Below are 141,075 nucleotides of genomic sequence, written 5' to 3'. Positions count from 1 at the left end.
TCACAGTCTGGGAAAGGAGTTGTACTCACACCCAAAGCTGAGCCCACTGGTGGGGCAGAAGCTGAACTATTGGTTCATTGCTGTGGGGCCAGGAGCCTGCACTTGTCTGTTCTGACATCCAACCTGGAGCAGGTCACTGCTTTTTGGGGTGCACAGAGCCTGCTTGACCAGGTGCTGCTGAACCAGGGGGCAGCCACCTCTAAAACTGCTGCTAAAACCTCTCAAACTCACTGCTGTCCTGCCCAAAACCTCACCTCATTGCCCAGCAGCCTGGCTGCATTTTTGGCCAGGGGCACAGCAGGTAACAGCTGCAATGAGTCGGTCTCCAAACATGTACAGGACTTAAGCCAAACATCCACTAAAGCAAAGCCCTGCTCTGAGGTTTACCTTCACTTTTTTTTAAATTCCCTAACTACCTCACTGATTTTCTACCATTTCTAGATGTCTTTTTCCAATTAAAATGAGCTTCTATTCTCTGGGGCACTGAGCAAGAAAGATTTCAATGTTCTATGCGAAAATTGAGCTTTTATACAATTTTTCTCAAGTTGTGGTCACGGATGGGATTGTGCTTCTTCTTTATTAACCAGCAGGTGTGGCTGGGACACCATAACCCTCTAGGTAGTGCTGATGTGGGTCTGTGGTGGGGCTGCATCATTGCTGGCAGTGCCTCATGTTCTGCTTTGCCCTGGAATTCTCTGCAAGAAAGTAAACTTCCTTGCTCATCTCTTTCACTGCAAATTTTTATCCCAACTTGAGATAAGGCTCAAAGTCTGAAAGCTGAAATTATTTAATTACAGCTGTATAGGCAGCAAATGAGAGTGTGCTCTCAGTCACAACCCCTTCAGTTGAGATAATAAGAGAATTTCCATTAGACCCTTCTTTTCTGTCTCAGGGAAGTCTGAATAAAATCTCTCACTCTCTTTGAATGGCTGTAATTAAATCAGTACAGCGCTCAGGATTTTAGCTACACCCCAAGCTGAGGGGCAGTCTCTGCAGAGACTATTCTTGCCTCTGAAAACTTCTGTCATCAGACTAAGAAATTCTTCTGAAAGCCAAAATTATCAATATACACCACATATATATAATATACCACATTAATATGGTATATTGCTCTTCATGAATCACCTACATGAAATACTGAATCTTATTGGCCCCTGGAAAATGGCTATTATGCATAGGCTGTAATCAAACCACAACTTCAGACAAAATGTGATGACTTTAAATGGTCAATCCAACTGTCAAACATCTGGTAAATATTCAATGATTAAGGAAAAGAAGTATTTGTTTATATTCATCTGAACATTTCTACTTTCTCTGTTGCCTGTGTCATGTTTTGAAGAAATTCCGACTCAACTAGTTTAACCCCTCAGATTCTAGGCTTACAGCTGTTTTCTGGTGGCTACAAGCTTCTGCTGAATGGTCTTTATTCAACTTTCAGCTTTCCAGTGGGGTAAGAGTTAAGGAGGTGGGATCAGTCACGTTGGATGGGGCTCTGAGGACCTGACAGAGTGAATGGCATCCCTGCCTGCATGACAGGAAGGTCAGAACTGGATGGTCTTTAAGGTCCCTCTTAACCCAGGCCATTCTGTGATTCTGTGATTCCACAATTCTGTGATTCTGTAATTCTATGATTCCACAGTTCTGTTACTCTGTGAATCTATGATTCTGTGATTCCACAGCTCTGTGATTCTATGATTCTGTGATTCTATGACTGTGTGATTCCACAGTTCTGTTACTCTGTGAATCTATGATTCTGTGATTCCACAGCTCTGTGATTCTATGATTCTGTGATTCTATGACTGTGTGATTCCACAGTTCTGTTACTCTGTGAATCTATGATTCTGTGATTCCACAACTCTGTGATTTTATGATTCTGTGACTCTGTAATTATGTGACTCCATGATTCTATGATTCCATAGTTCTGTGATTCTGTGACTCTGTGATTCTGTGACTCTGTGATTCTGTGATTCCACAGTTCTGTGACTCTGTGAATCTATGATTCTGTGATTCCACAACTCTATGATTCTATGACTCTGTGACTCTATGATTCCACCATTCTGTGATTCTATGATTCTGTGACTCCATGATTCTATGATTCCACAGTTCTGTGATTCTGTGATTCTATGATTCCGTGATTCCATTACTCTGATTCCATGATTCTATGATCAGCCACCTGTGGATGTGCTGCTCTCTCAGGTACTAGCCTGCACATCTGCTATGGTGATCCAGCACCCTCAGGCCACACAGGGAGTTCCTCAGGACTCTGCCTTGTTTGCATGTTCGTTTTACACTAAATGGGGAGAAAATGGGCAGAGTCATGGATTGGTGAGGGCTGTTGCAGTTGCTGGTTCTGCCCTGCCATGGACACTCTGCCTGCTCCTAACACGATTAGTTTCTTATCCCAATACAGGATACTGGTACTGGGACTGGAACATGGCCATGCTAACTTTATTTTCTCATTAAACTAAACAAATTACTCTCAAAAGATACATTGTGAGCCAAAAGGGGCATTACCATTTTTAGCCAATTTTCTTATTGCTGCTGTAAAAGTATGAGGAGGTGCATTATAGGGATATAGTTTAAAACCATGCCAGCAGAAGAATTTAGATGTTGTCCAAAATTAACAAATCCAAGTGTTATTTCTCCCAGAGGTTAGATGGTATAATTTTTAAGTTTTTTCCATCATATTTAGGTAATGCTTTTCATAAACGCTGCAGCCAAGGAAACTTCTGAATCATTTCAGCCGTTATTAAATTCAATTTTAATGACAATTACCAATGCATGACTAGTGCATATAGCAGGGTGAAGGTTTATCCACTTTTATTGCACAAGTAGGAGCTGGTGTTTATTTTTGCTGGATTACGAGGGGTCTCAGTTTCAAGATATGTCCTCAAACATCATTGTTCCTGAGGACAGTCAGCTGTGCACGTCCATGGTTTTAGCATCCTCAGAGGTTGCTGCAGCCTGCAGAGAAAGGCACTGGAGGCTCCATCAAGAGTAGGGACCAATCCATGTGGCAGCAAAACTATCTAAAGAAAGGAGCAAAGGAAAATGAGAATAAACACCTTGGTAAAGCTGTTCTCACATGTGAGGAAACAGATGATGATACATGATGCCACCTGTGCTGTTCACAGCTCTGTTTTCATTTAAAGTTGTCAGTTAGGTAGGTGGAGCAGTTTCTCCACTTCTCCAATTAAATTAAAAAAAAAAAGGTTAATCTCAAACTTTATTTCATCTCCAGCCTTAAAATGCTGTCTTGTGTCAGCATGTGAATGACCAGAGCATTACTTCTTGGCACAGTGCCAGAAAGGCAGGAGAATGGTAAATTGGAATTTGATTTGTAATTGCCACAATGTTTTCCTCTCTGCTTACCCTGTCTTGACAATGGGTGTTTATGTCAGATGAAAGGAGTCCACAGATACATCAGCATCTCACTTTTCTCTGTCCATCTAAACGTGCTGGCAAGTCAACTTATGAAGGCTAAATTATAAGCAGTACACAAGGAATGGGAAAGTCTTTATTGGATAAAACAGGCAGTGCAGGGTACAGCTCTCTGCCTGAGAACTTATCTGATGCCAGGCTGACAGTATCCCTGCCCGGCGGAAATTATTAATTTCTGAAAGGGGTATGTAGTGAAAACTCGTTGGGAAAGGCAGCACAAAAGATGTCCTGTCTGCTCCAGAGTTATCACAGGTAGCTACATCACACTGTGTGACAACAGTGGGGGCAACCCACCTGGAGCTGGAGATGTGCCAGCCTCCAGGACAGATCACAGAGCGTATCTGATGACAGTGCCACGGCTCCTGTGGGTGGATGTGACTAATCACAAAAACAAGCATGCAGGGTGACACCAGCGCAATTAGTTTTCAAAACTCTCAGCAGTCACAGAGTGTACATGCACAATTTTATCCAATTAACTAAAATTAGTTTTGTACATTGCGTGCCAGGGGTGTTTCTTAGGCTCTAGGGTGAAGATTGGAATGATCACTCTGGTTCAGCAGGCTATTAGGGTTTGAAGCCCTGATTTAACAAGGCACTTCAACACATGCATAAATTTAAGTATTTGAGAAGTCCTGTTGTTGACAGTGGGACTACTTAGGTGCTTCAAGCTGAATAACTGCTTAAATATTTTGCTGTATATGACAATGTCATAAAAGATCTGGAGCTTTTAAACATCATATCAGGCAGAGCAAACACCATTAATGAACACCAAGTCCCTGTCAAAAGGGTACCCTGCTCTTTCAGGGCAAGAGAAATTTTGAAGTGGTGCTGCTGTGTGGGAGCAAAGTCAGATCTGACTGTAATTCACAGCACACTCACTTTTGCTTGCTGCAGATTTCTGCCTCCCATCTCCTCTTTGGTAGCAGCTTCTTTTTATTAGAAACAAAACCCCAAAAAAGTCACTTATAATCTGAGATTAAATTCTTGTAATTCTTTTGCAGTTTTATTCAAATTAGGGGCCACTGTGTGTTCAATCCCACTTAAGAGTTGGACTCATGATCCTGTCCCTTCTACCTCAAAATATTCTGCAATTCTTAGAAGACGTCCAAGATGTATTGATCTGCTGAGGAACCTCAGAGGCTGCAAAATCCAATGACAATTCATTTTTTGTTTCAACAGATTGAGTAAGAAGCCAGGGAGGGGCAGGGGTGGAACATTTCCATGGCTGATATTGCATCCATGAATCCAGCCCTTTGTTCAGCTGGGGGCTGCATGCTGACAAATGTGCTGTTTCCTGAAAGCCATAACATCTTTGTCCTGTGTCCAGGTGCGGGAAGTAGGATACAGACTGGGGCAGCCTGTTTCTAAAAAGGTTTGAGGGATATTTTTTTTTAATCATTTTAAGATTAAGAAGCCAACACAAAATCTCAAGACATGCATAAGATCAAAAGGACTGCAGCTCAAGAAAATGTTAGAGCCTCTTTTCTTCCCCCAGCTAGCCATCTTTCTCCCTCACTGAAGCCTGGTTCAATCAGCTATTATCTATCATTTTTCACAGACACTGCCTATTTTTTTCTTTCTGAAATCTTTATGAGCATTAGGTCTACTGCAAGCTACAGATTAGGTAGTTGTGTGTGTATTGAGATACAGTGTCAGCCTTCTCTTTGTCTGGACACGAGGCCAGTTTTGTTCGTCAGGAATGGTAATACCCTGAATGCTGAGTTCTCATATATTGTCACATTAGATTGTTTTACCCTTGGATTGCCTCAAGACTCAAGATAACACCCAGTCAGCCTCTCAGTTTCATACAGCAGTTCCCAGTTTCAAAATCAATAGGAGTTAAGGAGAGGGTAGCTGTGTCCCATGGAATTTGACAGCTTGGTATTGAAGCACAGCACACACCTCTTAGCAAGAAAATGTTGTACTTGGCTTGAAATAAACATCATTTTTTTTGATGCAGTGGTAGAGCTCAAAATTAAAAAAAAAAAGACCTGGTGAGGGTTTTTTTTGGAGAACAAAAGATTCTTTGAGGGTGTTTTAAACAAGAATGGAGGAGCTTAGAAACAAAATACTGGATCACAAGTCTTAGACATGAGCTTAGATGCTGCTCGAAAACTATTGAGGAAAAGTTGTTGACTCTCCACCTTGGTCTGATCATGCACACTGCAGAAATCCACTTGTCTGACTTCCCTCCTGATTCAAACCTCATGAGCACTGCCCACAGCAGTCTAGCAGAGAACTCAGTTGATGCTTGAGATCTCCAGCACTTGGACCAACCAGTGTCTTCATCACTGACTTATAAAGTCCTTTTTTTAAATTTTTTTTCTCCTGTTATAATGGATGTTCAGGTGTTTCTTTCTGCTGAGTACCACAGCTTTGCCAGAGAGAACACAACCCTCTGGACCACTTGGTGGACAGAAGCTGTACCTGGCAGGGAACTACCAGATTCTGATTATAATATTTATTCCTAAATAAGCAGATAAAGTTTGTAATATACCAAGTGTGCCATGCTCTGGAATTGTGCTTTATCCATTGAGCCATCATGGACTAAAGACTAATGCAAGAAAAATAACAAGATGGCTTGGATATCTCAAAGTTTCAACACTCCCTCTTCTTTTTCTTTTTTTTTTTAATTACATCATAACTATTTCTCAAATTCAACTTGAAATGGAAAAAGATTTCCTTTGATCTGAAATTTTGTTCCTCTTGAAATACACTTTTTTCATTTTCTTTTTTAACAGAAAAACAACAGGCCTACAGAGAAGCAGCTAATATGTTTTTACAGCTGTAGCTATTAAAGGACACATTCACAGCCCAAGCAGGATCCAGCACGCAGTGAAGCTGACACAAAGCCACTGAATTAAATGGGCCTTAGACAGGCCATGAAGCTCTCTGGAGACAGCATATAACTGGATATCAGAAATAATATTTAACCAAGGCGAATCATTGCAAAAGATAAAATCACACTACTGCTTTGCCACCTAGCTGCTGGCCAGCCTTAGAGGAGCAGACTCTGTGTCAAGAAGAGCTGAGCTGTAACTCCAGGGGCAACTCCAATAACTCCACTGCTCATCCAGGTGTACTGGACAGTGATTATTGACCTGGGAGGGGAAGGGACAGATGGGAATAGTTTCTTATCTTGCTGAGCAAGATTCTTCACAACTCACCTATCAATGTCTGTGGTGAGTCTCAGCACCCTTGGGGAACACATGGGATATCACTGTTCTGGTCTTAGGAAGATGAATGTTGCAGCAAAGGGGCCATTGTCTCTATCAGACCCAGTCTGTGCAGTGCCCTGTTCCAACTCCTGTCCCAGCTCTGCTGGCAAGGGGCCCTCTTCAGAGAAGAGCTGAACTTGCAGCATCCCTGGAAATCACAGAACCACAGAATGGGTCAGGTTGGAAGGAACCACCGTGCGTCATCTGGTCCAACCTCCCTGGTTAAGCAGGGTCATCCCACAGCACACATGGCACAGGATTGCGGCCAGAGGGGTCTGGGATATCTCCAGTGAGGGAGACTCCACAGTTTCTCTGGACAATCAGTCCCAGGGCTTGGTCACTGCACAGGAAAGAAATTCTTCCTCACGTTCAGGTGGAACTTCCTGGCCATCAGTTCCTGCCTGTTCCTGCTGTCCCATTGCTGGGAGCAGGGAGCAGAGCCTGGTCCGTGCTCTGGCCCCTCCCTGCAGACACTGACAGACAGGGATGGGGGCCCCTCTCAGCCCTCCCTTCTCCAGCCTGAACAGCCCCAGCTCCCTCAGCCTTTCCTCACTGAGATGCTCCAGTCCCTCCATCATCTTTGTCACCCTCCACTGGACCCGCTCCAGCAGCTCCGTGTCTCTCCTGTCCTGAGGAGCCCAGAGCTGGACACAGCACTCCAGGTGATGCTCACAGGGCTGAGCAGAGGGGCAGGATCACCTCCCTGACCTGCTGCCGGTGCTCTTCCTAATGCACCCCAGGATCCCATTGTCCTTCCTGGCCACAGGGACACGGTGCTGGCTCAGGGACAGATCATTGTCCCTCAGGAGCCCCAGGTCCTTCTTCCCAGAGCTGCTTCCCAGCAGGTCAGTCCCAGCCCGTCCTGGTGCCTGGGGTTGTTCTTCTCCAGAGCAGGAGCCTGCATTTGCCTTTGCTGGATTCCAGGAGGTTCTCTGCCCATCTCTCCATCTTGTTGAGGCCCTTCCCAAGGGCTGCATGGCTCCCTGGGGTATTGGCCCCTCCTCCCAGCCTTGTGTCACCAGAGAACTCGCCGAGGACACATCTGCCCCTCACCCAAGTCCAGGTAGATGACACCAGTTTCTCTTCTCTCGGCCACCAACACTGTTACCCAGTCATCCAAAGCCACTGAAATTAGTCAGACATGATCATGCTCTTAGTGAAGACATTGGCTGTCACCAATCCCCTCCTTACCTTCCATGTGTCTTTGCATAGTTTCCGGGAGGATTTGCTCCATGATCTTTCCAAACACAGGAGTGACTGACTGCTCTGCATCACTTATTTTTCCTTCGAGAAGGTTGCCAAGATGTCTTACTCCCACACAGCCATTGTTAATTCACTGGTCTTGTGCACATATGTTTCTGAGGTACTGTAAGAGTTAAATGTTGGAATTTCAGGACAGGACAGCTGCAGTGGGGGAGGATGCTCTGCTATGCAGGCACTTGCCATTAGATGTCTCCAGCCCCCTGGTCTTGGAAACAGAAGTAGTCAAGCATGACAGCCGGTGGTAGCTGAAGGTGGAACTGGAAAGCTGGTCATTTATCCTCCTAGCATAAGCAGGGCTGGTATAAAGTGCCCATTTGCTTGGGAAGGAGCTCTTGGACTGCAAACTAAACTTCTAAATGAAGGTTCTCTCTGACCCCTGGTGGACCTGGACTTTCTGAATGAGGCAGTCCAGTGCCCCGGTGGAAACAGAGAGTGGTGGAACACATTCTGAGATCAAAATGCTCTGCAAGTTATAAACAGGAGCCTACTGAATTTGCTTCTCAATGGTTGAGAAGGCTGCAGTTGTTTTTTCTCCATTTAGTTTACCTATTTAAATAACACAATAGATTTTTCTTGTGATTAACAGGGATTTTTCAAAATAATAAAGCTTCCGCTTTCAAAAATACTTACCAAGCCAAGCAAAGCTAAGCAAAGCCAAGCTTTATCTTAGTTGGGGCTGGAATAGGATTTCAATATGTATCAGTTTGCTATTTCCATTTTCTGTATCAGTAAAACAGCCCAGAGCAAAGTGAAATTACTTGCAATGGACACTGTGAAAGTTAATGGCAGAGTTGGAATTTCACTAAATGCTCAGTCTGGTCAGTTTGTCTCTTTCTAATATTTCCATGCAGCTGATCACAGAAGAGAATTATACATCTCTTCTTTGTGATGGGCTCACTGAAAGTAATTAAGAATAGAAAGAGGTGTTAAGATGAATTAAGATCTCAAAGGTAGCCACACAGATAGGAAAAACTGCAAAGCACTGATTACATTAAATGTGATCAGTTAGAGAAAACTCTCTGAGCAGAAAGGTTGTGGAGAACTTGCCTCATGAACTTGCCTCAGGTGCTCAGCAAAACCTTGAGGGCCCAAAGCTAACTGGAAGAGTCAAAACAGCAAAACTAGACCAGCAGTAGACATTGGAAGGGCTCCACCACCTCAAACCACAATTCTGTTTCCTCAAGAATGCCTAAAATTAGAGGTGTGGGAGTAGCAATAAGCCCATGGCAGAGGTCTCCTCCCTTCCAGAAGGCTCTCCTCCTGTTCTGGCTGTGCCCAGGCAAAGGGAATGCTCACACCTGGGCATTCATACTGTGATGTGTCTGTACCATCTGCCTGGGCACCCCAGCACAGAACAGTCACAGGCACCAGCAACCCTCCTAAGGGCAGGTCCCTCCTGGGCAGGCTCAGGCCAGCCCTGCTGTGTTTGGCTGCATCAGGCTTTAAATCACCAGCCATGAACAGCTGAAAGGCCACATAAATAAAGAAGAACTTCAAAATTTTCTGATAGTTGCTGAACTTCTTGTAAAAAAAGTCAGCAAAGACGAATGAAGCAGACGCTAAATGTTCGAGATTTATGGTGTACACGATGACCTTCCTTTGAAACAGTGTCAGTGTCATTCCCCTTGCTGGCTGAGTACACACACACTGTCTCTGCAGCAATCCCCAACCGTTTCTTTCTGGTTTCACTTTTTCTCCACCCTGATTTATAAGGTTGTGTCCTGTCCTCATGTCTCAGGGAACACACTGGACTTTTCAGCAAACATACACAATGCAGTTCCTTTTTTCCCAAGAGCCAAAAGGAAAAGGCTCCTCCCAACAAGATAAACAAGCCACCCACCCGTACCCTCAAGCAAACACATCAGGAAAGAGGTGCCGGCTTTGTGTTGTGCCCTGGAGGTTTCCAGCCTGGTGTCTCTTGCAGTGAGGGCCATGGGCCATCCCAGGCAGGGTCTGGGACTCTCAGACCCAGCAGTGTGTGATGCCTGGCTCCTCCCTTACCCCCTCACCAGAGAGACCACCAGGGCAGTATGGTGCCCAAGGAGCCAGGCATTACAGACTGCTCTCCATGGCCTGCAGGGGCTGATCCAGTTCCTGTTGAACTGGTATCAAGTGATTTCTATGGCTGAAATGTCTTTTAGACTAATAGTGTGGCATGGTTTTAATTTAAAAAGAAAAAAAAATATCCATTGACCTAGGGACCTTGAAACTTGTCAAATTTGTCTTACAACCTGACCCCAAGACCATTAAAGTCAGTTTAAAGTCCCCCTTTGATTCCTTCGAACTTTAGATTGGCCCTTGGCAAATGTTTCAATTAACCTTTGCCAGGTTCCATGTTTGTAATGAAATCTAAATTCATGTTAGTTTTGTGCAGTTCCCATTTCTATAACAAATGTTCTTCACTGCCTTGTTTCCAATAAAGAGATGTTCTCAGGCCCCATAGACCAAGTACAGCCTTAGATAAGAGAAAAATCAGGGGCCACGTGGGACCTGTGTTTAGAAGGATGCCATAGCAATGTCAGAAACAAGATGGTTATTTATCAGAAGGTCCCAAAACCACTTTTCACCTCAGTATGCTTATCCTTTTACCTCTGTAGAGAAACAGTCCTGTTACTGGGGAGCAGCACTGGGCTCACTGACTTGGTTACTACCTGAGGAGGGAGGAAAGAATTGCATTGAAGTAAGAAATGTCTCTAAGGCCAAAAGCCAGGCAATGAGACACTCATCCAGGCTCAGACAGAGAAACAAGAGAACACAGGAGAACCAGGTGCCACCAGTCAAGTGGTAGAAGACAACTGTCTACGTGGCAGCTCTTGAGCTGCACAAAATGTGAGGTCATTCACACCAGCACAGACCTCTCTCTTCCACGAGGATGCCGAGATCTCAAATTATCCCACATTTGCCACCTTGCAAATCATCAGGGACAGTTGCCATGGATCAGCAGACACCTGATAACTTGTTAGCCAGCAGTGAGTTCTTCATGTGTTCAAACTCGTGATCTCCCTTGAAACTGAAAGGTGCTCTGCAATGTTTTGGAGTGTGCCAGGCTTCACTCAAATGCTGTTTACCTCTCTTTGATGCCCTTTTATTGCTATTTATTTCTAAGAATACCTTCAAAATTGCAGTTCCTGCCACTTTTTTATTAACTGGAATTTCTTGATATTCACCTGCTGAGTGGAGTGATTATTTCAGAATACCCTGAGTGCTTGCCCCTCTCCTCATTGCAGCTTAAGGACTATCTTTTTGGAGGCTGCTTTTTCTGGAATGGCTGTGTTTGGTGGTACCTCTGAGTGGGAATAAATTACTTCCTGATGGGCTGTGAAAACTGGTCCTTCAAAACACCAATATTAATCAGGCTCCAGCACTTATCTTTTGTATTGCGGCCGCTTGTCTCCCTCATCCCACCAGAACCAAGAGAGCTTAAATTAGCTTTCAAGGACACAAGTCCTACATCATTTTCACTTCCATTCAATTTTGTTTACTTTCTGAACAGTGTTGGCTCAATAGTACCCTGGTATTCCCATCCAGTGCTTACTCAAGATTGGTCTGCAGAGCACATCTTCTGATCATGACTTGGACTTTCGATTTGTCAGCCACAAAGGGCCATGATATGAAAATGATAGCAAGTTTTGGTGCCTTCTAGAATAAAACCTTGCACGGGCAGAAGCCACAGGATGTGCCAGAGCAGAAAGGCAGGCTGGATAGCACATAGCATATGGGAGACTTGGAGAAATGGATTTGGAGCAAATCTAGCTTCCACGGCAGCCAGCAGCAGTGTCAGGTCCTTGGGTATGTTCTGCCAAGGAACCTTCTGATGATGATGATGATGATGATGATGATGATGATGATGCTCAGATCTTACTATCACAGAGGAGTTTTCTGAGGGCTAGAACAGCGTGGCACTCTGGTTGCCATTGTCACTCTTCTGCTTTTGAATGCCATTTCAGTCCTGTGTGCCATGTTCAGTGCAGGTTTCCACAGAAGTAATGGTACATGCTAATAATAATACATGCTAATAGTAAATGCTTCATGTTCTGCAGAAGGATGACTGAACACACTGAAAACCCTTGCTGAGGTGCAGTTTGGGTACCTTTCTTTACTGGCAGTCAACTAGTAAACTAACAAGATATCAGCTGAACAAAAATTCCTTTCACTCAGGGTTTAAGGCCCCATTTCTTGAGGAGTGTGACAAATGTGGCCGAAGAAACCATCTTAGCTAGTAACACACTACAAAAGATGGATTTAAGAAAAATACAGTATTCTTTACAAACGCCAAGATAATTGTGTTGTGTTAGAGAACTCTTTTCAAGAAAAAAATTGGCTTGATATAAGGTAAATCCTTATGTCTGAGTCAGGGTGGTTAAAACAATAACAACAACAAAACCCCTATAAAGCAAGAATTGAACTAAAAGGACAAGCAGGAATAAAGGGTAAAAGCAAATGCAAAACATACGGAGCCTTGGAAAGTACAGGAAAGCAGAAAAAGCCTATAAATACTTATGTCAATAAAACAAGCCACTGGTCCTCATTTAATTAGCAATTTTTATTAACAGTGGTTTGTTGACTTGTGCAGTGTTTACGTAGGGCCCACATAAAAAGCATTACAATCAGGAGATAGTGGCATTTTAATCCCCGTATTCCCAGAGTGGAAATGAAAGTGCTAAACTGGTCATTTGTGTGCATCAATAGATCAGGGGCAGAGAGATCACCAATCTTTGTATTTTCCTCAGGAGTCAGGACACAGGGGGTATAGCCATGGGCCCAGCTAAGCTGCAGCTTGAAGAGAGGCAAGAGGTAAAATAACTTTGGCAGATGTCATTTCATCTGTTGCACATGGATTCATAAGACCACAGCCAGCAAAACAACTGCTGGCTCCCAGATCCATCTCTTCCTGCTAGTCATCTAGCAGGATACAAGCCTGAGGTCACATATTTTATTTCCAATCTTTGAACTCAAAACCCATTAATTATAAAGTTGTGTCTAATCTAAAATGTAGAATTCCATTCCAGCAAAGAAAATCTTCTGGAGATTTTGGCCTGGAGGTACAGGGCCAGAACCCGCCTCACCTGGTTTATTTGTCACTGTGCTGAGTACTAGAGTGATCCTCCTTACTCTCTCTCTGTTGGCAAAAGAGGAAACATGGTGGTCCATGATCATTTATTTCAGCAAGTCCTTTCTAGAATTCAGAAAACATTGCTCTCTGCCCTATTTCTGCTTCCCCTTAATCTGAGGTCAGGCAGGGGTTGAGCCGCATCCAGAGCTGTCTTTAAAGGTCAAAAAGAAGTGTTAGATGAGGCTGCTCAGGGTGACCCCAGGGGATCAGTGCACTGCTGGGGCTTGCTGGTCCCTCTCCACAGAAAGGTCTGTGCTACAGGGCAGGAGCCTGGTGACAGAGAGCTTGTGACACTGCAGGTACAGGGAGGGTTTCCCCTCCATCCTCCCTGCCCCAGGTGAGCTGTGTAGGGGAGGTCAGCCAAGGCCACGTGTCCGGATGGTGTGGGAAGTGACCAGGATATTGTTTGCAGTCCTGCCTGCACCCAGCATGGCTCATCCCCATTGCTGCTGGATCCTCACGGGCTGCGTGGAGTGGAGGAATTTGTGCACGGAAGGCTGGGGTGGCAGGAATGCAGCCTGTCTGGGTTACAGTACCTGCAACCCCTAATTAGTCAGATACTTCCAAGTCAGACGCTGGTGACTAAATGGGTGTGGACTGAAATCCTCTTCCTGGTGAATGGCTGGGCTCCAAGGGGTTGGCATGTGTCTGGGATGGGTTATCTGGTGTGGGACAGTCCACTGACAGGTCTGCTGAGGCATCACAGGGGTTTCTTGTGCCTGCCACATCCCAGCTCTCCTCCTGTCACCCTCAGCATGCCGAGGTTTCAGGTTGTCCAGCCAGGTCCAGCAAGGCCTCCCTTGACATCAGCTGGGGCCACTGGAAGCTCCTGGCCTTGTCCCAGGCTCACAGGACTCTCACAGCCCTGGGATCTGTGGCTCTGGAGCCACCAGCACGACTGTCCCTTCAGCCAGCCTGGAGCAAGCATCCATCCTTCAAAGGGCACCCCATGGCTGATGCTGACATATTTCCACTACCTCAAATAATACAACTCTCACACCTCAGCCCACTGCAGTGGGCAATGAAAACACAACTTTTTTTCCATCTTATGGTTTCCTCAAGAATGAAGGAGACTAAGCTGTCCTGGGTGCAGAAGTCAGTGTCAGAATTTCTGACTTGCTGCTGGGGCTGGGCTGGGTGTGAGACATACCTGTTTGCTGATGGCATTAATGACCTTTACCTCCAGGAGCAGGGACAGGAGGGATAACTCAGAAGTGGCTTTAATGGGCGACCATAAATATAATGGGAGACTTGCAATCCATAATTATCTATCTAATCCATCCATCTGTTGTACACACATTTCATCGATTATACACATACACACACACACATAACATATATCTGAAATGTGTATATATATTTGTAAAATGCTTGACAAATCATCCACGAATTGGAAGATTTATCCTACTTGTCACAGCTGCTCAGGCTGCTGTTTCCATTACAGCTATTCTTTTCCAGCGTGCCTAACTTTCTTCAACGTGGCACTTTTATGCTGGCATTTAAACGTTGTGTTTCAGCAGAGTCTGAAATGAAGAATAGGGAGAGACCTCATTTGACCAGTTTTACATTCGGTAAAAATGAAAAATTACTTTTTCCACGTTTTTGTGGTAATAACAAACTCCTGTGCTCTGTCTGACTGATGATGAGACAATTTACCTGGGAGGCATTGTGATTCTGTCAGCAAAATAAAGCATGAAACTTCTGTAAGTATCCCTGGTCCTTGCTGCCTCAGGGGAAAGGAAAGGGAAAAAAAAGCAAATAAGACTATTTCCTTCCAAGGGAAGGAAAGAAAATGTATGCAAAAGAAAAAACCTTTATGTCTAGGGTTATTAGCACTATTTGTAAATATTCTCCAAGCTTAGAGCCTTTTCCTTCCTTCTTTTCAATAAGAAGAAAATGTGGGGAGGGATTTTGTCTCATTCCATGAGAAGACTTGAGCTGTTTCATTGTAGTGGGGATGCCATTGCCCTGCTAACCCCCTGCTGCAATGCAGCATTGGCAGACAAATAGGAGAGCTGTGAGGGGTGTGAGGGCAGGGTGACACTAAAAGCTGAAAGTTTGAAACAGCACAGTTTCAAAAGGTTCAGCTGCATATCAAAGGAAATAAGCATTGATTTAGGTGATGTCTTTCTTTTCTGTTACCAATACCAACACAATTCTGTGGAAGTAGGGGTGCAAAGAGTACCTCTCCCTCAGTGTGTGAGCTGGGCTGCTCTCTGTCCTGCCTTGTGCAGGAGCTCAGAGGGATGCTCAGCAGGCTCCCTGCTCTGGAGAGCTTTAGGTCCAAAAGGTGTGCATGGGAAAGAACTACAGGTGTGCCTGTGGCCAAGATAACATTGTCTTAGAGCTTTAACTCTCACATTTCCCTCTTCTGTAGCCAAAAGCCAGACATGCCAGGACAATAGCTGCAAGGCAGGAGATGCTGAGCCAAAGTTTGCTGAGGCTGAGCAAATATTTCTAACTTTGGGATCACTGTGTGCATGTTCTGTGCTTTGCTGTAAATGGGTTAACTGTACTACTTAATTAGTGGTTTGCTTTTTTTTTTTAACTTAGAGTTAGGATTAAAAACATGAAGGAGACTGATTTCTCGTGTTCGGACTTGGTTGTTTATTAAATCTTATTTAAAGTACAGGGAGTTTTGCAACACTTTTAGCTACCAGCTAAAAGCAAGCAAAATGGAGACAAATTTAGCTAGTTACAAGGTCTTTTAATGCTAAACAGTTCTATAAAGAACTAACAGCCGTATTATTTGTATTTTTGACTTAGTAACTAAACTCCTATGACTCAGTGCAGCACGAACTATTTAACTAAAAATTACTATTTGAAAGCATGAAGAAGAAGGAAGAAGACAGAAAGAGACAATACTCAAAAACCTTTATCTTGTCCTACACCTATTACTGTATTTTAAAAACCTCAAATTCAAAACCCTTTACCATGTGAAATCACACACTTTTATTTTAACTACACACACGTGTCTCTATTACTCAATTTTAGAAGCTTTCTCTAAGGTCTCAAGTCAAAAGTAGTGTTCTCTACTAAGTAGTGCTAGAAAGCACAGAAAATTCAAAACTCCCAGGTTTCTGGGTTCCAATACTTTGCAATCCTCCCTGTGCAGCTGTGGCCAGATGCTGATGGAGACAAGAACAGTGGGTTAGAACAGAACAGAATAGAATAGTATATTCCAATTGGAAGGGACCTGCAATGATCCTCTGGCCCAACTGCCTGACCAGTTCAGACACATCTCTGATATGAACTGACACAGCAGGTCTTATTTTCTGATGGTATCTGTCAAATCTAGCACCTCTCTGTTTAGGCATATTACAGTGTACAAGGTGCCTGCCCAGTCCTTTTTAAACTGCATTGGAAAGGTGTGAAATTTCCCAAACTCCTCTGGGAAAAACAAGGTGTTATTACTGCTGCTGCCCCAGGTACCAGGCAGTGCCTCCATGACCGAGCTGGTGGTTGGGATCAGGAGGCTGGCCTTCACTTGAGGCTGCAGATGCTGGAAGCCAGGCTGAGGAAGAGGAGACCTGGGGGCTTTGAAGGCAGCATGGTATCAGTGTAGAAGGTATGTGAGAGCTGAGGGTGGATAGGTAGTGAACAGTGGATAGTGAATTTGGGCTTTACTGGTGATTGCAAGATATTGAAGGATTGCCCTGATAAGAAAGATGTTTCTGTAAGCAGGAACTGGATTTTTTTTTTTTTTTTTTTAATAATTGGGCTTTCCTGACTTGAGCATACAAGTCAATCTTTCTGTGTGTAAATTAGTCTTAGCTGGTGATTTAGACCTACCAAAGGTCCCATGCTGCAGCAGTGCAGCCGAGGTGCAGTGATCACACAGCTCAGTGTGGGTGGATGGGATGGAATAGCCCATCCCGGCCTGGTCCTGGGACTGAGATGGGCTGGAATAGCAGAGGAGGGTCAGCAGGGTCCCAGCAGGGCTTCTGCCCATCCTGTGAACACCTGCAGTTAGAGGTGTCTGCCCAAAAAGCTGGCACTGCCTGTGTCTCTGGCGTGAAAGCAGCACCATAAGGGAGGGCGCAAATCTCTTCCTGCCACTGGGCTACCAAACTGTGACCCTCTTCTGAAAGGGTCCTCCCTCCCCACTTGAGCTGAGTGATCAACTAGTCCAGGCAGCACACACGGGCAGCTCCTGCGGGCTCCATCCCTGGGGATGGAGCAGGGAGAGCCGGGGGCTGAGGCAGCAGAACGATACCTCGGGCTAAAATAGATCCCCGAGCATGCAGGAGCCTGATGCCAGCAGCCCCCCTCCCTGGCTGTGGGATCTGGGAGTTGCCCAGCAGCTTGTCTGGCATGCCCCGGTGCTGGCCACGTCCATAATCCCGGGGCAGGAGCCGTGCTTGAACTGCATGTGAACCGTAAATCCGCGCTCCTAAAGCTGGGGGCAGTTCCCGCTGGCACGCCTGCTGCGGCGGCTCAGCCTGGACCCGGCACTGCCGCCCACAGCAGCCGGCTCATTTAAATTGCTTTATAAATGGGCCAAAGAGCTCTGGCTCCAGCCTTCATCTGAGTAATAAATACACAATAAAGCAGCCTCAGTGGCTGAGGGAGGCCAAACAATCAACACTTCCAAAACGGGGAGGATGCTCTTACTGAAAAGAGCTCGTCTTTTGTAATGTTTTAGCCCTTTTCTGCCCCTTTTAAGGATTTCTCCCGGAGGAGATGAAGTAGAGGCTATGTTTAGCCAGCTGTATGCCCAGATGGTCACTACACTTATGAACAACATCCCTTAGAATAATTGTATTAAGTCTTCTTTAGATTTTATACTCTTGGGATTTTGTTTTTTTTAATTAAAAAAAAAACAACAAAAAAAACAAAAAAACCCAACTCTAGAATTAATAGTTTGGCACTTCTGCATTTGATTACTGTATTAAGAAACCAGCTAGTGCCTGACAGGTTTTTGTGGCTGCCTCCAAACACAAGACATCACACAGAACTATGACTTCCTAATGAAAAGCTGGAAAGTGTATAATTGAGGCTGAGGTGGGATGTGCTGATGTGCCAGAAAGGACATTTGAACCCTGCTATACCAGTATGCCCACATGGATTTGATTCCATATTCACCAGCCAGGTGAGGAGCTCATCTCACATGGATGAGAAGAGCCAGTGAAGAGTTCCCATCCTCCTGTTAAGCAGCGCACATGGGAATGAATGTGTGCTCTATTTGGCTTGCAAATTTTACATCACCTATTGCATTTCCACTCACTTCTTTCTTTGGGGAGAGAGAAAAGAAAGCAACCAGGGAAAAGAAAGCAACCAAAGAAAAGAAAGCAACAAACAAGAGAGATCAATGAACCATGGCAGAGCACTCTGCTGCACACACACCTCGCACCCGCCTTGGGAGAAGGCAGGGAAGGGTGGGGGGGATGAGGGGATTAATGAAGGCAAAGCCACACAGTTCAGTTAAGAAACGTGCTGAGATGACAGTGATGGTGGGAACCGGCGAAAAACTTTCCAGGAAGACCATTTGGAAGGGCATGTGAGTTTTAAAAGCTAGCATGCACTTTCCTGGTGCATCCCAGTGGATCACAAAGTGCTTGGCAAGAAAGAGCACTCCCTCCTGTTAGCAAACTCCTGTCTGATGCCACCTATTCTACAGACAGGGACCTGAGGCACAGAAAGGTTATTGCAAGGAGAAATTAACTTCCATTAGGGAAAGATAGTGATTGCAGAGATCTAACCATAATGGTCAGGAGGCCCTTGCTCAAAAACTTACATTTGTATTTATTATTGCAGTGTTGGAAAAGCCATGAATAGAGGCATAAAAAGGATCTGCAAAACATCCGCCCCACACCAGGATCACCAATACTTCTCTGCAACCCATCATAAACTGTAGTCAATGGCCTGCAGCCATAAGTGTTCTATTCAGTAAAAAGCAGCTGAAAAGGGCATGACTGGTGGTCTGGGTCCTTGTGATAGCAGGAAATGTACAAAATTGCTAAAACAGATGAGAACACTGTCTGTTACTCCAGTGAGATCTTTGACACCAAAGATGTCCTGCATGTAGTGCATGGGAGATTAGATCTGTGTTTCCCTGAAGCCATAGCAGCCTACAAAACATCACGCCAAAGGCAAAACCAGCTGTTCCTGGCCCAGGAGACCCCAGCAAAAAACAGCTGTCTAGTGTCAGAGGAGCAGGAGTGTTGCTCTGCCTCATGTTTGGTAGTTGGCCTCTGAAAGGTGGCTGCTGCAGGACTGCCCAGGCCTGGTGTGAGTGTGCCTCAGTCCAGAGGCTGCTCTGGAAGCTGGGAACGAGACTGCAGCAGCAGCCTGTCAGTCCCTGCCACAGCCCGTGTTTGGATGCTGTGGGGGAGTTTGGCAGATGTGGTTCCTGAATAGCCACTCCATTCCTCAAGAGCCCTGGTGGGATGGCTTTGCTGCCCCTCTCTGTTCCTGCACCACTGCAGGCAGCTACAGCAACCCCCATAACTGAGGCTACTGGCATTATCCTCCCACCACACATAGGATTCCTGTCTCTAAAACAGAGCAGGAATGAGATTAGCATCTTCTCCCCCTCTTGCTATGCCAGCTTTTGACAGACAGAGGGATGGGGGAGTAGAAAATGGGGTAAAGATAGAGCTGTGTGTTTTGATAGGAATTGTCATTGCCCTGATAGCAATGAGGTTATGTGGGGACATGGTGGCCCTGACTTTCTGCAAGGCACTGACTGGAGAAAAGGGTGTCAGAGGAGCTCAACATGGTGTGAAGGGGTTTTACCTTAGCACAGACCATGGAGTGCATGGGGATAACAAACCTCTGCCTCTGCTGGCACCATAAACATGTAATGCACAAACCCCTAGAGACTCAGGTCGCATGATTCATCCTACTGAATCCCACAGCCCACAGGACCAGGTACAAACTTTAAGCCTGTTTAATGTATCATTTAGGGATGAACCAGATCACTTTTACTTGTCTTTTAGAAGACATGTTTTCATTGTATGTGCTCCAAGTAGAGGCTAAAGATCCAGAAACTATGGCTATGGAGTTTTGGAGTTCCTTCTCATCAGTTTGGTTAATTGCTCGTTTCATTTACTAGCTGGGTTTTAACTTTCTTATGGATCACTTGGCTCTCGAAATTCCATAAGTACTGAAAGTCAGCAAATTTTGGGAAGTGTTCTCTGGAGGAAAGTCCTGGAACTCTTACAACAGGCATAATTTTCATTTGTGCAGGTTTAGTGCTCTCACAGAATAAATAAGCATTAACTATCCCACAACTGCGCCAAAATGCAGTCGGTTTGTAGCCTGCTGTGTGCTGCACTAGAAGCCTGAGCATTTTACCTTGCAGGCTAAATGCCTCTGTGAACAGAAATTGTCATCATTACTCAGGAGATACTTTCCAGATGAAACCTCACTCAAAAATAGCTATGCCTGGATTTAATACCTGTAATACCAAGACAATGGTATTTGCATTTAAACACTGACTTCAGTGTGAGGGTACTCATATGGGAGAAAGGTGTATTTTTAACTAACCCTTCTAGCCACTGGGTGCCACTAGTGACTTGTTGGGTTGAGGGAAGAGCAGCTATCCTGAAACTTTAGGGGAACAGCCCACACATAAATCCGCACAATACATTAGTACATAGGAAGCTGACCTTCAACTTATTCAATTTACTTAAGAAGCATCCACCCTGCATGTCTCTGATTTCCCTCTGTTGTAATTCCCAGTGGCTGTATTTCAGTGCCAGGGTATCATTCGGGGTGCTGGGTTGGAGGCTGTGTAACCAGCTCTTGGAAAGCCTGATGAAGCAAGGAGAGCACTCAAGCTTACACTTACGTTTATGACAACTGAGTGGCGCCTTTGCAATCAGTGAAACTGCTCACGTGCTTACAGACAAGCACATATTTGACTGGATTAGTGCATGAAGTGACTGGAACTGAAGGCATGGTCAGCAAAGAAGCCCAGTGAGCTACTGCTTTTGCTGCTGGTTATCCTCCCCAAATTCATCTTTTGCAATGCAGACACAATTCCAGACCCTCACAAATGATACATATAATGACTGCTATTAATTCTTAGCAGGGGACAGGATCAGACCCCTGGGTTTAATGTTCTGCTTTTCATCTCTGTAATCCCCATCCCATCTCTCATTCTGCTTTTCATTTCAAAATTATTTGGCCTACCTCACCCTTCTCCAGTCTTAGTGTTGTGATGTTCCCTGCCACAATTTCTCCAAAGGCAGGATGGTAAGGCGGTTAATCTGTGACAGTCCATTTGCACAAATAAGCACATACAGGTGGAAATAGGTACATGAGTTTATTCTACACCTAAAAACATACAGGACAAAATAAACCCCTGGAATCTACTTGAACACTATACCTACAGAGAGATCTCCGCTGTTTTATAATCTGATTTAAACCAGAGTAACACAAATTCTGTGTAGGGACAAGTCTTAACGAGCCAGTAATTTGCACGTGTACATGAAACCCCTACAAACCAGGTTGAAATAGAAACTGGGCCCTCAAATAAGAAATCCAGCAGAAGAACAGGTTTCTGGAGGGCAATGAGCTACTGCGTGTCAGCTACCTCAGGGCAACAGCCTGATTGCAAATGTCCTAAGCCAGTGGTACCTGCAGTGAACATACCCGATGTCTGTGCCAGTCCTGCTTCTCACATCTCCAGTGTGAGAGCAGGCACACAAGCACTGATGGCACTGGCTGATGTGCTGTAGATCCACAGGCTGATCTCACAATATCTCACAATAAGAGCGCCCACAGACCCCAGTTCACCTTCGTCTTTCTTTCCTACAGTTCCAGGGCTATCCCAAGCCCACCAGTGGCTCTGCTCGCCCTCCCTGTGGTCGCCCTCCCCTCGCTGCTGCTGCTGCAGCCGCAGGGGCTGGCTGCTCCCACGCTCCCATTTGTATGTCACTCACGCGTCTCTCCCCACTTAGAGCTGTCTTCTGCTTCCTGCTGCCAAGAACCGTCTCTATTTGAGACTCCATTTCAAACCCATGATTACCAGGAGCCTTCCTCTCATCTCATCTCATCTGTCTTCAGCTCTTTCTTACTCTTCACTTCTTCATCTGCATTTTATTTTGGTCTGCGAGCGCGTGCTCTGGGGCAGGGAAGCCCCACGCTCACTGCACTGCAGGAATGATGTGACAGCGTGATCCTCACTGTGCAGAAGTGACCTGGAAAAAAAGGTACTTTGTCATCTGAAGGCAGAAAGGACAGTGTTGTGATGAATTTTTAACTATTACCCCTGATTCCGTGGTTGGGAATACTCCCATGCCTTCTTCCTGCCAGTAAGGCAGCCTTCTGGATCAGGAGTATGGGAGAAGAGGAGCAGAAGTGCCAAACAGCTGCCTCAAGTCTCAGCTGATCTCCTGATCTCCTCTGGGCCACCTTCTAGCACGGGTTGGGGGCCGGGCTGGGAGCAGCTGGGTGTGTCAGGCTGCAGAGAAGCACATTGACGGGAAGCTGTGGGTGCAGGCAGGCTGCACAACAGAGTGAAAAGGTTCCAACCAGAGTTTCATTTTCCAGAAGCTGTACTGGGTAAATAGGGCCAGGACACAGACAGATAATGTGCATTGCTAAGGTCAAGTTCATGGACTGTGTTCAACTGCTCATACTTGCTAGGACTCCGTTTTTAATTAATAAAGATTTTTCTCCTTCAGACATTTTAAAAATTACTCAAGACGGTTCCTTCGAGCTGCAGGTTTCACACAAAGAAGGGTTGCAAGAAATCACCATTTAATTAAATAAACATCTCTTTGAACGATGACCCTTCTCCAAAGCTGGAACCTCCTTGCCATCATTAGAGCCCCACATAAACTGTAGCAGTTAGCAGCCTGCTTCAGGATTACAGTGTTCGTAGCAAGAGAAATTGCTCCTGAGATCATTTAACCTCCCTGGGGAGATGACAGGAAGGAATTAATCTTCCGCTGCTAATCCGCCCTGTGCTGCTGGATCAAAAATTGGCATCGAAGGGGGTGCCTGCACAGGGGAGCCTGCGGTGGCATTTACCATCCGCGAGTGCTCCCTCCCACCTCCTCCTCCAGCGCAGCTCAGGAAACAGGGGGCAGCTATTTCAGGAAGTCTACGTAACATACTATTAAACCATTTGTGCTGGCTGAGAAGGAGATTTGGTTTCTGGCGTTCCCCTCCAGTCCTAGCTGTGTTGGCAAGGTGAACGCTACTTTCACTTTAGTCCCAGGAATCAGTCTGCTCGTTGGTTTTGTCGCTACTTGCCATCTATTTTATTTTATATCAATTTGGTTTATATTATTATTATTGTTATTACATTTGTTAGTGATTTATATGGATTATTCATCGGTGCCCAGGTACACCAGGTTTTTATCCCCCAGAGAGCTTTCAGGAAATAAATTTTGCTGACGTGACCCTCTGCCCATGAGAGCCTTTGTGTCGAAAGCAGTTCTGCATGGAATGGAAACCTCCATTTTCACTTGTTTTTTCTTTTCCTGGTGAGTAAAATGGACCCAAGAAACAATTCAATATGTTTGTGAGCAATCTGAGAGCAGAGAAGGGGTTCAGATTTATAGACTTGAGGGGGGGCCAGTCCTGGAACAGGGACAATTCCTTGGGATACAGCACCCAGCCACACAGCAAGAATAGCAAGTAGTGAACGCCCTTAGCAACTGACTGGTGGAAAAAAAAATTAATTTGCTAAAGAGCATCGGCACTAAGTCGCCTTGAAGAGTTGTAAATCACAAGGCTGTACAAAGGGAAACCTGCTCCTGCATAGTCTGTGAGCAGACACAGACTATTACTATGGATTCAACTATTCCTAACTAATAAGAACTTAATAGGAGTTCAGAAAATGCTAGGCTCATCCAAATCAAAGACCAAGCTCCTGCTGATGTTGGCAGAGGCAGGATGGGACCCAATGAGCAGATTTTTCATAGTAGAGGACAGCAGCTTGTTCCCTTCTCCACAGCATTCAGGTTTTCAGCCCAGGACCAGCTGCCCCTGCCAGACCTTGTGCTCCCACAGCTCTCACCTCAGCAGGCAGCAGGACCAAGGGGATCCAGCAGGATGCCCAGCTCAGGCCCTGGCACAGAAGGTCCTGTGGATAGGAAAGCCAAGCCCAGAGCAAGACAAAGCTGCAGTGAGGGCTCTCAAGAAGGCCCTCACCAGCTGGGTGGTGTGGGAGCAAAGTCAGACCCTCCTATTGCTAAAACCAACCCTGACACAGGATCTTTTCTCCCCTGACTGATCCAAACACTTGCAAAAGACAGGTTTTCTTTTCTCTAGCAGCACACCACCAAATGGGATTTGCAACAAGGAGGTGTGAGGGATAACAGCCCATCCCTCATACCCAACAGAGCCTGCAGGCTTCTTTTGCTGCTTTTAAGTTTCCTGTGCATTAATCCCCACAATAACACACGATTACCAGAAAAACCTTAGGAAATAGGGGGCAGAGGGATATGGACACTTTTCAGAGAGAAAGGTATAAAAGGAAGCAAAAAACAATCACAGTGGAAAAACATAGGTCGTTTGCTCTTCCATTTTTCTGTCAAATGGTGATTAGAAGAGAAAATGTTCTTTCTGTACCAGTCAGGAAAGGAAGAAACATGTTCCACTTCGCTCTCTCAAAAAAAAAAATTCCAGTGAAATAAGAGTGATGCCATTTCTCTAACTCAGAGAAGCAAAGCAGTCTCCAGGAGTCTGTGAAGGCTTGTGAAGGTGCCCTTGCAGTTGTGCTACACACTGAAAAAAGCTGGTTTTTCAAACATGTACCATGCACAGATGACTTCAGTAAGCTGCTTGTCAGTTCTTGGGTATCCCCAGCTACCCAAGCCTGCCTCCAGTGTCTCTCACCTGCAGTTTTGGAAAGTTTTCTGAAGGTTTGGAGAGTTTCTCTGAAGCTGCTCCCCCATCTCTCTGAAGATCACAGAATGACTGGGTTGGAAGAGACCTTTAAGATCACTAAGTCCAACCCAAGCCCTAATACCTCACTAAACCATGTGGCACCAAGTGCCATATCCAGTCTTTTTTTAAACACATCTGGGGATGGTGATTCCACCACCTCCCTGGGCAGACCATTCCAGTACTTTATCACTCTTTCTGTAAAAAACCTTTTCGTAATATCCAGCCAATATCTCCCTTGGCACAGCTGAAGGTGTTCTCTCACTCTGCCAGTTGCTGCCTGGAGAAAGAGACGAACCCCACCTGACTACAACCACCTTCCATGGAGTTGTAGAGTGACAAGGTCACCTCTGAGTCTCCTTTTCTCCAGGCTAAACAACCCCAGCTACCTCAGTCATTCCTCACAGGGTTTGTGTTCCAAGCTCCTCACCAGCCCTGTTGCCTCCTCTGGACATGCTCAAGTGTCTCAATGTCCTCCCTAAACTGAGGGGCCCAGAATTGGACACAGCATTCAAGGTGTGGCCTCACCAGTGCCAGGTACAGGGGAAGAATGACCTCCCTGCTCCTGCTGGCCACACTGACATAGGCCAGGGGCTGTTGGCCTTCTTGGCCACCAGGACACACTGCTGGCTCATCTTCAGTCATCTGTTGACCAGTACTCCCATGTCCCTTTCTGCCTGGGCACTGTCCAGCCACACCATCCCCAGCCTGTAATATTGCAGGGGGTTATTGTGGCCAAAATGCAACACTCTACTTGGACTTGCTAAACTTCATCCCATTGGACTCTGCCCATCCATCCAACTGCTCCAGGTCTCTCTGCAGAGCCCTCCTACCTTCTAACAGATCAACACATGCTCCCAGCTTAGTGTCATCTGCAAATTTACTAATGAAAGATTCAATACCCTCATCCACGACATCAATAAAAATATTGAACAGAACTGACTCAGCACAGACCACTGGGATGGCATTAAGCCTCAGCAGTGCTTGTCCTGGTATGTCTTGCTCTGCTTGTACCCTCCAGATGTTGGTACTGAAGGAAACCAAGGTTCCCTCTGAATAAATCTTTTGACTTCTCTGCTCCAGAACAGGAAGCTACAGATAGGAACTGGGATATACAGAAATGCACTTGTGGAGCACACAAATTTTGATGTTCTGTATTTCTGATCTGGGATCATGGGTTCTTGTATTCTAGAACAAATGATAGCTCAGATGACACAAACACAGGTTTCAGCTCACCTGACAAGTATATTTCTAGTTCATCTCTTTCCCTCAGCGTTTCTGCATTGTGATGCCTCTTTTTTTGTACAATGAGCATTTTCGTTTAAGCTAAAAATAATGTTTGGATGTGTTTAGGATAAACCTATTCTGCATTTTGTTTCAAGGAGAGCAGATTTACCTATGCCAAGGCAAGTCTGCTAATTCATGAGCTGGGGTGATCATTCTACAAAACTGGAGCATGTCACTGAATTCGTGGCATTAGGCACAGACTGGAGCTGCCTGGTCAATCAATGTCCAGCAACCAATGGGGCAGAACTCACAAATGGCCATGCCACCCCAGTGGGCTCTGGCTCCACAGTTCAGCAAGTCCTGGTGCCCAGCCATGGCCTGTATTAGTTTTGTGGGTGGTGATGACATGCACCAAGCACAATATGGTCTCATCTAATTCCATGTCACACAAGCAGTCACTCATGCTAGTGGGTGTAAAAGTCCTTTATTCGACCTGATCCTTTGACAGTCAATTTGCATTCCCTGTCTAACACAACATGGTTAAAAATAAATATAAATATATTTATATTTTGATATTTTGATATTTATTTTTATATAAATATAAAACATAAGCAGCTGCAGCAGAATATATATTTCATTTTTACTTTAAAAACTACTTACAGTGATAGATGACAGCACAGTACAATCCAGAAACCAGCTGCCTATATTATGCATTATATCAATATTTATTTTAATTCTAAAGAACCATAGTCTGGGGACTTTTACTAAAATAGACACTGCAAATGGTATCCTGGTGGATTATTCTTCATTCCAAAGTAACTTTACTTGGACACCTCTGAATTCTGTTTGTCACTTGTTCTTCTCTCAGTTTTTCAGCAAGCTGAAAAAAGAAATGATAGAATAAAAATAGAGCTAACTGTGTAACTGAGGTGAGAATAATCTTCCCTGGCAATAGAGCGCAATTGGTCTCCAATTGTAATTACTGCCTTTCTCATGCTCTAACAATAGATCTGAAATGGTGTTTTGGGGATACAGGGCTTTCCTTCACAGAGCCATTGCTGTGTGATGCCCTGTGTTGAGCGGCTGGGCTCCTTCCCTGCCCCCCTTAAACCTTTCCCAGCGCGAGTGACAAACTGCCTAAGCAAATACCACACACGTGCAGCACTTTGTGATATGCAGAAGGAATTACCTCAGCCCAGAGGCTGTGCCAGCACTGCCCATGGTGCAAACTGTGCTGGGAGCAAAGAAAGACAGTGCTGGGCAGGGGGAGCAGCCAGAGTCCCCTGTGCTCAGGAGCTTGTGCTGCCTCTGCAGTGACCCAGAGTAGCAGTTCCTTGAGGCCACTTCTTTTACCACAGGCATGGACTCGACATTCAGAAGCCTCAAAGACCATAAATAAGGACATTTTGCCGTATCACCAATCTACAAGATTTTTCTGCTGCTCTTCCCTTGCAGAGTCAGAGGTGAGGTAGCATAGAAAACACAATTCAGGAGTTATCAAAAAGGAACACGGACAATTTTCGCTCCTTGAAAATGTGTTTATGTTTTTGTGTCATTTTTGATGCATAATTGCTCTTTTTTGTGGTCAGCATGACTAAAATGTAGCATTCATGTCTATTAGAAATTGGAAACAGGGAGCTATTTCTTTGGTGCAGCCCTGTTTATTTGCAAGCAATTGGTACATAGAATGCAGGAGGAATCAAACAAGAGGAAACAATTTCTTTTCCTCCAGTTTCAACTTTGTTTCTGGAAGCATTTTAACCCCAGAACTCTTTCTCTGAGCATTTTCTCAGTCCTGCTACAAGTCATGCTATGATTACTGCTTGCTTGCTGACTTTCCTGAAGCTGTCCATGTGGTTTCTCCTACTTATCATACATACAAGCATCCTCTTCTACTCATTTTCATAGCTAGCTATTTCAGTTTAATAATTCACTTAAGTGAAAGATGGTAGTTGCACACTTCATTTCCCATATAACTTTATTAGCCAGGTTAATGATGATATTTAAAAACCCAGCACTTTGTTGAGGATATTCAAATCAATGATCATTCCTTTGTTATCGCTGTTACTGACCCAGAATCAGAGAATCATAAAATCACAGAACCACAGAATGGGTCAGGTTGGAAGGGATCATCATGGGTCATCTGGTCCCACCTCCCTGCTCAAGCAGGGTCATCCCAGAGCACACATGGCACAGGATTGTGTACAGATGGGTCTGGGATATCTCCAGTGAGGGAGACTCCACATCTTTCTCTGGACAATCAGTCCCAGGGCTTGGTCACTGCACAGGAAAGAAATTCTTCCTCATGTTCAGGTGGACCTTCCTGGCCATCAGTTCCTGCCTGTTCCTGCTGTCCCATTGCTGGGAGCAGGGAGCAGAGCCTGGTCCGTGCTCTGGCCCCTCCCTGCAGACACTGACAGACAGGGATGGGGGCCCCTCTCAGCCCTCTCTTCTCCAGGCTGAACAGCCCCAGCTCCCTCAGCCTTTTCTCACTGAGATGCTCCAGTCCCTCCATCATCTTTGTCACCCTCCACTGGACCCGCTCCAGCAGCTCCGTGTCTCTCCTGTCCTGAGGAGCCCAGAGCTGGACACAGCACTCCAGGTGATCCTCACAGGGCTGAGCAGAGGGGCAGGATCACCTCCCTGACCTGCTGCCAGTGCTCCTTGTAATGGACCCAAATCCTTCAGCCGAAATCCTTTTGGGACACGGTTTCAGAGAGAAGCAGCCACTCCCAATTGCTTTACACAGTCTGTGCTCCCCTCTCGTCTGCAGGATGACTCCTATGCACAGTACAGAGCCAGCATCCTGCTCCTTGCTGAGGTCTGCACCTTTACACTGCCTCTCCATGGGGAGCTAGGGCAGGACCAGGATGTTATCTCCTTCCCCAGCACCAGAGGAGGCAGGAGACGAGGACTGCATTTCCAGGAGATGCCAAGTGCCTCTGTTGTAGGGTCTGACTCTGAGGCAGATGCCTGTGGTGGGACACAGTTTTGTCATGGGCAGCTTGCAGCAGGCCCAGAGCAAGCTCAGCCCTGGTACAAAAGCTTTCGTTGTCTTCAAATTGCTGGCTCCAGTGATGAGCATTTCTAAAACTCTTGAGTTGAAAAGTTGTCTAATCTCCCAGAAAATCTAAGAAAATCAATCCCACCTCAGAAACAAGTTTACTAAAATGCTATGATTCTTCTATTAGTGACATTAAACCACAGTCAAATTTTACTGGGAGGTGCTCAGAGGTGACAAGGCTTTTTCTGCCCTTGCATTATTTAAAGGTTAAAAGTAGAAGGGTACATCACTTAAGATACAGGACAATATATATATGTATGTAAAGATAATGATCCTTCAAATAGTGAACCCTGAAAAGCGCTGCGTGGGTGTAGCCTAAGGAATGACATAAACATCAACCAATTATTTTTACATTTTCTCTTTCTTGGTGTAAGCTTCAGCAGCTGGGTCCCATATGAATATGTCATGACAGATGACAGTGATATGAGCAGATGAACCCCAAGGCAACCCACTATCCTGTCAAGGAGAGGGCAGAGCTGGGTCCCCTAAATATGCATAGGCTGTGTCACTGACAGCAATTTACTGTTGTGGTCAGGTGCCTGGAGTCTGTATTCTTTCCCAAGAAGTAGGTTTTAAAATATTTTTAGGCATGAATACCATTAAAGTTTGTCTTCAGTAAAAATCACTGACAAAGGAGAGCCCAATCTTCCACAATCTGGTGAAATTCTGCTTTTTTTAATCTGGCATTTAAAATGATGCTGAACTAAGCCCTGCCAGCTGCCTTACCTACCTTACCTAGCAACATTAAGCTGAAAAGATAGAAAAAGAGGTTACTGGGATGATTTGTAATAAATGTTTACATTTTATAATAGGCTTACACCTGTGTTTTGTCTGGCTGTGTCCATATGGTTCAACACCGTGAAAATGGAGGCAAATGCACAGTTTCTTCTTTTAAAGGTGAGGTTTCCAACATCAGAAAGGTGCAAAAGGAGTCACCACTCCATTACCTCCCTTAGGAGCTGTATAAACAAAGCAGCCACCCTGTGATGCTGACAACACACAGCCTGTTGCTTGAAAGGTTGGATCAGTTCCTCTTCTGGCTTGCACCACAAAAAAGGCACAGTGACTATCACAGATTGTGTTTGACAGTGCAAAGCAAGGGCTGAGTCTTGCTCCTGGTGTGTCTATAATGTGAGGAATTCAAGAGCCTCATTTAAATATTAAATCCTTCCTTTTCCATACACCATTTTCAGTCGCTTTCTCCATTTCAAATACCTTTTCTGCTCTCAAGCAGGGACCAAAAGCTTTCCATGGTATTTTGAAGGAATGCCAGTGATTTCTTATGGCAGGGATTCATATTAGGGGAAGCTGGTGTGCATACTGCTAATATAAACTGTGATCAATTGAGTAAAAGGGGGGATGTTAGTGCTAAGGTCATAGTTAAAGCCAGTCTGGAATTCAGCCAAAAGAGGAATCAAATTCCTCTGTATCAAACTTCCCTGGCTGAGTTTAATCTCCAGATTTTAGAGACTAGTTCTTGCATAAGGCATACAGGGGTTAACATTATTTTCTGGCATATCAACTCATTTCTAAATTATGTTCATTTTCTTTCTCATCTATTTCTAAATAATTGTAAATACTAGACTTTACAGATGGGAGATCTGATGGCACCTCAAGGTTTCTGTTGTTTTGTACCTGGGGAATTTCAGGCACCAGAAATCATTCCTCCTGCTTTGGGTGGCAGGTCCGAATTATGCTTTTAGCCAAAGGGAATGGTTGGGTTTGCCAGTAATGTGAGTTTAAAAGCCTTCCATCCCTTGCATTGCTCACCTGATAATAGAAACTACGGAGGTGGATTTTCAAGGTAACAGGGGAGTGAGATGTGTGGGATATATGTGCTGTGCACATGATGTGACAAGCAAGTGACAGCACTGGGTGTAAGTGGTTAAGCCTCACTTAAGCCCCAAGTGCTCCGGTGCCTCTGCAGTAGAGGAGGAATGGACTAAGCCTAACTCTGGGGTTCTACACCAGATCAGAAGCACTTGCAGCTGTCCTTGCAGAAATCTCGCCCACGCCACCTTCTTCTCTCCTGCTCTCAGCCCGTGCCAAAGGAGCTGCACCTTTGTGCTGGTGTGCACCAGCCCTGCCTGCCCCACAAAGCTGAGACAAGAGCAAGGGGCTTCTTCTGAGGGCTGACCCCATGGGGTTAAGGGCTGCTGGGCTTCTATCCCTCCAGGAGCCCAGCCCTGCTCCTGCTCCCTGAATCTCTCCCTGGCATACTGATTATCTGCTCCACGGGAATGTCAGCTGGCAGGGCAGAGGGGTGCAGCTGCAGCAATGGGATTGTGTGGGGCAGCATGGAAAGGGAAGGAGAGCTTACATGAAAGCTGTTCAGGGTAGAGGGGCTGCCCAGGCTTTGTAAGCTCACAGTTCCTCTGTTTCTCCCTGCTTGGGTCCAGATTGACTACAGAGCCAGTTTTCTCACCTCTCCCTCCCCCTTGGAGCTTGTCAGTCCTGCAAACCCACAGAGAACATTACAGACAAGCCCCCACCTACACTTCAATATCTTTGCCACCTCTTCTCATGCTGCCCTCCTTACTGTCCCACACATATCCCCTTTCTCTTTCTCTTCTCCCTCACTGCCTTATTTTTTTCTCTGTGCCCATAATATATCAACTCTCCAGTGATTCTGTATAAATGAGCAGTGAAAGAGCTGACCGAAGAGACAGAAAACAGGAGAAAATAGTTAGTCTGGGCTCTAGGAACAGCAGAATATAGAAGTAATCCAGGACATGGTCTGGGAAAGGAGAGAGAGAAGGGGAGTCCAGTAAAGAGGTCATACAGAAAGCAAGGTGGTATGGGAAGATTTAGGGCTTTGCAAGACACTAGGGGAGGAAAAGAGATGAAAATACATGAGCTACCCATGCCATCTGTCAATGTTTGCACAGAAATCCCACCAAACCAAAAATATTGTTTCAAATCCATTGAAGTTGCTCATGGCACATCCCACCAACAAAAACATTAGAAAGCCATGAAGTCCCTAGTCAAGCCTTCTCTTGGGTTTTCAAGCCTTTAACCACAGTTTCACGTTCAGCAAGTCACCCCACCGACTTCTAGAACCCACAGGCTTCCTCCCTCCCTTCCCACTTGAAACTCTTAACCTGAACCCTGCAAACAAACCTCTCCTGCCAAGAAAACAAAATTCAGCATAACTGCACCACGTAACTCACACCAGCACAGGGAGTAGGGGAGAACTCCAAACCATGAACTCTCCTGCACTAGATTCTCACTTCCAAACAAACAAAAAACATTCACACAATCTTACATAGCTCCCTCCCACCAGCTACTGAGACCATACACCCTGAATTCCTACTGCTTCCCAGGGCACCATCGATCCACACAATTGCTCCTCCTGCAAACCACACTGCACAGTTTGAGTTCATGGTTGCGCAGTTTGTGTGGGGATGGAGGGAGGAGGTGTACGGGCTGTGGGTGGTGGATGTGGCTGACATAACGTGGAGAAGGTGAAATCATGCTCCCAGATAGCTGAAGGCTACACTAGCAATTTCATTGATTACTTCTATGGCTTTGGAGTGCCTGGTGTAGGTAAGACACACCTTTTTTCTTTTTTTCAGTAAATTCTGAGAGAGGATTAAAGTGGTGGTAAGGAGTAATCACTAAAACATAACAAAATAATAAGCTGTCTTTCTTTCAAAATTGTTGTTTTGTTGACACATTAAGATTGCAACTGTTGGCTTCACTCTCCCACTGTGAATGAGAGTGCACTTCTGCATTGGCCAGGTCATGGCCCTATCATCTCATGAAGATCTGGGCTGCTGCAGCATTGGGTAGGAGGACCAGATGGCCTGAGACAGTGCAGTCATTGGTTAAAAGACAGAACTCAACTGTGTTTAGCAAATGTAGTAAAGTAAACTATTCTAAAATGGATCACAGTGCAGAAACAGTAGAAAATATCTTGAGGTGCACCCTCTGCTCACAGTTTTCACCATCATTCAACATTATTACGTGTGCATGTTTTAGCATTTTTATCCATTCTTGGCTGACCAGAATTAAGCAGGAATTTTTCTAAATAGCTGCTGATTGCAAGTGCACCCATTTTTGCACATAGGCTGTAGCTGAGTGCCCAGAAATTAAGGCCTTTATAATCAGTGGCTTTTTCTGGAAGTGTCTCCCATGATGTACCTATCCAGTGCACTAGGCTTTTTCTTTAAATTTCTTACAACACGGGGAGGGAGCAAGAGCACCATTTTTCTCCTGATGTCAGTATCTGCAATGAGTATTGTAGTTGGTTTTAAACTAAAGGTAAGTTTAGAACATAGCATTCTGTGACTGGGGAGATCTAGATCCTCTTTTCACTGCTATAAAAAGCTAATATGGTATATTACTGTTTAGTAGGGCACAGTCTTAAATGGTTGGCAGCTAGAGTGGCAAAGAGCAGAGCTTTTTCAGGCAGAGAGAGCAAAAGCCCCTGTTGAAACTCAGCAGTGCTTTGCAGGATGAGCTGGCCAGGTGCTCTCCTCTGGCAGCCAGATCGATGCTTCCAGCCAGACACCACCTTCAGAGGATGCTTCTCAGCAAATCACAAGGCTCTGGGAGAATCTTTGCTCATCAAATGCTTGGCTTTTTCTGCCAGAGATTCCCCCAAAGATACCAGTTGTATTTATACTAGGTCTCCAGTTCAACATACCTCATTTAACAGAAACTGTAAGTTTGAAACAACTTGTGATATAATCGTGGACATGAACTTAGTAGAGCACAGATTAGAAATTACCCTGCATGAGAGCTGATTTGATGGCCTCTGGGAAGCAATGTAAATCTTTCCAGCAACTGGCACAGATTTCTGGGAGACTTTGGATCAAGCCAAAAAAATTCTACATCTGCTCAATGTTACTCAAAAGGTGCCAAATATTGTGTTGGTATTACAAGGGCTGGATCATTATGCATGGCACAGGAAGGGTCCACTGTTTTGAAGTTAGAGTTTGTCCAGGCACCAGCGGATAGATATGATGGCAATAGAGAAGTAGAACACAGAAGAGCATTTGTACCAAGTGACTGGTATAGTTGTTGGTGCAAAGACCACTGACTGACAATAAAATAAAATAAAATAAAATAAAATAAAATAAAATAAAATAAAATAAAATAAAATAAAATAAAATAATAAAACAATGACATAGTATAGCATAAAGCCACGTTACTCAAAGTAATGAAATCCCTCGCGTGTTGCGAGGGTTTCCCATCCGGCGGGAAATCATTTCTCCAACAGGAGGAGCTCTTTGCTTTGGTGAGACGATGTCAGAGGAGTGGCCACAGTTTTACTCCAAACCCCCTCCTCCTCCTTCCCCTCCCGCCTCCGTTTTATACGAGAGCGGCAGCTTAATTGATTTGATAACAAAATAAACAGCAGCCGAGGGCTGCCCGCGGGAGACGGCAGAGGACGGTGATGGATGCCCGCCGCACTACTCTCCCCGGCCGCCGCTCTCCGGGCCCGGCGGGGAGCGAGATGAGCGGTGCCCCGGTGCGCATCCCGGTACCCCTGGCCCGGCACTCCCGGGGGCTCCGCTCGCTCCGGGCCCCGCGCGGTTCGCAGCCCTCCCGGCGGGCCATGGCTATGGTTACGCGCAGCCGGGAGCAAGGCTTTCCCCGCCGAAGGAGGAGCGGGGGGCTGCCGTGCAAAGGGGATGGCAGGCACGGCATCAAATCCTGCCCTGGGGGCTTCTGAGCGGAGAGAAGGGTCAGCGCCTGGGCTTTCTCCCGGCGCCAGCGCGGGTGATGTTTTATTTTGCTTGGATCCCCTCGCTGCGCGGAAACTTCGAGGGGGAAAAAGGCCCGCACGTCTGATTAGTCTGGGGTTTGTAGGGTAACTGTTGCCTCCAGGGCGGACGCTGCCGTCGCCTTAAATGTCCCAAACCCACCGCGGGGAGAAGCTGCCTCCTACCCGCGGATTGCCCCGCTAAACCATCCCTCTGACTGCGAGCAGTGTAGGGATTCACCGCCGGCCTGGTATCTCCCACCTCACCTCCCACCCGTGCAAAACTCCCCCCCCCCCACCGCAGCCGCCCCAAGCGATAGTGGCTGACTTTGCAGAGCAAATTAATCTGCTGTCCGTAAAGGCACTTCGCAATAATTCTGGGAATCAGCGGGCCGAGAGCCCGCGTAAAGGTTGCCACGGAGGGAAACCGCCGTGGGGGTGAGCTTGCCCGCAGGGCATGTTTGCGACGGGGAAAAGTGGTTCTCGAGCAGCCGCAGCAGCAAAAGGAAAAGCTGCCGAAATAGCTGCGCTAAGCCGTGCTCGGCCACAGCCGTGCCCTCCCGAGGGGACTGTCCGCGACCTTCGTCTCCTGCGGGCACCGCGGGCTGCGCTCGCCCTCCCGGGAATATCCCCATATTGACCCTCGGGTTCCCGTCCCTGCCGCAGGAGAGTCACTGCGCCTGTCCCTCCACACCCTCCGCTGTCCCTTGGGCAACCGCAGAGCCGCTGGTGGCCAGCGATCTCGAGCAGGGGCTGTGGGATCCCCCCAGATGCCCACGTGTGTGCGGGTAGCCGAGCGCGGACGCAGAGGGCAGGGCAGTGGGCAAGAGTTCCGTCTACCCCCGCCTTCTGGGATTAGCGCAGCCACGAGCAGCACCAGCGTGGAGTTTCCAGCGTCTTGTCCGCAGTTTCAGCTTGTTTTCCTTCCTAATTATTTTTTAAAGACTCGATGACTTCTCTGTGTGGGTTGTGCCTTTTTTTTTGTTGGGTATTTTTTTTTCTTTTTGCTTGGTTGGTTGCTGGGGTTTTTTTCCCTCTGGTTTTCTCTGCTCTGCGCTGCAAAGGGGATTTTGACTGTAGAACCCAAAACCGGGAACCGTGACTAATTTAGGGGTGTATTTCTTCAGGGCATTCATTTTAAGACAGTAAAACTTAAAAGATGGAGGGGAGGGGGGGGGGCTGTGAAAGGGAGAGAGTGGCGGGAACGAGAGGCTGTGGCTCTGGTGATGTTTAAGACCCCCTGACACACATGCGGTGTGTCGGCGTGAGGGGCTGGGGGCGCGGGGGCTGGACAGGCAGCCGGTAACGAGCAGAATGCCTTATGATTTAGAGCTATGATGAGGTTTATCATTTGAACACTGATGAATTCAGGGAACATGAGCGCTACAATTGACATCCCTAAAAACAATTAAATCGGTGGGGAGTACTGCTGGAAAATCGATACGGCCCAATGTAATACGGTTTGACTATAAACAGATTCCTCCCGTAGTAATAAACCACGAAGTGAGTGTGAAGTACCGCGATTCCCTGGCTGAAAGGAGGTCTTCTCCCTTCAGTGTCTCAAAACACATCCCCCCTTGCCCTCGGCAATGCTCCCCGGCTCCCGCAGTGGGTCCTGGTGAGCCGGGACGACGGTACCAAATACCTTGGGGAAATTCTCCAGCAGAAAACGTTCATAACCCCGAGGGGAGGTCGAGGAAGGTATTTAAATAGCTTCCCGAATAAGTAGTGAGTGCCTTTGGTCTTGGACGAAAATAAACTGGGAGTTAAGCTTTAAATATCCAGGCTTGATTTAAGAGCGCGATGCATTCGGCTGAGTGCGCTCTCGGGGTGGCCCCCCGAGAGGAGGCCAAGGAAAGGAAGGGGAAAAGGAACTGTGAGGGAAGGGAGGGAAAAGAGGAAGAATGAGGAATGGAAGGGAAAGGAGGCCTCCGGGCCCCGCTCGGGCTGTGCCGCCCCCGCTGCTCGCCGCTGACCGCGGAGGAGACGTTTCCTGCGTCCTTTCGGTCGGATTTGGGGGGGTCTGGGGGACCTCGCCAGTGCCACGGCCCCGCACCGCGTGGAGGCTTCCAACAGAGGGCGGGGGAAGCCCGGCTGGGCTCCGAGTCCGCGCAGGGACCGGAATCGACAAGGGGATCCAGGGACAGCTCGGCTCCCCGGGACCCCCCCACGCCACTGGCAGCTCCCACTGGAGAGATGCTGCGAGGAAGGAAAGGGGAAACCGGCGCCAGGCAAACACCGGGGGCGTTTGCGGAGCTGGCTTTCATTTCGGCTTTGGCTGGCGAGCGGAGCGCTCGGGGCCGCCGAGCCCCGCTGTGCCCGCGGCTTGGCACGGGCAGGCAGCGCCGGCTGCCAGCGCCGCGCCGCCCTCCGCGGGCTGCGATCGTGCGGTTTGCAAAGCAGCGGCTGCACGCCGGGGGCCCCCGCCTGCGGGCGGGAGCCGGGCGGTGGCCAAGCCCCGCAGGGCACGCCTGGCAGGGCCCGGGGGCCTCCGCCGTGAGCCGGGCGGGGGCGGAAAGCGCCCGCTTCCCGCGGGACCGCCGCTCTCCGCCGGCTTAGAGGGAAACAGGATCCCGCTGCCGTGCGCTGTACGGGAGCTTGTTCCTGGCAGCCGCCGGCTTCCCGGTGCCTCCAAGGAAGAGGATACAAGTTGAATATTGTTTGTGCGGCCGGGACAAAATATCCAGGGCTGACGGGGATGGGGGGAGGGGGGGAGGGATTGTGTTCGTCCGCCCATGATGAATAATCCGGGCCGGCCTCCCGGCTGTGGCGGCCAAATCGCTCTTGGATCTGCCAAGAGATCAGCCGCTACCTCTGCCCGCGCCTCGGGCGCCGTTGGCCTTTCCCCGGCTGGCTCTGGCAGCACGCACATCGCAGCCGCCGAGCGCACGGCTCTGCCTCCGCCGGGGCCACCCGCCCGGGGGCCGGGCCGCAGACTCAGCATCAGCCTGGGACGGCGAACGGGGAACGGGTGTATAAAGCGTGGCAGCGAAGTTTGGAGAGGAATGGGGGGGTTTCCCCGGTCTGGGGATGCACGGCAGCAGGTGGAGACTGCGCCGCTGCTCCGCGCAGCCCAGGGCGGGGGGCACTGCGGGGAGCGGCGCCCCGGGCTGCGCGGTGCGGGACCTGCTGACCTTTCCTCCCCCCGCCCGCCCGGCCGTCTGGTGGGAACAAACACAAGCTGTTCCGGACCGGGGCCGCGCAGCTGGCCCGGCGGTGGCGGCGGAGCGCTGCCAAAGAGGCCGCAGGGAAGGTCCTCGGGTTTCCCGCAAGCGCACACACGCGGCCGCCCGGGCGCGGCGCTGGGACCGCTCCCAGCGGCCGTGAGCGGCGGGGCCCCCGCGTGTGTGTGCGGGGATGGAGGGGAGGGCGTGTGAGGGTGGTGACGTGCCCGGAGAGCAGCCGGGGACGGCAGGCGGCTCCGCGTGTGTGGAAGTCTGAGGCGGCGAGTGCCTGCGAGACGATGTGCGTGGGGAGCGGGAGCGCTCTGCGGGGGAGGCGGCGCTCGTGTCCCTGCGTGGGAAACCTAGAGCTTGTGCGATCGCGTGTGCGGGTCAGCGTGAGTGTGTGTGGCTGTGTGTGACAGCCCGGGTGTGAGAAAAGAAACGTGAGAGGTCCTCGGCGTGTGTCCCAGCTGAGAGAAGCAGCGAACGCGCGAGCTGCCGTGCTTCCCCCGGAGGATGCAGTGCCCGTGCGATAGGGCCATCGAGTGTGCGTGGGAATAAATGTGCGTGTGACACGGAACGTGAGTGTGACACGGAACGTGTGCGTGCCACACGGAGCGTATGCGTGACACGGTGTACGAGAGGCAGCGTGCCCGTGTGACTCAGCGTACGACCGTGTGAGTGCACGCGTGGGCGAGAGCTGCCGAGCCGCTCGGGGGGCGGACGCGCTGCGGGGCCGAGGAAGCCGGGCAGAAACTATGCCCCGCTGGCGCCCTGCCCGCACCCTGCCCGGGCGGCCCCCACTGCCGGGACCGCCCGCGGAGTCTATTGGCCACCAGCGGTCCCGTCCCTTCGCCGGACCGAGCCCCCGCGCCCATCCGCCTCCGCGCAGCGCGGCCCGCGCCCGCCGGAGGAGGGAGCTCCCGGGGCAAGAGCCATGGCTGGGCGGGCAGCGGGCCATGGAGGAGGGACCCCACGCCCCTCCCCTCCCTCTTAGCGCCGAGGGCCGTTCTGCCCGTCCCCACCTTGTTTATGTGCGGCAGGAACTGGGATTTTCCATCTGCCTTCTCCCCTGGTCGTGACCTCCGCGCAGAGCTCGCAGGCACCGGCTCTCGTAAGCGGGCCCGGGCTGCAGGGGCAGCGGGAGCTGCTGCCGCCTGCCCGGAGGAGGACGCTAATCCTCACAAGGGCTCCCAGTGTGGAAAGGGGACGATGGAAACGGCGAGGGGAAAGGATGGAACTGGCGGTGGGAGGCCCTGAAGACCTGCCCTTCCCGGGGAACCCTGCCAGTCCTGTCCTGCCCCTGCACGTCCAACTACTTCGGCACAAGTTTGCGTTTTCCCGCCCCGGCCCGATCCCTCCAACCTAGGCCCTCAGAGGGGTTTCGGGAGAGGGAATCCACAGCTTACTTACACCACAGGGAGTAGGCAACCCCACTGTGGCTGTTGAAGTGCTGACGAGAGCAAGGCCCTCAGTTCGTAGCGGGAATCTGCTCCTCCTCCGCTGGATCCCAGAAACACGAGCAACTGCATGGGAAAGATGCTGCGCCGGTACGGGCGCCTGTTCCCCCTTGCGGCTCTGTGACTCTAGCCCAAAAGGGTTGGAGGGAGGGTGGGACACGGACCCCGGTCCTGCTTGCTCTGTCAGGGAGGGGAGCGTGTCCTGCTCTCGGATCCGCTCGTGGTCTCCCGCTCCCGGACACAGGCCGGTGAGCGCTGCCCCACGGCTGGACTCAACCCCGGAGGGGCGGGGGGTGCCGGCGGGCCCCGCAGGAAGGCGGCACGGAACTAGTGCTGCGAGGGAGCAATGGCTCTTCTCCTGCGCTACAGAGCAGAGGCTGGCTCTGTCTGAGCAGCCGGCAGTGATAAGAGCTGATTTACAGGTAGGGGTGAAACGTGCTCTGAAAATCTCGTGACACTTTCCTCCGGTGGATTCAAATAATATATAAAGACCGTGAGGTGGCGATCTCCCGGGTAGCTCCTAGGATGCGTGGCGTTGTTGTTAACACATGTTTCAATTTTGGATTGAGACTGTCAATTACCCGCTGAGCTGTGAGTCTTAGCCTCAGGCGGGCTGGGAAGAGGGGACGGGTGTATTTATTAACCTCTCAAGCCTGGCGAAGATGCGCTTCCAGCCTCTCGCTCGGCCTTTCTCGCACCTTCCCTTCGACCCTGCAGGTGCCACCCGGGCTGCCCCGGCGGCTTCCGCTGCCCGTGGCAGCCGTACTTTGCCTCCTCTGGCCCCTGCAGAGGTTCTCAGTCCTCGCATGGACACAGCATCGCGATGAGCCCCACAGCTGCGGGGGGAGGAGGCGGTTCACCCCGGCCGAGCCGGAGGTGGCTGTCTTGGCCAAAACGACCCCGGACGGAACGGGGAAATGCGAGGGCGGCGATTCCCCTTGCTTCCCAAATACATTCTGTTTCTCGGTCGGATAAACAAGCCAGCTCTCCATAACGTAGTCGATTTGGTTTAGGGTTTTTTCCCGGAGCGGAGGAGACCCCCATCTCCCCGGGAGCATAAGCAAACAGCTCCGAGAGCCCGCTCCAGAGGCTGAAGCGGAAGGGCTGACAATTAACATTTCCTCTGGTAGCAGAGGATCTGCACGCAGATCGCTCGGGAAGCGCATCGCCCCCTCCCGCGGTGTGCCCTCGCCGCATCGCGCGGTGCCTGCTAAGCACCATGAACTGTTTGCAGAGGAGATTTCTACATGGAAGAGCCCGCCCGCTGCCCCGGACCCTGCCCCGCACCACTCCGGGCACGCTCCGCTAGAGCAGCCCGGGGAGGCCCCCAGCTCCGCGGTTTGTCCTTTTTGCGTCTCCACCGTTCCTCTGCAATCACCTGAAAACAAGCCACCCTAACTCGCGCAGCGCCTCTGCCTTGCCTTTCCGTTCCTTTCCCTTTCCTTTCTTTCCCTTTCTCTTTCATTTCCCTTTCTTTCCCTTTCCCTCTTCCTCCCCGCCCTGACCTCCCAAACTTCGCTGGTCGGGGCCGAGTCGAGCCCGGCGACCCCCGCCCGGCCCCGCACGCCTCTCTGTGCTGGGAGCCGCGAGTGCGTCTCTCCGCACCAAGCCTCCGTGACGAGAAAGGCATCGTAGGCAGCCTATAAATAATTTCCATTATGTTCAGCTGACAGCGCGAGGCGATTAATTTTAATAGCTGTATATTTGCCTGTTTCTCCTAATGCTCTGTAATGAGATGAGAAGCCATCCAACCCCAGATGGCTCCAGCCGCCTCGTTATTTATTTATTTTGTGTGTGCGTGTGTGCAAAAGAGGGATGAAGGGGAGGGGGGGTGGCGGTTCCTGCGGGACCGGCAGCTCCCCCCGGAGCTGCCCCTCTCCCCGCCGCTCCCGGTATCACCCCCGGGACTGCCCGCGGGCCGTAGAAGCCATCATGACGCTGCACATTCAGCCGCCGGGACTCTGCCACTCGTGCGAGGGGCCGTGGCAGGCAGGACCGGGGGCCACCACAGGCTGGGTGTTTCGGGAGTATTTATTTATTCTCTCCGATCGCTCAGAGAGTGACTGCGGGAGCGCCGGGGGCCGATCTGCGCGGGAGTAAATGCAGCGGATCGATGTCGTTCGGGGTGAGGGGCGGGCGAAGGGGACCACGGATCAAAGCCCATCCTATTAACCTAAATTTCGGCTCTGCGTGGCCTGCAGTCCGGGAGCCGGCGGGAGGGGAGCGCTTTGTGGAAGCCGGGAAAGCGACCACGCCGCCCGCCGCCGGCACCAGCCAGCGACGTGGTGGTGGTGTGTGTGTGTGGCGGTGTGACAAAGCCTCGCCGCGCTGAGCAAGCTGTCCCTCAGCCCAGGCGGCGGGCGGGGGAAGGGAGGGTGAAGGGAGGTTTCGAAGGTAGGAACGGCGGAGCGAGTCCCAGATTTGGGGACTCCAAAGCGGGGGAGGGGGAGACAGGGGCATTCCCTGGTAGGACGAGGTTGCTTAGCCAGGTGGAACAGCACCGAAGCGAGCACCTGTGTCTTTTTCTAAAAGGCGTGTACTGATAATTACGAGAGTTAATTGCATTGCTTTGAAGGTCATTTGAAGTTACGGGGCTGTGTTTTCTTTTTAGGCTAGCAGACAATGCCCGTGCACTGTTTTAAATGTAAATCAGAGGGTATCCGCATAAACCTGTATTGTAGGATCGAGGCGTAATGGATTCACTCCGGCTGTGCCTGAGCTCGCCACAATACAGCTGAGCAGCCGAGCTGCGAGCGCGCCGGGGTTTCTCTGCGGAAACGCAGTTGCCGAAGAACATGAAAAGCATTAAATCGTGACGGGAAGGGGGTGGTGGGGGTGGGGGGTTGCGTTTACGCTCGAGGGGGGGAATCTCGGGACCGAAAGATGCGTTGCAGCGGCGCAGCCACCCGTCGCTAGCAGCCAGGAAGTTTCTCACCCCGGAGAGACACGGGGCTGGCGTGTCACGCACCGTGGTACCGGCGGGGACGGCCCTGGCATCGCTCCTCCCGCGGGCGTGGAGAGCCATCGTCCCTTGTTCCCTGCCATGCCCCACCTCGGGCACGGCCGTTCCCAAAGGCTGGTCGCTCCTGCAGAGGGCCGGGGAGAAGGGCTGGTCATCCCCAGGCCCGAAGGACCTTGTTCTCGCCGCCCCCTCCCCGGTGTGGGGCAAGTTCCGGCCCGGCCCGATCCAGAGGAATGTGGCATAAGGAGGACGGGCCCTTACCCATCCCTGCTGCCTCTGAGCCTTCATTAATCGCACTGCCCGGGGCCACGGCGTACCGCCGAGCTGGCCTGCCATGCGATTAGCCCGACGCCCCGGGGTACGGCTCTTCCCGGCGGCGCTGACAGCCAGCCCGGCCCCCGTTGCCCCCGCTCCGACACCTGCGAGCAGCTCCGCCGGAGGCGAGGACGTGCGGAGGAGTCCGCAGAGAGCCTTTCTTCTCTCTCCCTTTCCCCACTAATAACAGGGCACCGCTCACAAGACGGTCGCGCCGCACGGAACAAACGTTCATTGATTTCCACCGCCGGGCTGCGGAGGGACGTGGGGCGCCTGGGGAGCGGGCAGCCGCGGGCAGCAGTGCCGCGCTCCTGGCCCTGAAACAGCGGGGGCCAGGGGGGACACGAACGGGGGAAGGACCCGACCGCAGCCCAGATGGGAGAGTGTGCGCACATCCGCGGGGCCGCCTGTAAGGGAAGACGTTCCTCTCCCCAAGGATGTGCCGGTGCTCGGGGCTGCCTCCCGGACGAGCGGAGGGGCCGCAAGGGGAGCAGCGGCCGCGGGAGATGCGGTCTGTCCCTTTCCGCGATGGCGGGCCACCCTCATGCAGATCGCGCCGTGTCACCTCCCTGATTGGCAACCACCACCCGCCTCTCCAGAAAAGTCGTCAGCCCGGTACCGCCGCTTCCCCCGTTGTCCACGGCAACCGGCGTATCTGATTGAACCTCGTTGTAGGCAGTGACACCCGCGTAATGGATCATCCTGTCAGTGCTTTTTTATCACAGGCATTTATTTTGGTCACGGCTGGTGATAACTTTGGTGTTTATCCCTTGTGTCGTTACGGGCCCTGCCGCGATCTCCCTTCCGCCCTCCCTCCCCGGCGGGCGTGCTGGGTGGACAGGCTACGCTGGGACGGCGGCTCCCCTCGCCCGTCCGGGAACCGCTGCGAGGGGTGCCCCGATACCGCCCACTACCGCCCTGGGCTTCGGCGGCCCCGGCTGGGGACGGATCGATCTGTTTGGTTTGGTTCGGTTTGGTTAAGCGCCCTCCCCCGATCGCCCTGGCCTCCCTGGGGCCGGGTTATCTTGGGTCATGCTGGCGCGGAGCGCCGGGTGCGGTAAGAGGCTCCGGCGGAGCCCTGGTGCAGGAGGGAGTCGGGGGAAGAAAGTGCCGTTCGCAGTTCTCCATCAATCCAGACACTTCAAAAGTAAATAAAGCAGGGCAGGGAAGGGCCTCCAGGGAGGGGAGAGAAGAGGCCTCTGACAGGCGATTGTCCAGGGCGGAGCCAGGGCTATTTCCAGCCCGGGAATAACAACACTCGGGCTGCGGTGGCTCCGACCCGCGTGTCCAGGAAAGACCGGATCGGGGTGTTTGTTTTGCTTTTAATTATTATTTTGACGGCAGGCTGACGCAGCGCAGGCAAACAATAACCCCAAGCTGTCCGAGAGGGGCACCGGGGAGCAGCGCCGCCCCAGCCGGGGGGGGAAAGAGCCCAGCGAGGGGCGGGCGAGGGGCCAGGTTTGCTGCCTCCCGCGGAGGTCGGGGCCGGAGCCACGGAGCCCGGAGGAACCCGCTGGGGCTGAGGCGGCCTCCGGGGGCGGCCCCGCAGGGAGGCAGCGGGAAGCAGGACCGGGGCCCCCGGCGCGCTTGCGGGCGGGGGTGTGGGGGGAGGCCGTCGCTCTTATCTGGGTCACTGGGGTTAGAGGGAGCAGCTGATAGAAACAGAGGAGCTGAGCTCCCGCTGCTGCAGAGATAGAGCCGCGATATGGGCCAGGCAGGCACCGAGCTGGAGGAAGGGCGGGAGGGAGGGAAAGAGGGAGGAGGAGGCGGCGGCTCGTTCCGGCTCCCGAGCCGAGCCCAGGTGCGCTGTGGTTTCCCTGCGCTCAGCGCTGTGTTCGGCGGCCCCCCTTCCCTCGCTCCCCATCCCCCGTCCTCCTCCCCGTCTCCCTCCAACGTTTAACCCTTTCCCACCTCCGCAGGGCTGGAGGCTGAGGCGTGCGCTGGCCCGGCCGCGTCCCCTGCGGTTCCCCACTCCCTCCGTGGCAGAGACTGATCACGGTGGGGGAGAAGCGGGGGGGGCCGGGGGGGGTTGGCCTTGTACTGTCGAGCACCGCCCTCGGGCAGCTCCCGGGACCCGGCTTTGTACACACACACACACACATACACACACTCACGCACACACACCCAGCTGCGCTGAGCCGAGCCAGCCCTGGGGCCAGCCCCCGCCTGCCGCCGCCGCTGCCCGTGCGGCCGATCTCGGTTACAGCCAGTCACCCAGCGGGGTTGGCTGCTGCAGCCGCCGCCTTCCTCCTCCTCCTCGGTCCCCGCCGCCCTTTTCCTTCCTGCTCGGGCTGAGCTGCCCGGGAGCTCCCCTGGCTCGCTGGCGGCGGCCAGTCCCCGCTCCCGGGCCGCTGCCGGTGGGGAGGCGGATGCGGAGCGACTGGGTAGGGGAAGGGCTCTCCGAGCGCCCCCATCTCGCGCCCAGCCCTTTAATCAATTTCACCCTATTAATTATTAATTTTACGCCAGTCAGGCTTGCCCAGGAGGAGCGAGGAGGGGGAGGGGAGGCTGATGTCAGTCGGAGGCGGCGGCGGGGCCGTGTGCCAGGCTCCCCGCTCAGCCCCGGCCCAGCAACTTTCGGCTCCGCTGGCTCGGGCAGCTCCGTTCGCCGAGAACCGGGGGAGGCGGCGATTCCCATTCCGGTGAATGATGCGGTCCCCCCCTCGCACACACATCCACACACACTCTCCCTCTCTCTTTTCCGCTCCCTCCCCTTCTCTCCCCGCCCGCCCCCCGTGTAGACACATCCATACAAGGGCCCATTGCATCGTAGCGATGATGGATCGTGCCTAGCGGGGGTGATTTGGTGTTGATCGCATATTATCACGGGCAGGTTGGACTGGTTGCTGATGGACGGCTTTCTAGCAAGCCGCTCCTTCCGACGCTCGGGGAAGCAGCTCGATCGAAAAAGCAGCTTGCTTTTAACTCCTTCTCTCACCAGCACGCGTAGGGCAAAGCTTAGCATCTGTCACAACAGCTCTCCGGATAACACTTTTCCCTCCTCCCACTCCATTTTCGCCGCGACAGCCCCACCGCCGGTTGGTTCTCCCAGGCACCGGACAAGCACCGGGGAGGTCTGGGGGGGCTGGCGACGACGGCTACCCCGGCTGTTCCGCGGGCGAGCTGCCTGCCGGGCGGCACAAGGCCCTGAGAGAGATGTACGTGGGGGTCCCCAAACCCGCCCGGGGAGAGCCCCCAGCCCGCTCCCGGGTTCACTCCCCGCCTGGAGGGAGCTGCTCTCTCTCCTTCGTCTCCTTCTCGCCTGTTTTTTATGTAAGTTCCTGCAGATACAAAGGCGGTTTCGTAATGCCTCCCGTCTGCGAGGACCGGGGACCTTGGCTAACCTTTCGAAAAACTGATTGCAAGTGCCTGGTAGCGGCCCGCACTGGCTGCACATGGCACCAGGAGAGGGTCAGCGTTTGGTGACAAGCACCGAGGTAGCCATGGATCCCCTGCGAAAGGCCTGCTCGCAGCCTGCCTCCTCAGAAACGCTTCGTGCGAACGCTTATTCTCTGGCGAGAGAGGAGGGCGGTGGAGGGGAGGCTTAACCCTTTCGCTTCGCGTCGCCAGCCGCCTCCCAGCCGCCCGCCCGCTCCGAGCCCCGCCGTGCCGGTCAGCCCGGGGCTCGGGGCATCTCCGCCGGGACCACGTCAGGCGCTGCCCCAGGATAAACTGCCTCTTCTCCTCGTAATGGTGCAGGACAAGGACCCACTAACTGTGGGGTTTTTTTTTTAAATTTATTTATTATTTATTTAAATTTCATTTTTCTTTTTTTATTTTATTTTATTTTTTTTTAAATATAGGACTCGAAAGCGATGGTGCAGCGAGCTGCCTCCTTAGCTCGCTCTTCACTGCTAGTTTAACTCCTTCCGCCAGGCCCAGCGCAGGTTCCTCGGGCCGGGGATTGTTTTCTGTTTGGAAACTGGAGAAGGGGGGAGGCTATCGGCAGGAAAGCAATAGCTCGCTCTCTCTGGAGAGCTGCTCTCCAACAGGCAGCGCCTTGAAATCTATTTAAAGAGAGGGAAAGGCGGGGGGGGGGGGGGGGGGGGGGGAAGAACAAAGGGGGAGGAGGAGGGGGCCGAACCAGAGCCAGCCAGAGAGGGAGAAAGCGATGGATCAGCCGGTTTGCAGCGTACATCAAGCTATCACATCTGTATATGCTCCGATCGATGAAAAGGATGGATAATATTTGTCAGCTGCAGACCTTTTTCTTCTCACTTCCTAAGGAAAGGACGGGGGTTGGGGGAAGAGAGGTAATAGGGAGTTTCAAGGCCAGAGGCACTTCCTGGTACAGCCAAATAGAAAAGAAAGGCTAGGGATTATTATTAATTATTTTTATTATTCTGTAGCCGTCAAAAGGACGATCAGGGGACCATGCAGCCCTCTCTGCCCGCTTCTTCACGCTCTCACTCCTTTCCCCCCGCCTTTTTCTTTCTTTTTTTTCCCTTTTTTTTTTTTTTTTTTAACTCTGGCTCCTTGCACGGCTCTAAAGATTTAACCCTTTACTTATGGCTTGAGGTGGGTGAGGCACAAAAGCAGACCGTGAAAGCCTTGGAATGAAAAACAACAACAAAAAAAAGCCCCAAAAACCAACCAACCAAACAAAAAAAAAAAACACACACAAAAAAAGAAAACCCCCAACGCAAGCTCGGAGAGAAGTCAGTAAAACGCACCGTTACACACACATGGCTTTAGGAAAGACAAGGTGGGGGGAAAGCGCGAGAGGGACGTAGCCTCGATCACCACCGCCCTCCGCTTCTGCCAGCCCCTCGCCTGGTGCCTGCAGTTGCACTCTGAGTAAATAGTTCCCACACATGGTCCACATTTTGCACAGCAGCAGCGTGTTTCCTCTCGGTCTCTCATTGCTGCTCTCCGAGCAAAGGAAATAAAAGAGAGAGAGGTTTAGAGGAAGTTAAAAATCAGACGAGCTGAGAAAAGACTCTGTGTTACACACATCCTGAATGAAAGCGAAAGCCCAGCATTTCAGCCCTCTGAGCGCCGAGCTCTCACCTCCTTAGTAATGTCACTAACATACATGTTGGACACAGCACAGTAACCACTTACACCCGACGAGACGGGCTCTCGGGCGCTCACAATAGGGCTAGTTGGGCTGGCTGCGGAGCTCTCCGAAGGAGCCCGGCTGCCCGCTCGCCTCCTGCGCGCTTGCCGGTGCTGCTGCAGGGCCGCAGCTGCATGCAGGGAGCGCCCCGGGGGAGCCGGGCTCCTTCCTCGCCACTGGGGGATTCTTCTTCCCTGGAACTGGGAGTGCCCGGCAGCTAAGACGTGTGTGCAGAAATGGCGATGTCCTACACTCGCTCGGCGTTTACTTTCCCAGGGCATCAAGTATCCCTGGAGGGACGGCGGGACGGGTTCGGGATGGGGATGCTGGGTGTGCTGGGTGAGCTCCTAGGAAGGTCACCACCGTTCCTTGCACTGGGGTCTACCCCGGGCCTGCGAATTGCTGCTCTCCCCTTGCTTGGGGAGCTGGAAGACAGGGTGCTGGAGCGGAGTGTGCTGCTGGGAAACCATTATCCGGCGTCCTCCTTTTCTTCTCCCTCCAGGCCCTGGCTCCGTCCCCGCCCGCCCCTGAGCCGGGATCAGCCAGATGATCCTCCGGCCGTCGGCTGAGTGGCAGCCGCTTCGTGGGTAGCATTAGAGCTCGGCCACTCCGCGCTCCCGTGACCCCGCCGTGTCTCTCTCCCTCCATCGCAGCCTCTCCGAAGCCCAGTGCCCCATCAGCTCTCGCTGTGTGATATTTAAAAGAAGGGTTGCATTCTCCCCAATAGAAGCCCACTCGTTTCCTTGTTGCCAGGAACAAAGCGTACATTCAGAGGGGTGGCTGTTGACGGCTCCCTCTGTATAGCACTGGAAAGCGGGTGGCCTTTGGTTACTGGCAAGGAAAATTCTAATCAGGGTGCTTGTAAGCGGGGCTTTATAGAAGCTTAGTTACAAAAGGCTTACACCAGAGTAATGCAATAACTATAATAACAGCCAGGGAGCCCTAAAGAGGGTGGAATGTGCTTGTGTCTGGATGATTTTCCCCGCTCGCACAGAGAGGGACTGTTTACCGCGAGTGCCATTAAGTATCGCTGGAAACTCACCAACCGCAGACTTATTTCAATATACTTTATTGTTGCATCTGCTCTAAAAGCAACTTGCTTCGGACGACTTCTAGATCGTCCTAGAGGAGGAGAGAGGCAACCCTCGGGTACTGGAGGAGGCTCTGAACACAGGGGTAGTGCCAAGGGTGAGGGAGCTGCGAGCCGGGGCCCGGCCGGGTCGGGCTGGCCGGAGGGCGTTCCGGCGGGCAGTGCCGCCGCCGAACAAAGCGGCGAGGAGAAAAGGCCCCCGAGCCCAGCGTCACAAAGCTGTCGGGCTCCTGCCCCTGGAGGTGGGTACGCAGCAACGACCCCTCCGCGGCCCTCCGCGGCTGACTTGGCCGATAAGGGCGTGGGGACCCCCAGGGACACGGGCGGAAGGAGGGGAGGAACCCAGCATTGCCCTCCCGCCACTCTGGCCGGCGCCCCGGGGCGCCCCTGGCAGCGGTGACCCCGCTGTTCCGGCTCAGCCGCTCTGGCTTGACGAAGCTAATGGGATCAGCCGCTGCCCTCCGCCGCCGTTGCCGCGTGTGGATTTTTCCAACCTCTCCCCCCAGCCCCGATGCCCGCCGTCCCCCAGCCAAGACCCAGCTACTGCTTGGCCGCCGTCTCGGGGCCGCGGCTCCGGAGGGCAGGAAATGGCTTGGCCGGGGAGCCGGGGCGGTCACCCTGCCCCCCCGCGATTCCAGCGTACGGCGGCGGCCGGCGCGGGCTGCTCTGGGAGGCGCCCCGGAACCCGTGGTGGCCACACCACCACCACCCCCCCATTACCAGCCTCCCCCGGCACCCCCGAGCAGACTTTGCAGAGCTTTATTTTAAAGGAACAACAGAGCGCGGCGAGCAAACTGCTGCTCCGCGCAGGGCAAGAGAAATGGGTTTTTAATAGGCAAGGTCGGCGTGCTTGGCAGCCGGCCACCGCGGCCGGGGAAATAAACAAACAGAGGAGCTGCAACTTCAGGTCGGAGCAGAAGTTGCGCTCCCGGCAAGATGAGCCCGCGGCATGGCCCGCGGGGCGAGTGTGCAGCCGTGTACGGAGCGGCCGCGGGGAGCGTCTCCGGCCCCCTGACCCCTCACCTCGCCGCTGCGGGGCGCCGGCTTCCACCGGCCCCGAGACGGGGCAAGCAACCCCCCCTGCTCTGCCGGGCGCGGTGCCGGTGGGCTGGCAGCGGGCGGAGGGCAGATGGCCACCCTTGTTTATCGCGTTCCGCCGGTGCTGCACGCCCAAACCGCTGCTGTGCGGCACGGTCGGCCCCGGGGAGGCAGGAAGGCAGAGGTGGAGGGAGCGAGAGTGGAGCCTCCCGATCGCGAAGCGGCAAGACAGCGTCTGCTGGAGAGTTTGTAGCCACTCTCGGGAGTTCCCTCCCGCTCCCTCGGCCGCCGGGGCTCGGCCGTGTCGGCCCCGCTGGCCGCACCGCGGGGGCGCCGCGCTCCCGCTCTCGCGGCGCGTTCTGGGCTCGGTGCCGAGCACTCCCGGCTGCGGCGCATCAGCCTCCCCGCTGCCTCCCGCCGTCGCCTCGCTCACTCCCGGCTCCGCAGGCGGCAGGGCAGATCTGATCCCGTAGCTTCTCCAGTGGTTCTGGCCCCCGACTGGCCTTCACGTCTTCCCCGAGCAACGAGTCCGGGCAGGGGCTGGGGGAGCGGGGGTCTTCCCAAGCCTTTCTGCAGCGTCGGCCGCCGCAGGCCCACACGGGGGTTTGTGCAGCCCCTCTGCTAGCGGAGGGCTTGGAGGGGACATCACTTTTGCATCCAGTTGCCAACAAGGCCAGAAAAGCCCCAACGCTCTCGGGGTGAGGAAGGGACTCTGCATGCCCTCAGCAGAGGAGGAGGAGGAGGAAAGAAGCTGTGTCAGGAGAGCCGGGAGCGAAGTCCAAGCCTGGGGAAGCTGGACGAGAGCTCGAGAAGAGGCCGGCAACACTCGCCCCGGCGGTCACAGACCTTTCTATCCCAGTTCGGCGGTGGCAGGAGAGGGTCCTTGCCGCTGCCATGTTTCCCATCGTAGCACGGCCCGAGCTGAGGCCGCGGTACGCCGGGAGGAATAACGGGAGTGAGACGTGCTCCTCGAGTTTCCACGGAGCTGAGGCCTGAGCTCCCAGGGGTGTTACACCACCACCATCATCTCTCGGCCACATCACGGCAGAGGGGACAATCCCCCCCGGGCCCGTCACCCCATGCCACTCCTCGCAGCTGGAGACAACGGGGGCTGCGACCGGGACGGGCGCCGGGCAGGGCGGTGGCCGCTGTCAGCGGCGCTCCCGCTCCGCAGCTCCCGGGCAGGTGCCAGCTTTTCGGCAGATCGCTCTGCAGACGGCTCCCAAGGACTCCTGCGAGGGCTGAGACGGGTCATGGGGAATAGTGCGATAGGCTGGGCTAAAGCACGGCAGATTCGAGCCAGGGAGAGCGGGGTCTGGCCAGGGTGGAGAAAAGGGAGAGGTGCAAAGGCCCGGGAGGGGGTGACAGGCAAAGCCACTAGCCTGCAAAATGCTGAATTGGCAGCATGCCGAGAGCTGGGGAGCACTGCAGCCCCGACAGCCAGGGAAGGGGACATGAAGAAGCAGCGTGAATGGGGCAAAGACTGTTTCTTACAGACCTGGTATGACCTATCGTTAAAAAAATCTGGCTTCCCCTTCTAGTGCCAGGCTGTACCTGCAGGGTAGTCTCTGCCTTTCTGTCTCTCGTCCCATTATTCCACTACAGTCGAATCCTTCTGTTGTGACCTACAGCAGCGCTCTGATTTATTTTTAATGCGTTCCGATTCCTGTTCCGTTGTCAAGAGATGCATTGAGATTCATTTTCCATCCTCTGCTTTTCATACTTCTGTTCTGCTGGAGGGACTCGCCAATAGAGTTTAATTCGATTTGATATGATTTAATGAACACCTTTATCTTTTGTTTTTAGCAGAAGGATAAATAACACAACTGCATTCAGCTTTTGCTAAATCAGACATGTTTCCCACCAAAATCCTATCTAGTGACACACACACACTGTAACATTTCATTAACAACCTCCCTGATTTATTGATTTTTAATATTTGTATTAAATGTTGTGTAAAATTGAACTCAGGCGTTAGAAGAGATTGTGTAAGTCACAAGACATGACTCCTACTTAATTGTTATTTTTTTTTTTCGGTCCTGGAACAACAGTTGGAAAGAGGCCAGCAGAAGGGGAAAAAATTAAAAATAAATTCTCCGGGGGGGAGGCGCGGGGAATAAAGGGCAGTGCCCGGGAGAGTGTGGGGGAGATGAAGAGAAAGCGTAGCTCTGAGGGAGGGAGGGCAGCAGGGCCTGGCCGACGCTCGGCCGAGCCCCACAGCCCCCACAGGCCCCTCGGGGGCCGCCCCAGCGCCCTGGCCGGGGCAGGCCCCCGGCTTCCCACTGCTTCCCCTGCTCTCCCGCTCGCTCGTTCTGTGTCGCCTCCGTCCCTCCTGCTCCATATGGTTTCTCCCCTCCTCCTCCTCCTCTTCTCCCCCCTCCAGGTTTTCTCCGTGACGCTCCCCACTCCACACTAGTTCTCCGTACCTCGGGGGAGCGTTTTCCCGCCGCGGTGTGGAGAGGCCCAGCAGAGCGGCCCAGCCCGGCCACAATGTCTGAGGGGCTCAGCCGGGCCAGCATGCAGCGTGGAGGGGCGAGTGGGAACAGCTGGGAAAACTGGGAGTCAGGACAGGGCCGTGAGGAGGGGTGCTAGCCAAAACTCCCGGCCAAAATGTTTCCCGAGTATGCAGTAGAGGAGCTTGAAGAAGTTAATCTCCCCCACACTCCCCCTCTTCTTGTTTTCTTTTTCTCTCCTCCCTTTCTCCCCCCCTCCCCACCCCCTGGCCGCCACCAGGAATACGAGGCATTCAGAGATCAACATAATTCACCTGCATCAAAAAAAACCTCGCGAGCTATAAACTAGCGGCTGATCCTCCGCTTAGACTAGTGTTTAGCCGTTCATGCATCATGAGTGTCAAATAAATGCCTGATTGAGGCCCTCAGCGGAGGAATTAGCTTTCCTTGTGCTGGAAATGCATAATAGAGAAAGTGCTGAGGCATCCTCCCCGGAGTTACCTCGGGCTCCGCTCCTTGCTCTATTCGTTTCGGGAGTTTTCCCTCCCTCATTCCGGGTCCGTCCCCCTCCCCACCCTCCAACCCTCCCTTATCGCTGGCCCTTATCAGCATGCCCAGCTGGCCAGGGGCGAGGGAAGTCCTCCGCTGTGTCCCGGACCGAGGGGGGAGGGCTGAGGGCGAAAGGAGCAGCCAAGCATCCCTGCCATCGCCCGGGGCCCCGGCGCTGCCCCGCGGGGAGCGCTGCCTCGTCCGCCCGAGGGCGGAGATGTGGGCGGAGGGAGCGGGGAGCGGCGGGGGGACCCCTCAGCGAGCTCCTTGTCGCTTGGCCGCCCTTCCGCGCCGGGGGCCTCATCCTGCCGGCGGGTACGACCCAGCCCCGACGTTTGGTGGCGAAGGGGGCGGGGGGGGTGGGGAAGGTGGCGAAGCTCTCGGCTCCGCCGCCCCCGCCGCCCTCCGCAGCTCCGCGCCGGGCTCGCTGCCCGAAAGGGTCCGAAGTCCCTGCGGGCAGGGGACACCGGCGGAGCTGGGCAGGCGGCCGAGGCACACAAGGGTTAACCGCGCCGCGGCCGGGAGGAGCAGTTAAAGTGCACGGGCTGCAGATGCTTTTCAGGCCTCGATGTCTACCGTTTTAAATTAAAAAAATGCACCCGGCCCGACCATGCACCAGTGACCTGCAATTTCCCCTTCTTTTCAAACTGAAATATGGCCAAACTATCTTCAAGTTAACTTAGGGGCTGGGGACGAGGGCGGAGGAGGTGGGAAGGCGGGGGGGAGGAGGAAATCGCTCTGGGTTGAGATCTCTGTGTCAAGTTTCATCCCCTCCTGACATGTCTGGCTCCGTGCCAAAGTCCTGAAAATGGAAAATTGGGGAAGGGCGGGCTGTGAGGGGTGGGTGGAGGAGCGGGGGGGGGTGGGGGGAGCGGGCCAGAGCTCTCGGCGGAGCGGCAGTAGCGAGAGGCTCTGGCCAAGAGGGATGCATGAACGAGCCCGTGTGAGCGGAGCGCGGCGGCATCTTCCGCCATCCATTCCGCCGCCCAGGCGCGTGGAAAGCCGCCGGCCGCTGCCATTGTTACCGGCGGGCGATGCGGGGACCGGAGCCGCCGCTCCGGCGAGAGATAAATAGCTCCTGACAGCGCCTCTTCGCACCCACAGCTCGGCAGATTGGATTCGGTGGACGGCGGCAGGTCTGTGTCGCTCCCTTACGCGGGAGTTCCTTTAAATCACGGCTCCACTCCCCCCTCACCTCTCCCGGGGGATGTTCCCGACCGTCCCCTACACAGCAGCCCTGCCGCCCTCCCCTGCTCGCTCCCCCTCCCGTAACCGGCTGCGGCCCCGCTGCCACGGCTCGGCGCCACCGGCCCGGCGCGGAGCTCCGCCAGGGGAGGGGGAAAACTCTCTGCTGAAATACTTTCGGCACGCTGCGACTTTGCCAGGAGGGGTCTTAGCGTCGGATCTTTTGTCTTGGGGACTTCGGCTTCGTGCCCCAGAGTGGCTGGCGGCTCTCCCGGGAAGAGCCTCTGGGCAAAGCGCCGGGGAGTCCCGGGTTGCCGCCGCGGGCAGCAGTGCCCCGGCCTCTCTCTGCCAGCGCCCAGCCGGCACTTAGGCAGGCTCGCCCGCCTCTCGGTTTCCCTTTCCCGCCGTAGGAGTCGAGAGACTGGGGCTGGGACCTGCCCTCCGGAGCCCTGTCCCCCGCCCTGCGACGCCCATGGGTGGCGAGCGTGACAGTGGCGGGCCTGGGGCGCAGTGTGTCCCTCGCCAGCCACAATGCTCCCCTCGACTGGCATCCAGGAAAGAGGAACAGGGGACAACTTCAGTAGCCAAGGCGCTACTTTCCACCAGCTGCCCTCCCCTGCGCCCGGCGTGCCCCTGGCACCTCTCGGGGCTGCCTTCCGCGGGGACACCGGGCAGTGCCACATCCTACGCGGGCGGCTCGGCCTGAGGCGAACCCGCACTTCATTTTTTTCCATCATCACTTTCCTCCCCCCCGCTCCAGCCAGAGACGAGCTCGTGTGCGTGTGTGCAAGACGAGGTTATCGCCAGCTCGAGTCATTATTTCCAGGCCGACTGCCGCGGGAGTCTCTCCCAGGTGGAGCCCGTGCGGACGGCCGGTATCCGGGGAGACAAAGGCCGGAGTGCGGGGTGCGACCGGAGCCCTGCTGCGCCGACGAGTGCGGACTCGGCCGGTCCCGGTGCGGCCCCCCCGCCAGCGGTGGGGCTCTGCCGGGGCCGCGGGGTGCTGCCGCCGCCCCGGGGAGCGCGGACTAGGTTTTCCGAGCTACATTTGTTACATTTCCGAGTTATATTTTCAGTTATACGGCATCTACTTTTAGGCGATTGTTTTCCCTTTCCACTTGTTTGTCTCCTGCTAGCCTCGTAAACTGCTTCATGATTTATTACCTAGGCTAAGTGCTTAATTTGTGAATATGAAACAGATTAAAAGGAGATCGGCGTATTTTAGCAGTCAGGCCAGAGCAAAGCCCGGCAGCTGTTTCGAGTTTGTAGGCATCTCCAGCCTCGTGTAAGCAGCCCAGCCTGCTAGTGATCAAGGGGGTATCCCCGGGCTCTCTCCGAGAGGCCCACCGCCGCTGGCTCCCCGTGCGTGCTGCTGGAGAGGAGACCGCCACGGGATGGCCGCTGTGGGCTTTTTTGGGGGGGGACAAACACGCGACTGATGCCGTCCGTCAAAGCAACACCCGTGGCTCTGGGATTCACGAGCGGCTGCGTCCCCGCCACAGGCGGGCTCTGCCGACGCAGGGCCCAGCAGGCACGCAGGGGGTTAACGACGGCTCTGCCCTCTCCTTCAAAGGACTCACTCGAGATAGAGTAAATACGGTCGGGGCGGGGGGGATGTGTGTGTGTGTGTGCCGCTTGGGCCACATGATGCAAAAGTAAGACAAGCGCACTCCGGAGAACAAAGGCTTCCTACCCCCTTCCTCCCCCTCCCCCCCAAATCTGTCTTAATTCTGCAAGTAAACTTGAGCAGCTATAAAACAAAGGCGAACGATGAAAGTTATAGCCAAGGGACAAACAAAATAAATACCTTTGATGCAGTCCAAGCACGCACTTGGTATTTTCTGGAGCTCCCTGCTACCCCGAGGCAACCAGGATATCGCAGGCTCTTCCCAGGACAGGAGTGACATGCAAGGCCGGGCTTTTGGCTCGGGCTGATGTAGGCCACGTTCTTCAGCCCGGAAAGCTCTGCCCAGGGCCAGCATCGCCTAGCAGCCCTGGGCGAGGCAGGCAGGGCAGGAACGGGCCGTGCCGTCGGGGCTGGGGCAGGGGACGGCAGCAGCGGGATAGGGCTCCTCCGGGTGTCCCCCCGGGCTAAGCTAGCCGGGAGGACTGCGGGGCTGAGAGACGTCCCGGTAAGATGTGCCCGGATCCCCGAGGAGGATATGCAGCACGGCATGGGGCTGGGAGCGGTGTCTGAGTTGTGCCCCTGCCCCCGGGAGCCCGACGGGGGCCAGCCAGGTCATGCAAGTGACACGTCCCAGCCCGCGCCCCCCTGCTCCCGACTGCCCTGTGCTTGCAAAGCTGACCAGCTGCCTTCGTGCTCGTCACCAGCACCCTGGAGCCATTCCCATCCCCGGTGTCCCACACACATCTCTGCCTTCTCCCTCTGCTCCCCTCCACCCCCTTGGCCTTTGGAGGAAGTTTTAACGCATCAGGATTGGCAGAGGAAGCAAAGGGGCACAGCGGCAAGCTAGCTGCCTGTGCAGCCTGCAAGCAGAGGTACTGCTGCTGAGCCCAAAAGTCAGAGAGAGGCAAAAATATATAACCTCCTCTGTACTTCTGAGTACAGCTTAAGGAGCAGGAGCAAGAGCACTGTGCCACTACTGCTGGAGCACAGCAGAGAGGACTGGCTAGGAGGTAAATGATTCATGTGCCCTTGTTGCACCCTCTGGTCCTCCAGAACTGGCAGGTGTTGGCACAGTGGAAGGTGCAGGAAATGGGGACAAACTCTGGGCAGACCGTGGGGAAGAGGTGTGGTGTGGCACATGCCTGGGCAGGCTGAACCCTGGTCTGCCTGGGAGCAGGAGAGCAAAAGATGATGCATTTGGCATTCAGAAAGATCCCTCTGTGTCTCTATTCTGTGTGTAAAGATGTCAGAGTAACTCTTGTCTGGGGAAAACTTAATATAAACAGTGGTTGAGAAGCAGTCCTGTAGGTATGTGTAAATAAAGGCTTGGGGGTATCCTCTCCCATGCCAGGGAAGCACCTGAAAGAAGAGTGCAAGAATGAGACAACAGCAGATATGTGTGTGTCAATACAACTCTTTCAGGTTGGCTTGAGACAAGGTCCTTCTTCCATATTTGGGACAAGGTTTGTGGCAAACTAATACTAAAACTCATTTCCCAGGGGCCTGATAGGTTTGGGTGTAGTTGATTGGTCTCTGCCTTGTGAGGGGAGAGATACTACATAGATATTACATACCACCACTCTTTCTAGCCCTGTGCCTTGTTGTTCACTGAAGGCAGGACTGAAACTTTTGAGCAACCTGAAGAGCAGTAGGCAAAAATGGCCCCAGGGTCTCCACACCTCCCTGTAGATTCTGCATGGACCTGCTCCCTGACTACGTACATCCAGCATTTTAGAAGGGAGAGAAAACACAGATTTGTGTTGTGATGGTAACATACTTCACTTTGCAAGCAGTATACGTAACAAGAAGCTGGAAAAACAGACAGTAGCAATGAAAAAGGAAAACAATCCTTTCCAACTTGTTGGCTTGTCCTTTGCAGTCATCCCTACCTCAGGGAGAGCCATGGTTACAGTATTAAGCCTTGGTTATGCAGCTGAAATTCACCATGCTTAAAGTCACCTGGTCCCTTGAGCACTCTTGTAAAGCACTCGAAGGTCCCATAGAAAATGGTTTGTGTATACTTTAAACTATGTGGATTTGCTTCCAACAGCACATTATGCCACTTTCAGCCTGATCCTGTCTGGTTTTCACTGAATTAATGACTGGATAGATCTAAGTTCCAGCATCTCAGGCCAAGGTGGTTCGGACAGCCTTCCCACTGCTGTCCCTTTGCTGCTCCAAAGGCATTTTAAAATCTCCTTGGAAGTGCTGTTGTGGTGATGGCTATGCCTCAGAAACAAAGCAGAGGAGAACACTACTAAAGCAGAATGGGCAAACCCCAGGGGCTTGGAGCAGCTGGCTGGTACACCAAAAGGTATGAAAGCTTCTTCAGTTTGGAACACAGGTGCACCCCAGGCCCCTTTTCTAACCTCAGCCCTTTGCTACCTGTCTTAATTCTGCAAGAAGTAACAGGCTGCAGGCACCCAGTCCCCACAAGCCTGCAGGCCTTCTTGCAGCCAGGCTTACACCTTTGATATTCTTCTAGTTACAGTTCATCAAGTCTTGTCTCTCACCATTTTGACATCTCACCATCCTCAGAACACTTCTGAGAAGGGGAAAAACGATTTCAAAAGTCCTGTCATCGAAAATTCTTAAAGACCGCTGCATGACCACCTAAAAGATGCCTTCATATTCTTAGAAACTCTGTTTATGCTGCCTGCCTTGTTTTCTTTGGGGTAGACTCTGCATTGCATCATCTAATGTACTCTTCCCATTATCAAAATATAAAACAGTAAGGAGATGTTTTGGACTAGGGTAAGGCTTAGGGCACACAGAGATACATGGGGGATCGACATATGCAAAATTTGAGTGGTATCTTATCTTTCCAGGTTCACAAATGTTGTGTTATGTGCCAGGAACTTTAGAGTGCTGGGCACTCTGTGGGCACAGAAGACAGATTGCTCCTGCCTGCCCCAAAAATAGAAGAAAAACTGTAAAGTCTATAGGGGCAGATGACCACAGGTGCTATGCTGGTGGTACAGGGAGGCAGGTGAGCTCCTGGACTTAGTCGTGGGTTCCTTTGCCATGTCTCACCAAAGTCACCACTCCCAAAGTCTGTGTCTTGTGGTTAGAAGGGAACAGTGTGTGTTTGTGTATGTGTGCTCATGTGAATGTAATTGTGTTTCTACATAATGTGGATTATCTTTCTTTTGGCAGCAAATCTGTTCAGGGGTTTAGATAAAAAGATAAATCCTGCAGCCGTTCCCTCCCTGAGAAAGGGCATGTCTTCTATCACTTTCTCTGCTCGTTTTCTTGAGTGGTGCCCAAACACACTTTTTCCTAGCTCAGCATCTGATATCACCTTGACAGCCTGCTCACTCTCAGCATGACACTCCCACATCAGGAATGGGGGAAAGTGCATGGAATAAGGCACAGCAGGTGAAGTGTTGCTTGATGAATGGGAAGAGAAAGGAACTAGGGTACAGGGTGTAGAAGGATCCCCAAGCATCATTGCCCCATATGGTGCTGATGTGAGGGTTACACTTCCACAGCTTGCCAGGAAACTCTCCTGGCAGGGAGATCAGGTGTACCATAGGTGCAGGTCTCCCTTCTTTGGAACCCTGGTAGAGCTGCTTGGCTTAGTGTGAAGGCAACCTTCTCAGGAAAGAGAGCTCCATTGATTTAAATGCAAAATTACGCTCCTGCAGTTCTAATTTCCCAGGCGAGGGCCATGCAAGCTCTGAAAACATGAAAGTTGTTGATGTATTGGTTCAATTAATTTTTAAAATAAGTTTGAATGCCATTTGTTTCAAATTTGATTGGAAAGCACTGTAGATTTTTGCAAGCAAAGAGTGAGGTGAGCGTGGATGGGGTGTGTATTTTGCATGGCCTTGAAAATAGGGCTTAAAAGATGCATTCATTTAGTAGCAGACCTCTGCACAGGGATAAGTGAGGCCCGTGGTGAAAGAAAAAGACCTGAACCTCTGTATTTGCTAAGTGGCACCGGCAGCAGTCAGCCAGCTCACACAGAAGGGCAGACAAGGGGGGTGTGAGGCCCAGCTGAGACTGTTGGGTCCCTGGTGCTTTTAAAAGGAAATAATAGCTTGTGGGGGAACCCTTTCTGGTGGCCTTGGCTCCCGTGACCCCCCCTCTGATGTATGATATTTAAACAAGGAAATGTCAACATTGGTTCTTACACATACAGCCTCGTTCTGCTCTCCATGAAAGCCACTGGCAAACCCCTAAGAGAGTTGGAGGGGAGCAGACCCCAAAAGAGTCACTCAGACCCAAATACTGTTGGCTGCAGCAGCCTGGCAAGAAGCAAGTGCAGGTAGTCATGAGTGGCTGGGCGACGTGTGCTTGCAGGTGAATTAGACAGAAGAGAAGCAATCCCATTCTGCAGCATTCAGTGCCTGAAAGCTGCAGGTCCAATGGTTTGAATGATTATTGCTTTTTAAAATTATAAATCGCATTTTCGTACAGCGAGTGAGGATAATGTGCTGCTTACTAGAATTAAGTGCAACTCAAGGGTGTTTTGTTATAACAAAGGTGACTTCTCTGTGCTCGCTTTTCCATAGTTGGATCTAATAGAGAGTTTGATTTGAACCCGATGGCTATCTAGTAGTGGTTCTGGAAAGGAGTAATGACCATTGTATGAGAGGATATCCATAAACGGGGCCATCAGATGTGCCTTCTGATATATGTGTCCTCTGAGGTAGGAAAGTGTAAGTCATAGGAAGAGAGGGCAAGTGTGTCTGACTCATAGTAAAACGAGGGCACGTGCAAAGTATAAACGAAGGGAGGGCTGCTACAAGTAGGACTTGAAGGCTGTGTTGTGTGTCATGGGAAAAATAATTTAAGCTCATGGATAATTTATGATTAAAGGGGCAGATGTGGTGCAACTGCATGGTGCAAAATGTGAGATGGGGCATATGCATAAAAGAAACTTAACCCTTGATGCTGTGCTGTCCCTGTCTTGGTGTTGGTTTATGCAGGCTGGGCCTTGACAGGTACTGCAGTAGCAGCCTCAAGGTTCTCTAATGTAATGTGAACGTCATCACAGTTCACCTTAGCATAAAAAGTGTAGTTACACTGGCTTTATGCTCTGCCACCACATTCCCAGAGGTAGTGGCAGAATAAGTGGCATGCAAGTCCCTTAAGCAGCTCTGTGCAAATGGAGAGTCATTCCTATGTGGGGACCAGTTTTCCTGGGCAGGTCATAGCTACTTTCCCACTGGGAGGTGACCATGGTGCAGGCCCACTAAGCTCACCCAGTCTCCAGCATGTGCCACGACCTCTATTAGGGCACAGATCTCAGTAAGGACAGCCTGGGAAACCAAGTAAACTAGAAGATGCCAGTCTGATTGCCCTTGGTAAGAAAAGCACCTTTGGTCTGATGTGTGAGCACGACCAACCTGAATCTCCAACCAGAACCATGAAGAAAAGACCTATAATTTGGGAGGAAAATAAATAAAGGAGTATTGCTCAGGTGGGACTCCTGCTAGGAAGCACAGAGATAGTGTATGAAGCTGAGGCTCAGCCATTTCCCAGAATGTATCTATCCTATGTGATTTTCTGCTTTTGAGGATATAAATAATATGAAAAGAGATTGTTGGATCAGACTATTTCATCCTTGCTGTACAAAGCCCAGCATGATGTAGCCTCAGCTACTGTTGGGGCTTTTGGGAGCCTGTCTCACCCAAATAATCCAGGCCATTTTGGCTTCAGCTCAGGCTATCTCTCAGAACAGAGTGCAGGCTTGCAGCACTCCATGCAACATCACTCAAGTCCTAACATGCTTAATGCCCATCTTTTGGAGCAGATCTTCATGAGAAGGTGGATGGGCAATGGGCTGAGGTGTGAAAGCAGACCCTTTGACACAGTTGAGAAAGCCCTTTGGAATGTCTCTGTGAGCTACCTGGGGAGGAGTGTGCCAAAACTGAGCCCCATCACTGGGGCACTGAAAGGGCTGAACTACCCTGAGTCTTGGAGCAACTTAATGAGGGCTTTGGTACTGCAAGAGAGGAACAGGGAAAAGAGGGAATGGTGCAGTGAAGCTCTGTCCATGCTTCTCTGCTGCTGTACATCCAGGGCTAGTACCATTGTGAGAATATGCAGCAGTTGCTTCTTACAGACAAAAGAAAAATATATGAAGCCCTACTGAAGTCTAGGGCTGATGGAGCACTGAAAAAGCACCAGCCAGAAAAACTAAGCTAGCTCTGCACTTTGGTCAAGCAATCCTCAGCACTGTGATTTTGATGAACAACACTAGTCTGCATGAAGACAGGTGACTTTTTAAATGGGGTTTTAATAAAGTCAGTATTGCTAAAGCTATCTATAAAAGTAATCTGCATAGGGTTTTAAACAAATAAACTTAATGATGTCATTAGTGCTTCCGACATGAATGAGGCTGTTGCTGCAATACTGTGTCCGGCTCTGTTGTGGTGTTTGCATGTTAAAAGTGCATTGGCAAATTAATATAGGATCAGAAGGGAGCTAAAAGAGTGATTCAAGGTCTGGGAATCGCATCTTATTGCAAAAGACTAAAGAAATCCCATCTATTAATTTATCCAAGAGGAGGCTATGACTTGGTTTGATCATAGTCTTTAAGTGCCCTAAGTGTCTCTATGGGGAGATTTCTGATAGTCAAGATCTCTTTAATGTGGCAGACAAAGGCATAATGAGATCCTATGTTGGAAAATGAAGCTCTATGAATTCTGAGCAGAAATAGGTACTTTAAAAAAAATCATGAGGGGACATAACCACTGGAACAACTGAGGCAAGCAGTGGTTTTTCCTGTTACTTAAAAGTCTTCAGAGCAAGATTGGATGCCAGGTTAAAAGCTCAGGCAGAATTTATGGCTCTGATACAAGAACGTCTGGCTGAAATTCACTGGCCCATGATATGTGGCAGGTCAGACCAGCTGATCATAACAGTTCGTTCTTGGTTTAAAAAATCCATGAATTAGGTATTTCCAGTCCCCTGAGCCCTGATATTACTGGAGGTCTCAAAGGAATGCATTATAAGCTATCATCATTTAATTGTAAGCAAACAGGGGCATTGCCTTTTTTTTTTTTTATTAATAAACTTATTTTCCAAGAGCTTGTTAGACACTGGATTAAGTAGCTGTTAACAAACATGACAACATTTTAGAAACAGTTCAAATAATTCTCCTTCTCCCGTTTGCTCAGTTTTGTTTTGCAGCAGCACGATTTTATTCATGCCACATCTACCAGTGCTTCTCTAGATGAAATAGCAAATTCCAGCAAAATGAAAAATGCAACCTCCATACTTAGGACGGGCTCCTTACAGTGTGTCCCCTTTCATGTGCATCCCTTAGTCTCACGGACACATTGCAGGTTTTCTCTCTTCATCGTGTATAAGAAGAGCAGGGAAGAAGTCCATCCGTTTTCTGATGCAGGCCCCTCAGACAGGTAGGAATCTATTGTCTGTCACGGGAGTGCTTGGCCTACAGAGCTCCTGGTTTGTCTGAGTAAATGGCAGAGAAAGAGAAGAAGGTATTAAGGAGAAACCTGGTATTCCTGAAATTATGCAAGCTATTAACCTCCTTGAGGTTTCATAAAATGGCCTCCGGCAAATGGTCAGAATATTTTTCTTACAGAGGAGTAGGTTTTTCAAGACAGCATGAACTTTCTTAATATCCCTTCAAAGGGGGAAAAAAAAAAAAAAAAGAAGAGAAAATAAGATAACAGAAAATCCCAGCCATGGCTCTTGGGAGTCTTGAAAATCATATCCACGGTTGTGTAGACATTCTAAACTCCTGATACATTCAGGGCCTCGTTAGCCTCAGTTATCAACACTGAAACAAGAGGTGGTAAGGAGCGCAGCAGAAGATGGAGTTTAAAGTCGCTCGAGGACTGCGCTCCCGTCGACGGGAGTCCTGAGCCGCCTCCCTCCGCCCGCGCTGCTATCCCCCGCGGCGTTTGATATGCAGGCAGTGAGTCAGAGGGACGGGGCTCCGCTCGGCCGGGCGGGGGCCGCCGCCGCTGCCTCCCGGGGCGCGGGCGGGGAGGTCGGCGGGGAGCCGAGCAGCGGGGGGAAAGGTGAACCCGGAGCCGAGCGGGGCACAAACCCATTAGTCGCACATAACTTGGGAAGACGCTTGGCCTCGCCATGACAACCGGCGGCCCGGGCTGCTCCCACGTCCCGCTGCCTCCCCCGGGAGCCCCTTTCCGTCCTCTTTCCCGGCGCTTGGGGAATGCGGGGCTGGAGAGACGAGCCCGGTGCGGGTAACAAAAGGGAATGAAAGGAGCTCTGTAGCTCACTTTACACGTCCGAGAGGCATTTTCATGCCCCGTAATGAGAGGAGATCATTCCGAGGAAGTTCACATCAAAGGGGAGAGCGTCCCGGGCATTTGCATAATTGCCGGATTTCGGAGCACGGGCTGCAACCTGGGCACCTCACCGGGGGCTGCTCCTCGCTCGCCCAGGGGCTCCGCACAGAGGGGAGGTTGCAGACCGTGCTCTCGCGGGGACAGGAGAGAGGCCTGTCCTGGGAACGAGAGACGGGGGTGGCCGGGCCCCGAGCGGGGTGCTGGGGCACGGCTGCGGTGCCCGACGGCAGGAAACCCTCGGGGGCTCCGGAGGGTGCGTGGCCAAGCGGTGCCCCGGTCCCCCGAGGGCCGCAGCCGCTGTGGAGATGGTGCCGCTGGGGATCGGCTCCCTTCTCCCACCCGGCGACATCTGCGGCGCCGAGCCAGCACGCTGCCTCCCCGGCGGCTGGCGGGTGGCTCCCGGCCCGGCGGCTCGCACTGCCACCAGCGAGCGGGGATAAAGGGATTAAACGGCACGCTCGTTCCGCCGGGCGGGGGCGGGGGGAGAGGCACTTGGCTCCAGCCTCCCGCTCCCCCCACACGCCTCCCCCGCCGCCCGCACCCTCGGCCCCGCGGCGCTGCCCCCGGCCGGCCCCGGCAGCGCGGAGGCACCGGGCGCGCCCGCGGTGGCTCATTGTTCCCGTAACCAACCGGGGCTGCCGCCGGCGCTCGCGGTGCTCGGGGCGACGGGGTTCGCCGCTGCTGCTGGGAAGGGGATGCCCGGGGACACCCTTTTCAGCCATTTTAAAACAGCAAAGCTGGCGTCTCGCCGCGGGTGCCCTGTTCCCCCCCTCCCCTTTTCGGAGCGCAATCTACGCCCGGACGATCCTGACGGAGATGCGGGGGTTTACCCAGCCCTGAAGTCAGCACCACTCGCATACGCCCCGCACCTGCGGTCCCCGGGCGAAACTCCACCCTGGAGGGACACCGCACTCTTCCTGAGCGTCCTGGGGATGTGGCCAGTCCTGGTTCCTGCTCCCGCCCCCATGCAGCCAGCTCCCGTTCCAGCCCCAAAGCGGGATGCAGCCGGACGCTTTCCCAGCTCTGGCTTGGGCTGCTGCCAGCCCCAGGCCGAGGTGCAACCTCCCCACGGGAATCGCGGCTTCTCCCTGCACGGCCGGGCCCGGCGGGCTGGCCGGGCGCCAGGGAGGTGAGGTTGGCCTCGGAGCTGGCTGGCGGATGGCATATTACTGTGAAAAGCGAAAAGCGAGTGGGGAAGGCAAATAGGAGCATGGCACCGTATAGGCTCGCCACGTGACCGAAATGTGTTTATCTCGCCCCGGAGAAGCCGGGCTGCCTGCGGAGGCCAACCCTGCCTTCATGGCATAGGCACAACTCCCGTGGCCGCGGACGGTTCTGGGCCCGGCGAGAGACCACTTCTGTTTGCTTTTACTGTCGCTTCGCCTCTTATCATTTGCCTTGTCATTCATCATCAACCTCTCCCGGGCTCCCTCCCCCTTGCTCCCCTCCAACCTCCTCCCCCAGGGTCAGTCGGGAAAAAAACTGAGAATCCATCTGAGGAGTGAGACGCGGGAAGAAGGGTTGGATGGTGATGCGGTTGGGTGGAGGGCGGAGGGGGTGTGTGTGTGTAAAAGCAGCTGCATGCAGAACAAAGGTGCTGGAGGGTGGCTTTTGGTGCTGGAGCAGAACCTCGTAAATGGGAGATTTCCGTTCACAAGACTCCGCTTGCACAGTTTCTGTCCTGCCCTTGAACTGACAAGTGAATATCTGCATTGCAACCAGAAAGTAAATCACACCGAGCCTGGCTCGGAGAGGGCGCGCACGACGCCTCAGTCTGTTGCTAAGTGCGAAAAGTGGAAGATTTCAGCTTCCCAGCGCAGCCCCGCTTCTCCGATACAGTATTTACTTTGGGCGCCCAGCGAAACGCGCTCAGTGTTTATTATGGAGAGTGCCGGGGCAAGCTCGCATTTGCGTGATCAGGAGCAAGCGGAGGAGCGGCCGTGGCGCGGAATATCAAAGCGAGACCGCTTTGGCACGGCTCCCAGGCAGGGCTTTACTGGCACCCGCGGGATTCCGCGGGGCAGGGCGAGCGCGGCCCGGGCGGCGGCGGCTGCCGCTCCCCGCTCGCCGCCGGGCCACGGGGGGAGCCTCCCTTCGCGGGAGGCCAGAACCAAACGTCGTTCCTGCCTGTGCTCCGCGCTAACGAGGCGCAGCGGCCGGGCCGGGCCGGGCTGGGCTCTGCCCGCCGCCTCGGCTCTTCCCAGCCGCAGCCGCGGCCAGCCGGCCGGTAATCTCATTAGTGCCGTCGCGTTTGGGGAGTAAAGCGCCCGGCGTCCCCGCCCGGCCTCGGGAGAGCAGACACAAAGGTCTGCGAAGCAAGGCCCTGCGGCCGTGGCACGCCGGCCGGCCCTGTTAATGTTCAATCGGGAGCCGGAGAGCCGAGCCTCTCCGTGCCGGGGGAGCGCCGACCCCCGCCCGCCGCTGCCGGGCAGCCCGCGACGAGGCCGGTCCAACGTAGCACGCCTGGCCGCCTTGCTCCGCCGGGATATTTTCTCCCTGGAAGTTATGCTAAAATAACATTTGTGTGCACGTTAATGATTTATTTATGTGGCTAATAACGCTCACATTCTCGCTGATATTTGTCTAGGCGAAAGACCAGCTGCGAAATGCCCCGCAGCTGTAGCCAGAGCTAGAACAGAGTGCCTTGGAACCAGAAATCAATGCTCCTGAAATGAACAAGTGGACAACTTATTAGGCTCAGTCACTCCACACGCCGTCCCCTGATAACGAATAGATGAAGTAGACGCCGGAGAAGGGACATGCCTGGGAAGGCCACACATGCCTGCTCCTTCCCGGAGTGGCTGGGTAACACCGCGGGGCACAGCCAACTGCACGGACATCCCCGGGCAGGGCAGGGGGCCGTGACACGGCACTCGCGGGCTGCCTCGGGTTAGATGGCGATAAACACAGCGAACGCCCGGGAGAACGGCTCCGGGGGTCACTGATAAAGGTGTCCGGTTTCCCTGCTCCTCCAGAGAGCACAACCGACAGGTTCAGCGAGATCACGTAGTCGTGGCTTCTCTGCCTAGAAACAGTCACGCTAATTTTGCATTTTTACCATCCACAGGGAGGAAAAATACCTGTCGTCCCGCAATGCAAATCCTTACGCAAATAGATTTGCGGGTGCACAGGGAGCTGCTGGCAGCCTGACCTGCCAGCCGAGAGTCCCTAGTCCCGAGTTTAGAGGTGCCGGCCAGCAGCGGCACACCTCGAAAGCACATGGGATCTTGAAAACTCCCTATTAGCCCCTCGGAACTTACTGCTGGCTCAGAAGAGTCCGAGAAAGAGCCTGCGGTTAATCTCCGAGGCCTTCATACATCCCTGGCGAGCAGCGCCCCAGCGCTAAGTGCAATTAACATAACAGACACTAAAATAGGAGAGCGGCGCTGAATTTAATTTGCAGGCTTAGGGAAAAAAAAAGCAAAAAAAAAAAAACCCAAAAAACTTAGCACTTAGAGCAGTCTGGTGATGAACGCAAGAAGTGGTGTGGAAGGCGGCGGAGTAAACCTCCTGCCTCGGAGAGGGGCCGCGGTCAGTTCGTGGACCCTCTCCGGGAGCGAGACCAAAATGGTGCGCGCAGGTTTCTGGGCAGGTAAACTCCTCTGACGGAGACGCCTCCCGCTGCATCGCTCCAGCCCAGCTCGCCCCCCCGGCGAACGCTCCCGTGGCGACCAGGGCAACCACAGCGCGACCAGGTCGCCGGCGCGGGCAGGCACCTCCCTGAGCGTCTCTGCTGCCCGCCCCGACACCCACACACCTAGATCCTGCTCTCTTTCCTGCCCCTGCTGCCGCTGGGGAGACGGGGGACATGGATGGGGGGCAGAAACGGGGGGGTAACCCCCTCCCCGCTTTTCCTTCCCCCCGCCTCCTGCAAACTGCCGCTGAAGTTCACAAAAGAGCGAGACATAAAGAGATCGAGGTTTCCGAGAAAAGGGAGAGGCGAAAATAGCGAGGTAAAAAAAAAAAAAAAGAAAGAAAAAAAAGAAAAAAAAAAAATCGTCGCAACAGAGGGACCCACCGACCGGTTGGGAAGCTGGTGGTATCCGGCCGGGGGAGAGGGGGGAAGGAAGGAGCAAAGAGGGCTTTAAAAAACTGGAAGGCAAAAGCTGTTGGGGAGGAAGTGTAAACCGAGAGGGAGGCTGGGGGAGGGGAGAGAGCGCCATCTTTTCATGTCACAGTCACAGAGACAGCGCTGGGCTCGGCCACAGCGTCTCGGTTTCTTTTTAACAGCGGAAAACGTGCGATTAGCAGGCAGACGGGCGGAGACTACCAGCCCTGCGCGCACACACAGCCCGCAGCTCTGTCTCCGCGCCGTGTAATCCCAGCGCTCAGCCCTTCTGCACCCCCTCATTAAAAACCCGGAGATTTCCTCCTCCTCCTCCGCTCTCCGAGGAAAACAACGCCTGCCACCGCCTGAACCCTGGCAGCGCCGCCCGCCCCGCACCGTCCGCCCGGAGGCCGCCCAGGGGCCCCGCGCTCCCCGGCGCCCTGCACAGCGAGCTGCGCGGTCCCCGTCACTCGGCCCCTGCTTCCTCTCGGAAGGGTGATTCTCGCTCCCCCCGTCTCAAAGGGCTGCCCCCGATGGGACGCAGAGCGGGGGCTTGGGGCGCGTGGGGAAAGCGGCTACAGTCCCCTCTACCCCCAGTTTCCCGTCCCCAGGGGCTGCTGCTCCCCCGCTGGCAGGGCGGCTGATCGTTTCCCCCCCGCGCCCTCCCTTTATCCATCCCGAGGGCGAGGGTGGGGTGCGCCGAGCCGGAGCTCCCCGCACTGGGGCCGGCGGCGGGGAGCAGCGCCGAGATCGCCCGGGAGCCGGCGATCCCGCGGTGGAGCCGGGCACCGCCGCCCACGGCCCCATGAACAGCGCTTTATTCCGCAGCGCTCAAACCCCTCATTGTGTTTGGCAGAATCACCTGCCTCCTCCGGAGCCGAGCGATTAATTTAATGCGATACAGAGTGCGCTCCCTCCCGGCCCCTCCTCAGCGGGGAGATCTCCGCTGGGCGCTCCGCGCCGCGGAGGAGAGGCACGGCACAGCACGGCGGGGCACGGCACAGCAAAGCGGGCTGGCATCCTCCGAGCACCGGCTCTCCCGGCGGCGCCCGGAGAAACATTCCCCGCCCGGTAGCGGTGGAGCAGCAGCTCCAATCGGAGTCGCACACAAGCATCCGCCGCGCAGACCTGCTCGGTGCCCGGGGGGGCTGCGAGGCGGGAGGGGGCCGAGCCATGCCTGGCCAGGGGATTTGATGGGTCGTTGGCTGCGCCTGGGGAAAGGCGGGCGGGGTGGGGGCGGTTGGCTGCGCCTAGCGATGGGGATTTGAGAGGGAAGGGGAGGGGGGCTGAGCTCGGTGGAGGGGGTGCTGACTGCCGCGACTGCTGGGGACGGCGGCTGTTATTATTGTTATTACTGTTATTGTTATTTTTAGGGGGCGGCGGTGGTGGGAGCGGGGGGGGTGGGGCGGTCCGCGCTAGGCGGGGGGCGACGTGGTAGGGGGGCCGCCGGCTGCGCCCGCGGAAGGGGCATGAGGTGAGGGCGGTGGGAGGGAGAAGCGTCTCCTCTGTTTCTAATAAAGGAAACGACTTTTATTGAACGATAAATGCAGGGGAACGAAAGTCGTGTGGGTGCGCCTGGTGGGGGCGATTGATTTGGCAGGGGAGGGGTGGCGGCTGCCCGTGCCGGCGCGGGCTGTTTGGAGCGGGAGGGGCCGGCTGGCCTCGGCTGCTCCTGCCCGGGAGGGATCACGGGGAGGGGGCGTTGGCCGCCCCGGTGGAAGGGGACGAGGGCTACCCCTGTTCGTGGGGGGTTGAAGCGGGGGAGTACGGGATGCTCGCGGTGGGGGGTCCGGCGGGAGGGGGACGTAAGCCATGGGGTGGTGCCGCCTGCCCCTCTTGGGCGTGGGGGGGGGGGCTGAGGGGGAGGTGTCGGCTGCGCCTTGCCAGTTGGGATTTGATAGGGGCGGTAGGAGACACGTCTCCTGTTTCTAATAAAGGAATCGGCTTTTATTGAAGGATAAATGCAGAGAACCAAAGTCGTGTGGGCTGCAGCCGCCGAGCTTCGTTAGCTGCCGATGTGACTGTGAAGATAAAACGCTCCACAATAACTCGAGCGCGAACAGCGCCGAGGATGGGGACGCGCATTCCCCGATGGCCTTGGCCTCCGGCCCCCTCAGCCCCGGCCCCCTCGGCCCCGGCCCAGTGGAGGAAGGTGCCCGGGGAGCCTCAGACCGTGTTAACGGCTCGGCCTTGGGACTTTGCCAAGTTTCTCTGACTTAGGGGAACTCTGGGGATGAGTAATCGCGCCATGCTAGGGTTTGGGAGGGAGTTTTTTTTTCGCTCGCTCGCTCGCTCTCTTCTTTTTTCCCCTTGTCATCAGCTGCTGACCCACTCACTTCGAGAGCACGGCACCGACGGGTTTCTGAGAACGGCGGCAGGAGAAGATCGGGGGTGTGGCGAGCCAGGGGAAGCCCCCCCACCGTCTTGGCTCTCCGCCGAGCCACCCCTGCTCCGCTTTGGCCCTGAGCACGTTGGTGCAGCGCGGGGTCGCTGCTATCACGTTTCCCGTGCGGTGCCCTCGATGTGTCTTTGCCGGGGGACAAGGGGACGCACACACCCCCACGCCGCACACGCCTCGCTGCCTCGCGTGGAGGCCTGTGTGGAGGTTTCCCAGGGCAGCGAGGACACGGCACTGCCTCGCCTTGCCCTCGGGAAGGTGTCGGGAAGCTTTTTCTACTCGACATCTCGATTTATCGCAGGTGGCGACGGCTCAAGGGCGAGAGGGGGAAACTCCGGGCCCAGGGAGAGGCCCCGGGGACTGGGAAGCAGCTCGTAACCCCGGCCGTGGCCGTGATCGACGCGCCAGGCCGGGGCGGAACAGCGCCCGCATCCTGCCCGTAAGCCTCGGGGCGGGCGCGGCAGGGCCTTGCCCGGTGCCGCAGAGGGCAGGGCCACCGCCGTGTGCACCGGGCACCCTGCCGGCACACGGCCTCCGCCTGTGCCTGCCGGGCCGCGGGGGCGGCCGAGAGGCTCAGAATCAGAACCGACTCGACGCCGAGCACGGCCGCCCAAAGCGGATCCTGCAGCTTGGCAGGCGACAGGCCGGGGTGGGGGAGTGTCGCCGTCGGGGGTGCTGCAGCGCAAGGAACTGGGCAAGGCAGCCTGGCTCTCGCTTTGCCTCACCCGCCGCAGCCCCTGGGGCCGGTGCGGGGCTTTCCCTAGGGCAGGTCTCTGCCCACTCTACGGGCAGCGAGGGGCCGGGTCCCCCGCCTGCGACGGCGACGGCGAGCGGGCATGGCCGGGGAGCGGCGGGGAGCCGCTAATCTCGGCGCCTGACAGGTTTCGGTCCTCTGATTACCTGCGTGATTTGGCTTCCGAGAGGCGCTCTATGAAGCGGCTGCTGCCCTTGTTTGGGTTCCGTGATGGCGGGGGGAGGGGGCGGGGGGGAACGACGCTGTAGAGAGATGAAGTGAGGACGGGGTTTTAAATGGCACTTCTGAACGGAAAATACTTTTATTTTCCCTTGGATTTTTGAAGCTGTTTTCGAAATGAACATTTTTTGAGATAAGAGGTGACCGATCAGAATCGCTGGGGGGAGGTTGTAAGCAGACGTTTTGCCCCAGCTTACTGTTATCTTATCTTTCACACTTGCAGGGCGAAAAAGTGGCTTATCTTTATACCCACCCCCCTCTCGCCTTAATTGCTAAAAACACTGTGAAGTGTTAAGTACAGGACCAAAGAATCTCTCCGCGTGTCTGCCATGCGAGTGAAGGGGCGGGGGCGGGGGTGTCCGATTTTAAAAATTAGGGGCTTTTCTCTGGAAAGGTACACACATGTACGTACCGAGAGCCCCTCCCTGCCCTCGCTCTGCTGCTGCTTTGATGTTGCAGCCTCTCATTTCATATGTATGCACCCCGACGAGCCACCCGCCGCTGCCGGGCTTCCAGCCGGGGCGCAAATCCCGCTCGGCACGCCGGCGAGCCCGGGGGCCGCGCCGCGGGGCGCGGGCGCGGAGGGCGGCGGAGGCCTCCGCTGTCACCTCTGGGGCGGAGTGAATAACCCCAGTGTTTATGAACCCGGGCTCGGAATTGGTATTCAGCGCCGAGCCACCGTCTCCTCGCTTTCTCTCCCCACCCCCTTCGAAACAAAACACAACACAAAAACAAAACCAGAAGGAGGACGGAGGTGATTCATCGACTGTATCCAATTATTAACATACAAGCTGTAGTCTGCACAAACACACCTTCAAACCATGGCGGTTCCCCCGGCCGCCGTATTATGTTTAAACTCGGGAGCATGGTGGCTTCTGTTCCTCCGCCAAGTCACCGCTCGCTACCGCTCCTCCCCAGGCCGCCGAGAGACGGGGACGGGCCGCAGTCCGCGCCTCCCGGGGCTCAGGGACCCCACCGGGAAAAGGGGTTGTAGCCTCCAGCTCCCGCGCATCGCCTTCAAAGGCGAAGGCTCAACCTCGCCCCCGTCGCTTTCCGCCGGGCCGGGGTTTTGTCTGGCTCCCGTTCCTGTTGGCCCCCCGAGCCCTCCACGCCGCCCTCCTGCCGAGCCCCATCGCTGCCCCCCGCTGGGCTGGGGGGGGAGACGAGGGGAGCCACAACCTCGCCGGCGCTATTTTTACTCCTCTCCAGACTTGTGCGGCGCACGCCCCCTCCCCTGCAGGGCCTTGCCTAGCGGCTGCATCTCTCCGCTCTCAGGAGCAGCCGGGGCCGCCCGCCTTTCACCTCCGCCTGCCCCAGCGCCGGCACGGCCCGGCCCCTGCGCCCGGGGCAGCGCCCGCAGCAGCCCCAGGGGACAGCGCGGGGGCGGGGGACACACACACGGGCGCGCCGCAAGCAGACAAAATGGCCGTGGTATGCAAGTGGGAGAGGTGGAGGGGGCAGTTCGCAGCCAGCCTGCCCTCCTCTTGCAGCTGGGCTGCCGTCCTCCCTTCCCCAGAGCAGGGCTCGGGCCGCGCATCGAAGCCTGGTGGCCTCGGTGGTGGGAGCTCAGAGCTCTGCCCTGGCCCAGCCAGCGCTTCCCCCGGCCGCGGCGCGGCAGGCCGAGCTCCCCGGCTGGGGGCAGGCCGATAGTGCGAGTGTTTGTGTGCCTGTCCCTGCCGGGCTGTCCGCTCCGGGTGGCCAGCGGGGACCGCAGCACGGCGGGCATCTCCACTGGTTCCTGGAGCGGGGAAGGGGTGCGGAGCGAAGCAAACGCAAACGGAGCGATTTGTCATTCGCCTTTGTAAGAAAGATAGTGGCGCTTAGTCCGTGAACCGAGCGCGTTTCGGGCTCTTCTGAGGAGACGGAAAGAAAATTATGGATCTCCTGTCAACGGAGTAGCCCTGACCTATGAAGTAAAATTATAGTACTTCTGCTATGCAAAACCCCTTTGATTGCACGGGGAGTTTGCATGGCGGTGTAACAATATGCTGACGCCGTGTCAGGTCTGAAAGCGCTGCAGACCCTGTATAACGCCAATTGAGGCTTGTCTTGTTTTGTTATTCAGATTTCTACACTTCCATTAAAAACAGCCTTACAATAACCAATGATAAAAGGTCTGATTTAAGACACACTGAAGCAGGGCAATTCAGAGCTTAGGACAGTGATCCGTTATTTATAGGCTTTCCCTAGCACTCATCACTAGGCTGTCTGAGCACCTCGCTCGTATTAATTCATTTTACCTTCGCAGCGCCCATCTCCCCTCTGTCTCATTTCCCGTGCCCGAAGGACTCGCGTGCTCCGGTTGCCATTTGGTGAGCTGGGGAGTGGGCCGAGGAGGCCCAAGGTCCCGGCCTCGCCACTCCCGAGATTTAACCCCCAACTTTCAGAGGTGCGCGGGCCGGGGGCGCAGGGAAGCTTCCAATTAGAGGCGGTGCTGGAGGTAAATGAGAGCCAGCGTAAAGCCATCCCACTTGGAAGCCTCCTGCGAGAAGCCTATTCTGCCATTAACAATGGATTTGTCTTTACGAGGAGGTTAAGTACTTAGCATTATCGGAGCAGCCGTTTTTGCGAGCGCATCCTCGCTCGGCTCCTCGGCGGCCGCAACAGCAGCGACAGCGCGGAGCCCCCCTCCCCTCCCGGGGAGAGAGCAGTGTGCAGCGGCCTGACCCGGGGGTCAGCTCCCTCCGGGGCGAGTGGGAGGGGGGGAGGCCGCCCGGTAATCCGCAAGGCAAGAGCATGCTTTGAATTTTCCGGGGTTAGCTCTGCGGTGCCCGGCGGACCCAAGCTGGGGAAGGCGGCGGGGCGCACAGCCGGCCGGGGCAGGCCGCGGGAGGAGCGAACTGAAGCCCCAATGTCTTCGCCGGGAGCCGCCAGCCTCCCTCTGCAAAGCTCGGGGACCCAGGGAACAAAAAAGGCACAGAGGCGAACAAGCGCTGGTCTGTTCCTCCCCGCCACGAAGGAAGCTGCGCTCACAAAGAAAGTTTACGGTTAAAAATAAAAGCGAAGCAAGTTTACCCCGAGATAACTTTAAGTCATTAGTGAAAAACAAAAAACCAACCACCCTTGCCCCAAGCGTCCAGCCCCACTCTGTAGGCACACATTTGTGATCCGGACTTCGCAGCCAGGGGGAAGGGAAGCGGGTGACTTTTGTGATGCAAGTGCGGGCCGCTGGCACCGCAGATCCAGACCTGTGGGGAGAGACAAAGCCCAGATCAATGAAGCCAGGAAGCCGCGGCTGCGGCCACCTCGCCAGGAAACGCGCTAGTTCTGCTTTCATATCGAAAGAAGCAATTTTAATGAGGTTTTCCTAGGAAAGAGGGGGAAAAAAAATCCAACAGAGGCCTCCCCTCCAGCTGTGTGCCTGTAACTCACGTGTGTTCAGTCTAATAACTTTTAATGTCTAGCCCTAAAACATCTTTATAAAAAATAGCTTTACAGCGTAATAGGCCAGGTGTCTTTCTGCTTGTTATTGGAGATTAAAAAAACGTGTGGGAGCCTTTTCAGATGCGTGGTCCGCCGCGCTGGGATCAAACCCGGCCGCTTCCCGGGGCAGTGATCCCCGTCGGCCAGCACGGTGGGACCACAGCCCGGTCCCCGTACTCGGCGGCTTCCAGGGCTCCCCTGCGAGGAAGCTGAGCGGTACGGCTGCCGTTTCGGGTTTCAGATGGTGAATATTTCACTTCTGCTTTGAGACGGACGAGTTTTTTAAAAGACGCAGTGAAACTCCAAAGCCCGTGATGGCAGTTTCATGAAATGCCAACCCTCTGGCCATGACCCGGCTGCGTGTGTCTATGTGTGGATCGTGTGTGCTTTTCTTTGGACTCTGTGTCCTTTTCCTGAGCACTGGGTGACCCTCATTTTTTTAAATTTTTTTTTTTCTTTCCCAGAGGTACTTTAGCTTCTCTATTAAAAGCTTCTGGATTTGGGAGGGGGGAGTTGTAGTAGGGACAACTTTGGAGAACTCATTTTTCCACCTCCAGAGAAGCAGCGGCACGGAGCAGGCAGGCAGCCCCGGCCGTCCTGCTCTGGCATTGAATTCCCATCGCCCTGCTTGCTGCTCCGGCTTCCCTCGGTGAGGGAAGCTTTTGCAACTCATAGCGTCTCTGCAGCCTTTTCGCGCAGGGTCCTGAACGAGGCGATTAAAAATCTCCCCCGGGGCAAACTGTCCGCGTTAATCGCCTGGCGTTTGGCTGGCAGTCGCTCCCACACGGAGCGGCGGCGAGAAGGGCTCGATGCGGCGCCGGCGGCGCTGAGGTGGCAGAACTCCCGCTTCCCCGGGAAGGCGCCGGGAGGTGCGGGGGAGCAGTGGGGCCGAGAGCCCGCCTGGCCCTGAGGCTGAGGCCGCCCCGGGAGCTTCCACGCCGCGGGCTCTGCGGGACCAAACCTGGGAGTATGAGCGGGGATGGGCGTCATGAACGTGAAATTTACGAGTCGAGCTCGCCGAGCCAAAAGTTGCCCTGCCAAAGTAAATAGATGCAGCCGATAACTACCAACCCGGAGATTAAAGGGCTCCACGATCCGGGCAGAAATCTTAAAGCAGCCGTAGAAATGCCAGCGAGGGAAACGGCGCTTCAGTCGTGACCCCACCCCGGGTTGCCACACTGCTCACACCGGGTAAAAAGCGCGTTAAGGGCTGCCAAAGCCGGATCAGGCGAAAACGCGCTTTAGTAAGGTCCCCCTCGGCCCCCCCGCCCCCCGCAATGCAGACGTTGACAAACGAGTGGCTTTTTTTCCCATCCCGATTCAGCGCTCGGAGAAGCGGACCGGGGCGGAAACGCGGAAATCAGCGCGGCCGAGCCGCGGACCACGCGAAGTTGGGGGCGGCGGGTGGGACCAGAGAGGGGCCCCGGCGTCAGGAGGCGACACACCCCCCTCCGCGAGTGTGAGAGGCTGCGGCCGAAAGGGTCCGCTCGTGGTGTGACCCCTGCGGGGTGTTACGACTGCTGCGAGCCCTCGGCAGGTCCTGAGGGAGCTGGGATGCCTTTGCGCGGCGGGGGGAACCCGGAGCCGGCGGGTGTGACTAGGGGCGCGGGCTGCATCGTCGGGGGTATTCCAGGCGCCGCTAGGATCACGGGGGGAGCGGGGTGGGGGGGCCGGGGACGCCCGGCGGAGGGGCCGGGGGCGAGCGGGGTGGCGGGGGGTGGCAGCGCGGCGCGACCCGCCGCGGAGGCTCGCAGCGATGTCTGGCAGCGCCGCCGCCGCCGGGGTTTTGACAGCTTGGCGGAGCGGAGTGAACGGAGCTTTATGGTAATTGCGGTTCTCCACTGGCCTTCTGGGTAGCGAGAGAGGGGAGTATCGGCGGGGCGGGGGGGGGCGGCTTTCCCCTCCTGCCTGCTGGGGAGCGCGGGAGCGCGGGGTCCCCCCCCTGGGGCGCCGCAGCTTGGCAGCGACCTGTGCCAGCCGGGGGGAGCGGGCGAGGCGAGGGGCTGGCGGCGCGGCGAGGGGGGCAAATCAATTAGTCAGGGCAAGAGGGGGGAGCGGGCGAGCGGCCGGGCGAGCCCTGCCTGAGCAGGGAAACGCAGCCAGGGGAGGGGGAAACTTGCTGAGGGAAAAAGCGGTGGCGGCGCTGCTGCCGCTGCTGCTGCTGGCGGCGGCTCCCTCGGTGCAGCGCCTGCCCGGGGGGAGGGGAAGGGAGGGGAGGCGACGGCTGGAGGAGGAGGAGGAGGAGGAGGAGGAGGGAGAGAGAGAGGGAGGGGGGATGCGAGGGGAGCGCAGCGTGCAGCAGACGGAGCCCGGTCTCCCAGCGGCAAGGTGAGGAAGAGCGGCTTTCCCGGCGGACTAAAGAGGGGAGGGGGGGGGAGAGGAAGAAAAAGAGAGAGAGAGAGAGAGGAGGAGAAGAGGAGGAGGAGAATTAAATCCCCAGCCACACACACACAAAGCCGCGGCGGCCAGGGCACGGGAGACGGCGGCGCGGGCGAGATGTGGGGAGCGCCGCGCTCGCCAGCGCAGGAACTTCGCCCGGAGCAAGCCAGCAACATGGCGCTGCCAAACCAGAGCCGGCAGCCAGAATGAGCATCGCGGGCTGCCGCTCCCACTCCCGCTGCTGAGCCGAGCCGAGCCGAGGAGCAAAGCCCTTTCCGCGGGCACCTGCCCCGTCGGCGCGGAGGGCGGCCACGCTCCTGCTCCCTGCGCCCCGCAGCTCTCTGGTCTTTCCGCGCCCCTTCTCTGACCCGCCCGCGCTGGGGCAAGCCGCGACACAGGCACCCACGGAGAAGGAGAGTAGGATCGTGAAACTTTTCTCGCCTCTTCCTCCCACCCCCGACGGGGCTGCGCTTCAGGGAAAGCAGCAGGGCCAGGCGACGGTGTGGAGACCCGCGTCTCGGACCGCGCACGCCACAGCCCCGCGGCGCGGCAGGAAGGTCAGTGTTCCGCTCCGCGAACAGCTCCCGTGCGGAAGCGGCGCCGCCGAGTCCCGCGGTGACGGGGCGGTTGCGGGGCTCCGCTCGGCCGGCCGCGGGGAAGGCAGAGCGGCGGCGCGGCACAAAGTTACGGCGCGGGGCAGCGGGGTTCGGGCGGGAGTGGAGGGCAGGCGGCGGCGGGGGCAGGAGCGCCTCAGGGACTGCGGTGTCGGAGGGGAAGTTTGGAGGCAGTTGCTTGTGAAGATGCCTGTTTGGGGCAGCGGAGGCGGCGGGAAGCACCCGATCGCGTTGTCGGCTCCGGTGCGCCCGTGTGGGGAGTGGTGGCGGTTTTCCCGTCGTCTCGCACTTTGTGATTGGGAAGCCGCCGGAGCAGCGGCGTTACGGGGGCTCCCTTGGGACGGGGCGAGCAAGGAGCGGCGCTGCTGGCTCGCGGAGCGGGGAGAGCTCCCGCGCCGGGCGGGCCGGGCTCCGCGATCCCCAGCGAGAGCAATGCGCGGTCCGGCGGCGGCGGGCAGGTGAGCGACCAGGAGAGCCCGCTGCCAGCTGCCTTCTCCCCGCCGGGAGAGCCCGAGGCGCTGCTCCCCCCTGTCCCTCCGCCCCAGCGGGGCGGGCGCCGCGGCGCACGTGGGACGGGGCGGCCCGGGGCTTTCCCGTGCGCGGAGCTCTGCTGGCTTGAGGTCCGGCGTGACACGGAAGTTTAGTCAGCCCGAAAATGTAGTTTGGAGTTGGAAGAGCGAGCCGGAGGGAGGCTCGGGGCTTGCCATCAATGGGCCGGCCGGAGGGGGACGGCCAGGCGGGGAGGCAGAGGAGGCTGCTTTGTGAAGCCAGGGCCAAGTGGGGCGGCTCTGCGCAGCATATGAGGCATGCATTTGATGTTCGCGGAGCGAGTCCGGGGGCGAGGGCTGCGGAGCGTTCACGTTCCTCTTTCTTTCTCGATGTGTGTATGGGTTTTTTTTGTTGTTGTTTTTTTTTTTCTTTCCCCTTCCTCCCTCCCGTTTCCGCGATGTCTGTCGGATCCCTGGTTTGGTGATCGCAGAGGGGGCGAGGGGAAGGCGAAAAGCACCTCCCCCATCTACCCGACAAGAAAAAAAAGCCCCGACCATAGCGAGCGGTGTAAAACTGACAAAGTGTGGGGACTGACTTTAATGGTGTCGCCTCGGAGCTCCTCGCAGCATTAATTCCCACTAATGAATCTTTTCCAGAAACTCTGTTCATTGCTTTCATCTGCTCTTTAGAGCCCGCAGCTTTTGTATTCGTGTTTGCATTAAAAAAGGGGGGGGGGGGGGCGGGGGGAATCCAACCCGCACCACGTAGCCAAGCCCGGATTTTCCAAAGGTTTCTATTAACTTTTTTTTCCCCCGCCCCCTCCCCGTGGCCCTACCGCGAGGGGCGGCCGGGAAGAGCAATGCCCCGCCAGAGCCGCTTGGGAACAAAGCTGGGGGCGAGAGCGGGCGGGCGGTGCGGGGTCTGGGTCCCCCGGGCAGCGCCCGCACCCCCCGCCGGTGACTCCGCCGCTCTCGGGTCACCGCGGCCCGCGCTCCTCCCGCGGCTCCGTGCGCGCCGCTGCCCGCCGACACCGGCGTTCCCCTTCCTCCGGCCACCGCTCTCGCCGACTGTCGTCCCCGAGGTGTTGAGGCTTGCCTGTCTGTCTGGAGCCCGGTGCTGTCGCCCTTGCGACACACCGATTCATTTCCTTTCGGTTCTGCTGTTGGAGCCGCTGGGTGGGTTTCCCCCCCCTATTTTTTTTTCTTCCCGAGAGGTAGCCAGCGCAGCGCTCACCCTAATTGCTTTTAGGAGGATTAGGAGCAAATTCCTCCCCCGGCCCCCCCCTTCCCCTCCCCGCCCCCCCCCCCGGCGGGTTGCCTTCGCGCGCCGGGGTTGCAGTTTATCCCTGGTGCAGTTCTTTGAATTGCTGTCACAAATAGGTGACTCAGAGTTAATTAGGAAGTATGCACCGGATCAATGGGCTGCACAGCTCATTAGTTATTCCCCAGCCTTTTGCAGCGTTGGACCTCCGGCTCCTCGCCCCGTATACCTCTTTAATACGCAACCTGGAGGGCTGGCAGGGACCCGGGAGTACTTCGGGTGAGGGGGGCCGGGTGCGAAGGGGCGTGATGAATACGGATATTGAAGCTTCCAGGTTGGGAGGTTGCATATGGACGAGTGACCGGGACCCCTATTGCTCCCCCCATTCAAACCTGCCGTCACGCACGGGCGTGGTGGGCCCTCGCCCGCCCTGAGATCGGAGGGACGAGCCCGGAATGTTACCAAAAACAAACAGACAAAAAAAAAAAAAAAAAAAAAAAAAGTGTGTGTTTATTGGAGCGTACGTTGAGAGAGCAGACAAAATCTCATTTGTCAGGCATGAAGGTGGGCTGTGTGGAAGGCTATAAATATACCGGGGAGGATTGTATCGCGGTCACTTTTATATTCTTCGCCATTTCTAAGGTGAGTGGCGGAGGCTGAGGGACCGGGCAGGGGCTTCTCCTGGTATTGTTTGTCCGTCTGTGATAGATCGGTCTAGACAGCCGCTCAGGCTCCCTGCGAGCTCAGGAACCGGAGCCTGAAAGGGAGAGTGGGGGAGACGGAGAGGAAAAGGTCACCGCGATATTTTTTTCTTTTTTTTTCCCCCTCTCTCTTTTCTTCCTTCCTTTTTTTTTTTTTTTTTTTTTTTTTTCTGTGGTGGTGGTGGTGGTGATGGTTGTTAACCCTTCACGCCAGAGGGGATCGGGGCTGGCTCTCGGCCTGGAAACATGCGGCAGCACAGCAGCGATCGCAGGGATGATGTCGGAGCAGGCGGGACAGTGTAGCGCGCCTCCGGGCCCCGGCGCTGCCCCGTCCATCTAATGGCTTTATACGAGATGTTTCCCACAACAGGAAAAGAGTTCATGAGGCGAGTGCCAGATGATTTCGTTCCCAGGAGTTTCCTCTCTGGAAACTCCGAGGAGCGCTTGGAGCCGGCAGCCACAGGGCCAGGGCAGCCGCCGCAGCCCCTCGGGCTCGGGGGTGTCCCCGGGGCTCTCCGCCCCTCCTGGCCCTGCCGTGCCCCCCCTTCCCGCGGTGGAAATCCCGAGATGGAGGTTCCCGGCCCCGTAGGGGAAGCGAGTTTCCGTGGCCGCCTTCAGGTCCCGTCAACTTCTCCCCCAGCAGCTCGGCGCCCTTCGCCCCACGGGGCCGCATGTGTGCTCACAGCGTGGGGCAGCCCCCAGCTCGTGTCTCTGCAGGCAGGAGCCGGGCGTACCTGCCCCGGGGTGCTCAGAAGCCCACGGGAGTAAACACACCTCGTGGAAGGAAGGGGCCGGTGGAGAGCAGGGTCTGCCTTGCAGCTCGGGTGGGTCGGGGGTTGTTCGCAGCTCCTCCGTGCGTGTGTGCTTCCTTTTGTGCCTGAGACGTCCTCGGTGGATGAGATGCGATCCTGGCGTGCAAGCCTGGGCGGTACAGATTAAAAGCAGTTAAGGCTTTAGAGCGATAGATAAAAGCTGGTTTTGTTGGATTCGCCTGCAGCGCAGACCATTCCCATCCCTCTTTGTCTGAGCCCTGGTTCCGGGCGCTACAGCCTTATTGGAAATGCTCCCGAGCAGTCCACGCAGCCAGGGCAGCAGGCAGCTCAGCGCTTATTTACACGTCACATCTAAATACATCTCTAATTAGATAGAAGCAGCGCCGGAAATGGCAGATTTGTTGCATATCTAATAGAGACCAGTGCAAACAGACTCAGCAGGGTTTCCCTCTCTTCTCCCCCCACAAAACCCCCCCACCACCATCAAGACCAAGCCAGTAATCTGAGAGCGAACAGAAATGACTTCTCCTATTTGAGTGCATTATGAACCACATTGGCGAATGTCTCTAATATTTAAAGCAATACTTGGGATGTGTGATCTGAATGCCCAAATATGGACTGGGTCTTGAAACAATACTGGTGCCTTGGCTTTATTCCTGTGCTGGTGGACAATCCAGGCTCCGTGTCACACACTGTATCTGCCTTCACCAGAATGTGCCAAGAGCTGCTGCTTCTCAGGCACTTCAGAATTGTCATCCCTTTTCCCTCCTCTTCCTCCATCCCATGATAATTCACTGTTTTGAAGACTCATGAGGAAGCCAAGGTCCTCTAACAGTGACTGAGCTGCAGGGGCTTCTGTACAGTCCGTGCAAGCAAACTTTCTGGATCTGTGCAGCTGCGAGAGTGCACAAAGTTGTTGACAGGTTTTCATGTCCCCATTCGTGGAGAAAATGGACCCAGGTCACTGCAGCCCAAAATAATGTGTGTTGCACATACCGAAGTAGTTTTGGCAATGTGTGGCTGTCGTTTGCAAGATCTCTCAACTTTGACCGATGAGTGGCCCCTGCAAAGACAGGCAAAAGGCCTGCTGCAGTTCAGGTCGTAGCTAAGCAGCCACGTTGCCCTCAGACTAAATATGGCTTGGAGTAAATCAGTGCTTAGTGTGGAGGACAAGCGATCTCCGATTTCTGCATGTCTTGACAGAGATCTATGCTCTTGCTGGGACCCTGCAGCATGGTTGGGTTGCACAGGTGATGTGCGATGCGCTGTCTTTCCCCCGAACACTGCAATACATCACATTTTAGTGTGGGCTTAGAGCAGCATGAAGCCGAGTTTAATACTTCCTCCTTAGGCTGGTGTTGCTTTAGAAATAATTGATGGCCAGAGCGGGCCTGCTCCCCTCTTTCTCGTCTTTGCAGTTGCCTGAAGAGTGGCACGGAGAGCCGGGCTTGCCCCTTTCACATCGCCTAGCAGCGCTCGCTGGCTGCATCGCGTGTGCGTGCCGGAGGGAACGCGGAGGCCCGGGCTGCAGGCAGGGGGAGTTCCCCTGGCTGTGAGCAGATCCCGTTAATCCTCTGGCCTTTCAGGGAACCGGCTTACAGCAGCCGCTGCTCCGGAGCGACCTTTCCCTCCGACCTGACCTGCTCAGGTCCCCGGGCTGTGGCGGGCGGGGAGGTCTCTGCCAGGAGAGCGCATCCTTCGTCGGGTTTCTCCGGAGCAGGATGCCAGCGCTCCTTTGAATGGACGAGCAGATGAGGTGGGGACGGAAAAGAGGAGGCCAAGAACTCCTTGCAAATGTGGCTTTAGGAAAGTTCTGCTGCTTTCCAGCAGGGAATTCATTTTTCCTTGTTTGCTGGACAGCAATTCTTGGCTGAGAGGAGGGGAGATTTTTTTTCCCCCTCCTCTCTTCCACTGCTGGAAAAGTTAGTGAGTGAGAGCACCTCTCAGTACCTGCCTGTGTGTTTTCCAAAATTGAATTATTTGGGCCTCTTCCTTCACTCTTTGCACCCAAAACTACCTCATGAGCTGATAGATTTGGTGCTGTGTGGTTAGACATGCAAGGAAGTCCGCTTGGAGAAGATCCTGACAGCATGAAATATAATTTGTGATCTGAAAGACAGTTTCCAGTATAATCTCATTATGCACCACAGACTCCCGGTGTTATTTTGTAGAAGGCGGACAATGATCAATTTACATTGACCTAGGGCTGGGTGAGCTTTTAGATGGTAATTGCCATATTGATTTGCATGCAAAAAGAAGACCTGCTAAAATTAAAGACCGGAAGCTAAATTAAACTAAATTTATTGTCTAGGTGCAAGCTAAAAGACTTGTTAAAGTCTAGGGTAGACTTGGAAAGCTATGAAATTGAGAGAAACATGATTCTCATCTTGATAACTGTAAAATGAATCTATATTATGGGACAAGGGGCTGCAAAGCACCCATTGTGAGTGGAGGCACACAAGCCGGGGCTGTTCCGTGTAAGCCCTGACTCCCTAAACAATCAGAGAATAAAATATCTCCTCTGTCCAATGAAAATCTTGGTCTGAATGTTGGGATTGTCGTGCTAAGGAAAACAAAGCTTTATTTGGATAAGACAATTAAAGTGGAAAGCGCAGAATCCACCAGCCACACTGGGAACAGCTCGTATAAAGAGCTGAGTGTGTTCAGCAGAGCACAGGGGAAAGGGGAGGCTCCGGGCTGTGCTCCATGGCTGAGCCTACATCAGGAAAGCCTGTCATTGTGCTTCCTCTGCCTGCTCCTCGGCCAGGAGGGCCGAGAGTGCTCCCAGCCTTGGTGCTCTCCTTTCTGTGGCTTCTGCTGCCCTTGGAGTAATCTCCCACATCCAGGAGCTGCAGCAGCTTGGTGCTGTGGTCGGATCATTCCCCATGCACCTCAAGACAGCTCATGGTGGGTTGCAGTCTGCCAGCTCATTCTTTCTCAGAGCGTGGTTTGCTTTTCATTTTCAGCTGGAGTAACTCTTGGTCTTACCCCAATACCTCACCTGGGGACCTCGTATGCCTTTCAGTATTTGCATATTACAAAATATTTGGGCCTGTATCCTCAGTTATAAAAGTGAGAATTCCACCTTCACGGGAGTATTGGAGTAGCTGGCACTTGGCACAATTGATGACAGAGAGCAGACTCCATGCTTGGGGCAGCCTGATGTGTGTCCTTGTCCCTGTGTGAACAGGTGCTATGGAGCTGCCTGTCCCTCACCCACCACTGTGTTTCCTCTGTGTTCCCCTGGGGTGGGGGTGGCATTGCATCTGGGAGTCTCCTAGACGGGTGAGAGAGCTTTGTGGGGCTGGTTTAGTCATGGTTTGAGTATGGCATTTGTGTATGGTAAAAGGTAGGGACAGGGAAGTGAAATCAAATACGCTGGAGGGGCGTATTCTCAGCTCTCCTTGAAATTCACAGAGAACTTGTTAATGGCACAAGAAGGGATGGGCTGAGCTCCTCTTTCTAAGTGTAAATTCGCTCCCTGAGCCAAGCTTTCTCCATGTGAAAGCTCCCGGCTATGGAGAGATCCTGCAGGGATCTCTGATCCTCGGGCAATCCCCTTTGCTCCCACGCCCTGGTGTGCTGAGTTGTGCTTTAAGCTTCTCCGACTTGCCCACAGCAGTAGGAGGCTGAGCTGGGTGTTGAGGAAAGCCCTTCCTACAGGCTGCAGTCCCCCAGGCTCACCTTGCTCTGGCCTGGTCGTGCTCCCCGTGCAGTGTTTTCCTTTCCTCTCGTTTCAGTAGTCAAGCACAAAGTGGATTAGCAAAGCCCCGTGCAGAACTAAGCAGCCCGGTGTGAAGTTATGTGGAACTCTGAGAACTAGCCTGCCTTCCCCTGCAGACCTCCTGTGCTGTGCCTGCTTTGTCGTGCCAGGGCAGCCCAGGACCAGTGGGCAGGGGTGGATGCTTTGTGGGGTCTCCACGCCTCGCTGGGCGAGGAGAGAAATACCTCTGGCTAAAGTTGGGAGCAGCGGGGGAAGCTGGAGCAGTACTTGCAAGCAGGAAGTGATCTCCCAGGGTTTTAATGGAAGTGTAACCTGGCATTGCACAAAACCCCAACCCAGGGCGGGTGCTGCCAGCTGGGGAGGATGCAGGGCTCGGGGAGATGCGTGGGAGGCTGGGCCGTGCAGTGCCAGGGGCGCCCACAGCGGAGCCGCGTGTGCGGAGCTGGAGGCGGCTGTGGCACGGCCTGCCCTGAGCAGGTGGCTGAAGGTTGTCTTATTTTAGCTACAGAAATATCTCTCTAGATCCATTACTGCGAGATCTCGTTTGCAATAAACTATATTGGCTCCCCTCTTTATACAAATTGCTGGTATGAAAGAAAACCCAGCCTATATGCATGGAGGCAGGCATGAGCTAGTGAGATCAGGTTTCCTACTGAGCTCCCAGAGGAGAAGTCAGCATTTGATTGAAGCTACACTTGGTTCTTGGTTCCCAGGGGACAGCAGCCCTGAAACACGAGAGCCCTCCCTCCTTTTTTCCCCCCTTCTCTCTCTCTTCTTCCTCTAAAAGCCTTTGTGCTGAAAGAGCCTCAGTAGGCACGAATCGCCTGTCTCTCACAAGACTGTGTTGCAGCCTTTGCTGACATTGTTCTGTTAGCAGTGGTTTTTACCAGGCCAGCAGATTTCTAGCTACGAATAGGCAATGAATAGTCGATGATACTGACCTGCGAATATGTACTGGCGTCTTTTGGTGGTGAATCTGATTTGGAAGTCGATTGGAGACTTGCCATATTAGTGTGAAGCACCATACCTACCGAGGTATTACTGCCCTTTGGCAGGAGTTTGGCCAAGATGGAGACAAGCTTCCAATGAAATCAGATATTTTTCCTTACTGGTGCTGGCTCCCAAACTGCATATAGGTACATAGAAAGTGTGATTCCAGCTCCTGTGGCCTCCTAAAAGAGTTTGTGTGGGACAGTGATTTCAGAGAAAGTTGCCGTGTCTCGGTTTTCCCTTAAGAGATGCATAAGTTGGGTAATGCCACGAGTCGGAATGGGCAAAGAAAGGTTTCCTCGAACAGATTTATTTCCCCCATGCTTCTATAAAGTAAATTCCACGTCTCCTCCAACTTTGCTGCTGATGTAAAAATAAGTAAGGGCGCAGGGAAGGCGGTATGAGGATTTACACTCAAATTCCAGCTGTGCCCAGCAAAAGGCCCTCTGAGAGTGTGCAGCACACTCCTTTGCTTCCAGGTGATTGTATCATGAACGAAGCTGGAGTCGTGCTTTAGGTTATTGGCATTTTTCTTTTCTTGTTGTTGTGGTTTGTTTTTTTTTTTCCTCGTTACGATGGAAAGGAGAAGGTGGGAGCGTGTCTCTTGTCGCCTGGCTGAGCGGAGGGGCCGGGGCCGCCGCGGGTTGCGGGGTCACCGCCCCGGGCAGGGGTGGCGGAGGGGCCCCTCGGCGGGAGGTTCGCTGCGACAGCAGATCGGGCGCTGCCGGCGGCGGCCCGGTGCGAGGGGCCGGGCAGGGATCGGGGGAAGCCCGGCGTTCCCGGGGAAGGGCTGCTCGGAGGCGCGCCGCGCCGCGGGGGCGAGCTCGCCGTGTGCCGCGGGGCGCTGCGCAGCTGCAGGCGCGGCTTTCCCCGCTACAGCGGGGTTCCCCCTCGCCTTTCCCAAAAGGCAGACCGAGAGCGAAGCTCAACTTGTGATTGTGCAGGCGTTTCGTCGGGCGTGAGTGCTGACTGGAAACCCCTGTGTGCTGTGGGGGGAGAGCCCCGCGGCGCTCGGTACACGCCGCCATCGGGCTGGCGGAGCAGCACCCCCGGCCCGGCCCGCAGAGCCCTCCTGGGCAGCGCGGCCCCGCCTGGCCAACCTCCGGGAACGAGCACGTTTCTGGCCCCGGGGCGGGGGAGGTGGGTAGAGGGTGTTCCTTGTTTCGAGTAAACCAGCTGCAGTAGTTGATGGTAAAGCAATGAAGGCAGACACAATGCTGCTGTTGTTGGTTTGATCTCTAACTGGGGATTGTTAGTCTGGATTTAACTCTGTGGCAAGGGGGGGCGGGGGTTGGGGGGGGGGGGCAGGCGAAGGCTGTTTACAGCCAGTGCAAATAATGTGACAGCTGTTGGAGCGCGAAAAGCCCGCGCCTCGCTGGCACTCGCACACAAAAGCTCTCGCTGCGGCCGGAGCGGCCCCGGGGCCGCCCCGCCGCTCCCAGAGGCACCGCCCGGCGCTGCGGGGCCCGGCGGGGCGCCCCGGGGCCCGGCGGCATCCCCGGGCGGCGGCGGCAGGGCGCCCAGCCGCGCTCCCCTGCCGCCCGCCGCGACGCTTAAGCGAACGCCGCTGGCCGGGGAGAAGCGTTCCGCCCCCTCCCCCCCGGCCCCTCTTTCCGCCTCCGCTTGATTTACAAGCGCAGGGAGGCAGCTGGAGGAGCGGCCGGCTCCGTGCCCGGCCCCGGCGCTGGGAAATCCCTCCCGGCGGCAGGTTTGTGCCGGCCCCGGTGACTTTGCGGGAGCGGCGGGCGAGGTGTGCCGGCGGCCCCGCAGCAGGAGAGGGCAGCCCGGCTGCGAGCCTCGGCCGGGCAGGGGCACGGTGCTGTTCCTGGCAGCACGTTTCCCTCACAAACACGTGCTGGCAGAGAAGTTATCGCCTGAGATGGCAGCGATCGCGACCCCTGATAACCTGGAGGTGCAGGGATCCTTGGAGTAGGTCTTCAGTGAAAAACTTCTCGTGCATAAATTTCCCGAGTGGCTATTTTCTGCTCAAAGACTCTGCATCTAAGCCCCTCGGTTTGTCTTCTGAGCATAGGATATAAAACGCTGTCTGTTCTTGAAGTTTGCTCCAGTACCCAGAGTGATCTCCTGGCCCTTTCAGAAGAGCCTCTGGAAAGTCGAGGAAACTTGGAGAACTGGGTTCCGGCCTATATTTGTACCTGACATAATTTCACTACCTACGAGAACCGCTGTGTTTTATATAGTAAGTGACCTCCACTTACTATTGTCTTTTTGACGAGGCGGCTCTGGGGTGGAAAGCAGGTAAGAAGGGGAGATGCTTATTTCCTCCCTCACCCTCCTTTTAGTCGTTTTGGTCGATGGGTTGTCTTTATCTATTTCTCTCCAGTCAATCTATTATGTTTTTTTTCTCTTTTGGCCTTGACCGTCCCCTTGGTCCTTTATGGATTACACTGTGCTATTAGTGGCAAAAGTACATCAGTAGTCATTCAACAATTTTAGCATCAATTCCTATAAACTGGTGTTTTATATGACATGTGCCATTTTTCTGCAAGAATACTGCTTGCGAAACTAGTTTCGCCTTGGAGCAAAGGCGGAAAGATAAACAAGCCTGCATAGCCAAAACACTTGCATAGCCAAAACACTGGCAATTGCTGCCTCCTTCCAAATCTTTTAAAGTCACGGAGCAATATTTTCAGGATTATGCTGCTGCCTCTGAGGAGGGAATGTCGGCGGCGTTAAAAAAAAAAAAGAAGCTAATGCAAATTAGAGAAAAATAATTTTCTTTCAGCGATATGCAATGTATTAGTCACTTGTTATCATGCTTAGAGGCAGACCTCATTTGCGCGTCTGCCAACTCGTTCACATCTGCTCAGAGCTGTTCAGGGCATTTTAACCTTGGCGGTGTCGTGTCGTAGTCCCACGGATCAAGAACGAGTAATTAAAGCTCTAAGCAGCAGCAAAAAATTCATAGCCGCCCATCTGCATCGCAGTTGATTCGCTGCTTTGTTTCGGTGCGGAGCGCCGGGATGGGAAGGCAGGGCCGGTGGCGGCCTCCACGCTGCCTCCTCTCCGGGGCACCGCCACTACCGGCAACTTCGTCCCTTTTATTTCCTTTTTCTTCCTTTTTTTTTTCTTTTTAAATTTTGTGGATTTTTTTTTCATGTGTTGTTTGTGTTTGGTTCCTTTTTTTTTTTTTTTTGCCCCTGGTATCTTCCGCACGCCGAGTCGGGCGGTGTTTGGCGCTGGCTGTGGCCACCCTGGACAGGCGCTTCCTCTAAAGGTGTGGAGAAGGTGGTGGGATGGATGTGAGGTTGGGACACGTTGCAGAGGCGTTCAGTCGAGGTGCTCATAATGCAGCTTGCTTAACTGAGGGCTCGCCAGCGCTTTCCAGAAGTGCTCGGGAAAGCGTTTCCCATTAAGGAGAAATGTTAGCGCCATAAACCCGACATAAACTTTGGGGCGAGGCTAATTTTTATGCATTGTTCAGCAGAAACCAGGCTGTTTATTTGTTTGTTGTTGAGAGGAGGAGGAGGGAATTAAAAAAAAATAAATAAATAGGGAAAACCCCCCAACTTCCCAAGCACTTTTTTTTGCATGCTGTCGCCGAAGGTCCCCGTGCCCCGACCCTGGCCCTGCCGTGGCTGTGCAGACAAAGCCCTGCGGGAAGCGAGAGGCTTCCATGCCGGCTGCGCTAGGTAAAATGAGAGACGGAGGCTCCCAAGTTTAATATTTGCCTGTTGTGCGCGGCCATTTGCTGCATGGGGCGCGGAGCCGCCGTCCCCCGGCGGGGCTGCGGGGCTGGCGCTGGGGAGCGGAGTGGGGAGGTTGGGGCAGCGGAGGGAGCCGATCCCCATCCATCAGCTCCACGAAGCTGTTGCTCCGTAAATGAGGGAACCACAGGCCCTGTCAGCCGCAGTTATGCAAAATGAAGTCGTCCGTGATCAATATCTCCCAACGTCCCCGACGGATGTGGGGGGGGGGCCGCTCCCGCCCAGCGTGCCGCGGCGGCTCCGCGCCGGGGAGCGGTGTGCCGGGGTGGCCGGAGGGAAACCAAGGGCGTACGGCCCATTAATCACTCCACCCCCTGGGGGTGCGGTGGGGGCTGGGGGAAGGAAACGGGGGCCGTGCTCCGGTATTTCTGCAGGGATAACGTTGCGGAAGTGAGCGCAGGCCTTCGCCCAACTCTCGCTGGAGCGCTGGGACTTTTATATTCAATGTGGGGGGGGGGGGGTTCCCCCCCACCCTGTCTCCTAAGTTTCCCGAGCTATTGGAGGCAGGGGAGGGCTCGCCGGAGCCCGGCTAATGGCGAGCCCGTGGCGCTGCGCTCTCCTAGCCTCCCGCGGACGAACAATGGGGGACGAGCGGGGGGAAGGGGTTGGCTTGGTAGTATTTTTCTTTTTTTCCTTCCCCCCCCCCCCCCTTTTTTTTTCCCCTTTCTATCCCCCTCCTGGAAAGCAAAAGCCATACGGAATAAAGGCAACAATAAAGGGTTCGCGGGATGCCGAGTGCGCGGCGGGTTAATGGGCTGGGGGGGGGGGGGGGGGGGGGTTGCTCGCCGCAGGCCTGCGCTTTTCCTTCCCTGCTCCGGGAATGCGGCCTTAAATTACCTGAAATGCACATTTGTGCCTGGCCCGCGGTGCGTGGGTGTGTGTGCTTGCGTGTGTGTGTCCCTCTCTCCCACTGCTGCCGCTGCTCCGCCTGCGCAGCCCGGGCTCGGCTGCTGCCTGTTGTCTCTGGCAGCGGCAGCGGAAACCTCGCTCCCGTGCGCGTGTGTCTGTGTGTGTATGAGTGTGTGTGTGTGTGTCTAAAATGGCGCGGACGGCCTGCGTAGGGAGATGCCGCGGCGGGTGGGCGACGGGAGGGAGCCCGGGTTCTCCCTGGGGGGCCCCGTCTGCGCGGGGGCCCGGGGGTTCCTGCGCCTGAGCCGGTTTGTGGCTCCCTCCTCCGCCACCGCCTCCTCTAGTAGCTTCGTTTCCCGGCACGGCCGGAGCGGCGTCAGGAATCCCCCGGCCCCCCCGGCGCGCTCGTCCCGCCCGGCCGCCACCGCGGCGTGCGCCCGGGGGACAGCGGCAGCGCCCGCGCCGGGGGAGGGACACGGGGCCCCGGGGGCGGGCGCCGTAGCGGCGGTGCGGGGCTGCCAGTGTGGCGGACGGGGTCGGTGTTTCCCGCGAATCTCTGGGAAATCCTTCATGAGGTGATGCCTCAAAGTTGGGTACCAGCCGCCTCACCTCCCCCCGCTGTGTGTGTGTGGGAGCATTTGGAGCTTCTCTGTCGCACCCCCACGATGTGGTTCAACCGGAGGGAGGGAGGGCAATGTGAGTGTCCCCGCCATGCCGATGTCCCGTAACCTTCAGATAGGGGCATCACGGTGTGCGGAGGCAGCCTTGGCCCCGAGGAGCGTGTGCCTGGGGGTCCGAGTCTTCCCCCGGGGCACCGCGACAGGCAGTGCCGTGTGGGCTCCAGGGTAAGGCAGCCAGGGTTATTTGAAGGATCGCCAGCCATTTTAACTTTCCCTCATTGGCCTCCTCCCCCGCCCCCCTTCCCCAGTTCCTAGGCTTATCATTAATTGAAAACTTTTTGTCCTCCCCCTTTTTGGCTGCCGCCGGCAGCTTAGAGCGATGCAATGATTCGCCTCGCAGCATATGGGAAAGGCGAACGCGCCGCTGCCGCTACGGCGCAGCGCCTGTCTGTGCAGGGTCCAAGGCGTGACAGCCGGCGCGGGGGGGCCGCTCCCTCGGGCCGCCTGTGCCGGGGGGACCGTCCCCGCCGGAGCCCCGCTGCCCCGGGGGTGTCTCCGTGGGAGCGGGGCCGGGCGCAGAGCGGCCCGGGGCGGCGGTGCCCGGGCCGGGGAGGATGCCCCGCTGGCGCTGGTGCGGGCGTTGGCGCTGGCTCGGCGGCCCCGGGTGCCCCCGGTCGGCTCCGCCGCGCCGTGTTTACACGGCAAAAAGTCCCGGTCGCTGCTCGACACGTGACGGTGTGGGAGCCGCGGAAGGGGGGAACACGGGGGACACGGGAACGATGGGGGTGGCTGCGGCAAGAGCCTTAAAATAGTCGCCGACCCCCTTGTGCTGCCTGCACGCTGCCTAAACCGAGATGCACTACTGTCGTGCGTGACTCTATATGTATTTTAAATCGGTTTAGCGATCTCGCTGGCGCATTGTGCTTAGCTTTATGGTTAAATGAAATGCCACACGTCCCGGGTAAAGGTCAAACTTCTCTAATCCGCGGATCCGTGCGGCGGCTACTTAGTCTGCAGCTTCCTCCTCTGGTTTACAAAACGTGTCACTAGCGGTGATGTCGTGTGGAGATTGCAAAAAATAATCCACAGTATATTTTATTTTTTATACGTATATATAAAAAGCGCAGCCAACCCTGTTCTTTTAACACTTGTCTAATATTAGATCGCTGGCTGCTGCCAGAGCTTTATACGGCGCATTGTAAACGGTGCAGCAATACGGTGTCTCTGGTCTCCTTTCTAGCCGTGGCACAGGTCGTTGTTCCTATAAGTCGTAAATATGTAAGTCGGAGGTACAAGATAAACGAGGTACCTAAACACATTCATAAGCATCAGCCCGTATTTAAGCTTATAAATACCGTGCGAGCGCTGCCCTTTAAATCAAGCTCCAGAATGAACGGGGCTGAGGGCTAATCGAAGTAGATCGCTACGAGTCCCCGATTGCTTTTCACTTCTTTCTCAGGGATTTTCACAAATCTAGAAATGATCCTTCCAGTGGCCTGGAACCGGGCGGCGACGGGGCGGGGGGAGGGGGGCCCCGGGGGGGGGGGTGATGTGGGGGAGGGATCAGCGGCCGGTAATTTATTGCATCGCTTTTAATATCCGAAAGACTCTGTTGTTTGCCGAAGCTCCCGGAGCTCCGTTAGTGCCATCGGCTCTCGCAGAGGTTTTTTTATACCCCGCGTAGCCCTCCCCGCCGGCTGCCGCTGCGCTGCCGCTGCTGCTGCCGGCTCCGTGGCTTGTGCAGTGGAAACTGGCAGGCTGCCAGGCGGAGCTCGGAGGTGGAAAAGAGTAAAGGCGCCAAAAGGGAACTCGTGCGCCGCTGCAATTCTCCTCCCGACCCGCTTCCTGGCTCGCTACGGCCGCCGGCCCCGCCGGGCTTCCTCCGGTGCCTCCCTACCCCGCCCCTCGCCCCTCGCTGAGACTTTCACCTCTCAAACTCGCCGCCAGGCACCCCGGGGTCATGTGGGTGGAGAGGGAGGGGGAAGAGGAGGCTGCCCTGTCCCGAGTGGCGATGCCATCCCCTCCTTTTTCCCCCGGAGGCACGGAGAAGAAGTGGAGTCTTCCTCTTTCTCCCCCTCCCCGCGGGCATCGGGTTTTTCTCGTTTCCACGCCAGGAGCGTGTTAACAAAACTTTGCTGCTGCTGGCGTCAATGGCTGCCAAAAGTCTGTTGACGTTGCGAGGGAGACCCAAACGTTTCCCTTTTTAATCAGCTGCCCGAGCAGTGCGGTGTGTGCCTGTGCCTGCCTCTGCGGCGCGGGCCGGCGGGGCGCGGGCAGCGCGGGAGGTGGGTGGGTGTTCCCGGCACGGCTCGGCACGGCACGGTACGGCTCGGCTCAGCTCGGCACGCCGGAGCCCCGCTCGGCAGCACGCCGGGAGGCAGGTTAGTGCTTGCAGGCGCTTTTCACAACTGGTTTCTCACGGCGGCATCGCTGCGGAACCGCGTGTGCGTTGCGCGTCTCACTCTCTCCCCCCCCACCCCCCCGCGCCTCCCTCCCTCCCTCTCTTCCTCCCTCCCTCCCTCCTCCGTGCATCACCGTCTATATTTAGCCGCAAATGGCTTTATCGGCCAGACACCTCCCGGAGGAAATGCCGTGCGCGCTCCGGCTGCCGAGCCCCGCTCCGCGCCCTGCCGCGCAGCGCAGCGGGGGCGGCCGGGGGGGCTGCGGCGCCCTGGGGCGCGCTGGCGGTGGCCGGGTGGGTGACAGGAGGAGGGAGGGAGAGACGTGTCCTCGGTTTCCTCCGTGCGCCGGGGCGCTCAGCCTGCCGTCGGGGTTGCATAACGGGACCGGCTGCGCCCACCCCCGCGGAAGCTGGGTATAAATAGGTGCGGTGCCCCCCACGCCCCCTCCACTGCCCCCCCTCCGTCCCTGCAGCGCGGAGCGCTTGTGGCGCTGCCGGCGTTTGGCCGAGCCTCAGTGAGCTCAGTATGTATCCCCGACAGGCAGCTGCTTGTGGGGAGAGAGAGTAGGGGGAGGGACAGGGTGTGCGAAGAGTTAAAAGTCTGCTGCTTGTTGCAATGAAATTATGGCTGGCAGTGGCGCCGCTCCTCGTTCAGCAGACCTCCACTTTTAAACAGTTCACGAGAAGTTCATCAGGGCGGCGATGATTATAACCGCGCACACGCGCGCACCCGGGGCGCGCAGCGACGAGGGGTGGCTTTGGGGAAGGGGCTGGCAGCCGTCGGGGCCGCGGGCTCTGACCTGCCTGGTGGCCCCAGGGCGTCCCACCGCGTCCCTGCGACCGGGCGGGTTTTGCCCTTGCTCGGGTGGTGGTGGCTGTGGGACATGAAGCCTCCAGATTACCCGCTTTTGGCGGGGGAAGCTCTCACTCCCCCCATGCAACTTCAGCATTTCGCTATCTGCACGTGTCAGGGGATTGATGGGCTCTAGTTCAGGCACCTCGCCTTATCTTAATGATACATTTCCAGCGAGGAAGCCAGGCGGGTGCAGGCAGCCCCTCTGAGGAGCCGTGGCCCCAAAGGGAAGCGGGCGCAGGGAGCAGGGCTGTGTGCCGTCGAGGCCTTTTTCCGAGCCCGTGTGTGTCCCTTACAGATGAGGCAGCGCGCTAAGGGTGGCTACTAACCTTACGTAAAACCCTAAATCACTCTCTCCATGCTGCTGCTGCCTCTATTGAAAACATTACGAGCAGCGCATCTGGAAACCAGTAAATCTGTCCAGAAAACGTCTTTCCAGTGAAATAACTCCTTTTGAATGATAGCGCGGTAACTAACCTCCGTGGATTTTTGTTTCCTCGCGGCGATTTGTGCGGACTTCATTAGGAAAAGCTAACCGTTGTGGAGAAAGGAGGGTCAACGCGCTGTTTCATTAATATACATTTGTTCCAGACGTGGAGTTTTGCACAAAAGGCCTCTCTGAGGGGAGAAAAAAGTGTTGGGGAACAAGGCTTTCCTGCCGTTTCAGTTCTTAAACCGCTCTGAACGTGTGTGAAGTATTGTGTTAAAGGCCCAATCTGGGCTTCTTCCCTATTAAATGCCAAAGTGATCATTTGCATATTTTGTAGCCTGACAAAGGAAATGAGTTTGCTGGGGAAGCATGGATGCTTTGGGAGACGTTAGGCATTAAACTCCCAGTGGTCAATCGCCCGTTACTGGCTTGTGTGTGTGTAAAAGGAGTATCATGCCTCCTGCTTAAAGGCTTCTATTTTTGTGAGAGAGGAAGAGCTGAGGGATATCCTGTGCATTAAAGGCTCCCCCTACTTATTAACCCAGCATTTAGCAGCAGGATGCAGGCTGAAGCTCAGTCAAAAGAAACGACTCAACCTCCGAAGAGCAATTAAAATCTTGCACTGGAATAAATCATGTGCCGCGATAATCCTGTTAATAAAACGCAGCTTGTCCTGACACTTCGCTCATGCAGCAAACTAGAATTTAATGCGAGCGGAGGTGGCATTAGGCAAGGTAGAGGGTAGGAAAAGCCTTTCCCTCTCTGCCGCTGGACGTGAAAATGTGGTTACCTTTCACCTGCCTCTCTGGCTGCACACGGTGCCGATCCTCTTGGACTGCTAATACTTCTCCAGTGAGCCCGCTAATGATTTCTTTCCCTGGAGTGAGCAGGCATCATTGAATTACTGAAAGCACTCGCAGCAGCAGCAGCAACAGCAGCAGCAGCAGCAGCAGCAGCTCCAATGCAGAAGCCACCAGGGCTCCTTGCTTAATCAAATCAAGGGGTGGGGAGCATGCCAACCCACTTACTATTTTTAACCCCTTTCTCCAAGTTAGTCGTGTGCAGACGCTAAAAGGGAGGTTTTTATTTAGATGCCTTCTGTAGCAGTGTCTCTTCAGTTTTAAGTCCTCGTGTAAAAGCCTTATCAGCAATCAGCGTAGCTAATACACGCGGTATGTGGTTGTTCTTGCCATGCTCTCCTACTCCTGTGTGTTCCTAATGCAGGGCTTTTTGTGAGCGCCTGTGGCTTGTTTGAATGTTCTCCCAGGCTCACGGGGTCTCTCTCCTCAGTTCAGTCTATTTGAGACGAAGATTTGGGGACTGGTGTGTACTTGGCTGGCTGAGTCATTTCATGTGGAAATGAAATTTCTTCTGTGAAGAAACTTTTATTTGTCGATAGTCTGGAATTATTCTTAATTTTCTGGATGTGCGCTGGGGAAAAGATCCATCTCCTCTGACCTATAAATGCCCTCAATTTGCTCCTTTATTGCCGGGTATCTCCCTTAGCGGTTAACGTAGGCAGCTCACTCCCCGCACCAATCCTGCATTCATTATTAATTACCCGGAGGGAGGCTGGCTGCTCCGCTGTGATGTTTGCACTTCCTCCTAGACAAATCTGCTCAACTTTTTTTTTTTTTTTTTCTTCTTCTTTTCTTTTTTAAATAGAATATAAAACCGTGAAGAAAAGCGTTGATTTTTAAGAAGACGTCATGCTTTCTGCAACTCCCCTGTATGGCAATGTTCATAGCTGGATGAGCAATGAAAGGGTCCGCATGTGTGGAATTAATGAAGACAGGTAAATATTTAAGCTTCTGGCAAGTTAAACCACACTGTAATTCTGCAGAGCGAAGTCTCGGAGTTAGCTCGTTTCCCTAATACTGGAGCAGAAAGCTGCCACCTTGCATCGAGATCAGCCCAGCTTGGAGGGAGGGCAAAGGGAAAGAGTCAAGATGTGCCTGAGAGCAGTAGAGCAGATGCTGATTTATTATGGAACAGGCAGCCTGGGTCAGTGAAGTGGGGATGCCCCCAAAGCAGCCTTTGAATGTGCTTTTACAACTAATTTATTTTGAAACGAAATAGTGCACGTTTTTTTGTGGTGACTTTCTGCAGCAGAGGGGCTCGTGCCTGCAAGTTGGTGTTCTGTGCCTTTGGACCAACAGCTTGTTATGTGAAATAGGATCAGTAGTGTCTGTCTTCCACAAGTGAATTATTCTTCTTCCCCACCTTTTTTTCCTGCTGAATACAATTCAGTTGATGGTCAAAATTACAGTGTTGGATGGGGTGACATAGGCACTGGCAGGTATCCCCTTCCCTTAAATCCTGGCTTTTTAAAAAGCAAAATGATTCTGGACAGAAGCTGCAGATGCGCCTTCAGTTCTCTGTGCCAGTTTTGTGTGATTTTAGTGCTTTTCTCTCTTCTCATTCTCTGCTCTCACTGTTGTGTGAGAAGCCTCCAAAAAGCTGGTGGAAGTTTTTGTTCTTTGCAGGGAATACTATTTGCAAACATAAGCTGAAGGAAAACAGCCAAGCATCTCACTTTGCTTTCTCACCCTCCCTCCCCACTTTCCTCCCAGTTGTTCAGGGATAATATCTGTATGTGCTACTTGGAGCGAAGGTGAATCTTTTAAAAACAAATGGATTAAAATCACATTTCTGCTTTATGGTGATGATGTGCCTTTAAGCACTTTGGTTGAAAGGAGTTCTTTTGGGTAATGCTGAAACTTTCCTTCTGCTGCATGTCAGTGATTTTCATCCCTGGGATTTGGAATTTGGCACTAAGGTATATTCTTTATTGGTGATTTCTGTGATAACAAGTCCCAGAGCTGCAACACTGGTATGGCACAGATGTGCAGCTCCCTCTTTAGCATGGAAGAGCTGATGTTCATATGATATTAGCGTGTGTGTTTTAATTTTATCCTCAGCAGTGTTTATGGATGGTATATGAACAGAGTATGTTTAAAATGGGATATTCTCCCCGTGGAAAAAGGAAAGGGCAAGGAGTAGAAGAGAAGACCTTGACAAAAACTGCTTGCTTTGGAAGAGGCTGCTCTGAGATGCACTTGGTGTGTTCTTGTTGTCAAAACCCTTTATGCTTATTTTCAAAAGGTCCTTGCTTTTCAATCGGCATGGATAGGTACAGGGAAGGATAAATATGTTATCTCGTGGGACTCCTCTAGGGGAATCAAAGTATGGAGGTGATATGGTACTGTACTGATCCAAGATGCATAGGATGTTTTCAAATAGTAAGCTTCTGTTTTTCAATAGGAAAATTCCCGTTAATGATGGTGATGCACCGAAAAGCAGACTGGAGTTGAGGGAGGAAAATCACCTGAATCATAGTGTGGTAAGAAGTTATAAGCTTCATGCTGTAGATGAACCCGTGTCTGTCCTCCCCACTGTGACTCCTGTCCCTGGCTGCTATTATGCAATCCATTTGGAGAAATTATTAAAACACCTTCCTGTTGTAGCCCTAGTGGACTTGGGCCCATTCACGTTGTTTCTGTGAAATAGTGAGGATGGGGTTTTGTTTATTTATCTCGTTAATCTCTTCATGCTTTGTAATATGTGTTGTTGTATGAGGTCAAATTCTTAGTTTTGCTGTTATGAATAATGCCATGTGTAATACCAGCATGTGTAACAAAAATAGTTCATGTAAGCATTAAGAATATCAATGTTCCAGCAAAGTTGGTGGGGTTTTCCTTTCTTTGAGTCTACGTGGGGAGCAGCAGGTGGGAAAGAAATTCCATGGCAGACCTTTCTTCATGCTGCATCCTCAGATGCCTTGCCCCATGAATCATGTGGTGGTGGTGAGCTCCAGAGCAGAGCTGCGTTGGAGGGAGAGGTCCGGGAGGAGGATGAGGAGGAGAGGCACTCCATCCTTCCCTTTCTGGTCTCCACACCACAGCCCACATCCTCTTGCTCTGGGAGGGCTGGGGCTTAAGAGCCAGTGGTTGCACAGGAGCAGAGCCTCTGAGCATCGTCTCTGGGCCACTCCTGGCTGCTTGAGTCCTCACACCTTTGTTCCTGGCTGTTTGAATTTTGGATTTGAAGAGATTGGTGTTGATGTTTGTGGTGTTATATATATTGCTCCGTAGGTTCCTGTTCTCCCATTTTCCAGTGTAATCAGCCTCTGTACGTTTTCACAACAAACAGCATGTTTGCATTGTCGCTGTTTCTCGTCCAAAATGCTGATCTATCTGTAGCTTGAATGGCAGTCATGTTAGTGAGATGTGAAAGTAACATTCTTCTTGTTCTGTAAAGGTGGATGCGACTACAGCACATCGCATCGACACTCTTGCAGCTCTGAGTATGGACAGGTCTGGGCTCATGCGAGAAGGACTCAGAGTCCCTGGTAGCATTGTCTATTCCAGCTTGTGCGGACTTGGCTCGGAAAAATCGCGGGATGCTGCAGGTTCGATAGCCAGCCTGGGATTTACTCCTGAAAGAAATCCAGAGATACAGTTTAAGTCTAATCCCCCTGAAGCGGTGGAAAGCGCAGCTGTCTCTGGAAAAGCCCCGAACGGCTTCAGCGCTATATACAAAACACCTCCTGGAATACAAAAAAATTCTGTCCCGACAGGGGAAACACTGGGTTTGGACCGAGCTGCAGGTGACAGGCAGAGTCCCCTCGGTGTCAATGGTGCTAGTTACCTAAGGCTCCCCTGGGTAAGCCCCTACATGGAGGGCGCAACGCCCACCATATACCCTTTCCTTGACTCACCAAATAAGTATTCGTTGAACATGTACAAGGCATTGCTACCTCAGCAGTCCACCTACAGCTTACCACAGCACCTGGCTTACTCGCCCGTATGTACGAACGGTGAACGTTTTTTATACCTGCCTCCCTCCCACTACGTTGCCCCTCACATCCCTTCATCGCTGGCATCGCCCATGAGGCTCTCAACTGCTTCAGCTTCACCAGCAATCCCACCTTTGGTGCACTGTCCGGATAAGAGCTTGTCGTGGAAGATGGGTGTGAGCCCAGGCAATCCTGTCGACACACACGCCTACCCCCACATCCAGAGCAGCAAGCAGCCCCGGGTCCCCACAGCCAAGCCAGCCCCTGCCAATTTGCCAGCAGATCCCGCACTCCTGCTGCCGCACTCGCCCCGGCCGTCCCCCCGCCTCCCCCTGCCTGCCCAGGTCGGGGATGCCTACGCTGATTTCCACAAACATTTCCCCAGGATCACCACCTCTCCCTCCTCTGCTGTTACGCTCCCAAAGCCCTATGTGAACATCGGCAGTGAATTTCCACCTGCTCGCCTCTCCAATGGGAAGCTTCCCAAAGGCAGTGATGCTGGGGAGGCGCCCCTGCCATCTGCCCCCCATACACGGAAAGCTGGCCACGACCGGAAAGACAGCAGGTCACCCCCACTCCTGGAAAAGCAGACCCCGACCAAAGATGTCACTGACAAACCTCTGGACTTGTCGGCGAAAGTGGTTGATGCAGAAACTGCTGGCAAGTCAGACCACGCTAAGAAGATCATGCCAACCGTGCTGGTGCATGGAAGGGCAGGAGGGGGGACACACTTGCCAGGCAGTGACATCGTTCAGAAAGAAACCATTTCTCCAGGGAACAGCTGCCCCATCTACAGGCCTGAAATTATCAGCACGGCGCCATCCTCCTGGATTGTTCCTGGTCCCAGCCCCAGTGAGGAGGCTGGGAAGAATGTCCAACTGAAAAACAAGGCACTGGACTGGGTTATGCCACAGCCGCGGAGTTCCTCCTGCCCCAGGATGGGTGGCACGGAGGCAGTGGTTGGCAGCGTTTCGGGGACAGTGTCAGCGGGGGGGCGGCCAGCGTCGGCGTCACCAGCTCCCAATGCCAACGTGGATTGCGCCAAGACGGCGCGGAGCTCTGCAGAGAGCACCGCCTCAGTCATACAGCACGTCGGGCAGCCTGTCGCCACGCCTGCGAAACACAGCAGTAAGGTGGCCAAATCCTGTGGTCAGGAAGCCAACTTCAAGGCTACCGAGACTGCCCTGGCCTCCAGCCCCATCTTCCTGACGCCCAACGAGGCGTTTCGCTCCCCGCCTCTGCCCTACCCCAGGAGCTACCTCCCATATCCAGTTCCAGAAGGGATCGCCATCAGCCCTCTCACCCTCCACGGGAAAGGACATGTCTACCCTCACCCTGTCTTGCTGCCCAACGGCAGCCTCTACCCCACCCACCTGGCTCCCAAACCTGGCCTCCCTTACAGCCTGCCCGCCGGGAGGGGGGAGTTCATGACCTACCAGGATGCGCTGGGCGTGGGGATGGTGCACCCCATGCTGTTGCAGCATTCAGCTTTGGAGATCAATAAGGAGGAGAAGACAGAACGGAGGTCGCGGTCTCATGAGAGGGTCCGCTATGAGGACCCGGCTCTGCGGGGCCGACTGCCAGAGCTCCTGGAGAGTGGCGGGAAGATGCATTTCGAAATGCCTGGTGACAAGAGCGTGAAATTGCACCAGAGCTCTGGCCACAGTAAAAACTCTGCAAAAAGCGACAAACACCTCTTCCCGGATCTTCTGCGAGACGAGCAAGAGGCTAAGAGCGAAGCAAACGTAACGAAAGCCAGCTTTGCTACAGAAAGCAGTAATCAGACTAATGACCCTACAAAGCACAAGGTAGAGCAGGCGTCTCAGCACAGAGATTTTATTGTAATGAGAGAGGAGTTTGGAAGAAATAATGATGTTCACGAAACCTATAATTTCAAGCAAGCCCAGGGTTCATCAGTGTTTGGCTTAAGGAAAGAAGATTTATCTGTGAACCAGCCTAAAGAGAGAGTGGCGGTCCAGCCTTCTCCTGTTTTCTTGGAAAACGCGCACGAGAGCGATGCTCCAGCTCTGGCTTTTGGCAAGGTGCAGGAGGATGCGAAGCCATTCTGCATGGGGACCGCGCCGCCAAGCATCGATGCCAACCAGACCTATACCAAAGACGGAGCCGACGACGCGGAGTCTGCTGATGGCAAAATACTGAAACCCAAGCCGTCTAAATTGGCCAAGAGGATCGCAAACTCTGCCGGTTATGTAGGTGACCGATTCAAGTGTGTGACGACTGAACTCTACGCTGACTCCAGCCAGCTCAGCCGGGAGCAGCGGGCGTTGCAGGTGAGTCCGCGCGGTCCAACGACCGCCGCGCTTTTTGTTGTTATTTCTGTGTTGCAAGTCACAGTTGAGTTTTTAAAGTTGAGAGAAGCGACACAGGTGGGGAGACCAGAAAATGTTTTTGTTGGGGCATACTCACCATGAATGGTTTTAAATAGCAAAGTAAGTTTGTTAATGAGAGTGAGGCGATTTAAAGATGTAAAGTGTGGCTTATAGGTATGTATGGGCTAGCAAGCTTTAAAGGGCTTTTACTAAGATCTGATACAAATGTTAATGCACGTTAATGCAATGTTTGTGCAGTTTCGAGGGGAGTCAGACAGGCATGCATGTTACCTTGGCGCTGGCTGTAATTTCTGAGCTGGCCTGCAGTGCCAGCTAGCACAGCATACCCAGAAGTTGTGATTAGTATGCCAAATGTGCCATGGATGGTGAGGAGTTGCAGCCATGCATTAGCGGGTCTCAGGCAACGTTGGTGCCAAGCGAGCGCCTAGGGAAGAGTAGGAGTGGTATTGAGGTTGATGCTAAGGGATGATAGACAGATATTGTGTAGGAATATTCTTAGGGTGTTTTACTTTTAATGAAGGGATGAGTTAAGCCAAATTGTTTTGCATTGTTAAGAAAAGAATTGGTTTATGCTTATAAAAATGGATGAAATTATCTAAATGATCCATTGAGTGCCCATTTTAATTACATAGATGGAAGGATTACAAGAGGACAGTATTTTATGTCTACCTGCTGCTTACTGTGAGGTCAGTTCTTCAAATTTTTATTACTAGACTCTTACATAAACCTTTGAGTTAAATTTCATTTCCAAATACACAAAGGGAAGTTTGTGGGCCATGGTCGTCTTTTATTCATTGTACGGTTTTGTGTTGTTGTTTTTATTTTATTTTATTTCTTTTTGTTTTTGTCTCTTTTTACCTCCAAAATGGAATGTTTTTGTTTTATATATAATATACATTTATATATAATCTTTTATATATATATATATATATTTATATACTTATATATGAAAGAATTGTGTGGCTTATTTGCTTATAAGATGCTAGAACACTGTTTTACAAGTCAGATGTGTTAAAATCCTACCCTTAGCTGTCTATCTGAAACCCTGGTTTTGAGTCAATTTTTCTTTGGAAATGCTTTCATATAAGGTAAGGTAAATGAAGTAGTTTTTATTGCAAGACTTTTTTTCATATCAATTCTCTTTCTAGCGTGCAATGATGCGCTTCTCAGAGTTGGAGATGAAAGAGAGAGAAGGCCAAACAGCTACCAAAGACTCAGAGGTCTGCAGATTCAGCCAGGCAGACTGGGAAAACTTGAAAGGAAACAGTGAAAAGAAGCCAAAGTCTGTTGCTCTGGAAGATGCCATTGCTGACCAAAATGACAATGACAGATGTAAGCGAATTTAGATGGTTTTCTGAAGCGTGTATGTGTCTCTTTGCCATGGCAGCTTGCAGCAAAGCAAGCAGATCTTCGTGTTCTCACCGTGTTGCTGCTGAAAGTCACTGACCTCCTCCTCTGCAGGTTCTGAGTTGCCATGTCTGGTACCCTCTGTGCTTGTTTTGGGGTTTGCAAGTTTCTTTGCCATTTCACCTGCTTTTCAGGCGATAGTTAACTCTCTGTCACTGAGCTAGTGCCTTAGAGAGATCCTCCTTTTAACTGACGGGGTACTACATCAGCCAGTGAGAGCAAAGGTCCAAGGTTATATTTTAAATACAGAAAGGAAATGGGGGAAGAGGGGGGAAAGCAAGAAGGAGTTCAGCTTCCTGAAATTGCAGTAGCACTGAAATATGCCAATATTGCAGTCTTCAAAGCAAGGATGGAGGACAGAAGAGTGAAGTGGGGAAGGATGTGATCTGCCAAGCTGGCTGATCCATAAAAGCTGGCAGTAACACCTCCAAATGATAAGAAGCTACTTTGCCTGGGTGACTTCTGTTGAAGTGGCTGGGAGGTGTGTGAGGCACAGGTTCCTGCAGGCAGTCTGTGAAATTCCTGTGGGGCTGTCTGTTCCCTCTAGGCTGTTACAGGGTGTTAGAGGACCATGGAGAATGCAGCATCCTAAAAGTAAGATAAACTTAAAAATAAATAAATGGTATTAGGAGATTTTTTACTATATGCAAAGAAAGATCACTTCTTTTTTGTTTGCACTCTTGGTAAGCATATGGCTTCTGTCAGTTTCTACCTTTCAGGTTTTTTTGTTTTTTTGTTTTGTTTTGTTTTACCTAGGTATTTAAGGAATGGATCAGTTCCTTCTATTGCTACTTTGTTTTGAACAACTCAGAAAAAAAGATCTGTGCTGAAAGCATTGCAAAACACAGAGGAATTGTACTGCAGACTGCACTGTGTGTGTGTGTGTGTGCGTGGCTATGTAACTCAGTGGTTAAGTGTGCTCTTTGGTAGGTGGAGATTCATGAGTAGGGCTAGTAGAAAATTCCATTCAGGCAATTTAATAACTTTGAATTATTGTTCTGGTCTTTGCTTAATGCTTTTGGCAGAGAGCATGCTGGTCAATCGTACTTGCTCGGTTACTCACCTAAATTCAAGTTACTGTGGCATTACTGTCATTGAAATGACAGCCTCAACAAAAATTGGCATAGCAAAATAGCAAGGGAAAGTTTTAATTGTGGAAGTGGAGAGGGTGGCAGGGTGGGGAGAGGCAGGCTGAGCGTCTGGAAGCTGGGCAGACCTTTTCCTTCTCCAGGCTGTATCGAGGTGGCTGTGGGGAGGAAGGCACAGCTGCCTTTGCAGTCCCTGTGCTAAAGCTGAGAGCTGGGCAGACTGCTGCCCTGGCTGTCCCCATCGCAGCCTTCCTTGCTCCTCAGAAGGCTTGGGATGCCCTGGTGATGTCCTCGGTTAAATTCCACCCTGGGCGTGCAGGAAAGCTAGAAGAGCAGTGGCAGCAGCAGTCCTGCTGGCTTGTTCTGGCTGCAGAGAGGGCTGGGCTGTGGAGTTGAGAGGGGGGCACGGGGGATTAACAGAGGGAGGGAAGGCAGGCTTGCTCAGGGACATGGGGCTGCTTGTGGAGGGGCAGTGGGCGGGGGACTGTGGAGAGGATGAGTGTTAGAGCATAATTGTATGCTGAAATCCCTCCCCCCATCCTTGCAAAAGGCTGATGATATGGTTCACCGTTTAGTGAGATCTCTGGCACTTGAATCTGCTGGCTAAAATTTGTTTGAGACTGTTAAATAACTGTTGGAAGCAGAGAAAGTATGCTCAGTCTTATGTTAGTTCATTCCTCTCCTCTGCTAATTAGCTCTGACTTAACAGGCTATTTCAGACTTTGGCCAAATGTCTAAACTCCTAAAAGCACGGATCTGTTCTGCTGAGGGAGCTCCTTTTTTTGTACGCCCGCCTGGGCAGCAGCAAATACTTACCAGTACAGATTCAGGTCTCAGTAAAAGTTTTTTATCGTGGTGGTTCACCTCCTGCCCCTCGGGATAGCAGCTGATAAATCAGGAAGCCGAGTTTCACACCTCTTGAATGCCTCTACTGTGGTGGCTTGGGCTCTCTACTGGGGCTTGAGCCACGAGCAGCCTTAATGCATCTCTCACTGAGCGACTGGCAAAGGGGTGATGAGCTCTGCCTTCCCCTTCGGTGAGAGCCAGGGCTGCTTATCTTTTACCTTCCCTTTGCCTTCAATTTCTGACCACGCTGTTGGCGTTTGGCTTTAAAGCTCCTGAACGGGAATGAGCTGATGGTTTGCAGCCTCTTCTGTTTCCTTTCTGCCTTCTGCAAGCGATCTTGCTGCTTGCAGAGTTGTTTCCCTCTGTTTCGTGTTTGTCTGGCGCTAGCTTGGAAGCGAAACAGCCGCACCTTTACCTGTGTGAGGAGGGAATTGAGGAGTGAAACCAGCGAGCTGTTCTGCCCCCACTGCCGGCACTTCACCTGCCTGATGTCGGCGGGGAAGAAGGAAACTGCATCCAAAACTGTGATTGTGGCACGGAGCCAGCTCCCAGCCGTGCTTGGCATGGAGCACCAGAGCCCATCGGGGCCCTGGCAGCTGCCTGCCCCTTTGGCTCCTCTAAACCTACCAGTGCAACAAAAGGCTAAAAAACACAGGCAGGTGATGCTTACGGAGGCATTTGATGGGATGGAAACTGTTTTTTTTTTAGCTTGTCCCAAGACTTGCTGTTTTTCCTAGCTGTGTTGCACATGTGTAGACTTTTTTGGAAGCACAATATCCGGTTCCTTAAACTTTTCCTCTGACTTGGCAATGTGGCTTTGCTGTACTGGGATTCTCCTTAAGTTTGAGCATTGAGCCTTCTGGGAAAGGGTAAAAGAGGTGGGCTTTTGTTTCGTTTAGCTTTTTGTTTTGCCCTTTTTTTTTTTTTTTTTTTTTTTTTTTTTTTGAAGGCCCAATTTAAGGTAGGTAGCCATGTTAGCTAATTAATGAGCAATTAAAGCTGAGCAGTAAAGTAGAAGTGCTTCAGTTCTCTCCCATCTCATCTAGGTTTTGCTGGGCATCTGAGACCGGGCATCTGAGAGCAGCCGCAAAGCTGCTTTGTTGCCAAGGTGACTTGTAAATGTTGCTGAGGCAATGCTGCTCCAGTGCATTTTCATAGCACAAACATGATAAATTATGGGATGCATATGTCATGAGTCATAGGATTGTTCAGAGATCAAGTGATTTAAGCTATTGGCACGGACACACGCATCAATACGGGCACGTGATGATCGCATGTCGGTTCATAATAAAGCTCTTCCAGAGGTTCTGAAAATCTTATCCTGGTGTGAAAGATTGAATTAATTCTACAAATTGTGCATTTCTTGACTGGGGAGAACGACTTTACCTGTTTATTTAATTTTTTAGGATGGAAGACACTTAAACTGCCTGTTTAAGCCTTAGCTGGGCAAAATTACCCCAATATATTAGAAGCCTAATCATAAGGCATGAGATCATGAGGAAAAAGTTAAAGCAGTTGGTATGTGTGAAGATAAATGGTGCAATGTGCCAAAACACATTGCATAATTGATCTTAGCATTGTACTGAGGTGCCAGTGTCCCTTTGCATGGTGATACCCTGCTTTTCTTTTTTGTTGCTGGTCAGTGTGTACACTGGAACAAATGAAAGATGAAGGCAGTAAACATGTCCTTTGCCCTGGTCAGTTATTACCCTCCTGCCACAGGACATAGTGGGGGAGAAAAAAAAAAAAAGGGAAAAGAATAAAAAGTCTGTGCACTGAGAGTGGTGGTTACTTGTTTGTGCAGTGTGGTAGGCTTGGGCAGAATGAAACAAATGCGGAAAGCTCCCAAGCAAAAGTACTTGGAGGGAAAAGTGAAATCAGTTGGGTTCCCTCTGCCCCATGGCATACTCAGAATTGAATTCTGAGGATGTCTTAAGGAATTTCTTACTGTTGTTGTGATCTCCGTGCTGAGTACTGGATTTTAGCATTTGGATAGTCATTTCTGTTCTTGGATGAATAAAGGGTGCCTTGCATATAAGTGAGCGCAATGAGAGGTTGGTCCAGGGAAGAGGAAAGGCTGTTTTTAGCTGCCATGTTATTTGAACAAAAGAATCTGTGACTTAAACACGAAGATGTGTTTCCTTGTTTGCGCTGGATGGGAGGGTCTGGTCTCGCTGACAACACTTGAAAGCAACAGGAAGATGGAAAAACGAAAGAAAGTTTTTTTGGGTAGCGTGTTTTGCCTGTCTGTAACTGTTTCTTGTGAGATTGTAACCCATGCACAAAGAAAATATTGCTTCAGACAGAAACCTGTGAAGAATTATCTTCTTAATTCTTCCCTGTTTCTAGATTGGTAGGACAGTGACAAATGGTTTGAATTGTTGGTGCTGGTTGTCACAGCTGGTGCGAGACTGGCAAATACTGGAGGCTTGAGGAAGAAACACATTTAAGAGTTTAATCTCCTTACTCATAGAGGTGTGTTGCTATGAGAACTCAGCGTTTATCCTGTGTTTCTGGCTACCTCACCACTGTTTGAATAATGATGATACGAGAACTCCCAAGTATTTTGTTGTTGTTTTCTTCTTCAGGCAGAGAAAAGGATGTTGTAGATACATGGCATGGGAGGGGGGGTGGTGGGAACAAAAGCAGATAAATTTTCCTCATCCTTGTTGGGCATGTACATTATGCTTATGTTGCTGTGCTTCTTGTTGACATTTATATCTTAATTTGGGGAGACATCGCGTCTGATCCCAGTCGCTTGCAAAACAGTTTGAGGACACAGCGGAATCCGGTGGTAAAATATTAATAGAGCCTGCGCTCCGTGAGGCAGCCACAGCTGTGCCAGGGGTAAGAACCTCTGGGTTTGCGACGTGTCCGTGCAGGCTGCGAGGCGAGCCTGCCAGCCCGTGGGCTGTGCCGTGTCCCCAGCAGTGAGTGACCTTTGTTCCTTGGCACGGAGAGCCGGCTGCGGGAGCGGCGGCAGCGCCGGGGCGCGCAGGCAAGGACGCGTCCTGTCCCGTCCCGTCCCGTGCGGCTCCGGGCTGCGCTGCTGCTGGATGGATGCAGGGTCATTACACAACCGGGATTAGGGTGGGAGATGCCGCTTCCCTGATTGATGGTGTTAGCCGGATTGCAGAGCCGCGTGTGCAGCGGGCGGTCCTTGAGAGGGATTCCTGGCTCGGCAGCTGTGGAGATGTAGCTCTGGTCCCTGGAGGGTCCCTCTCGGATGTGACCGGGCAAGGTGTCACGGAGCTGCTGGCAGCGAGGGTTTTTTGGATGAAGTGCAGTAGGTGTGTGCTGTTCTTCCCAGCGTGTGCAGCCCCGCAGGAACGCTGACAGTGACAAGCTGTTAGCGAGGTCTCTCCCCTCTGTATTTTTCAGCACGGTCTGAGCGAGCGGCGCTCGGCATCCCCGTGCCAAGTCCTCTTGCAGATAGAGAAGGAATTAATCTGCGGCAGGTTGCTTTCGGTGGTGGCAGGCTGGAATTAGCTTGCTGTTTCCTGCAAGCCGTAAAGATTAAGACCATCACCCCCCCTCCCTACAGCCTGCTACTTCCTTTGACCCTGCAAGAGCTTCTCTGGGAATTGGTCAGGATGTGCCTGCCTTTTCTCAGGCCAGACAGTGTTAGGAGCACGAAAGCTATCCCAGTGTAGCGACTCTCAGCATGAACCATAGCGTGTTGCTGTTGGTGCTGCTGGAGATGAGAAGGCTCTAAGGCAGCAGGAGTGTGGCTGAGAGTGCCCTTACCTGATCTCATCAGGGAAACTGACCACAAGAGTATAATGTTTCCTTATGAAAGGAGGAAAATAGCAGATTGCATTAAAAATGTAAAGTGAAATCTGATAGGTGCATTTATTTCTATTGTGATACTTAAAACGTGGCTGGGCCAACTGCTTTTATGCTGTGTCAAACAGGGCTGCTGGTGCTTTTGGTGTGGTTATAGGGTACAGCTGTGGGGCGGTGTCCTCATGCCAGATGTGCAAACACAGGGTGCTGCCAGATCCATTCTGATTGGGGGGACTCTGTGATTTAGAGGCACGGTCATAGTAAGCTGAGATACCTGTTCTCTGGAACATCTCAGCGTTGTTGGCTGGAAGAAGTGTGACAAAGTGCATTTTAAAGTCTTGGAAGGAGCATGTGTTGGCCAGACGGCCTTGTGGAGAGGAGCATCGCCAAACAGCGGAACAGCCCGAGCGTCCCGCTCGCCTGCAGAAAATCAGCTTTTGTTTTGATTTTTCTTGGCCAATATCTTGTGCTGTTTTACAAGCAGCCCTGCAGGCAGCTTCCCAAGCAGTGTGAAAATTATGCTGGGGTGTCTCCGTGCCCACAAACATTCCCAGAGCCCTTGGTGCTACTTGGAGCCATTTCCATATTGTGGTGAAGAGAAAACTCACCAGGGAATTTCCCCTCACCACCCCCCCAGCTTTCCATTACTTTGAGAGTGGTCATGAAACCAGGAGGGGTTTGGCAGAATTGTAGGAAGGTGCTGTCAAGATAAGGGGGGGGATAGAGTTGGGCTGCCTCCAGATGCTGCTAGTGGTGTAGGTCTTGGAGGGCACAGGAGGGGAGAAGGGGCTGCAGGGGAGCAGTGTCAGCCCTGATAAGGGGGAAGAGCACAAGGTGAAGAATGCCAGGCTGGACAGGACAAGAGACTGAGTAAAAGGGAGAGAGGATCCACGCGAGGGAAGGGCAACAGAGCTGTCTGGAGTCCAGGTGGGAAACCAGCAAATCTGTTTGCAGGAAGGAAAGTGGGAGAAGGAGGAAGAGGGACAGTGAGCTGTGGGGAAGAAGGATGGGACATACAATTTGCCAAACAGCAGCAGAAGTGTGGGGTATTGGTTGACCAGGAGGGCTAAAACACGTGGGAATTCCGGCTTGTTTTTGGGAATTGTAAACAGGAGCTGATTATCTGCCATGAAGTCTGTACTGCATCTCTGCCTAACCTTGCCTTTGCTAGTTTGGTTAAACCCAAGAAAATAATGTTATTCAAGATGGTGATTAAGTGTAATTTTAAATCAGGCATCCATTTAAAACTGCATAGGCTGTCTCTGAATTTGGGCAAACAGTATTGGAGGGAAGCTGAAGTTAGTGCGGGCGAGGCAGCATGGGTGTTTTTGTGGCTAATTTGTCAGACTAGTTTCTAGTAAGCTTTTCAGAGCTCACCCTCTTGCTATTGCTGGAAATACTCCTGAAAAAATTGAGGTCTATTTTAAAAGGAGGTGACAGAGATCATGTGAGGTACAGTGACTGGTTGGTTACTTGAAGTGAGGAAGCCTTTTTATAACCTTGGATTCAAGTACTGCTTTTTTGTGAAATATCACAGCTATTCTTAGTGGTATTTCTGTGTCCGTGTGTGCATGTTCTGTATCCCATTTATATCTCCCGAAGAAGGGATGAATGCTTTTAAGTCAGACTCTGCAATTTGATGGGAGAAGTTAGTGAAAGATTAGGAATTAAGGGAGGACTAATACTTGGTTGTCATCAGAAGGTATTTTTGAACTGGATTGTTACTTGCCACAGTTTAGGGGGCTGAGGTTGCTTTTTGAAAAGAGTTTGTACTTTCAGTATCTAAAGATGTTTCTTTATTTAAAAAACCATATTGTGATGTTTCTATGGATACAAGTATAGTGAATATTGTGCTTCTTAAATTAATGTAAAAACAGCACAAAGTAGTGTGCATTTGGGGATTTTGTGCTTAACTATTGAGAAAACTGCTGCCTTAGGCTGGGCAGAGCAAACTTGTTCCCAAGTACAATTTTGTGTTTATTTGCATGTCTCATGAGCCATAAGTCATGATGGAGTTGACATTGAAGAGATCAGAGAGCAAAGCCTTCTCACAATGAATTGTGTCGTATTTATTAGGTCTTGTGGTGTTTGTTTGTTTTTTATTTTTAGGTAACTTTACTAGTACAGAAAACAACCGAGGTCATTTTCTTGAAACTCCAGAGGAAAAAGATCTCTCAAATGAGAAATGTTATTTAGAGAGACATTCTGTATATGAAAAGGCGGAAGACCAGCCAACAGAAGATTTTGGCCAACATTCATGTCCACGTCTGGACAGGAAACGTAAACACTCTGGTGAGAGAGTGCAAAATGATGGCAGCCAAAATGAAAACTTTGTGGATGAACTGCAGGATGAAGTTATATCAAAAGCAAAAAAGAAGAAGAGCTCCAAAGGTAAGACAGCATTTTTATTTGGTCTCTCTCAAGGAATGTCTTGTGAAAGGAACGTCCCTTTGGCTTAATGTGTTTCCATTTTTGAACTTGCTAGTTACTAATGTGAGCACTGTCATTTCACTTTAAATTATATATATATGTATGTATATATATGTGTATATATATATGTATATATAAAAAAAACTTGGTATGTAAGGATAAAGCACTAGTCATTGGACACTGTAGCCACAGCAGTGCAAGTTACTGTAGTGCATGTAACCCTTAATGAGCGAAGCTTTAAAATGCATAGTGTGGTGGTAAAGCTGAGACTATATGCCCCGAAAGTGAAATGTAGCTTTTGTTTTAAGTTGAGGGGGCTTTTTGATTAATTTTTAGTTATTTTTCCATTAGATGACTGGCCTGAGAGGGAAATGACAAACAATTCCTCTAACCACTTAGAAGAGCCCAATTGTAATGAGGTGACCAACCTGAAGGTGTGCATTGAATTAACAGGGCTCCATCCCAAAAAGCAGCGTCACCTGCAGCATCTTAGGGAACTATGGGAGCAGCAGGTGTCACCAGAGAGATCCCCGTCCGGCAAGTTGGGCCGGCAAAGCAGGAAAGATTTAGCTGAGGCTGTTCAGCCAGAGGCCACTGCAAAGGTCAAAGACTTCACAGAAGAAAGGCACACCAAGAAAAGGTCAGAGGCCAAAAGCAATAGAAGTTGGTCTGAAGAGTCCCTCAAAACAAGTGACAATGAACAAGGTATGCAGAGACTACTAGGGAAACCAGCTGGCTTTAGCATTTACAGTGACGCATGCTGCCACCAATGTTAAGGAATTGTTGAGAGTTTTTTTTCTTCTTTCTTGTTTTTTTAATTTATATATATATTTCTGTAGATGTCCATTTTTATAAGGACTGACACCTCCTCTTTAAGAATTGCACTGTAGCTGATATTTGTCAGACAAGAAAATGTGTTTGTGTATGTGTGTGTAACTATGTGTTTGTGTGTGTGTGTGCGTGTGTGTTTTGGCTTTAAATATTTTCATAGATGATGTGGAAGATGAAATTTATGACTCTAGAGGAGAGCTGGGGAGGGCATAAAATGTGGGTATGCTTTTGGGTGAGAGAGGGAGCAAATGGGCTGCTAGTTGGTGCAAGGGTGTTTGAACACATGTAGGATTTGAGGGGCTGTGAGCTTCTGAAACAGCATCAGCACAGCTGTAGCAGCTCTTGATCTCGGGAACCCAACACCTCCAGCACCCTCAGCACTGCTGGCTTCCCCTGCCTTTTCCAGGCCATATGCTCAAGAGCAAAGCTCATCCTTGTCCTGACAAGGATGCTTTGCTGGTTCGTCCTGAGCACATCCTGTAAACCCCTTTCACCCCACTTCCTGGCCCCTTGGCAGAGGTCTTCCAGCAGCTCTCTCCTAAGGGGTTGCTTCCTCAAAGCATACCAGCTTTCCTTGGTATGTTTTGGGCTTTTTCTTTCCCCCTCACTCCACTTCCTCCTTTCCCCATCCTCCCTCCCATTTCTGTTGATTCCCTATTCTGGGAGAAAAGCCCGTGGATACAATCTTCCAAATTTTCCTTGAGATGGACAGGTCACTCTCCTGTCCTCACTGTCCTCAGCCCCTGGGCAGATTTTCTGCTCTAATGCATTTCTCCTTACTTGCAACATTTTGCTGCTGTAGCTTAGCTGGAGAGCTGATGGGGAATGGAATCACACAACTCACAGGCCAAATCAATCCCCTTTTCTCTTCTTTCTCTTTTCCTGCTCTTACCTCTCCAAGCCCTCTGCTTGTTTTTGAGGAAAGATGATGTCTGGGAGCAGGAGCTCTGTGTATGGTGTTTGGGCTCCTTCCTCCTTCACAAACCTGGGAGCTTCATCGACTGGAAGGCATTCACATTCCAGCTGGCCTAACCTGTAGTTTAGCTGAGATCCCTCTGAAAGGGAGAAGCATGAGGAGAGTGGATCCTCTTGTCCCACATCATGGAAAGGACTGGGTCCAGATTATCCTGTGCCAGTGAGGAATTTCCTTGGTAGTGTCTCTGAAATGGTCACAGGCGAAAGTATCAGCTTCCCTTTGGTCCTAAAGCTCTTCATCTGTCTTTCTCCTTGGTAGGATTATCTGGGGGCAGAAACCCCCAAACTTTGATGCTTATTGATGGGGGAGGTTCTCCAAAAGGATTTGTGAAGGAGGAGATCAAAACTTGGTTAAAAAGGAGCTTTGACTCTTACTTCCTTGCTTTATGTACTGCCATGGCGAGCATGGTATGGACTCAAACACCTCTGCCCCTCACCTTTGTACTTTCAGAGAGAGATACCTGTAGAGATTAAACAAGGGTCACTAACAAGAAGCTGTATTGTGTAAGGATGCTCTCACTTTCCCCTGCAATGCCTTCTGTGGCCATGACAGGCTCCTGGCCTCGGGAAAGAAAAAGAGGTGGCTCTCAATTTGTGCACCATTCCCAAAGGCATTCAGGTTCACTTGCCCTATGGCTATGAAAAAACTCTTGGGTTTGGAAGTGGCTATAAAATGATAAACTTGACTAAATTATGCCTCACTCTTCTTTGTACGGAGACACTGGATATCATTCAGATAATTCTGCTGGTGCTTCTCCAGCCCAGTTGAAGTGCAAACTTTTGAATCTCCTTGTTCTTAGTTAATTGGAATGAGGACATTTTTCCCCACTGTGTGACAGAGCATCCTCTGCATGACAGTCTCATGGGGAGAGAGACTTCCAGCTTGTCTGTCTTGCTCAGGACTAGTCCTCGAACTTAAGCAAGCAGAGACTGTGAATATGAGAATATACACTGTCACTTGCAGATTTTTTTTTTTGCTTTTTTTTTTTTTTTTTTTTTTTAGTTTGGGGCTGGGAACAGCTGTTCTCTGTGCTCAAGCACTGCCTGCAGTTGTGGCAGTCTCTGGTTGTAGCTGGTTGTATCCCAAGGAGTAGGCTGTGACAAAACATGAGGATTGCCTCTGTGCCTCTGAAGCCTCAGTCTAACATTAGCAGGATGATCTTCCACTCCTGCCTGCAAATCTCTGGGAATGTGGAGGTTTCTGCCTTCTGGGCTTGTTAGCCCAGTTGTGTTTCTCCAAAGCAGTGTGGGCAGCAGGTCGAGGGAGGTGATTGTGTCTCTCTGCTCTGCTCCTGTGAGACCCCACCTGCAGTGCTGTGTCCAGTGGTTGGGCCCCCAACATGAGAAGAACGTGGACCTGCTGGGGCAAATCCAGAGGAGGCTACGAAGAAAATCAGGGGGCTGGATCATCTCTGCTAGGAAGACAGACTGAGGGGGTTGGGACTGTTCAGCCCAGAGAAGAGAAGGCTCTGGGGAGACCTTATAGCACCTTCCAAAACCTAGAAGAGGGCTCTAAGAGAGCTGGAGAGGGACTTTTGACAAGGGCATATAGTGATAGAACAAGTGGTAACGGATTTAAGCTGACAGAGGGTAGGCTTAGATTAGTTTATTAGGAAGGAGTTCTTGACTATGAGAGTGGTGAGGCACTGGAACAGGCTGCACAGAGAAATTGTGGCTGCCACATCTCTGGAAGTGTTTAGGGCCAGGGTGGATGGGGCTCTGAGTGAAATGTTTCCCTGCCAGTGGCAGGAGAGGTTAGAACTGGATGATCTTTAAGGCATGATCTCCCTTCCAACCCAAACCATTTTATGATTCTGTGACCCTGTTGCAAAGGGAGGTTGCTGTGCAGGGTCTCCAGGGTGCAGCAGGTCCGTGACGCCTCAGGGCATCATCGCACTGCTTGCCCAGCCTGTGACCAAGGCAGAAGCCAGGGGCTCTGCTGGGGTCCCAGCTGAGCAATAACGCTGTGCTGCTGCTGGCAGTGCAGTGCCAGCTCTCCTGATGCTCCCCCAGGAGCCGCAGCCGCTCACCCGGTGCGAGGAGAAATCCCGAGCAGCACGGAAACAAAAACCCTGAGGAGAGCAGCCAGGAGGATCTCTCCCACCGGGAAGCATGTGCCAGCCCCTGGAAGCTGCCTGGGGCTGCAGGCAGCGTGGCTTGGCAGGCAGGAGGAGGCAGCTGCTGGGGTGGGAGCTGAACAAGCCAGCATTCAGGTGACGCGGCTGCAGCTGCTTTTCTGCACGGACCTCTCAGCAGCCCGCTCCTGCGGGAAGGGAGACAGGTCCTGCTCTGAGTCAGACTTGCCACAGCCCACATCAGTCAGAGGCCTGAGTTTTTGGGGGTTTTTGGTTTGAGTTTTCTTTTTTTTCCATGGATATTTAGGTATATTCCTGCTCACTCCTGTTTTTCTTTGCTTTTCACGTGGTCAGAGACATGGGGTGAGATTACGGGAATAATCACTTGCTGCTTTTCTGCCCCTGTTGTCTTGCATTTCCCAGGCTGATGGTTGGCTTTTTCTGTGTAGTGCTGGTGTCTTGCAATGTTATTGATCCTGAAGCTCCTGGGTGCACAGCATAGCTGCTCTCCATCTTTTAGCTCCACTGCATGTTTAGCCTGGTGCCTGCTGTCACCACTGTGGAGGGGTCAAAGTGAAGCACAGAGTTGATGTGGAGTTTGCAGGCAGGAGTAGACATTTTTTGTGGTGTGATTAAACTTCTGCTTTCAATGCCTCGGCATCTCTGCATGGGAAAGCCTGCAGTTCTTTGAGATAAGCTTCCTGTGTTTTTCTTTCCTCCATCCTTTCAGTATTTCTGTCCTTCTCCAGACCTGTGAGTTTTTCATTCTATTCTAGTTTTTCTGCATGCAGCTGTTTGTTCCATTTGTGCTCACTAGAGCTCCTCACTGTTGCTTTCCATCTTTTCCATATTTTTTTCTTTACTAAGTGATTAAGTAGGTAAGGATAGTACTTCTGTGTTGGAATTGGGCTTTTCACGTGCTAGTTGGTTTGGAACATGAGAATTAAACACTCCTTACTTCTTGCTGTCCATAGAGTTGGAAAGACAGCCTTGAATCCACAGGCTCAGCCTACAACTAGGTGCCTTCGTTCAGTATTGCAAAGCCTGAAAAACTTACGTGATTTTTGCTGAACAATCTGCACATCATGTGTCCCATAAATTCCCTGACATCTGCTTGGCAAGCCGTGGTATGTGTCTTTTTCTAGAAAGTGGCTCAAAAGAACTGAGGGATTTCTGTTTTCATCCTTAATCTAGAAAGCCTTCTGTGAATTACTTTCACAGATCTATTTAAAGGAAGACTAAAGTGTGAAACTGCCCACCAAGAGGATTCTAGATTTTATTTTCTTTTTTACCAACTGGTTCTGGACCAAGTCTCTTTAAGTAAGGGTGTCTCTCTTCTGAGCACCTCCTTATTTCCTCCTTCCATCTCTTCTGTTCTGAAAAGTAGCATCACTTCAGAGACTTCTCTTTCAAGTTCTCAAAGTTTTTTCCACACCTTCTCTTGGTGGTGTGGTATTGTTTGGCTGAAGTGTCCTTTCCTTTCGAGCAACCTTTAATTTTTCTGCAGAGGAGTTGGTTCTGAGGTCACCTCAATTCTCCTCCCAAGGGAAATTCAGACTATAAAAAGTAAACTTTCCTGTCCTTGTTTTGTTGTAAGCCTGCTTGCACTCTGAAAAAACCCCAAAACTAACCATGCTTTTTTGCATGTAGCCCAGATTGTGTGATCCAGCTTGTTGGAGCTAACCTCCAGAGAAAACCCAGCCCTGCCAGTATGCTGTCACAGGCAGCAGAGCACTGGCCTTATTGTCCCAGTGTCCCAGAAAGACTCACTTCTGAATGGAGTTCTTGGGGGAAAAAACATCTGATTGCTTTTCCTGCAAAATCCCTGTGCTTTCTGGTAGAGAGCTTGCACAGAGCTTCTGTAGAGACAGCTCCTTGAGTAGGCTTTCTTCTCTTGGCTTGTTTTTGAAATCAAAATGCTGCCCAGGAGGTGTTCCCCATCTTACAGCCGTCTTGGGGCTAAGCTCAACATCCCCACCTGTGCTGTCCCATTAAAATCTGATCCATGCTCCCACCTTTCTTCCTGTCCCCTCTTCCCTGGCCATCCCTGTGTCTGCACTTGCACCCACTGAGACAAGCCGGGCTGGGCCCAGGCTGCTGGAGGAGTTGGTTCCCCTTCAGATCAGGCAGTCCTAGGTAAGGAGGCGAGTTTTTCCCTGCAGCTCTGCCCGTGGTGGCTGGGCTGTGGCACTGCCAGGCTGGCCTGGCACACATGCCCACGCCTTGGCGCTGCCCGGCACCTGTGTGGGGCATTTCATTCAGGATTTTTATTAGAGCCCGAGAACCGCTAGCATAGCGTCAACGGGCGAGATGCTATTTACAGTTTGGATGTGGAACGCTTAAAATATTAATGATTTGAAAATGTAATTGTAGATCTCTTAAGCAGTTGAGGAGCTTGTGTTAAGTGCTAGCAATGCATTTTCCTTTTAACGCACCATGCAATGTGTAATGCCTTTCCTTCCCATTTAGGCTTGCCCGTATTCCCGGTGTCTCCGCACATGAAGAGCCTTTCATCCACCAATGCAAACAGCAAAAGGCAGGCTCAGCCAAGCTGTACTCCAGCCTCGAGGTTGGCTGCCAAACAGCAGAAAATTAAAGAAAGCCGGAAGACAGATGGGCTGTACACAGACGAAGAGGAGGATTTCCAACATGCATCTCTGCTGCCGAAATACAGCGAGTGTGAGAAGCCATCAGGGAAACGTCAGTGTAAAACAAAACACTTGGCACTGCAGGAGAGGAGAAGGAGGTCATCTCTGACAGGGGATGACACCACAGATATCGAAAATGCTGAAGATAAGGTATCTTTATTTAGACTTAATTGTCCACTGGCTTCTGAGAAGGCAGGGCCAGCTTGCTTAAAACTAACGCACTGTCGTGCATGCAGGGTAGTGGGGATTGCGTTCAGATTTGTCTGTGGATGCTTTGTACATTTTGTGTTTGCTTTTCTTAACCTTAGTTGAAGGCACTGTTGCAGGGGTGAAGCATTTTGTATGTAAAAGCTGTAGAGGGGTCTTCCTTTAAAAATTAAATATGAGTAGAAAAGTGTAATTCCTTGCTGACAAATACAGACCCATCGCTGTGCTGTGCAAACAAAGATAAAAACCCCCCTGCCGTCATGGTTTTGACAGGTAACGCTAACGAGGAAAGTCAGGAAGCGACCGGAGCCGAGTTCAGACGGCGACTCCTCGCCAGCCAAGCCGTACGAGCCGAAGCCGTACGAGCGCCTGCAGCAGCCCTCGCTGCTCGCCCTGCCACAGCCGGCACAGCTGCCCGTGGCCAGCCCCCTCCAGGAGACCACCCCCAGCCGGCCCATGCCGCCCGAGGCTCGCCGCCTCATCGTCAACAAGAACGCGGGGGAGACGCTGCTGCAGCGGGCAGCACGCCTGGGCTATGAGGTAAGGCTCCCTCCGCTCCCCGTGGGATGATGGCTTTTTTTAATCTCAAAAGTTTAAATCCTCTTGCTGCATTTGTAGATGGAAATTCCGCGGATTAGCAGCTTTAGGTTGGGTCGTTGGAACTTGTAGCCGCCGTTGCCCTGCTGCTTTCCCTTCCCTGGTGTGTGGGGTTTGGAGGCAGGTTGCTGTGGGAATGACTCCCCACTGCTGCTGGGTCAGCTGGCAGGGATGCAGGGTGAGCAGCATCCCGCAGGAATGAGCAAAGGGTAAAGTTTTATTGGTAACCCTCACTTCCCTTTAAATGCAAACCATCTGCAAACAGAACGAATGTATTTTATTTTTTCTTTTCCCTCCTAAGTAATCTTTATGGTGATCTTTAATGAGCTGTATGTTTCTGCTTTTGTTGTTTGTGAAGAGCGTGTAGTTTAGGAGAAGGGTTTTATTTTTGTTCTTCTCTCCAAGGAGTATCTGGTATGTGACACAGGATGTAGCGCTTGGAGTGTCCTCTTGCATGATCAGACGCATCATAGGAGCACTCTGCATGCTTTATACTCGGCGTCTGGAGCTGCTTGGTGTAGCTGGAACAATGTTGTCTAATGAAAGGGGCCCCCTGTTGCTACAAAAATCAGAAACCGATGAATCCCTTAGCTCTGCCGTTTTGAAGCGCGCTTTTATTGGGGAAATATGGGCCTGTAGGTATGAGCGTCGTCGTTGCTCGATTTGAGATGTGGTGCAGAGGTGTTTCATTGCAGAGGGTGACTGCTGCCCTCGGCATGGCTGCAGGGTTTGCTGTGCTGCTGGGAGGGCTGCTTGGACCTGCGAGCTGGGCTTGAGCCCCACCTGGGAAGGTGGCATCAGCCCAGGTCCAGGTGGGGTCTGCCCAGCCTTGGGGATTTGCTGAAACTTAGAAATGCCCTTTGTATAGCTGGAGAGAGCTTTGTATGGAGCAAGGCATTGTCCAGCTCTGGAAGGCAGGGTTTATTGGAAAGGTTTTGTTTACCTTAGGCAAAGGCTTTTTCTAACCCAGGGCACCTCAGCTCTAGCTGGGAGAGGTGGTTATTACAACATTGCTATTGTATTTTCTCTAATTTAAATGTTTTGATTTTCTGTGGGTCCGAAATCAAAACGTGTTGTATCATATGCTCCAGGCTCTTGGTGTGTATTTTCTTCCTGCCTGGGGTGTGTCAGGGTGAGTACACTTGGGCACTTGGCTGTCTGTGCCCGGTACCTCTGCTGAGCACAGTTCAGTGGGAGCAGCTCCCAAACTTAGTGATGGGCTGACCTCTTGCTCAAGCAGGGACCCAGGGCTCTCAATTTGCTTTGATAGCAGCAGCTCTCTGCTATCAAATTGGCTGGTTGCAGAGAGCCAGAGATACCGAGCTTGCCAAGTTGTGGGTAGTAACTTTGTGTGCCACCATGCTGTCCCATTATCAGCTGGTTGGGGATTTTAATTTTCTGAGTTGAATTCACCCAAAATTTCGAGTAAATACCATGTTTTTAAAAGGCTTAAATATTCAGCTCGTTTGATTTGATTGTTCAGGTGGTGTTGACCATGCAGCAGTTGGTTCTTTTGCTGGTGGAATGAAGGATAGGGAAAGAGCCCAGTCCATGCACCCAAACTGCTGCCAGGATCTGACATTTTCTGTGTTTTTCAAGGCTCAGAGTACTGGGTGGCTGTGCCACCCCGTTGGAGCTATGTTTGGCCCGTGGTGAGCTGTGATAGCTTGATCATCCATGGAAGCTCCATAGCTGAGGGGTTTTCTTGATAGTGATGAGGCTACTGCAGTTAGTAGAAAGCTGAATTTCTTCTGTTTGCAGAAAGAATGAGAATGGTCAAGAAGTAAGGAATTCCTCTATGTTAAAAAAAATAAGAAAGAAAAATCTGGATGAGTCAAGGTAATGTGCTGGTCTGTGACCTGTGGCAAGCACACAGGTCAGTTTTCTGCCCCCCCTGTTAGCAGGGCAGCAACCTCTGCTGGGCACACGGGGGCTTCCCTGGCTGCTGTGATGGTGGCCCTTTGCCAGCTCAGTGGCAGGGGAGGCAGACGAGTTTGCATCATCAGGGCCACAGCTTGCAGAGAGTGCTGATTCAGGACTCGAGCTGGAAGCGGCTGGCACTGCAGGGCACCACCGAGCCCTGGCAGGAATGCTGTACTGCCCTGAGACCGGATGAGCTCGTGCCTGCCCTTGGCAGCCTGCCTGCCTTTGCAGCAGGGATGCCCTGAGGCTGTGCAGAGATCCCACTCCAAACCCTTCAGCACGAGGAGGTGCTGGCAGGCTGTGTGCATCACTGCTGGACCCATGGGGAGCCCAGGTGCTGCGAGGCCATGAGCCTCTGTCCTGCTCTCAGTCCCACGGTGCAGATGTGCCCCAGATCACCAAGCAGGACACAAGCAGATACAGTTTTGTGTGTAAAGCTGACCTAAGTGTGAAATGTTGAAGGACAAGTGTGGCTTGTGTCTGGTCAGATAAATTGCAGGGCTGCAGCTAGCAAGGCTGCTTAAAGACAGTTCAGCAAATGGTGCTGGAAGTCCCTGATGATGCTGGTGGGAAGCTTTGCCTTTCCCTTTCTCGGCTTCGGCTCCAGGCCATGCTTCAGCAGGATGTTACCATCCCCAAATCCATTCTGTTTTCCCCATTTGAAACAAATGACTTGAGATAATGGTAGTCTTAAAACTGTAATTTACTTTTTGTGAAGAGGGAATTACAGGGAGCGGAGAGTCTTTTTGGGAAAAAAATTACAAAAGGCTTGTGTAATGAATTTGATGTGAGAGGAAACGCTGGCTGTCTTTCTGCGTTATGTTGCTTTTTTGGTGTGTCTGGATGTGCTGGTTTTGGCTGGGGTAGGGTTAATTCTCTTCCCAGTGGCTGGTATGGGGCAGTGTTTTGGATTTGTGCTGAGCACAGTGATGATAATACTGGGATATTTTTGTTATTGCTGAGCAGGGCTTACACAGACCCAAGGCCTTTTCTGCTTTTCCTACTGCCACACTGGTGAGGAGGCTGGTGTGCATGGGAGGCTGGGAGGAGACACAGCTGGGACAGGGGACCCAAACTGACCAAAGGGACATTCCAGACCGTATCACACCATGGCTCAGTGTATAAAGCTGGGGGGGAAGGGTGGGATGTTTGGAGTGATGTTGTTTTTCTCCCCAAGTCACCAGTAAGTGGGATGGGGCCGTGCTCTCCTGGAGATGGCTGAACGCCTGTCCAGCCATGGGAAGCAGTGAATGAATTCCTTGTTTTGCTTTGCTTGTGTGCATGGCTTTTGCTTTCCCTATTAAACTGTCTTTATCTCAGCCCACAAGTTTTCCACCTTTGACCCTTGTGATTCTCTGATTCTCCCCCTGATCCTGCTGGTGGGGGACTGAGTGAGTGAGGCTGCCTGGGGCTTGGCTGCTGGCTGGGCTCAAACCAGACAGTGGACGTGGAAAGTTCCCTCATCAGTTTGTTATTAAATCCTGCCTGGGAAGGCAGTGAAATTAGCAGTGTGTGGTGTGTGATAGGGCGTTTAAACACACGTGGAGGCAGGGCTTATCCAGGCACAGGGAGTTCCCAGTGTCATTGCCACAGGAGCAGCAGCTCCAGAGCACCATCCCGCCTCTGCACAGATCCCATAGGGCTCCTGCATCCTGCCCGGGAATGGACATCACTTCAGGGGTTTGCTATGGTGCTGGGGGGAAGTGTTAAGGCTCAGCATGTAATACTTGACCCAAGCGTTGTGTTTTGAGGTTGGGTGTGGGGGAATAGTGTTTCCTGGGGCCTGGGGGATGCTGACCTCTTCCCCTGGAAGAGGAGTACATAAGAAGGGCAGCTCCTTGCATATGAGGATGGACCATGCATATGTGCATACGCTGACGTGGCTGTTTGCAGTTTGGCTGAGAAACTGCAAGCAGCAGAGGTGCAAGTGTCTGGTTGTGTTCTAGTTTGACTCTTTGGATGAACTGGGAGTGATTTTCAGAATGCTGGTTTAAATAGAGCACCTGAACAGACATTAAATTGCCCTGTGGCACTCAGCCTTCCCCGAACCTAAGCGAGAAATGCTTGTGAAACCAAAAGTGTTTTTGTGGTACCACATGTTCCTGTATTTGGCAATGGTGGCTAATTTTTTTGTAAATTGAATAAATCATGTTAAAAAAAGTTAATGAGGCATTTAATTAATTAACAATGTAGAGTTTTATGGTCTTTATGGTTACATTTTGTGGTTAATGACATTCTTCTTATAGCCTCTTAACACGGAATTGCCCGACAAAATTAGCTTTTTTGTCCAGTAGTAGGTATTCCGCCCTAGGACGAGCCTTTCCTTTTTACAAAAATAGATGAAACATATTTTATTTTGAGTTGCAAAGTCTATTTTAAATGGTAACTGCATACTAAAAGTGGTACTAAATACAGCAGCTGCTTCTGCTACCTGTATCCATCTGCTAATTTGCCTGGCAGGGAGGTCTGGTTTGGAAGGAAAATTCATACCTCCAGAGTATAATTTTGCACAGCCCTTTCTTATGGGCTTGAGCATGTGCTGGGTAAAGAGCATCCGTTCTGGAGTGATTTTTGGCCTTTGGGCTGATCAGCAGGGGCATTCAGAGCCCCTCTTTGGTGAGAGGTGGGACTCTGGGGGTCCTGGGTTAAACGGGCGGGTGCTTTGGGGTAGGTGGGTGCATCCCCCGTGGCAGGTAGAGGGGATGCTCTGGAGCCTGGGACAGGCAGCTCATTAGCTCTCAGCTCTAGCCTGCTTGGTGAGGGCCTGCTAAAAGAGCAGCTTCATGCTGTATCCTGGATACCAGCTCTCGAGTCAGGTGTACCCAGAGCACAGATTATTGCGGGCTTTCTGGTTTATTTTGAAACGGGAAGAATAAATGCACTGCGCCCGACGTCGTTTTATTCTCTTGGCTTGGCAAAACAAGCACTCGCCCCCTCCGTGCTGTATCTGGCTTTGCAAGGATGCCACTCAAATGCAAAATTAATGGTTTACCACTATTTTGGGAACATGGGGGCTATTTTATGCATTGAACATCTCTTAGAAATGTGCTTTGTTTTGCTTTGCCTTCTTTTGCATCTGACACAAGTCGAGGAAGACTCTCACCATCCTAAATTTTCGGTTGAGTGATGGAGCAGTCATTGTTCCAAGGCTGCACGGCAGCGCAGAGCTGAGCCTGGCCCAGGCTCTGGAGCGTGGTGTATTTGACTGCAAGATGAATTGTGTTAAATTCACATGGCTTCCTGCGGCGCCGGGCTCGTTATTGGAACCTGGCGCCTGGCTTTACTTCTGCATGCAGCAAACTGGGGTGGGTGAAAATGGGATTTCCCCCATCTCGATAGAGCCGGGCTGGTTTTTGTTTGCTGGTAGCAAACCATCCTTTGTGTGTCTTAAATGTGTTTTGTTTCGGGTCATGCACTTTTTCTTTTTAAAATCAAACTGACATTGGCTGTGCTGCTGTTGCACTCGCAGAATTTTCTGTTAAAAAATGCAGATGGAAGAGTAGCAACCTTCCCACTAGCTTTACATGTAGAAGTTCTCAGAAGTAGAACATTGTGAGTTTTGCCCGTGAAATTTTTATATTCTCCTTCTGTGACAGTAACTGATGTTGGGGGTTACAGGGTCCTGCAGGGCATGGAGCTCTCAGTGTCACTTTGCCCAATTTAGTCTGCTCAGGGAAGTCGTGATCTCTGCTATGTCTCCTGCACAGACAGGACTGTTAACAGCTCCTCCTTTTGTTTTCCTTTTGACTGACCCATCTCATAGAGGGTAACTTAGCATATCATACGGATTTTGTCAGTTAGCCCCTTTCCTTCAAGCAGAGAAATCTGCGCATTTGCACAGCAAGAAATAACACGATGTTCTTCTGTTTTCCTTCCTGTTTCCAGGAAGTGGTTCTGTACTGTTTGGAAAACAAGGCATGTGATGTGAACCATCGTGACAACGCGGGTTACTGTGCCCTGCACGAGGCCTGTGCCAGGGGCTGGCTGAGCATCGTGCGGCATCTCCTCGAGTACGGCGCCGACGTCAACTGCAGCGCCCAGGATGGAACCAGGTCAGCAGCACCCCGGGCCAGCACCGGCTCATCCCTGCCTCCCTTCCCTCTGTGCCTCTCCTTTATCCTCCCCTGCTCCTGCCGCCCCCCTCCCCGGAACGCTCAGAGCAGGTAACAGTGCCTTATTGCTGGTGCTTGGGCAGGACTCTGTGACCTCGTCTGGTTAATAAAGCAGTGGGGACACGCTTCTGCTGTGACTCGAGATCGGGGCAATTTCTTTTCGCTTCTGGGAATTTGAATTTTAATAAGCTGTGCTTTAGTTGGGTTTTGTTAGTCAGTGGAATTGCTAGCTGCAGGGCAGGAAGGAGTGATACTTGAGCTGCAGCCCTGCTCCTGTGCCCTCCAGGCCCTTTGAGTTGTGCCAAAAGAGGGGAGTTTGCCTCCTTAGCAGGGTTACTTTTGAGAGCACTTCAGGCTTTTGTGGCCATCGGGTGTGTGAATCCTGTATATGCTGTATAAAAATGTTGTTTGCCGAACTGTTAAACTATCTGCTCGTTTGATATTTTGGATTTACTTTTTCTTTTTTAAATCTCGAATTAGCCCTTTTTTTTCTTAAGTTTCCTTCACAGAATAGTAGGGGTGCTTAGTTCCTGTGCTGGCAGAATAGATAGCGAGCTTTTCTTTTTAGCTTTGTGGAGGAAAAAATGCTGCTCCTTTTTTTAAGCTTCTTGTGTATCTCCTAAAGCACCTCTTTGACCACCTCCGCGGGGCTGACCTTGGGGTAACTTGTCCTGAGCATATGCAGAGCGTTATTCAGTCTGTGCATTTTGGGGACAGGTCTCTTTGTGTTCTGTGAATCTCCTGCAGCTTGTTATCTTAAATGGTTTATCGCCTTCCCTATCACCATCCAAATAGCCAGGGAGGTAAAATTAGCGTAACTAAGAGTCTGCTGCTTTTGTTTTTAAGCTCTTTATTTATTAACTTGGGCAGGGAGGAGTCAGGAAAACAAAAAGAGGTCTGGTTAGGATGGTCCATTTAAAGTTCATGATGGTCCATTGTTCCCGGCCCATCACCAGCCCATCACAGCCCAAAGGAAAGCTTTTTGGAGAAGCATTAAAACCCCCACTGGATTGTCGGATTCCTCCTCTGTCGCCCACGTCTTTGTAAGAGTTCTGAGCTCTCCAGGCTGACAAACAGCCTCGTGTTTTTTGCTGCCTTGAGCTTTAATGTATGACCTGTGAAACAGCGGTGAGTTACCGTAAAAAGAATCCTAAATTATTTTTGTCTCACTCGCTGGAATAACCTATATAGAAAATTATCCCTGGGAAATGTCCGAGCAGCCTTAATCACCCGCCAGTTTGGAGTCCACCTTTCATTTCTAGTCACAGACTGAGCTGATTTTCAAGAAAGAAACTTGGCCAGTGTACCCTGAAAAGTTGTTTTTGGGAAAATGGATTTTAGAAATTAACATAATGATGATCTGATCATAGATGGTAATGTCAGAACTCAGCGTGCCGTTGCCTCTCTTTTCTGAGGGCAGACTTACTTTTCATTTGGAAAGCTGCCCAACAGACAGCAAGAATCCAAACCATAACTAATATACAGAGGAAAGATGGTCTGACTTGGACAGGACAGAGAGCAGAAGCTTCTGTAAGGAACTTTGGATCTGTGTAATGCACTGCCTTTTGGCAGGATCAGACCTCTCTCTCTGTAGAAGTAATTCAGGACATTCATAATACAAGTCCCGTTTCTCTCTTGAAGGTTTTTCTCCTTTAACTTTTAGGAAGAAAGATGTGTCAGTCTTCCTCAGCTGTGTTGTGTTTAAAATTAAATTGCAGAACATGTTAAAGCCTTAGAAATACAAGTAAAGTCTTAAAAAGAACAACAAAAAAAAACCTCCAAGAAGTGTACCATCAGAGACTTGTCTTTCTCCCCTTCTTTTTTTAATTTCTTTGAATATGCTTTTTATTTTTCCCTCTGCCACCTCACTTATCCAAAGGTACTGTGGAAGCTCTCAAGCCTGCAGACAGTGGCAGTGGATGTGTGTAGTTCTGTTCAGCCTGTTCATGTGAAGCAGCACGGAGGGGTGATGTAACTGTAGATGCAGCTGCCTGTGCTGTGTGAGTGTAGCTGTGCTAGTGAGGCAGCTTGAGGGTCACCTGGAGCTCTGGGCTCTGTTCCTTGCTGCCTCTGCCATCATCTTTTTGGAGGACACTCAGAGAAGTTGTGACTGGTGAGGATATGGCTTTGGTCTGTACAGGATGTCCGTGGGAATGTGAAAGATGCAGGAAACCTCTGTGAAGTCTGTGCATCTCCCTGCGCTCTGATCAGCGTGTTGGCTTTGCTTGTTCGTGCTTTGGGATGAGGCAGGCCTCATCATCAGCCTCTGGTTCTGATAGTATCAGAAATCTCGGTGAAGCCAGAAAGAAACGAAGGGCCAGCCTGGTGTAGGGACAAGGAGGAGACAGTATTTGAGGGTGTAGGAATGGTGCAGTCCCTCCCTCCACCCTTCACCCCAGCTCGGCACAGGATGTCCCTCTCTGCCCTATTCACAGCACATCTGCCCAGGCTAAATGTGGTAGGTCTTGGATGTTTTTCCCCTTAAAGTCTGTGCTGATAGACCACATGCAGTGCCTGCAGACCCTGAATACACAAGCACTCTGCTGCTCAATTAGTGCCTAATCAAAGATTATTGTAGAACCCGGAGATCTTTAAGACCTGTCTCCGAGGTGCTGCAGTCACTAAGGGCTCTTAATCGTCTTACCTATAAATAATAATAGACCGTGCTTAAGAGGTGAGAGCTTCGCTTCCCTGGCAGGACCCCAGTAAGTGCAGTAGCTCGAATAGGGGTGTTCAAACTGGCATTAGCAATGCTGTTTGCCGCCTGTATTTGGCCTTATCTCGCTGTTCTTCTCCTCTTACCTCTGCAGCTGAACCCGTGCCATTATAGAAACAAAGCCACATGCCAAAAATACAGATGTCCCCTGCCTGCTAGCGGGGGCTCCACGTTGCTTCAGAGTTCCCTCGCTAGATTCCCTCTCTGCAGCCAGTTTTGCTGTATGCTTCCCGCTGGCAGCTGATGAGCTCAGCCTTTTTTTTTTTTTTTTTAATTTTTTTTCCCTGCGAGGACCATGCCAAGATGGCTCTCTTCCTGTGTCCTTTCAGCTGGTGTTGGCAGAGCCATACCTTCCAGCAGCTAATTGCGTTAAAGAAGAGCCAGCCTGCATAGCTGCCCTCCTGCAACTCCCGCCTTGCCTCTTCCGTGGGGCAGCCTTGCGTAACGGAGCGGATGGAAATAAAAGCAAAACGCCAAGATATGGCATTGCTCAGCCAGTTACAAGACCTCTTACTGCAGTGAGGAGGGTTCTGGTGGTGCCTCAAAGGCTGAGAGCAAACCCTGGCTGGTCTAAATAGTTTATAATTTTGGTGGTGGAATGATAAACCCCCAGTGAAATGTTTTCCTGACTCTAGTGGCAGTAAAAATAGTAGGAAGAATTCGGCAGTACACAAGAGAGGGTTGAGATGTGTGTCTTTTGTAGGATATTGCAGCTCTCAAATGTCCCCAGATCCTTCTGGGGCCTTTTGAAGGGTTTGTTTTAGAAACGAGTTGTGCTACGTTAACTGTACCATTAGGGATAGAGAGTGTTTATTTCCATGATGCTCAGGGTGGAAGAGATTGTATGGCAAAGCAGCCCAGGAGAGGACTCCCAGGGATCTTCTTTTATTTTCACATCTGAAAAAGTTGCCTATTGCAGTAGTTGCTTTTGCATCCTACAAAGAGGATGGTTAAACTCTGCCAAGACTGAAGAATACTCCCTCCTCTGCTGGCCCTGCTGGGAGAAGCAAACAAATAGCTGTGCCTTTGCATGGTCTCGCTCTTGAGCTTGCCAAGAAACTGTTCTAGCCAGTAAAAGAGTCTGTCAGTGCTCTGTTTTGGTCTTTTCTCCCTTAACTTATCTATGGGGAATCTCCCCCCCCATCCTTGCCAGTGTTTTCTTTCCTTCCTTCTATTTATTGTTCTTCCTTCTTCCGCACTGCTTTACTACGCCTTTCCTTCCCCATGCCTCTATAAATTCCCCTCTCATGCCCAGGCAGCCTCTCTGTGTACTCTCAGATGATGAATCTGGTTCTGCCTGCCCCGCTGCCTCTGTCTGCAGCACCACGTTGGGCTTGGTGACCTGTAAAAAGGCAGAAGGAGATTCCATCACAGGGTTACAGCCCATGTGCTGCAATTTTTCCTTCCTGGGGAATGCCCAGGCACCCTTTAATAAACTCGTCTGAGTGTCGTTAAATCAATTGAAACACTGGGCGGTGATTTAGATGGTGTTTTTAATAAGTTAAGGGATCATCTTGAATTCATTACTGCTTCAAAAGCCACTTAGGTAAGTCAGTTTAAAAAAACCCCACAAACAAGAAAACCCACAAACCAATAATCCCACAACACTCCTCAACCCCCTCCCAAAACCAGAAAATCATAATTCTGAAATAAAATTTTAAAAGAGTTCAAAATTAAAGACTCCAGTAAAGCGAGGGAGGGGGGGAGAAAGAGCATTCCCAGCACTTGGCAGCAGCCATCACTCTGATCTGCTCCTGGTGCCTGTTGCCAGACTTTCAGCCAGGGATGCTTCATGCCCAGTGGGGGACAGGAGGGTTTGCAGCAAGGCTGACCTTTCCTGCTGTAGATGCTCAGAGTGCCATGACCCAGCAGCTCAGGTCTCAGATGCTTGCTGACAGCAAGAAACACGCGATACTTCTGCAGCCTCCGTGTCAGCACCTCTGTTATTTGTTGCCTCCTGCTTGGTGTCACCTGGGCTGTGACACTGCCGTGTAGCACTGACCAGATCCTGGGTGTGATGCTTCCCTGTGGGGAAGCACTGAGTCAGTAGGTGGAGGTGGGAGGGTGAGACTTGCAGGGGAATCCCGGGAATGCTGTCTCCTCCAACACGGTCTGTCTGTCTCAAAGGTCTTAATACGTGAAGGTGGCTTTCCAAAGAGTAGCATGTTGGGCTTTGAAGGTGTCGACATGTTGAGCTTTTTGCTGCCAAGGGTCTGAGGATTGGCACAAACTGGGCTGACGACTGTGCTTAGCAGCTTGAGGACCACCTGCTTCTTCACTCTGTTGGTGGCATGGGATGTACGGGAGGCAGGCAGCATGGGATCAGCTCCCTTTCCGTAGGGAACAAACCACCAAATCCCCAAGGGCACTTCCTCAAGTCAGTGTACTGTGCACATGTCAAAACTGATACGACATGCAGATTTCCAGCAAGATGGGTACAAGCAAGAACATGTAGCAGATGTTAGTCACCCTAAGTCACGACCTGTTGCAAAGTAATTGGAGTAAATACATCTGGAACATCTTTTTGAGACTTATCAGAGTCGCCCTCCTTCCCCTCCAACCAGCAGTGCTGTGTGATAGATGGGAAAACGGTGGTGTGCCATCCTCTTCTGACTGATTCGATCCTCCCCTCCTCTGTCCTGAGCTTCCATGGATGCCAGGTCATGCCAAAGCAGTGGTGACACGAGGGGACATTGCCCTGTGAGGCAGGAGTGGTGAGATGTGCCCTCTTGGCAGGAGTGAGTTGAAGCCCTGGTTGTCGGCCGAGCGTTTCTTGGCAGATGGGGAGCCGGGGCAGAGAGGTTCTCTTGGCTTTGCTTCCAGATGACTTCCCCTGGTAATATCACTGTGAAAGCTTTCCAGGAAGGCAGTGTGTGATCCTGGTTAAAGTCCTTCCTTGTGTTTTCATACAAGCTCTCTGAGAGTTTGAAAGCCTTGTTGGGGGGCAGCAGTGTCGACAGCCCAAAGCAGGAGTGTTGTGCTGAGCTGGACTGCCGTGATCACTGTCCATGCATTGGGCTCTGCTTTTAGTTCCCTGCTCTTGCTGTCTAAGGAAAAGATGGGATTTTAACACATCTTCATTAGTCTGAAGGGCAGTATGTTCTACTTCCAGACAACTCCCTGTTACGAATAATCAATTTTAAAGGCAAAAGTTAATGCGATTTATAATTAGCGATAAGGAATTCTAAACCTGGAATTTGCAGACCTGTGTATTAATGAATAATCCTTCTGAAGGCTCACAAAATCTATGTTTGAGCTTGTATAGATTGCTCACGCCGCATGAAATGCGTTAATTTCTGGGTGGACTACACTTAAAATAACATGGTTTTCTATTCTCTGATTAGAAGGGTTGAATTGTGCTGCAAATATATTCACAAGTACTGTTTAAAGAGGATGTTCTGCGCAGAAGTTTAATTCCTAGCAAATTTTCATAACTTATTTCTGTGTATATAATTTAGGAGCTTGGGGTAACCCATTTCTGTGCTTGCCCAGAGGCAGGCTGAATGAGCCTTGCTCCACAACACGCTTTTAAATTGGCAGACATTTGGAACGGTAGAGTGACTTGCAGCAAAATGATGTTTGTGAGGCTTCACACAAACTCCTGCTTTCTGTTACAGCAGTGTAATTATTTTACCGGCCCTTGAAAATGTGTACAGCGAGGAATAGACGTAACAGAAATAAGTGCCCTGAGCAGTCTGACTGAAGACAAGAGGGGAGGGGGATGATGTGCAAGTAAAACCGACAATAAGATGATTGGCAGCTGTATTAATAGTGTTACTTTCTATAAATAACTTTGATCTACAGTCAGGAGTTTCTTGTCAAAAACATTTGCATAATACTGTTGAGTCAAAATGTAACGCTGTGATTTTTCTTTCATTTCACACCAGACCAATCCACGACGCGGTCGAAAACGACCACTTGGAAATTGTCCGCCTCTTACTGTCCTATGGTGCTGATCCAACACTTGCAACCTACTCTGGGAGGACCATCGTGAAAATGACCCACAGTGAACTCATGGAGACCTTCCTCACAGGTCTGTGCCCACGCTGCATGGGGCTTTCTGGTCCTGGCAGATAGGGGCTTGTTTCCTGTGCCGCAAAGTCACCCTGGCAGGGGTGACTTCATCCCAAGGAGCCGTGGGGTGGGGTAGGCTGGGCTGCAGTAGCTCCCTCTTTGCCTGCAAAAACCCAGAGGTTGCAGGTGGGAAGCACAGCCATGCTTGGGGGCTCCTTCTAATTGAAACTCTTAATAAGTCATAAGGATTATTCCACTGCCAGATTTGATAGGTGGGTAGGAGGTCAGCGGGCTGTTTCAGTGCCTTCAGTTTTCTGCTCGAAATGAAAATAAGAAATTTGCCAATTCAAATAGTTGTTTGTTGAACATACTCATGTTTTCCCATGGTCTCACGTTTTATCTCAAACTATTTTTGGTTTTGCCAGTTCTGCCTTGTTTTATATCTGAAATACTGTAAAAATGTGTTAAAGGCTCTTGTCTTTAAACCTATCCATGGTAACATGCTTTTAGGGTTTTTTTTCCTCATAGTTTTGGATGAAGACACTTGCATTCCCTAGTAACTTACCTCTGAGCATGTTCGCAGTGTTCTTAGTCCATAAGTTTAAGTACTCATCTGTTTACCTGTTTGAATGATGCCGTATAGAACGCACACAGGTGTTTTAAGATCCAATAAAGTCCAGTATCTTTGACTTCCTAGCATCCTGAATCCCAGTATCTTTTCAGTAATTCAGTTTTTAAATGATACGTGTGGTAAAGAAGTACATCTTCTGAACATACCTGTGTGGAAAAACCTTTTTCATCAGTTTATTTGGGGCCAGATTTTCACCCTCAAGTTGGTGTCCAGAATAAATGTGAAGGCCAAAAAATGTGGTACACGCTATCTTCACAAAAATAAGATACTGCTCTCGGTATCTGAAGCTTAAGGTTGCGTCTGTCCCTGTTAGTCAGTAGGTGATTATTTGATGTGGTGGCTCATTATTTGATGTGGGGGAATGGTGTATTTATGCTGTTTTTTGTAGCATGTGTGCCAAGAATGTGGTGTAGGATTTTTTGATGGAAGGTATGGAGGATGTGTGTTGAGGCTCTGTGACGCGCGGTCTCCGAACTTGCCAGCTTTTTGTTCTCATCAGTATGTTTTTTTTTTGTTGTTTTTTTCCTCTCCAGAGTATTTAACTGACCTGCAAGGTCGAAGTGTTGATGACCCTGGTTTGTACTGGGATTTCTATGGCAGCTCTGTGTGCGGTGAGCAAATGTTGCCCTTTATTTCTTTGTATGCAGAGACTTAAAAACATGGGGCACGAGAGGGTGAGGGCTGTTTTGTTGTTGTGGTGGAGGAAGCTAGGAAGGAAGCAAACTGATTTTGTTTACACATCACGTTATTGGGGAAAAAAAAGCAAGACCTGCAACAGTCTTTCCACTGCTGACTTAGCACCTTTATTCAATTTTATTTAGATCCAAAAGATGAATCTGGATTTGATGTCTTGGCAAATCCTCCTGGCCCAGGTGATGAAGATGAAGATGGCTTCAGTGATGTGTTTGAATTTGAATTTTTGGATGAGCCTCCCTTACCGTGTTACAACATTCAAGTGTGTCTCTCTCAGGGGTAAGAACAAATACAGATTTTGGGGTAAAAAATGAGTTGGGATGATCTGCTTGGGTTTGTAGCAGTTTGTGTCGGTGAGGAAAACAGTATTTATGTAACAAATGAGCAATCAATATTGTAACTGCTGGGGTTTTTTTGGAAATAAACTAATAGGAGGTGAGAGGGGAAAAGGCTGGTTTGTCAGGGCTGAGTTTTTACTGCTGTATTACTGAGCGTGACAAGTGATGTTTGAACAGAGATTCCTTTCCTCATCCCAGACAGGCATCTTGTTTATAACTTCCCAAAATAGAAGTGCTTCTAGCACTTAAATTTGGGTATGATTTTGTAAGGTGTTAATTGTATTTCATGGGCTTTTCTGTTCTGCTGCTGAGTGGGCATGCTTTTGTGGATGACAAAATGACACCATTACTGCTTTTCTAGACTTTGTAGCAAAACTGGTTTAAAGCTCTGAATTGGAACAAATAAATATGTATCTTAGGGAAGATTCTATCATACTTAATAATAAGCAAAGACCTGGAAAGTTGTATTATCTATTATATTCAAGATATCAATTAGATTTGTAAACAACTGTTGTTTACCATTTCCACCAGTTTTGATGACAGCTAGTTTTAAATATTGATTCATGCAGGAGTGTGGGTTTTTGTATCTTTTTGTTACATGGGTGATGGATCTAACTTAATTCCCTGAAGTAGAAAAGTACAAAGATTGAATTTTAAAACTGTGTTATCTGACAAAAAACCAACTTACTGTTGACTTCTATTTAATATTGGTATCTCTGGAAGTCAGGGGTGCTGAATTTTGTGGTTATAACTGTAAGCCACCTTATTTGTGAAATGAAAATTAGGTTCAGGTGGGCTAACCTTTAGGTGTCTGAGTTGGGATGGCTGCTGGCCCACGTGGGCACTGAGGAGCCCAGGTTTTATAGGTCCCAGTGCCCCTGCAGGCCTGGATCCTTCCTTCCCAAAGCTGCAGGTAGCAGTACTCTGAATAAATACATACACACCTGCTCATCTGTTATATTCGACCCCAGGGCGGCAGCCTTGATTTCAGAGAGATTGCGGGCGTGGGATTGGGGAGGGTTTGTCACACAGCCATGTGGGGAAGAGCCAGGAATGCTGTGACTTAATGTCAGTTATTGGAGCCTCTCTCTCCTTTGCTTCCTCAGACCACGGAACTGGCTTCTGCTCTCGGACGTGGTGAAGAGGCTAAAAATGTCATCTCGCATCTTCCGCTGCAACTTCCCCAACCTGGAGGTCGTCACCATCACGGAGGCAGAGTTTTACAAACAGACTTCTCTCAGCCAGTTGTTCTCTTGTGCTACGGACCTTGAAGCTTTTAACCCAGAGAGCAAAGAGCTCTTGGACTTGGTTGAGTTCACAAGTGAGCTCAAGACTCTGCTCGGCTCCGAGCTTCACTGGTTGCATCCGCACGAGGACCCTCCCTTCGACATCCTCTGGTGAACCATCAGGCCATTTAATGTACAGTGCTTATACAGTTACTTCTTTATGTATATGTGTTCAAATAAAATTGTTTCTGTAAAGAAAGGACACTATTAAATATGAAAATATCTTTCCTTTATATAAGAGATCTGAATTCCAGTTGGATGGATTTTGGAAGAATTTTTTTTTTACTTCAATCAGTTTTTACAAAAATTGTTATATAATGTTTCTTTAAATGCACACAGGCTTTGGGATAAGTTTGTTATTACTCGGAACACATTTTTTTTTTAAAGAACACACCCACACACATTGACTTTGTTTCATACAAAGCACTGATTACACAGAACATACTTTTTCTAGGTGATGTGATCAAAGTCGTGTGGCTTGTTTGGGAGGTAGAACTCGGTAAGGCACTTGGTGATATTATTTTCATTTTTTTTGTTTACAGAATTACCTGCTTTGGCCAGGTAAGCACTATTGAATATAATTCAATAGTTTGTAATATAAATTAAACCATATCCATACGCATCAACTAATTGTAAGAACTTTTATATCCTAATTTAAAAGCTGTGAAATTTAGTTTTCACACATCAAACCGGATTGTTTATATATGTTTAAACATTTTATGCTCTTTATTTAAAGAAGACTTTGAACTATTTTTTCTGTACCTTGTAAAATATTGAAAAACTAACATATGTTGAAGTTGCTTGAAACTGTACATAAACTAAATTTTCTGAATTGTGTGTTTATGTTTGAGATCTGTGTTTTAACTTTGTAAGTAAATCTTCTGCCTTTGTATTTATATTTTACAAAAATTTTCTTAAAGGCAATAAAACTGTTGAGAAATGAAGAGGCTAAAGTTGACTCCCTTTAACTCTGTGCCTGGTTATGACATGAACTTAATCTCATTAATGTTTATGAAAGGAAGGTGTAATTTCCAAAGTGGGGCAGGGCTGGTAGAGGTGCAGGCAAACAGCTGATGAAATCTGGGGTACAATCTGTATTGGCTTTATAAATTCTTCAAGAAAACATCAGGTGGGTGCTTTTGGTGGGAGAAGGGTTTAAAAGTGCTGTTCACAATACCTTCTGCACCATCTTTTAGTTAAAGAGCTGTGAATAGGTTCAATCATTTTCCCTCTTTTGACATCCTTTTAATTTCAATTGACTGAATTCTCTTTTCAATGGAATCTGCAGAATGGAGGAAAATAGTACCAGGGGAAATGCTTTAGTTTTAATGTGGAGCATTAAACTTAGGAGCACGTTTTGGTAGAATTTAAAGGGACAGTGACCAGAATGTCACTTTTGCACAGCTCTGGAACTTGTATCTAGGAGATTGGACTCCCTGGGCTTGGGCTGACCCTCTCTGCCTTCCCTTTGTGCAAGAAAATTCTTGCTGTGAACTCAAACTCCTGAGTTTTATTTTGGGGCTGTTATTAAGAGCAGTATGTCTTAGGATAGCCAATTGCCGCTGAGGTGTTTAAATTGCACTGTTCTTCTGATGGGGGCCAGGACCCCACCCAAAGGGTCTTGAGCAGAGCACCTGGTCAGTCTGGGAAAAGCATCCTGGAAGATGTTTCTCCATTGTCCTGGCGGCTGAAGGTAAGGGAGAGCAGTGCCTAATTTCTGAAGGTGCCCTGGAGGGGAAGAGTCAGAGCTGCTCTCTCGTGCTGTGTTGCCTGTGAGTCTTTTCCCAAACGTGTGTACTGTGTGGCTTCACAGTGGGGCTGTTCCTGTGGGTAAGGTGGTTTTGTAGCTGAGCCAAAAGGTGAGAGAAGGGTTCAAAAGCTGTCTGCTGCTGGACGCTGAAGTCTCATTTCTGCACAAGACAGGGAATTTTTAGTCCTAACACCTCTACCGACCTCCTTTTTCCAGGCTTGGGGTAAGGAGGATGATGGTCTCTCCTGCACAGCTGTTATGTGCATGCTGGATTTCCTTTTCAAACAGTCTCCTGTTTTTCAAGGAACAGCTTTTCAAGGAACTGAAACACAGACACCCCTACTCTCCAGTGCCACCTGCTTTTCCCAGAAAGAAGAGGGCCAGAAAATGTAAGGCAAGGGAGAGAACTAAAAGCAGCTGTTACAGACACCTTTGTCTGATCATCTGGGTAATGCTTGGATGGCTTGAGCTGGTATAAATCAGCTTTGTGCCACTTCCCAGGATGTGTGGCAGACACCTCATTTCTCCCCGAGCCCCTCGGGCAAACAAAAGATTGACATGGCTTCCTCTTTTGGCCAGCTCCTCTTCAAAGAACCCCGGGCATCTCTGCTTAGTCAGCTTTCCCTGCCTGTGCTGGGTACAGTTGGGCTCTCTCCATGCTGGCTCCTGCCTGGTGCTCACATGCAGCTCAAATACAGTAACAGCCTCATGCTGCTGCAATGCCAGTGTGTGTGCCTGCCCCAGGCGCCTGTGCTCTAAAAATAGGGTCATGGCAGGGAACACCTGATCCCAGCGCTGGCCCTTGACATAATGCAACCCTTTTATACTGTGGGATGAACTTTTTTAAAGGGATGTCGCTATGCGAGGTGCTTGAGGGAGCACAGAGGCTTCAGGAGGGAGCATGAGCATGGCTTGGCTGCCCCTGTGCTGGGTGGTTTGGGAGAGATTGTCACAGGAGAGGCTGGATGCAGGTGTAATTTTGCAGGAGGCAAGCCCAGGGGAGAGGAGAGATGGCAGGGTGCCGGCAGGGCGTGACTGTGGTGACAGTGAGTGTGGGCAGGGGAGTGAAGCACTGGCCAGCACTGGGACTGTCTGGATCCTACAGGACACAGAGCTGGGGCTGGGCGAGCTCCAGCCAGCGTGGGGGCTGTGTTCAGCAGCTCAGTTTCTGATCTCACTCTGTTCTCCTTTAAAGTTCTTTCCTGTGCATCCTCCTTGGGCCAAACATTGCTTTGCACTGCTGGCTTTGCTCCAGGTTAATAAAAAAATAAGGAAATGGAAACGCAGCCTGTGGGGATGGTAAAACCCTGCTGATCCTGTTTCTTGCCTTCTGCAAGGTGAAAGCACAGTGTTGATGCTGCTGGGGACAAAGCCAAGGTGTTTCCTTGAATTTCCCCTGCTTACCACTTGGATTTGCCTGGCTGGGAGTCTGTGCTGCTCTGTAGAGGTGCTGGACAGCCACTGGTGCAATAGGGAAAAAACCCGATTTCCAGCTAGAGCAGGCAGATGAGCCTCAGTTCAAAGAGGTTCCTTTGTCAAACTTTTACTTGTTGCTGGCTGGGAAATCCCAGGGAATACCCAGTTCCAGGCTGGCTGCCTGGCAGGGAGGCTATGGAGGATTCACAGCACAGGCAGTGCTGGGTGGTTTCCCCTGAGATAATCGATGCTGCTGAGGACCAAAATATTGAACCCCTCCTTCGCCTTCCTGCCCTACCCAAGAGTTCTGCTGAGTGGAGTCAGCCCTGGGAGTTTCCTGTTCGGGTCATTTCTCCCTCCAGCCACTCTTCTCATTTCTTCTGCTTTGCTGTGGTGGCTGAGATGGAGTTTTGTTCCAGAGACACTGATGCAGTGAGCGGCAAGCAAGGATCAGAGGAAGGGTAGATGTGGTGCTTATGCATATGGCTTAGTGTTGGACTTGTCAGTGCTGGGTTAACGTTTGGATTTGATGGTCTTGGAGGTCTTTTCCAACCTTAATGATTCTATGATTTTAGTTAGCAGGAGCAGAATGGAAATTATTTTAAATACTGCTCCCAGGGGCCAAGCTCACTCCATGAATCAAAAGAGTTTGAAGCTGACTCCTCCCTTTATTTCTGTGCTAAATAATGAAACTATAGATGAGACCCATCATTTGAGCATTAATGTATCAGGGAGTGGTAAGTGCAGGCAGCTGCCATTCCCAGGCTCTCTGGGGCTGCTGGTAAACATTCAGCATCATCAATTTGCACAGGGAAAAGGCACACATTATTGCTTTAAACTTGCACGGATCCAAGGTAACTGGAAAAATAGCATTTTATCTGCTTAAAGTTTTTTGCAGAACATATTTTCATTTCAGTATGAGGCCAGTGGTGGTAGGAGAGGGCTTGCCACCACCACACAAGGCAGAAGAGTTGAATGCCATAATTGTGAAGACGCAGATCTTTTCTCAGCGTGCTCATTCACCATTGCATTTCTGCTAGAAGGAGGCGCAGAAGAAGGTGACAGGAATACAAGTTTCACTTGGAGCAGTGTCAGGGGCAAAAATCTCCAAAGATATTTGAAAAAGGTTAAGTTTTAAGTATCCCATCATGATGTCTAGCTGCATCAATCTGGCTAGTTCTCATTTCACCCATTAGTGTGGTTTGCACGGGTTCCCCTGATTGCATGGTGAAGAGACTGCTTTCCTGCAAGGGAAGTGTGATGGATCCCTGGGAGCAGAGCTGCCTTCTGCCCTTGGGGTGAAGGAGCTGTTGCTTGTTTCTGGTTTGCCAGTCCTGAAGAAAACCCTGTCCACGCCATGTGCACATTTTCCTCCAGCAGACTGACGTGACTGTAGATGGTTGCTCTCTTGAGCCAGGTAGGAACCACAAATCTGTCACTAAATAGATTTTCCTTTTGTTGTCACATTAATTTGCAACTCATTAATAGTGACAGCAGTGAGGTACTGCACGGATGCAGATTTGCATATTCATGGTTAACTTATTATTAAACAAATAAGATTTCCCTAGCTTAGGGAAAGTACCAGAGTAATGCCACATTGTGCATTATAACAGCCTGAATGTTTTATTTTCTTTTTAATATGCTAATAGATGCAAGGGGCGCTCTTTTTTTAAGTAAATGTGCATCTATAAAATAACGTGTAATTTAAAATATCACAATTGTTTAAATAGTAATCTATTAACAAACATGCCAATAATTGAGCACAAATACCTATTTAACGTACAAATCAATTAATCAATTCTAAATGCTGGCTTTGTTGCCTGATAACCGTAACACAGGCAGTACCAGCAAGGCACAACCAAGCACTGTGCTGGCGAGCTGACCCAGAGGTGGAGAGCTGATCCCATGTTTTATGGTTCGTTACAGTCAAATTGCTTGGTTTTCACAGTCGCTTTTGTTTCTTCTCCCCAGAGGAGTGATGGGAGAGAAAGTGAAGACTGAGCTTGCTGTGGTACCCACTGCCACCCTCCTGTCCTACTGGGCATGGTTGAGGAAAACGTGGCCATCTGAGCTCTGCAGGGACCTCCCTGCTCCCCTTCCCTCTGCTACCACCTGGATGTACCACCTAGACACCAGCCTTGGCTCAGCCTTGGTGAGGAGGAGGGCAGAGCTCTGCTCCCAGCATGGCAGGTGGGCAGTGGGCAGCAAACTCCCCTGGCACCGTGGATTTCTTCCCCTGTGCTGAAGGAACCGTGGTGAAAAGCCCCTGGAATCCAACAGGCACTCAGAATCTGCAGGTGAGAGGAATGGCAGATGTGGTTGTCCTGCAGGCGGGTGTTTTAATTAATTTGCTGGTAACAACAAAGGTCCTTTGCCCTCAAAGTAGCACAACCTTTTCCTACTGGGCTATTCCAGACTATCCAGTATGCATAGCAAGCCCCTCTTCAGATCCCTACTACCACATCCATATTTTTCAGTAATTTCTGGCTCTTTTAAAAATTTGTAGGGTAGTGGGCATAATTACATGTGAGGAAACCAGCTGGTTATTGCAGTTCCCCTCAGTCCTGAAGAGAGTTTTTTTCCTGACTTGACTTTCCAGAGTCCTTTGACGGTGTTGCCTAACCACAAAATGTGGTTCTTACCCCATCCTGCTGTTTCCTTGTGAGTCACAAGCCACCCCCTTTGAACCACTGGCCTGTGCTCCCAGCCTCCCCAGGCTCTGGAGCTCCTTTCTGGATAGTTTCTGGCTAGTTGTAAAGGGTGTAAAGCCCTGAAGAGACACAGATCAAACCAAGGATGCTGAAACACAACCATAAGTCACCCCAAAGACTGTATCCCTGCAGGTGCAGAGCAGGGTGAGGCTGTTTTTAAAACCTGTGTACAGCAAGCTCAGAGTGCCCTTCTCCAACAGGGGATAATTTAATTTTCTGATGTGGGATCTGCTTTTATCTTCATCTTCTGGCTCAGGTCTTTCCTTGGCACAATGAGGAGTGCCAGTGGGACTGCAGCCCGATTTCCACTGCTCTGTGGCTGCAGGCTTTTCCACACACTGAGGATGTAGAGGGTTAGGCAACACATGTGGCAGACGCTCATGGTGTCAGAGACAGTGTTTAGTATTTGTAGCTGTCGAAATTTCAAGGAAAAGGCTACCTAATGAAAACCCTTTTCAAATATGCCATGAAACTCCTGTTTAAGTAAAGCCTATGTGAAGACAAGTCCTGACAGGCCTCCTGAAATGAAAAGGGCAGATTATTTAACAGCTGATCAACACTAATAACCCTTGGCAAATACAGTATGCAAATTCAGAGCTGGAGCCAACATGTGCCGAAGGGACTCTTCTGTGACAGCCTGGCCTGGCTGCTCTCAAAGTGCTGCTGGTAACCACAGAGCCCAGCACTGGGAGTGGGGACACCTGGGCTGCCACT

General features: G+C 51.9%; 1 protein-coding gene across 7 annotated transcripts; it reads left to right on the top strand.

The window, feature by feature from the left end:
* Positions 1-54,070: 54,070 nt before the first annotated feature.
* BCOR (BCL6 corepressor) lies at positions 54,071-135,437 on the top strand. Of its 7 annotated transcripts, none has more exons than XM_088160380.1 (15): positions 54,071-54,109; positions 96,398-96,527; positions 97,997-98,075; positions 98,993-101,821; positions 102,514-102,567; positions 103,030-103,213; positions 111,118-111,399; positions 111,790-112,143; positions 117,789-118,117; positions 118,448-118,714; positions 124,580-124,746; positions 131,410-131,555; positions 132,701-132,778; positions 132,989-133,139; positions 134,305-135,437. In XM_088160380.1, exons 2-15 carry the CDS (start codon positions 96,442-96,444, stop codon positions 134,597-134,599), a joined length of 5,301 nt encoding a protein of 1,766 aa, XP_088016506.1. In that variant the 5' UTR covers positions 54,071-54,109; positions 96,398-96,441; the 3' UTR covers positions 134,600-135,437. The 7 variants fall into 7 exon arrangements, with proteins under 7 accessions (XP_088016506.1, XP_088016507.1, XP_088016509.1 ...); XM_088160381.1 differs by lacking the exon at positions 54,071-54,109 and adding an exon at positions 77,229-77,249; XM_088160383.1 differs by lacking the exon at positions 54,071-54,109 and adding an exon at positions 77,716-77,857 and having other exon boundaries at positions 111,892-112,143.
* The last annotated feature ends 5,638 nt before the right edge of the window (positions 135,438-141,075 follow it).

The sequence above is a fragment of the Sturnus vulgaris genome, chromosome 2 (genome assembly GCF_052056855.1).
Source record: "Sturnus vulgaris isolate bStuVul1 chromosome 2, bStuVul1.hap1, whole genome shotgun sequence".
In the NCBI taxonomy this organism is placed as follows: domain Eukaryota; kingdom Metazoa; phylum Chordata; class Aves; order Passeriformes; family Sturnidae; genus Sturnus; species Sturnus vulgaris.
Note: the sequence above shows the minus strand (reverse complement) of the source record. Positions and strands in the feature narration are given on the sequence as shown.

Bases quoted from the DNA above. Each gene is read 5' to 3' on its own strand.
- BCOR (XM_088160380.1), top strand. From the start codon at position 96,442: ATGCTTTCTGCAACTCCCCTGTATGGCAATGTTCATAGCTGGATGAGC. The intron at 132,779-132,988 runs GTGAGCAAATGT...AATTTTATTTAG, and splicing joins CTATGGCAGCTCTGTGTGCG to ATCCAAAAGATGAATCTGGA. The intron at 133,140-134,304 runs GTAAGAACAAAT...TTGCTTCCTCAG, and splicing joins CAAGTGTGTCTCTCTCAGGG to ACCACGGAACTGGCTTCTGC.